Source organism: Salvelinus fontinalis, chromosome 27, assembly GCF_029448725.1.
Source record: "Salvelinus fontinalis isolate EN_2023a chromosome 27, ASM2944872v1, whole genome shotgun sequence".
Classification (NCBI taxonomy): Eukaryota; Metazoa; Chordata; class Actinopteri; order Salmoniformes; family Salmonidae; genus Salvelinus; species Salvelinus fontinalis.
In genome coordinates, this window is record NC_074691.1 from 4,459,834 (window position 1) to 4,588,988 (window position 129,155).

Below are 129,155 nucleotides of genomic sequence, written 5' to 3' on the forward strand. Positions count from 1 at the left end.
GCTATATCAAAAGAAAACTTTACTTGCACTTTATTTTACCTTTAATACTAACGTTATGGGCCATGATGAATTTGTAAACCAATACACTTTGGCAAGCACATTTTCCCCGCCTTTTTGCTAGCTACCACCGATAGCTAGCAATATTTGGGGAGGAGTTGAGTGAGAGTTTAGAATGTCGGGACAGTATTTGCGTCAAACAGAGCAGGAGGCACAGACAATGAACTACTCAATGATTTAATTCAAATGCCCACCCGACCAACATAGCAGGCCTAGCCTTCTCCAGGTACCACCTAGGTTTGATTTGGACAGTTATGCATGGTGCATTGACAGATCAAAGCACTTTGCACCATACTTTACTTGGTTAACACTATCAATCTTGTTTGTTCATGTCGTGCAATCCGTTGCTGTATCACGACCATTAACTTGTGTCTAAAAAAAAAAAACTTGTGTCTATCCTAAAAATACTCCATATCAACAGTGTAGTTTCAGCAAAACCAATCATAATATACCATTTGCATTGCAAATGAACATAGCTCTGTTATCTGCCCTGTTTGGATTATACTCTAAATCATTAGAGTACAAACCAGTGCTCGATCCCTCTGATACATGGTCCAGCTACATATCTAGGACTGCTGCCAGGTGCTGACTGAGGGAGATAGACTTATTTTATATATTTTTCCCATCATGAAATATATAATATTCAAAAGGCACTGGCACATCTGAGCAATCTTATTTTCAGGTGCATGGCAACAACTGAACAAGATGAAGGAAAAAGAAAACCGCACACTGCTCTTGATAGTATCACTGATGTTTAATAAGCTTTACGTATCCAGCCACGCGGCCTTCGTCAGAGCTTTAAATATCAGTGATACTATCAAGAGCAGTGTGCGGTTTCCTTTTTCCTTCATCATGAAATATATAAAATACTCAGTGCTTGACTCGGACGGAAATAGGTTTCTGTATTCATTTTGGGTGTCAGGACTGCTTATATTTAGGTGCAGGAGCTCCACAATACTTTTGAGCTAATATTCTATAAGAGAAAGAGGAGCTCAAGCAGTATAATATTTTTTTCATAACTCAGCTCCGACGAGCACCTGCTGAAGTCAAGCACTGAAAATACTACAACCCTTGCCTAGGTAGGTCCGTTATGATCTCTTCAAAGTGGGTTAACTGTATTGGAGCCATGGTTAGCAAGTTTGCCTCTGGGCTGTTGTTGCTCCCTACATTGTGATCAGAAGTGGGATGAGTCTATCAGCGTTGCGTATACACGTGAGGGACTTGTTATGTTGAAGCCAGGGTACACGCTTTTCCCGAACGGAGGGAATAGTGTAACAACCCTTGACCTAAGTAGGCCTGTTACGATTCCCCCCCAAGTGGGTTACCGTTTTGGAACAGTGATTAGAAAGTTTGCCTATGGGCTTTGAGACCCAGAGGGGAGTTGCACTGTTGCTGTCTGTTACAATACTTTGTATTTATGTGGTAATTAAGTAAAATGGGAGACAACATGAAAGACTAATTAACATAACCCACTGGAGTTTGATACAAACAAAATGTTTTTTTCACATGGAGAGTATCCACTTGGTTTATTCAGACCTTGAGAAAAAGCATCTATATCCAAATGAAAACATTTATCGTGGGTAAATCATATATTTTTTGAACAGCCTTACAAACAGGTGCGATAATGTTTTTACCTCTCAGATACCCAAACATCAGTCAACCAACAAAACTGACATTTCCGAGCGTGACCTTGTTACCAACACAACACAACCCAATGAAATGAAATGACCACCAAAAAAACAGTGACAGTGATAAACTAAATTCAGATCCTTAAAAGATGACTCATCACTCTTGCTCTTCTGAAACAGGATACATACCAAGAGCCATTTAGCACTACTGTGAAAAGTAACAAACAGCTAGACAATTAACCTTCGAGTGTACTAGGCCTACCTTTTACCAAGCGAAATCAGCATCACTTGGGGTGAGTTATCGGATTGTGTGCATGTATTATTTTAAAGGTTCCAAAATCCAATAACAAATTCCAGAAGTAAAAATACAAAAATTATAAATGACCTATGCTTTTATATAACACCAGTTTGGGTTCTGAAACTCATTTCAGTCCAATAGTTAGGCTATGTAATATAAGGGGGATTTTTTTCCCCCTCAGAACCATGTTAGCTCATAAGGTACAGTTATACACAGAAGATGCATGGTTCTTGAAAAACTGTTACTGTGTGAAGGAAATGTCCTTTACCCTGATTTTGATTGAATGGGGTCCTGAGTTGTGGATTATACAAACATTTGCTTGCTTGCTCATTAATAATGCTTATTTTAGCCCCTGAAGGGATGTCACCCTGTTAAGGTAAGTAATAGACAACATCCTTACATGGTTATTTTGTATGCTACATTGTGATGGCCTAAGAGGCTTCACCAGCTCCCACACTAATGCATGTCGTGTCAAGATGTTTTCAGATATTATGTTATCTCTGCAGTGCAACAAACAAAACAATTGGCATTTCACAGTAGCAACATGTGTGTGATACTATCTAACATGCAGGAGACATATTGCTCAAGTAGTACCCCGCAATACAACACCAATGTAGGACAAACCTTAATATTGGCTGTGTAATGCAATCAAACAAAAGGGCTGATCTGATTGGTCAAAAGGCCAATTAGTGGCAAAAGATCTGAAATGGTCTGCCTGTGTAAACGCAGCCAAGTTAATACAAAGGCAATTGTAAAGGGAAGCTTTAAATGTAACACAAATGTTACTTTGATACCTATCCAAGCTGAAGAGAAGGCTAATGCAACATGAATGAAATAGAAATCACTTAGTACATAAAAGTTCCTAAGAGTGGATTCAGACTTAATGATTTTAGGCTGTGTACAGTATACAAAAAGGAAATATTACAGTTTTTGATTTGTCTGTAAAGCCAAATTGATGGCTGTCCTAGTCACTGGGTACAGAAGTTCTGTTGCTAATTGTATAGGTCATTTACAATACCCCTACCTTGCCATGAAATCTGAACAACAATCATAATGTAGACGTCATAACCATTTTCTCACAGTCATTTTTCAGTTTTGTGTTTACTAATATTGCATAGTAAACAGATTAAATAATTGATTGTGCAAAAGAGCAAGTGCATGCTCTAGCCTTTGTGGCATTAACAATTTCATAGGGAATTAGGTTATAACCATTGCCAATAGTTCAGTATGTGTTTCTATTTGTTCTGGTTCCAACCAGTGGAGCAATTCTAGTGTTTTTGTGTATTGACATTATTTTAAGTGTATAAGTGCTGGTACAGTAACTGCTCAACAAGACTATGTTGAAGTGTGGATTCATATTACAATTAAAAAAAATTGAATCCACTTCATTCCATTAACTGTGTATTGCATAGGCTATGTTTGCTAGACACTAGATTCCAAAAGCATTCAAACATGAACAAATTTGCTAAGGATTTGTCTATAAATGTTCACATTTTTAATTTAACTAGGTAAGTCAGTTTAGAACAAATTCTTATTTACAATGACGACCTACACCGGCCAAACCCGGACGACGCTGGGCCAATTGTGCGCCTCCCTATGGGACTCCCAATCCTGTCCGGTTGTGATACAGCGTGTACTCGAACCAGAGAGTCTGTAGTGACGCCTCTAGCACTGAGATGCAGTGCCTTAGACCGCTGCGCCACTCTACTGTGTGTGGCAAATGTGCTAAGGATTTGTCTACTTTATGTGGCAATGTCATCAAATTACATTAATGTGTGTTTAGTGCAGGGGTGGAAAACAAATAGACATCAAACTCAAAAATATATGCCTCAACTTTTAGGCAATAAGACACTTCGATTAGGCATACATTTTGAAAGTGCAGATTTAGTAGGTTATTTTTGGGGGTGTTTAAGTGCATACATTTGTTCTCACGTTTATGACTTTGAAGTAACAGACACATTCATTCAGGACATTCAGGACACAGTCTTTTGGTGTGTTTGGAGTTGTAGTGGCTCCGCATGTCCTTGCGAAGGCGAAACTTCTCCCCACAGACGCCACAGATGTACAGGTGCACATCCATGTGTTTCTCCAGGTGCTCGCCGCTGGGGAAGATTTGAAAGCACACCTGGCAGATGGTCTCCCCGGCCGACAGGTGCGAGATCATGTGGCGCACATGGTCGTGTTTGAGGAAGGTGCCCTGGTCGCACACGGGGCAGACGTAGCGCGCCATGCCCTTGTGCATGTCGGTGTGCAGCCGGAGCTGCCGCTCACGCAGGAATTGCTTGCCGCACGTCAGACAGCTGAACTGCTTCTCCTTGGTGTGGACGGTGTAGTGCTCCCGCAGGTGGCAGCGCTGGTAGAAGCCCTTGCCACAGATGGCACAGAAATGCTTGCGCCGATGGTCAGGCTCGACACCGCCATCCTCCAGCAGGACAGGGCGGAACAGCTCCTGCTCGTGGCAGGTCAGAGCGTGTTCCAAGGCCAGGCTCTCACTCTGGAAAAGCAGGCTACAGTGGGGGCAGGCCAGGTCGCCCCCCTCCAGCAGCCCATCGTCCATGGCCTGCAGTTCCTCTGGCAGGGGCGTGTCGCCTTCCTCCCCATGAGAGTCAGTGTCTGCACTCTGAGGTTCGCCACAGCGCTCAGCATGCTCCTGCAGTTGCCACCCCTTGATTAGGACCTGGCCACACCTCCCACAGGCGCAGATGTGGCCCATGTGGCTGGAGATGTAGTGGGCTGACTGGTACTCCTCCGTGAGAAGTTCTCCGCACAGCTCACATGGCAAACTTTCCCCGTCCTTCTTCTCCTCTTTAATCTTGTGCATCTTGGCAGGTATGCCAGAATCCTCATTGCTGGACATGTGCCCTTCAAATGGCTTGTTGCTGTTGTTCATGACGGAAACACCAGCCTCGGGCTCCTGGTCACATTTAATCGGGTCCCTCATAGTGTCATTGAGTGCACTGTGCCTTGCTCTGATATCTCCTACCTGGACCACTTTAATGCCATCCATCATCTCGGACACCACGTTTTCTTCCGGCTCCACCTTGATGGGGATATTTCTGGCAGATCCAGGCTCGTTTTCCGTACCAGTTGCCACAGACTTGATCGCCGTGTTAGAGTCAGATTTGTGGTCCGGCCAATCTCCTCTAGCCTTGCAGACCACCCTGTGCTCCTCCATCCCCTCAGAGGCCGAGCTCTCCGCCTTGCTGGAATCATTGTCTGTCTCTGCGCTGGTCCTGGGGACCTGGAAGGCCTTACGGTTGGTGCAGGTGAGGATATGCTCAATCAGCAGCTTCTCGCAGCTGAAAACAAAGCCGCAGTCTTCGCAGGTGTAAGTGCGTCCGAAGCGGGGGCGCTCTTTTAAGGTGGCGATCCGGGCGCTGGGCCTCTTGCGCAGGTCACAAGGTTGCTCAGCTACACTGTCTAGAAACGGTGATGCTACTACTACCAAAGGGGGTGCCACATCCTCCACCACGAGTGGAGGCCTGTTGACTGGGACAAGAATGCTTGGTCGCACAGGCACAGCAGTAATTGCAACTTTGGGCAAACTTTTGGGATCGCTCTCTGGGGCACCTGGCTTCTGCTGCTCATACATGCGGACTCCAAACATCATTTTGCCGATAATTGCCGGGCCAGCAGAGGAAGAGGAGCTGGGCGAGGTGGTGGAGGAAGAGGTAGAGGAGGACGGTGTGAGGTTTGAGGCACTTCTGATGTCCCCGAGGTCCTCCAGGGAGTCGGGGATGTAGTACATCTGCAGGAAGGCCATTGAGGCCTTGAGCGCCTCAAACTCGTAGCTGCCCACCACGATGCGGCCCAAGTACATGAGCTGCAGGATTAGGTCGAAGCACTCCGCACTAATCTGCATGTTGCTGAGGTCCATGCGCACCGTCCCCTGTTGGTCTTGGATGAACATCATGCGGAAGTAGGAGCTGCAGGCAGCCAGCATGGCCTTGTGGGCCCGGAAGTAGATGTCGCCGATGGCGATGCAGCAGTCACACAGGAAGCCCCACTCCCGCTGGTTGTTGAGCTGCTGCAGGACATGCTCGCTGTGGCTCGGCCTCGCCATCAAACTGGAAAAGGAGCAGAGAGAATTAGCAAAGCAATGCTTCAATCTACAGATGCTAAATAACAGCAATGTAGCACCAAGTCTGTTCGAAAACAAGTGTGTAAACTTGAGCAGAGACCAATTGCATGTCTTACGATGTCTTTATAAGCTAAATTAAGCTGTTATTTCTTCATGATACCCCTAGTAAAATAAAGGTTAAATACAACAATATAAGAGACATATCTGAAACAGTCTTTTCACAACACAAGAGGAGACCCAACAAACGCAACATAAAAACAAAATTGTAGGTACTCCACACTCCTAGGCATTCGATAATTTATTACATTATTTTTTAAAGATTAACACTTATGCCTTAAAAAGGATGGAATCCGAAGGTCGCCCCAGTTCTTGTGTTGTGTTTTCACTTTTAATGAAAACAATAGGGTTGAGCCCTGAGCCTTTTGGGCTGGCCTTTTGGGCAAGGTGTGTTATTGTGCTAAATCCTGCCTACTCAAACGACGCTGCTGCCATGGCTCCGGGGCTGAAGAGGAAGGAAAGTCACCTGCGAGCTGCAGTTGCCAAAAACAAACACAGAGCAGAATAAGCCAACAAGCTAGCTAACTTGTTTGCAGATAAACTGTCCTGGTAGCAGGGACAACATTTTCAGAAAATATCGACAGAAACAAGCATAATTCTCAGTTTTTGGATCTGAATCAACTCGACACCAAAAGAGAAAAAGAAGCGAGAAAAAGACTGCTCATGACCAATCCAGAAACTGGATAAACTTTGGAATACATTTTGAAAGTTGGAAGAGTGCCGCCGAAATGGCCCCCTTCTCATGGACTGGTAAGTAACTGTTGGGTGGAGTTTTTAGCCTGCTAGCTACTAACCTTAGTGTATACAATGTTGAAGCTAGAAAACATGGCTACTTAGCTGGCTAGCTAACATCTTCTGTATTCCGACTTTTGTTCTCAAAGGAATCTAACTATAGCTATGGGATGTAAACACATTTGTGCACAAAATTGGAGAGAAATAAGCTTTTTGTGCATATGGAACATTTCTGGGGTCTTATATTTCAGGTCATGAAATATGGGACCAACACTTTACTTGCTCACACCACAACTCGGTAATCATAAGGCATACACCCTTTCCCTTCTTCTTACCAGAGAGATGTTTGTTTCTGTCGGCGCGATGTGTGAAGAAACCGGGTGGCTGTACCGACTCTAATGTATCCCGAGTGAGTCATGTTTCCGTGAAACAGAGAATGTTACAATCTCTGATGTCTCTCTGGAAGGCAACCCTTGCTCGGATTTCGTCTACCTTGCTGTCAAGAGACTGGACATTGGCTAGTAGTATTCTCGGGAGCGGTGGGCGATGTGCCCATCTACGGAGCCTGACCAGAATACCGCTCCATCTGCCCGTTCTGCGGCGCCGTACAGTCGCCTCCTGTACTCCCTGTTCACCCATGACTGCACGACCATGCACAACTTCAACACCATCATTAAGTTTGCTGATGACACAACAGTGGTAGGCCTGATCACTGTTAACTTCTTTGGGATAGGGGGCAGCATTTTCACGTTTGGATGAAAAGCGTGCCCAGAGTAAACTGCCTGCTACCCAGGCCCAGTTGCTAATATAAGCATAGTATTCGTAGATTTGGATAGAAAACACTCTGAAGTTCCTAAAACTGTTTGAATCATGTCTGTGACTATAACAGAACTTATTTGGCAGGCGAAACCCTGAGGACAAATCATTCAGATGTTTTTTATTTTTTGAGGTCACTCTCTTTTCAATGAGTTTCATTGGGAATCCAGATTTCTAAGGGACCTTCTTGCGGTTCCTATCGCTTCCACTGGATGTCAACAGTCTTTCGAAATTGGTTGAGGTTACTCCTTTGAGGAATGAAGAAGTAGCCATGTTCAGAAGGAGGCTCGAGTGAAGTGTACTGTTTGTTAGAGGCGCATGACCATAAAGCCTGCTACACATTTTTTGTCCTCCGGTATTTAACACAGATCATCCTGTCTTTGATTTGATCGATTATTTAGGTAAAAAATACTTAAAGTTGTATTACAAAAGTAGTTTGAAATGTTTGGACAAAGCTTACAGGTAACTTTTGTAGTCATGTTGAGTGAGTTGGAACCGGTGTTTTTCTGTATCAAACGCGCCAAATAAATGGACCTTTTGAATATATATCGACGTAATTAATCGAAAAAAATATAATTTGTGATGTTTATGGGACATATTGCAGTGCCAACAGAAGAAGCTCGTCAAAGGTAAGGCATGAATTATATCTCTATTTCTGCATTTTGTGTCGCGGCAGGAAGGTTGAAATATGATGGTCTGTGATTGGTAGCTGGGGTGCTATCCTCAGATAATAGCATTGTTTGCTTTCGCCGTAAAGCATTTTTTAAATCTGACACGTTGGCTGGATCCACAACAAGTGTAGCTTTAATTTGGTATATTGAATGTGTGATTTCATGAAAGTTACATTTTTATAGTAATTTATTTGAATTTGGCGCTCTGCATTTTCACTGGATGTTGGCCAGTTGGGACGCGACCATCCCACATATCCAGAGAGGTTAACAATGAGACAGCCTATAGGGAGGAGGTCAGAGACCTGACCATGTGATGCAAGGACAACAACCTCTCCCTCAACGTGATCAAGACAAAGGAGATGATTGTGGACTACAGGAAAAAGAGGACCAAGCATGCCCCCATTCTCATCGACGGGGCTGAAGTGGAGCAGGATGAGAGCGTCAAGTTCCTTGGCATCCACATCAACAACAAACTAACATGATCCAAGCACACCAAGACAGTCGTGAAGAGGGCACGACAAAACCTATTCCCCCTCAGGAGACTGAAAAGATTTGGCATGGGTCCTCAGATCCTCTTCCTCAAAAGATTTTACAGCTGCACCATCGAGAGCATCCTGACAGGTTACATCACTGCCTGGTATGGCAACTGATTGGCATCCGATCGCAAAGGCACTACAGAGGGTGGTGCGTACGGTCCAGTACATCACCGGGGCCAAGCTTCCTGCCATCCAAGACCTCTACACAAGGCGGTGTCATAGCAAGGCCCACAAAATTGTCAAAGACTCCAGTCACCCAAGTCATAGTCTGTTCTCTCTGCTACCGCACGGCAAGCACTACCAGCGCACCAAGTCTAGGTCCAAGAGGCTTCTAAACAGCTTCTACCCCAAAGCCATAAGACTCCTGAACAGCCAATCAAATGGCTACCCAGACTATTTGCACCCCCCATGCTGCTACTCTCTGTTATGATCTATGCATAGCCATTTTAACAACCCTACCTGCATGTACATAATTATCTCAATTACCTTGACACTGGTGCCCCCCCACATTGACACAGTACCGGTATCCCTTGTATATAGCCCCGCTATTGTTATTCACTGCTGCTCTTTAATTATTTGTTTTTCTAATCTCTTACTTTTTTCTTAATTTTCTTTTTAGGTATTTTCTTAAAACTGCATCGTTGGTTAAGACCTTGTAAGTCAGCATTTCACTGTAAGGTCTATACCTGTTGTATTTGGCGCATGTGACAAATACAATTCGATTTTATGTTATTAACTATTACCAACTGCTGTCTATTTGGTTAGAAAGATGGTTCTATACAGAGGATAATTCTATACTGAATGTAGAGCCATCCTCCTATAGGTTCACTTCATCCCTTACCGAACATACATACATACATACAAGTAGGTTAGGTAAGGGATGAAGTGAACCTGTAGGAGGACAGTTCTCCACGACAAGGGTTGGGTGTGAAATGACAGTAGGCTGTTTAATACTAAACCATACTGACTGATGTACCAATCCACGCCACTCAACTCGATTATCCATAGTTGCCTCTTGATACAGCAACAGTCTTAAAATGCACTGTTACCTTGAATGCAACATTAAGATGTTAAACTTTCCAACTCCAAATGAACTCTATGACATTTCCCATTTTTACTCTCCATCTCACTGCAGTTGTTCTCAGAAGACAGATCAGTGTGTGTGTAGAAAACATATATTTGACAAGGTTAGTCAGGCTCCTACTTCATCACCTGGACCACTACACCTACGAGGCAGAGGACGCCAATTTTGACCTGTGAGTTACCTTTGACCTTGACAAAACTTTCTAAGGCTTTTGGAGTCATGGTTGTTCCCTAACTCATCTTGTGCCTTACACAACTTAACACATATGTATCCATTCACCTTCCTCAGTGGAGTCCTGACCTGGGGGTATCAAACTCCAATATTTGTGAAATCAGAGCAAGGCTTCAACCGCAGAGGGACATCAGGGAAATCTGTGTTTTTACAAAAGACGTGGCTTACGGACAATAAACTCGACTCTGCTATTCATCCAGACGGCTTCTCCATATTTCGATTGAATCGAGTGGTGGCTTCTGGTAAGTCAGGGTTAGTGGCTATGCTTCCTGAAACAATTCCTGGTGTACCGAAGTTGAAAACATTGCGAGCTCCTTTTCACCCCAACTGGAGTTCCTGATGCTTAAATACCGACCCCACTATATGCCAAGGGAATTCACGTGTGTTATTATCACAGCTGTGTACATACCGCCACAAGCAAAACCAAGGCGGCACTCAGCGAACTGTAACGGATCATTAGCCTGCAAGAATCCTCTCACCCGGAAGTAGTCTTTATTGTTGCGGGTGACTTTTAAATAAACCAGTCCAAAACAAATGTTGCCAAAAAAATCACCAACATGTATCCTGCCCCACAAGAGGATCCAGCGTGCTTGACCATGTATACACAAACATCCATAAAAAAAAGATGTTACCTTTATTTAACTAGGCAAGTCAGTTAAGAACAAATTCTTATTTACAAGGACAGCCCTACTCCTTCCTCATGCCCTGCGGGGCTTCTTTAGCTAAATAGCCCAGTACTGTTCTGCCGACCGTCACGTTGTACAGCACCATATTTTCTGTTCCATCCTAATGGAAACAAAGGGTTTTTAATTTTTCTTGGAATAGAAAAAACATTAGTCAATTTAATTAAGCAAGTACCAGTCAAAAGTTTGGACACACCTCCTCATTCCAGGATTTTTCTTTATTTTTACTATTTTCTACATTGTAGAATAATAGTGAAGACATCACAACTATGAAATAACACCGATCTCCTGCGTGCCCCGCATTCTGTAGTACAGATATGGCCTGCTCTCCCTTATGTAAGGAATTAGGCACTTTCCCATGTTTACTACAGTATGTATTGTAGACTGCACAGTAACCTAATAAACAAAAACACATTTCATCAATATAATAATGATAAACACACTTTCAAACTGCAGATGATTATTTAGTTATGGATCCATAACGAATTACTATGGGAGTAAATATCACTGATTTACAGAAATATTGGAACAAAGTTGTCTAATGAAGGCAAACGATTTAGAATCCTCCAATCCTGTAGCCTACTCCCGACCGTCACTTTGTACAGCGCCATATTTTCCATTCCATCCTAACGGAAACTATGAGGGTTTCGTTTTTCATTTCTCTCTGAATAGAAATACCATGATATTAATCAAATTAAGCGAAATTTCTTAATCAATCCCATATACTATGTTATTACAAAAAAGGTTTTAAAATATCTTGTAATGCCAGTACAGAATACTGTCAAATGCTTCTCAAAGGTGGTCAAACTATCAATGACTTGCAAATACAAAAAAATTGTTGACAAATAGATAACATGCCATAGAATGCTGCAGCAGCCCGCAAGGTGTGCCGCAGTATGACACACTTTTAAAGGAGGAACCACTGTAAGTTTTTTCCAGCAGCAGACTATGATCGATGATGTCAAAAGCTGCACTGAAGTCTAACAAGACAGCCCTCACAATAATTTTACCATCAATTTCTCTCAGCCAATTATCAGTCATTTGTCTAGGTGCCGTGCTTGTTGAGTGTCCTTCCCTATATGCGTGCTGAAAGTCTGTTGTCAATTTGTTTACTGTGAAATAGCATTGTATCTGGTCAAACACCATTTTTTCCCAGAAGTTCACTAAAAAGGGGGCTTTACTATTCTTGGGTAGCAGAATGACTTTAGCTTCCCTCCAGGCCTGAGGGCACACACTTTCTAGTAGGTTTAAATTGAAGATGTGGCAAATAGGAGTGGCATTATCGTCCACTATTATCCGCAGTAACTTCCCATCCAGATTGTCAGACCCCGGTGGCTTGTCATTGTTGATAGACAACCTCTTCCACACTCACTTTACGGAATTCAAAAGTACAATTCTTGTCTTTCATAATGTGGTCAGATATACATGGATGTGTAGTGTCAGCGTTTGTTGCTGGCATGTCATCCCTAAGTTTGTTTATCTTGCCATTAAAAAAGTCATTAAAGTAGTTGGCAATATCAGTGGGTTTTGTGATAAATGAGCTATCAGATTCAATGAATGATGAAGCCGATTTGGCTTGTTTCCCCCAAAATGTCATTTAACACGCCCCAAAGCTTTTTACTATCATTCTTTATATCATTTATCTTTGTTTCATAGTATAGTTGATTTTTTATTTAGTTTAGTCACCTGATTTCTTAATTTTCAGTACATTTGCCAATCAGTTTGGATCCAGACTTATTTGCCATACCTTTTGCCTCATCCCTCTAAACTAAACAATTTTTCAATTCCTCATTAATCCAAAGGGCGTTGGACTAGTAACCGAAAGGTTGCAAGATCGAATCCCCGAGCTGACATGGTAAAAATCTGTCGTTCTGCACCTGAACAAGGCAGTTAACCCACTGTTCCTAGGCCGTCATTGAAAATAAGAATTTGTTCTTAACTGACTTGCCTAGTTAAATAAAGGTTACATTAAGAGCATAACATTTCTGCACCCTAAATTTCTAATTCTAGTCTAACCAGTACCCAAACGGAGATTAAGTGAAAATAAAAATCTGATTGATTTATCAGGACCAGTCCCCATGCTTGCCTCAGAGCAGAGTGAAACGGTGCTAAAATGGTTGTAGGCTTTTGCTTCTAACTTCAATATGCTCTTTAAATAAATAAGACCTACACCATTTTTAACAGCACATTACTCAACACTAGTGAGACTCATTTCACCTACCTAGGTATATCGAATATATTTTTTTTTTCAATGACGTTACTCTCCGCCAATTATTGCAGGACTCTAAATGAATATCTAAGGGGAATTTTTTGTTAGATATTCTCAGATATTCTCACAGATTCTAAGGGGCTTTTATATAATTCTTAATTCATTAATAATAAACGCATTGATTCAAAATTAACAATATTTTGGAGATTTCGTTTTCAGGGAGAAAAAGGCAATTCTTGAACATGGGGTGAGACATTCTCACTCGCTTGTTTTGTACTGTTCTGTAGATTCAACCCAATGATTCGTCTGACAAACAAAGAACTTTGCGTCCTGCAGGCCCAGATCAAAGCTTGCGAGACATTCAATTAATGTCATCTTCACAGACGAATCAACCGTGGTCCAATTTGCTCAAAATTGCTACAGAAGAAAAAAGATCAAGAAGATTAATGAAAGCATAGAGATGTTTTGAGTTAGAAATGTAACACTTTAGAGTACATAAGCATCGAATACATTGCAAGTTGAGGGATTTTAAAAAGTCTATTGTCCTGCTAATAGGACACATTTGCATGATGGGCTACATTCTTTTTTGTAACCACAATTTCTTTTAGAGTTTAGGATTTACAAATGTGTGCTTTTAATTATTAGTTAGATTGTGTTAGTTCGAACGTGCAGACTTTTTTCTTTAAAATGTGGAAAGGGGAAAAAGTGTTATCAGTTTTTCACAAGCGTAGCAGGATGGGCTATTAGCTAAACAATAGACTATTCAACCTGTACTAAAGAATTGTTTAATAGCCGAGCTAGGTGTGAACCCCCCCCCCCCAGTCATTTGGATCCATCTTTCCATCTTCCTACACACGTACCTACCTACACACGGTTAATGTTCTAGGGGGAAAAAATCATATATACTGTATATATCTATCAATCATGGCTCCCAAGTGGCGCATCGGTCTAAGGCACTGCATCTCGGTGTAAGAGGCATTATTACAGTCCCTGGTTCAAATGCCAGCTGTATCACATCCGACCGTGATTGGGGGTGCCATAGGGAGGCGCACAATTGGCCCGGCGTCATCCGGGTTTGGCCGGGGTAGGCCGTGATTGTAAATAAAAATGTGTTCTTACCTGACTTTAGGTAAATCAAGGTTCAATTTAAAAAAACAACTGCCGGCAACTGCAGCGCAATCAATAGGAGGTGAACAGTGGCTGGTGCTGAAAATATAGCTAACTTGTTATGCAAGTGTTGCACGCCAACAGACTTGCAACACAAGTCGAGCAATTAATTTCAACAATAATCTTCATTTAAAATTGACTTTACAAACAACAAGAGGGCTTAATTGAAGTCTATTTCCTTGGAACCTAGACCTATATAAAATAACTTAACTGTCTGAGGTAGCCTATGAGCCTTACCAGCCTAATAGAGGTAGGATTTTTTTTATTAGGCCTACTTAGTTGCAACTGGTCAAAAATGTAGCATCCTACATAAAACAATAATTTAACCTGTTTGGCGTGCAAGCCCGACGTCGGTACACTTATGACAACAGCCAGCTCAAAGTGCAGGGCGCGAAATTCAAAATATATATTTTTTAAATATTTAACTTTAACACATTAACAAGTCCAATACAGCATAATGAAAGGTACACATCTTGTGAATCAAGCCAACATGTCCGATTTTTAAAATGTTTTACAGGGAAGACACAATATGTAAATCTATTAGCTAACCACGTTAGCAAAAGACACCACTTTTCTTACTCCATCAGTTTTTTACTCCATCAGTAGCTATCACAAATTCGACCAAATAAAGATATAAAATAGCCACTAACCAAGAAACAACTTCATCAGATGACAGGCTGATAACATATTTATTGTGTAGCATATGTTTTGTTAGAAAAATGTGCATATTTCAGGTATAAATCATAGTTTACATTGCAGCTACAATCAGAAATTGCACCGAAAGCAGCCATAGTATTTACAGACACCAACGCCAAATAACTAAATACTCATCATAAAACATTTCTGAAAAATACATAGTGTACAGCAATTGAAAGACAGGCATCTTGTGATTCCAGACAATATTTCCGATTTATCAAGTGTTTTACAGCGAAAACACAATATAGCGTTATATTAGCGTAGCCACAATAGCCAGAAACACTTGGGCGCCGACGACCAGTTCACATGCACGACAGATATTAGAAATAGAAATAGCATCATAAAATGTTTCTTACTTTTGGTGATCTTCCGTCAGAATGTTGGAAAAGGTGTCCTTTGTCCAGAACAGTTGTTGTTTGGATCTGGAACGGCAAATTTCCCTCTTGATTTAGCATGGGCACTTGCCAAGTGGCACGGCTCTCTCCAACGTCAACAAAGTCAGAGAACGGAACACGGCAAAACTCCCGGAAAAATTTCAATAATCTGATTAAACTATATTGAAAAAACATACTTTACGATGATATGGTCACATGTATCAAATAAAATCTAAACCGGAGATGTTAGTCGTCCATAACGACAGCTAAACAGAAGGCAAATCCAAGTCCCCTTTCGCGCGCTCCAGAAACAGGAAATGGACGGTCACGTCATACAAAGAGCTTTAATTCCACCTCAGACCAAGATAAACACGAAATTTCTTCTCTCACCGCCTCTTGACAACCAGGGGAAGGTGTGTGAAGTGTACGTAGACACTTACGTATCATGCCCATGTATAGGCAGGAAGTTGAACAGAGCATCGATTTCTGACATTCCACTTCCTGGTCAGGAAATGTGCTGCAGAATGAGTTCTGTTTCACTCAGAGAAATAATTCAAACGGTTTTAGAAACTAGAGAGTGTTTTCTATCCAATAGTAATAATAATATGCATATTGTACGAGCAAGAATTGAGTACGAGGCCGTTTGAAATGGGCACGATTTAACTGGCTACTCAATACTGCCCCTTGCAGCCATAAGAAGTTAAAGATTCCAATTGATAGTATTTTTTGCCACAATCGGCCCCAACCCCAATTAATACATTTAGGCACAATCGATAGCGTGCTGGACTTCGGGATAGAATGTTGAGAGTTCGAAATCTGCTCCCTGCTTGTTTCATTACATTTATTATGCCGGTCTCAGAGCAAACAGCCTGGATTATTCTCCCATCTCGTTCCTCGCTCTCTTCCACGCGTCATTCAGCACGCTTGTGGGCATGCTGGCAGGATGTACTGTTTTTATTCTGTATATATGAATTACAAATCAGCCTTTAGTCAAATCATGTTTCTAGTCTATTGCATAGTTACAATGTGTAATCATTGATGTCCCAGGAGCAGGAGTGGTAAAAACTGTTGAGGTGTATGATTGTAATACATACATGCAGACACCGCATCATTCACAGAATGGAGTTTGATACACCTGGTATTGGAAATGACTGAAAAATAAAACTTGCTAAATAGCGATTTTCGTAAATTAACTTGATGACAAAAAAATATGCACAATCGTTTGTCTCTACACTAACTAACATATTCCTCTCAATTGTACATTTTTTGCTTGGCTCATCATGACTTTATATTTACTTAAATTAGCTTCCACCATAATATTTTGTCAGCCATCATTGCTGATAAAGTCATCAGGGACGGGTGGCTTGCATCAAATTCGTCATTGGAACCACTCGATATGATTGGTCATATAAAAACATTTGGACCCAAATGCATAATGAGTGCTCTAACACCTCCTTGTGGTGGTCTGGAGCAATGAAACCGTGATGCTAGGTACCTCTAAATCCCGCGGTGTAAGCTCGCAACTTTTATAGGAGGAACCACTATGTATTATGGCTTTACACCCCCTCCTATAATGTAGATAGAGTTACTTGTCTAACAGATTAATGGAACCCTCTCAAAAATAATCCAGGTTGAAGCAGGAATTCCCCAGGGTAGATGTTTAGGCCCCTTACTTTTTACAATCTTTACTAACGACATGCTACTGGCCAGCCAAACCCACCGCCCTATAGGACTTTTAATCACGGTTGGATGTGATGCAGCCTGGATTTCGAACCAGGGACTACAGTGATGCCTCTTGCACTGAGATGCAGTTCCTTAGACTGCTGCACCACGCGGGAGCCCAACGTAAAGCGATGCAGATATTTTCGGAATGGGTAGCAAGGAATGAGTTTGTCCTAAATATTTCCAATAACTAAAACCATTGTATTTGGGACAAATCATTCACTAAACCCTAAAGCTCAACAACACCTTGTAATGAATGGTGTGGAAATTGAGCAAGTTGAGGTGACTAAACTGCTTGGAGTAACCCTGGATTGTAAACTGTCATGGTCAAAACATATTGATACAACAGTAGCTAAGATGGGGAGAAGTCTGTCCATAATAAAGCACTGCTCTGCCTTCTTAACAACACTATCAACAAGGCACCTGGACTACTGTTCAGTCGTGTGGTCAGGTGCCACAAAGAGGGACTTGGGAAAATTGCAGTTGGCTCAAAACAGGGCAGCATGTCTAGCCCTTAAAAGTACATGGAGAGCTAACATTAAGGACATGCATGTCAATCTTTCATGGCTCAAAGTGGAAGAGAGATTGACTTTCTCATTCCTTGTGTAACAGTATAACTTTAAACCGTCCCCTCGCCCCGACACGGGCGTGAACCAGGGACCCTCTGCACACATCAACAACAGTCGCCCACAAAGCATCGCTACCCATCGCTCCACAAAGGCCATGGCTCTTGCAAAGCAAGGGGCAACACTACTTAAGTCTCAGAGCAAGTGACGTAACTGATTGAAATGCTACTAGCGCGCACCCGCTAACTAGCTAGCCATTTCACATCCGTTACACTTGTTTATGTAAGAGGTGTTGACAACCTGAAGATACCAAACTGTCTGTTTAAAATACTAGCACACAGTCCCCAAGTCCAGAACAGACTATGGGAGGTGGACAGTACTACATAGAGCCATGACTACATGGAACTCTATTCCACATCAGGTAACTGATGCAAGTGGTAGAGGCAGACTCAATGCTGCAGGATTGTTTTAAGAATACTGATTGGAATATGTTCAAAGATTCATTCACTCCTTCAACAATGAGGAATATACATCGTCAGACACAGGGTTCATTAGGAAATGTTGTACCCACAATAACAATCCAGACATACCCCAACCAAAACCACTGGATGAATGGAGATATCCGTGCGGAGAGCCCGTACTGCAGCATTCAATGTCAGCAGAACAAACCCTGATGGCGCGCAACAAGTACATAGTACAGGTTGAAGATGTCTGAGGTACGAGCTCTGCAAATCCATTAGGGAAGCAAAAAGACAACAATACAGACTCAAATATGAATTGATGTTCGACAACTCAGACTCGGGTCACATGTGGCAAGGACTACAGACTGTCAAGGCAAATCCAGCTGTGCAGTGCCCACTGAAGTCCCCCTCACAGACGAGATTAACACATTCTATGCTCGTGTCGGGGCAGACAATACAGAGCCATCCAGGAAGACACTCACTACTCCGGACGAGAAGGTGATTTCGCTCTCCGAAGCTGACGTGAGGAAATCTCTCAAAAGAGTGAATACTCAAAAAGCCACTGGTCCAGATGTCATCCCTGGCCCGCATCCTCAGAGTATGTGCTGACCACGCTGGTGGGCGTCTTCTCGGATATCTTCAACCTGTCCCTGTCCCAGGCTGTACTCCCCAGCTGCTTTAACCTTTTCAAGCGTAATTTTTTAATATCTCTAACAGGTACCACAGCGGGAGTTTTTTGTATACGCATGGCATCAGAATTCACTCACTGTACCAAAATGTGGTTGTTATGCAACAGGACAGTTAACCCACGCTGCCCTCAAACCAAGGCACGCCGCCTGCTAATTATCGATAGACTGTTTCAACTTCTCAATTCCAAATTATTTTTGAACAAGTTTTATTTTCTAACAGTTTGAATTAAGGTATGTTCTACCTTATTAATTCACATAAGAAGAAGCCCATTTCAATGTTACCGACAATTTCTGTTTGAGCCTTTACTGATCTGGACAAACTTCTCTCATCGACGAGAGCCCAAGAAGCAATTCACCCAGTGCGCATCTCTAGTCAGAACAGGCCTTGCACAAACTTTTCCCGCCGGCACATTTTCTGGCTGGCGCCCGCATTACCTTTGTTGTTGTTTTCCTTACAAATAATAACTTTGGACGTGTTATTTTCTGTATATATCCTGTAGTCGTTTCTACTATAGCGCACCGTATGTATGGAGCATAATGTATTCAGTTTTATTCACGTTTTCAAGTACTGGTGACAAATCATGCATTCCGATTCTTGCATAGATTGTAATATACAGATATGTGTGTAAAATACGTCTTTGAAGGTTATGATGAGATAATGCTGAGCTATTTACCAGCTATATGTGGCGCCATGTTTGTTGACATCATACAATGCATTCTGGTTGTCACGTAAGCATCTGTCAGACCAAAGACGTTATAACAAAACGAGGTGAAGGGATGGTTCACTCGACTGACTTCTAGTACTTTCAAGACACCTGGGAAATCTGAAAAATACGAGGTCAAATCATGACGTCAGTGATCTTCAGGTCAGAAAGTAGGAGCTCTAGAAAAAGGCCTAAGTTCCTGAGTTGGAATTCCGTGTTGGATAACCGTTTTTTTTCCCAGAGTTCCCAGTTGTCTTGAACTCACTGAAGTTGGAAGTCAGTTGTTTTGAATGCGGCATCAGATTGTAACTATGGCACCTCAGGGTTGCCAGCTCAGACCCCCCTTTGAGGGGTTTTACTTTTATTTAGCTTATAAACTTCTCCTGTGTTTGCCCCCAATTCATTGATAAATCCCCATCATAACTTCCTGCATCACATCCCTGCACAATACCTTCCTCCATTTCAACCCCCCATGGACTTGAAATCTCCCACAAATGAAGCTAATCCTCCCACAAACTCCTCGAAATTGGTTTTGACCAAATCTGGCAACCCTTTTGATCTTTCGCGCTACAGTTAGGCTAGGCAGTAGGCTTACATTTGGGTTGACAATCTGCGAGGTGATAACATTTTCTTTTCTTTGTGATTCATCAAAAACTGTAAACGCCTTGTCAAGTCATGTGCTCCGGTTCTTGTATACACTGTAACAAGTATCTTGAACAAAAATATGAATGCAACATGTTCAATGATTTTACTGAGTTACAGTTCATATTAGGAAATCAGCCAATTGAAATAAATGCATTATGCCCTAACCTATTAGTTTTCACATGGCTTGGGTGGGCCTGGGAGGGCATAGGCCCACCCACTGGGGAGCCAGTCCCAGCCAATCAGAATGAGTTTTTCCCCACAAAAGAGCTTTATTATAGACAGAAATACTCCTCAGTTTCATCAGCTGTTTGGGTGGCTGGTCTCAGACAATCCTGCAGTTAAAGAAATCAGATGTGGAGGTCCTGGGCTGGCATGGTTACACTTGGTCTGCGATTGTGAAGCCCGTTGGACTTATTGCCAAATTATCTAGAACGACGGAGGTAGCTTATGGTAGAAAAATGAACATTCAATTCTCTGGCAACAGCTCTGGTGGACATTCCTGCAGTCAGCATGCCAATTGCACGCTCTTTCAAACTTGAGACATCTGTGGCATTGTGTTGTGTGACAAAACTGCACATTTTAGAGTGGTCTTTTATTGTCCCCAACACAAGATGCACCTGTGTAATGATCATGCTGTTTAATCCGCTTCTTGATATGCCACACTTGTCAAGTGGATGGATTATCGTGGCTAAGGAGGATGCTCACTAACAGGGATGTAAACACATTTGTGCACAACATTTTAGAGAAATAAGCTTTTTGTGCGTATGGAACATGGGAACAACACTTTACATTTTGCGTTTATATTTCTGTTCGATAAACTTCAAATATTTGTACTTTTTTTCAGGCAATGGGCGCAGCCATCTTTGAATTTGTTTATTTGCGTCTTATAGTGAATGGCATTTTGGGATTAGGGAGTTTTCCCTTGTCAAACAAACAAACATGGCTCTCATCATAAAGAATTTAGTTGCTGTTAGCTTAGTTGACACACATCTAAACAATATGCCATTTCTCCCTTGTGCTCACCAGAGATGTGGTGCATTGTAAACAAGTCTAGCTGTTAGGTCGCTAACTTATGTAATTTAGGCTGGTTTATGTAATGAGTTTGGCTGTGGATGTGTTCCATGTGATGCTTGGATGAGGAAGTTAGCATTTATCTTTTACAATAAAAGGTGAAATTGAGGAAGATTTCACATCAGTACAAAACAGGGTTAACGAGACCACCCTCGTCCCAGTGCCCAAGAAAAACAAGGTGACATGCCCAAATGACTATCACACTGTCACGCTTACCTTGGTCATCATGAAGTGCTTCTAGAGGCTGGCCATGGCCCACATCAAGCCCAGCATGCCAGGCACACTGGGCCCACTCCAATTTGCCTACCGCTCCAACAGATCCACGGAAGATGCCATTTCCATCGCTATTCACACAGCCGTAACACATCTGGACAAGAGGAACACTTATGTGAGAATGCTGTTCATTGACTACAGTTCAGCATTCAACACTATTGTTTCCTCCAAGCTCGACACCAAGCTCAAATCCCAGGGTCTGGACACCACCCTCTGCAACTGGATTTCCTGACGGGTAGTCCATAGGCTGTGAGGATTGGCAACACCTCCTCCATACTGACTCTTAACACAGGGGCCCCCCAGGGGTGTGTCCTCAGTACTTTGCTGTACTCCCTGTTCACCCATGACTGCGTGGCTTTGCACAACATCAACTCCATCATCAAGTTTGCTGACAACACCACCATTGTAGGCCTGATAACCAACGAGTCAGCCTGTAGGGAGGTGGTAAGTGAACTGACATTGTGGTGTCATCACAACAACCTCTCCTTCAACGTCAGCAAAACACTGCACCATTGAGAGCGTCCTGACCGGTTGAATCAAGGCCTGATACGGGAATTGATCCATCCACGACCCAAGGCGGCTCTACTCTAAACGGTGCCTGAAGAAGCCATGCAGCATCATCAAGGACCTCACACACCCAAACCACGAGCTGTTCTCTTCTTTGCCATTGGGCAGACGGTATTGGAGCATGAGGTCTGATAGAAACAGTCTCTGAGCATGTTGGTATCTACAATCCATCAGACTGCAGAACACTTCATATGGACTGACCACCTGCTCTGATTCTCCACACTTTAGCACACATGCACTCACTCACTCATGCTACATGCACATCACAACTGTTGCAACCAGACTCTATTATACTGCTAAATGTATACACTTGCTCCCCATCCTCCCCTTCCCTAATACATGTGTAAATATTGGACTACAAATTGTGCCTTCCTGTATTATACTTATGGCAAATGTTTATTCTATTCTACTGCCATTTACCTGCACGTAGGCATTTCGTTGGACAATGTATACCATGCGTATCCCATATATACGACTAATAAAAGCAGAAACCTGTTGTGTTGGCATAGTTTACCAGACCCGTGGGAGGAGGTGTTGATGACAGTGATGAAGCCCCAGTGTGATCTCTACAAACAGCCTCTGTGCCAACAGCATGTCTGATGACAACAACCAGATGATATTCTTCCACCCTGGATCACAGTAAACACACACCTAGTCTCTCTCTCTGTACGCCTGTTGCACGTGAGAGAGAGTAATGGGTCTGTATATGCAAGTATGTGTGTAGTGTAGGATATACACTACCGTTCAAACGTTTGGGGTCACTTAGAAATGTCCTTGTTTTTGAAAGAAAAGCTCATTTTTTTGTCCATTAAAATAACATCAAATTGATCAGAAATACAGTGTAGACGTTTTTTATGTTGTAAAATGACAATTGTAGCTGGAAACGTAGATATTCCATAAAAAAAATCACCCATAGGCATACAGCCATAGCCATTGTCAGCAACCATCACTCCTGTGTTCCAATGTCATGTTGTGTTAGATAATCCAAGTTGATCGTTTTAAAACGCTAATTGTTCTTTAGAAAAACCTTTTGCAATTGTGTTAGCACAGCTGAAAAATGTTGTGCTAATTAAAAAAGCAATAAGACTGTCGTTCTTTAGACTAGTTGAGTATCTGGAGCATCAGCATTTGTGGATTCAATTTCAGGCTCAAAATGGCCAGAAACAATGATCTTTCTTCTGAAACTCATCAGTCTATTCTTGTTCTGAGAAATGAAGGCTATACCATGTGAGAAATTTCCAAGAAACTGAAGATCTCGAACAACGAGATCTCCAGCATTAGTACTCTGAACGGTTCTGACCTAGAATATGTAGACAACTACAAATACCTAGGTGTCTGGTTAGACTGTAAACGCTCCTTCCAGACCCACATTAAGCATCTCCAACCCAAAATTAAATAAAAAATCTGCTTCCTATTTCGCAACAAAGCGTCCTTCACTCATGCTGCCAAACATACCCTCGTAAAACTGACTATCCTACCAATCCTCGACATTGTAATTTACAAAATAGCCTCCAACACTCTACTCAATGCAGTCAATCACAGTGCCATCCGTTTTGTCACCAAAGCCCCATATACTACCCACCACTGCGACCTGTATGCTCTTGTTGGCTGGCCCTCGCTTGATATTCGTTGCCAAACCCAATGGCTCCAGGTCATCAACAAGTCTTTGCTAGGTAAAGCCCCGCCTTATCTCAGTTCACTGGTCACCATAGCAGCACCCACCCGCAGTACGCGCTCTAGCAGGTAGATTTCACTGGTCACCCCCAAAGCCAATTCCTCCTTTGCCCGCCTTTTCTTCCAGTTCTCTGCTGCCAAAGACTGGTACGAACTGCAAAAATCGCTGAAGCTGGAGACGTATCTCCCGCACTAACTTCAAGCACCAGCTGTCAGAGCAGCTCACAGACTATTGCACCTGTACACATCCCATCCAACTACCTCATCCCCATACTGTATTTATTTTGCTCCTTTACACCCCAGTATCTCTACTTGCACATTCATCTTCTGCACATCTATCACTCCAGTGTTTAATTTGCCTTATTGTAATTACCTTGCCACTATGGCCTATTTTATTGCCTTATCCCTTCTCCCTTACCTCATTTGCACACACTTTGTATATACTTTTTTCTACTGTATTATTGACTGTATGTTTGTTTATTCCATGTTTAACTGTGTTGTTGTATGTGTTGAACTGCTTTGCTTTGTCTTGGCCAGGTCACAGTTGTAAATGAGAACTTGTTCTCAACTAGCCTACCTGGTTGAATAAAGTTGAAATAAAATAAAACCTCTGGTGGGTGAGGGCTAGGGCCATTCCCCCAGAAATGTCTTAATGCAGCTGGTGGCAGCACCAGATACTGACTATTACTTTTGATTTTGACCCCCATCCCCCCCTTTGTTCAGGGACACATTATTCCATTTCTGTTAGTCACATGTCTGTGAAACTTTTTCAGTTTATGTCTCAGTTGTTGAATCTTGTTATGTTCATAAAAATATTTACACCTCACCAACATTAGACAACTATACAGAAAGCTCTTGAAATAAGTAAATCAAATCAATGATGAGAACAGTCAGATTAACCAATACATGACTGGACACAGTGGCGTAACGGGAAGATCGGAATACCATGAACCAAGAGGTTGTGAGTTCAAATCCCAGGTGAGAAAATGTTGAATATTTACGGTATAAATGAACATGCACAATGTTAATCATCTACTTCAGTGTGTAAAATATATAAGTTAAAATCACTGTGTGTGAGTCTCCCCAACCTTGGCAACAGACAAAGCTATGAATTGATCAGTGGTTCACCAATCAGGGCCTTGATGTTAGGCAGAGGAAGGCACTAAAAATTGCAAAAGACTCCACCCCCCTAGTCTTAGACTGTTCTCTCTGCTGCCACAAAGTACCAGAGTGCCAAGTCTAGGTCCAAGAGGCTTCTACCCCCAAGCCATAAGACTCCTGAACATCTAATCAAATGGCTACCCAGACTATTTTGACAGTGCAGCAGTATCTAACAGGTAATACCTAACAAATTCCACAACAAAACCTAATACACACAATCTAGTAAAGGAATGGGATGAGAATATATAAGTATGAAATATATGGATCAGCAGTGACAGAGTGGCTAGGATGCAATAGATAGTAAAGAATAGATAGTGAAGGATACAGAATATACATGAGATGAGTAATGCGAGATATGTAAACATTCTTGAAGTGGTATTATTAAAGTGACTAGTGTTCCATTTATTAAAGTGGCGAATGATATCAAGTCTGTAGGTAGGCAGCCGCCTCTCTGTGCTAGTGGTGGCTGTTTAACAACCTGATGGCCTTGAGCTTTGATGCACCTGCACTGTCCTCGCATTCTAGATGGAAGCGAGGTGAACAGGTACTTGTAACTTTTATTTCCTATTCTTATGTTTTAAACTGCATTGTTGGTTAGGGGCTTGTAAGTAAGCATTTCACTGTAAGGTCTACACCTGTTTTTTTTGTTTGTTTTTTTTACCTTTATTTAACTAGGCAAGTCAGTTAAGAACAAATTCTTATTTTCAATGACGGCCTAGGAACAGTGGGTTAACTGCCTGTTCAGGGGCAGAACGACAGATTTGTACCTTGTCAGCTCGGGGATTTGAACTTGCAACCTTTCGGTTACTAGTCCAACGCTCTAACCACTAGGCTATGCGCCTAGTTCGGCGCATGTGACTAATAACATTTGATTTGATTGGCTCGGGAAACAGCAACAAGTTGTAATTCAACTCTTTGGGGGTTCAATTACACCCGACAACTGATACACAGAAATGATCCCATGAAACGTATCTCGAACGTTGATATTTTATATTCTGAGAACATGGCAACCCTATTCTGTGTATGTTTGGTGGGACACTGATGGCATATTCTCCTCGTCCACAGAAAACTGGACACGTGAATGTTCTTGCAACGTTCCCATAAAACGTGTCTAGAACATTAATATCTTAAAGATTCTGATAAAATGGTAACCACATTCTGGGTAAATTCTATTAGACATCAAGGGAATGATCTCTTGGAAATATTCCTTGCACATCATGGGCACATCCCTGTGAAAACATGAGTTAATGACCTACTGAGATTCTTAAGGAACCTTCTCTAACGTTGTGGGGACGTTGTTGTTAGCTGGGGTGGGCCTTCAACCAGAGGGTACAATAGGGACAAATCTGCCGTGATTCGGTTATTCTAGCAAGGCCCTTAATCCCTAAACTCCAGGCGTGCTACACCCGTGGCTGACTCCGGCATCCAGCCGCTCAGTGTGTGTGTACCTCGGGAAGCAAAAAGGACCGATTTCTATATAGCTTATCATTTTTGATGTGATATACAGCCAGCCTGTCAATGACATATGTTCTACAGTGTTGACATAGTTATTGCAGACTGAACTCCTCTGAACATTTGTAGCCTTTTATATTTTAAGCTTTAGCTGATTAAAATCCACTCCATAGTGTAGGAAGTTGAGTTCATCAGAAATGTCTTTCAGCTATTCAAGCTTAAATCTATAACAGTCTAGAATGCATTTGAAGGTAGTTGACCACAATGAACTATCTGCTATCATCAATGGTCTACTTTGAGAATGTGCAGTCAGCAAAGTGATACCCTCATATTTGTATGGTTCAAAACAGCAGTTTCTTTGTCAGGACTCCGACGGCTCAAATTGAGAGGTTTTACATCCCACCCACGCATCTTCATTGGCCTTTTTTGGAGACTGTCGCGCGGACATCATATCTGTCAATCATACCGCAATAAAAAGTAATAATCAACTAGACAGATTTACAATAATTCCAATCGGAGCAACAGAGTTGTACTTCTTGAAAATATCGGGGGACCAGACAAAGTGAAACCAAAATGGAGAGCTCCACGGCAGTGTTGTCGGTAATGTCACGCAAGCACGCACTGCCACCCCCGCGCTGCTTCCCGCATTCACGCTATGTGAAAAAAAGAACAAGGTTTTTCCGAACGCAGAAATGTTTACTCTGTGAAAACACTGAATAAATACTCACCGAAAATAAAGGTGGCCGACTGTGGCTGTAGTAAAACTCAAGTTGGGTTGTACTGTCCAGAAGTTCCACCTCAACCGCTTTTATCCAAGCATAAAGTTGTGACGAGAATAATCGCGAGGGCGAAGCCCCTTCTGCAGCACGGATGACAGAACTTCCGCACAGCCGCTGTTTGAGCTTGTTCACCGCACTGAGCCCCACTCACGCAAATCTAACCCTCCCGACACTGGGTGCACAGTAGAGTAACAAGGCAGTTAACATTACTCAGTTGAATGCTTACAGTTAAAATAAACGAACATAGAAAATGTGATTTATGTGATACTGGCATAGTAGCCTAGTTATTATATTATACATGTAGGCCTGTACAATTAAATTAGGCATATCTTCCTCCGCATTCATTTGATTAATAGCCAATGTGTATTGCATTTCTTCTCCACATGCACAGGCATGTACTAGAATGACCACCGATGATGTTTAGGCTACATTTCAGCATAAAGGCAAATTAGAATAAACATTGACATCTCCAAGGCATAGGTTTATTAGAACTTTGCTTCACTCTTTGGCTGAGCATGGCATGCACATTTTATGATCTATTAGAAAGTGTTCTCTGCTGCAAAGTTTGTTAACCAACATCAGATTTTTTAGGATAGCGTAAAACACACTGTATGTACGGAAAAATATTTGAGTTCGTTACCCACATTGGTGATGTTTACACATTTTATGACCTGACAGAAAATATACATGGGACACACTCTTTTCACGCATTTTGCATGGTGGGCAGTCCCATACGTGGGCGTCGGTTTCAAAATGCAACTACTGTCCCAATGGCATAGGACTGTCCGATGCACGTCAACTTTCTACCGAGACTGGCTCCAGTTGTTTTAGCTAACATTCCACTCCTTGCCACTACAGTCATTTGCCACTCCGGTCATGTCCCATGTCTTTGGCAAATGCCATAGAGTAGCCTACAAGGAGTTGAATGAACTACCTGAACTGAGGCCATAACCAGGCAACTCCATCTGGGATCTAATTCATACAGTAAGCTATGATGGGTTTATACTTTCCGGTTTACTTAAGCAAAAAATACATGAGAGGCCATGTGTTATGACATTTTTATCATGGCTGTGATATGGTCATAGCCATGAGGCGAAGCCTCGAGTGTATTATTGCTTTTATACAACGGGATAACAGCATTAAAAATCAAGATAATTTCCCAAACTATTCGTTTTTAAACAAAACATGATGCTACAGTACATTCACTAACACTGGTTGTCAAGTGACATTTTAGGCATTCTCTGATCATTACTTATTTTGTGTGTATTAGGATATAGCATCAAGTACTAGGATATACAGTGTCTTAGTGGCTCATAGTGTTATTGTAAGAGTATCGTTCCATAGTATTTGGAATTCAGCTTATGTCCTCCCACTGCTAAAGGGTGGAGATCCCTCAGATGCTAATAACTATCGTCCTATCTCCAAACTCCCTATCCTGGCCAAGGTCTACGAATCCGTAGTGAACTCAGAGTTAAAAAACTTCTTACTTGAAAAGAACATACTGAGCGGGGTTCAGTCTGGCTTTAGATCGGGGCACAGCAACCTAACTGCAGTTATGGCAGTGGCAAACAACATCATTAATGCACTTGATAAAAGGCAACATTGTGCTGCTCTGTTTGGATTTATCAAAGGACTTTGATTCAGTTGACCATGAATTGTTGCTAGCTAGCCTCAGAAACATTGGTCTCAGTGAAGGGGCAGTAAATTAGTTCAGGAACTTTCTTTCTGACAGAACACAATGTGTATATACTGACAATCACAAGTCTAGCTTTCTTGAGATTAATAGAGGTGTGCCCCAGGGTTCCATTGTAGCTCCTGTGTTGTTCTCAATTTGTATTAGTGATTTGGGAAATGGGATGCAACCAGGAAAGTTACATCTATATGCAGATGATACAGTTATATATTCATGTGCTCCTTCTCTAGTTCAGGCTGTTGAAGAGCTACAGACTGATTTTCAGTCACTGCGAGCTTCCCTTTATGGTCTCAAACTGGTCTTGAATATACAAAAAACAAAATGCATGACCTAAATTCATGGCAGAGCTAAAACTCTGCCAGAGAATGTTAGCATTGTCACATCTGGTGGCTTATCAATTGAAAAAGTGTCATCCTACAAATACCTACAGTTGAAGTCGGAAGTTTACATACACCATAGCCAAATACATTTAAACTCTGTTTTTTCACAATTCCTGACATTTAATCCTAGTAAAAATTCCTTGTCTTAGGTCAGTTAGGATCACCATTTCATTTTAAGAATGTGAAATGTCAGAACAATAGTAGAGAAAATGATTAATTTCAGCTTTTATTTCTTTCATCACATTCCCAGTGGGTCAGAAGTTTACATAAACTCAATTACTATTTGGTAGAATTGCCTTTAAAATTATTTAACTTGGGTCAAACATTTCGAGTAGCCTTCCACATGCTTCCCGCAATAAGTTGGGAGAATTTTGTCCCATTCCTCCTGACAGAGCTGGTGTAACTGAGTCAGGTTTGTAGACCTCCTTGCTCGCACACGTTTTTTCAGTTCTGCCCACAAATGTTCTATAGGATTGAGGTCAGGGCTTTGTGATGGCCACTCCAATACCTTGACTTTGTTGTCCTTAAGCCATTTTGCCACAACTTTGGAAGTATGCCTGGGGTCATTGTCCATTTGGAAGACCCATTTGCAACCAAGCTTTAACTTTCTGACTGATGTCTTGAGATGTTGCTTCAATATATCGATATAATTTTCCTCCCTCATGATGCCATCCATTTTGTGAATTGCACCAGTTCCTCCTGCAGCAAAGCACCCCCACAATATGATGCTGCCACCCCCATGCTTCACGGTTGGAATGGGGTTCTTTGGCTTGTAAGCCTCTCCCTTTTTCCTCCAAACATAACAATGGTCATTATGGCCAAACAGTTCTATTTTTGTTTCATCAGACCAGAGGACATTTCTCCAAAAAGTACGATATTTGTCCCCATGTGCAGTTGCAAACCGTAGTCTTGCTTTTTTATGGTGGTTTTGGAGTAGTGGCTTCTTCCTTGCTGAGCGGCCTTTCAGGTTGTCAATATAGGACTCGTTCTACTGTGGATATATATACTTTCGTGCCTGTTTCCTTCAGCATCTTCTCAAGGGCATTTGCTGTTGTTCTGGGATTGATTTGAACTTTTCACACCAAAGTACATTCATCTCTAAGAGACAGAACACATCTCCTTCCTGAGCGGTTTGATGGCTGCGTGGTCCCATGGTGTTTATACTTGCGTACTGTTGTTTGTACAGTTGAACGTGGTACATTCAGGCGTCTGGAAAATGCTCCCAAGTATGAACCAGACTTGTGGAGGTCTACAAAAAAATTTCTGATGTCTTGGCTAATTTTTTTTGATTTTCCCATGATGTCAAGCAAAGAGGCACTGAATTTGAAGGTAGGCCTTGAAATACATCCACAGGTACACCTCCAATTGACTCAAATTATATTAATTAGCCTATCAGTAGCTTCTAAAGCCATGACATAATTTTCTGGAATTTTCCAAGCTGTTTAAAGGCACAGTCAACTTAGTGTATGTAAACTTCTGACCCACTGGAATTGTGATACAGTGAATTATAAGTGAAATAATCTGTCTGTATGTCACGCCCTGACCATAGAGAGCCCTTGGTTCTCTATGGTGTAGTAGGTCAGGGCGTGACTAGGGGGTGGTCTAGTATGTCTATTTCTATGTTGGTGCTAATATGGTTCCCAATTAGAGGCAGCTGTTTATTGTTGCCTCTGATATGGGATCATATTTAGGTAGCCATTTCCCCATCTGTGTTTTGTGGGATATTGTTTGTGTTTAGTTGCTTCTGTGCACGCCATGACTTCACGTGTCATTGTTTCTTTATTGTTTTGTTTGTTTCATGGAGATTAAAAATATGTAGAACTATACTCACGCTGCCGCTCATTACGACGATCGTGACACTGTAAAGAATTGTTGGAAAAATTACTTGTCATGCACAAAGTAGATGTCCGAACCGACTTGTCAAAACTATAGTTTGTTAACAAGACATTTGTGGAGTGGTTGAAAAACTAGTTTTAATGACTCCAACCTAAGTGTACAGTCGTGGCCAAAAGTTTTGAGAGTGACACAAATATTAATTTTAACAAAGTCTGCAGCCTCAGTTTGTATGATGGCAATTTGCATATACTCCAGAATGTTATGAAGAGTGATCAGATAATTTGCAATTAATTGCAAAGTTCCTATTTGCTATGCAAAGGAGCTGAATCCCCCCAAAATGTCCCCACTGCATTTCAGCCCTGCCACAAAAGGACCATCTGAAATCATGCCAGTGATTCTCTCGTCAACACAGGTGTGAGTGTTGACGAGGACAAGGCTGGAGATCACTCTGTCATGCTGATTGAGTTCGAATAACAGACTGGAAACTTCAAAAGGAGGGTGGTGCTTGGAATCATTGTTCTTCCTCTGTCATCCATGGTTTCCTGCAAGGAAACATGTACCATCATCATTGCTTTGCACAAAAAGGGCTTCACAGGCAAGGATATTGCTGCCAGTAAGATTGCACCTAAATCAACCATTTATCGGATCATCAAGAACTTCAAGGAGAGCGGTTCAATTATTGTGAAGAAGGCTTCAGGGCGCCCTAGAAGGTCCTTGCGCTTGCTGGACAATCTCCCAAAGTTGTTTCAGCTGCGGTGTCACACCCTGGCCTTTGTTATATTGATTTTCTTGATTAGTTTAGTTAGGTCAGGGTGTGACATGGGGGATGTTTGTGTGTTTTGTCTAGTTTAGGGTGTGTGTATTGTTTAGGGGGTTTTGTAGTATGTATGGGGTTGTGTTCAGTGTAGCTGTTTAGGAGAGTCTATGGTTGCCTGATTTGGTTCTCAATCAGAGACAGCTGTTTATTGTTGTCTCTGATTGGGAGCCATATTTAAGGCAGCCATGGGCTTTAGGTGTTTGTGGGTAATTATCTAAGTTTAACGTTTGTAACTTGTGTATGCACTACGTTTGTAGCTTCACGGTCGTTTGTTTTTTTGTTTTTTTGTAAAAGTGTTCGTTTTCGTGTTTCGTCATCTCTATTAGAAGAAGATGTACTCATATGCCGCTGCGCCTTGGTTCGCTTATTATGACGATCGTGACATGCGGGATCGTGGCACAACCAGTACAGAGCTTGCTCATGAATGGCAGCAGGCAGGTGTGAGTGCATCTGCACGCACAGTGAGGTGAAGACTTTTGGAGGATGGCCTGGTGTCAAGAAGGGCAGCAAAGAAGCCACTTCTCTCCAGGAAAAATATCCGGGACAGACTGATATTCTGCAAAAAGTACACGGATTGGACTGCTGAGGACTGGGGTAAAGTCATTTTCTCTGAATCTGCTCTCCGAGTGTTTGAGGCATCCGGGAAAAAGGCTTGTCCGGAGAAGACAAGGTAAGCGCTACCATCATTTCTGTGTCATGCCAACAGTAAAGCATCCTGAGACCACCACCACCACTCACAATTTTGCCTATGAACACAGCCATGAATAAAGAATGGAACTAAAACATCCTCCGATAGCAGCTTCTCCCAACCATCCAGGAACAGTTTGGTGACCAACAATGCCATTTCCAGCATGATGGAGCACCTTGCCATAAGGCAAAAGTGATAACTAAGTGGCTCGGGGAACAAAACATTGATGTTTTGTGTCCATGGCCAGGAAACTCCCCAGACCTTAATCCCACTGAGAACTTGTGGTCAATCCTCAAGAGGCGGGTGGACAAACAAATAACAAATACCCACAAATTCTGACAAACTCCAAGCATTGATTATGCAAGAATGGGCTGCCATCAGTCAGGATGTGGCCCAGAAGTTAATTGACAGCATGCCAGGGCGGATTGCAGAGGTCTTGAAAAAGAAGGGTCAACACTGCAAATAATGACTCTTTGCATCAGCTTCATGTAATTGTCAATAAAAGCCTTTGACAATTATGAAATGCTTATAATTATACTTCAGTATTCCATAGTAACATCTGACAAAAATATCTAAAGACACTGAGGCAGCAGACTTTGTGAAAATGTATATACGTGTCATTCTCAACTTTTGGCCACGACTGTATGTCAACTTCCAACTTCAACTGTAGGTATTTGGTTGGATGACAAGTTGTCCTTTAAAGTTCATGTGGATAATCTTGTAACAAAGCTAGAATTTAAATTGTTTTTATTTTCGTAATAAGGCTTGCTTCCCGCTTATGGCTAGAAAGAAGCTTGTTCAGGCCACGTTTCTCTCTAATTGGTTATGGTGACTTGTATATGCATGCAACCTCCTCCGTCTTACGGAGACTGGACTCTGTTTATCATGCATCCTTGCGCTTTATTACAAATGCCAAGTCACTCACCCACCATTGCCCATTGTACCAAATGGTGGGATGGACCTCACTTTATATGTGCAGAAATATCCATTTGTATGTGTTCATCTACACAGCTCTTTTGGGTAAAGTCCCTCTTTACCTCTGTAGTCTTTACGTCTGTAGTCTGGTCTTCTTCACCACCAGCAGTTATCATACCCGGTCTGCTAGGTGGTTGCTATTTGAAGTCCCCAGGACATTCACAGTATTAGGCAAGACTACCCCCAAGACATGCTAACCTCTCACCATTACAATAACAGGGAGATTAGAGTACAAGGACAGAGAGCTGTTTGGCATCTGTGTTGGCTCTAAGATAATATACTACTGTAACAGCACCCTTACAATCTACAAAATGTATTTGAATGAAATATATTAAACTGATCATGATTAGATTTAACCTAATTTCAGGACCTATATACTAGGCGGTGTCAGAGCAAAGCCCACAAAATTGTCAAAGACTCCAGTCACCCAAGTCATAGACTGTTCTCTCTGCTACCGCAAGGCAAGCGGTACCGGAGCGCGAAGTCTAGGTCCAAAAGGCTCCTTAACAGCTTCTACCCCCAAGTCATAAGACTGCTGAACAATTAATCAAATAGCCACCGGACAATTTACATTGACACCCCCCGCCTTTGTTTTTACACTGCTGCCACTCCCTGTTTATTATCTATGCATAGTCACTTCACCCCTACCTACATGTACAAATGACCTCGACTAACCTGTGCCCCCGCACACTGACTCAGTACCGGTACCCCCTGTATATAGCCTCGTTATTGTTATGTAATCTTATTGTGTTACTTTTTATTTTATTTTTTACTTTAGTTCATTTAGCAAATATTTTCCTAACTCTATTTCTTGAACTGCATTGTTGGTTAAGGGCTTGTAAGTAAGCATTTTGACGGTAAGACCTGTTGTATTCGGTGCATGTGACAAATACAATTATATTTGATTTGCTGATTGGTTAGTCAATATGCAATAATACCTGTATACTGTCAATCACCTGAGACGTGCATTTCTAGCTTCATTGAAAACTGTTAACCTGATGGATTAAGGATGTCCTTGTTCTTATTTGTTTGAGGGCCTATCCATGAGGCTAACTTTACCATATTATCCTGGAGGCGTACTTACACAACCAGTCTCATTTGCGTGAATTATATCTCTCAACTTTAAACAATGCGAAATTCGAATATAAAATCATTTGTATAGCTTTTTCCTATGCTGTGGCTGCATGGAATAGCTAATCATGTGAATTCAGCGATTTACATTTGTTAACTTCATCTTTGTGGCTCCCCGATGAAACAGTAACATCCATTACTGTAGTTAGGCTTAGAACATCTGAACTCTCTATTGTTGCTTTTCAACTGTAACACCATTGTTACACTAGTGCAGGGTTCCCCAATTAGCACCCGAGAGTGGTTTTAGTTTTCTTAGCCCAAAAAAAAGAAGATTTAAATTGTTCACAGTTAGCCATTGTTATATAAATGCAGCTGAAAATCCCAGCAGTTTTGCCTTGGCCCCAGGGCCGGTGCTAGCCTTTTGGGGGCCCTAAGCGAGATTTGATCGGCATGGCTAATTGAGGGATTGTCAGTGACTGACATAACAATAAAAAAATTGCTCAACCAAATTTCGAACTTGCACCTTGTGTATTCTACTATTCTAACTCTCAACAGTAAATTGAGTTCCACCAAAACTGTATTAAGTGTTCTGCAGATCTACACATTTTGCCATAGGGCGGAGATACATTTTTTAACACCTTTCATGCAATTCTACTCATTTTGCCAACGGGCTGAGATTTTTTTCTCTCTTCAGTTTTATAGCTACTTTCCTGCAATTCTACCCATTTTGCCATGACCTATGCCATGTTAATGATATCTGAGTGAGAGTGACTAACAAACTCAAAGTGGAGGTCAGGGCTCCTGGGCACGTGCCCAGCATGACCGGTTGGTATTCGGCCATGATAACTGGCTAGACTAATTTAACAATCTAAAAAATGCTGGCTGACCTGGCTAATTGAGTAACTGTCAGTGATTGACATAACAAGAGAATAATTGCTGATTCACAACCAAATTTCGAACTTGCACCTTGTGTATTCTACTATTCTAACCCTCAACAATAAGTTGAGATCCCGACTGGGGGTTCGGGGCCCCAAGCAACCGCTTTTGTCACTTATTCATGGAGCCGGCCCTGCTTAGCCTCAAGTTAGAGCACGTTTGCAGGAGTTATGGTCAAGTGAGACATAGGTGCTGGCCTGCATAGAAGGAAACAGAACACGGTTAAATCATCAGTGGAAATGCCCCATATATGGCTTTGCGCAGTGTGTTGAATAGATTCCACGATCCGGACATGAGTGAATGCTCGGTTCGTTCTCGACACTGTGCGCGCTGAAATCTACGCCCACGGTGACGTTAGCACCGCCTACCGGGCGAAATGCAGTGAAAGAGTACGTCCCAAATGTACGGCGCAGTACAGTCACGTGACGAATAGCATGCTCAGTTGACAATCACATATGAAGACGTGAGAGACTGCGAGAATTTCTCTGCAGCAACAAATAGACTCCGAAATATAAACCTGTGTTTCGCAAATAGGTGGTAAGAAGGACTCCCAATTATCGTATATGTTTTGTTTTGCAAATAGGAGGGGATATCCAAAGGCATGCATTAGTCTAGAAGGAACACTTGATTCGGTCGGAAGGAACACTTGATTCAACGCAGACGTGTGTGAATGGATGTTATGCTGTCGTGAAACAAGTTGGCGAATTTATAATGAGACTAGCTGTGGGTTGTAGGCTACATAGGGGACTGGCATATTGACAATCTTTTAGGGTGGTATTTTCAGTTATTTATGTATTCCATTCGTCGAAAGCTGACCCTGTCGTGGTTGCAGAATGCATGCTTTGTTGCCATGTCTGACAGTCTATCGTATTGTCCCATCTGCTTTGAAGTAGATAAAATGAATGGATACATTTGAATAAAAGGGTTGGTACAATATAAATATGCCTGATCGATTGCAACAATAATACTTCTGGCATTTTTGGAAAGCTCAAATTTTCGCCCTTTCAAGGAAAACACTGTCATAACCCCTGACGGTTACGATTGGGAGACAATATAGAGCTTTACATTGTTTTTAACCTGTAACTAAGGCTTTATAGCCTATATGGTTAATTATGTCTGGCATTGGTTAAAATCTCCCACAATATCAATGTTGTCAGCTAAAGTACAGTGTATGAGGGGATAGTAGGTGGGTTGGACAAGGCTATCAGAATGTGCACATGATGGACGGTAGAGGTAGCCTAAATATTCATTATTTAATCAAAAATAAATGCACCGACTATGTGACTAAAATGGCTGTGATTTAAAACGAAACTAAACATTTTTTATTCGAATGATAACTAAAACTAACGAAGGATGAAATGACAAAAAATGTAACTAAGTCTAAAATATATTTTAAAACTTAATCTTAAATATCTGCCAAAATGATCACTGCAGTGTAACAGTACAGTTTATTGACCCCATGCTCAGTTGCAATGTACCAATATTGCCATAAGGCATTGACATCTGGAATAGTTTTTTTGTCATAGTTTTTAGGTTAGCCTACTGTTACTCAATGTTTCAAGTGACATTGTTGTCACACCAGACGTGAAACTCCTTTATTATCTAACATGTCTACATGTAGAAAGTTACGGAGATGCCAACATCTGGCCCAGTCCTTTAGTTAGAGATGCTTCTTTCAGTTCTATGACCAGCAGAGTATGCCATTGTTTCAGCAACACCTTGAGAAATGCCTTGGTGCATGAGTCAGAGGTGTTAAATTTATGAACATATGTTTGGTGTGTGTTTTAGAGCATGAGGGAAGAGTGTAGTCATATAGAACCACATTTTGTCATTGCACAGAAATCAGACATGTCATTGTTACCAATAGTATTTGTGTATTTGCTGGTTTATTGAGCTTACCTGGCACAATGGAATAGCCCCAGAAGTGCAATCCGCACCCACCACACTAAAAGTATTTGATAGGAAGGAAATACTATTTTAACCCACGTCTGCACAATATATCCTCTCCCAAATGAATTTTAAGCTGTATATAATAAAATATGAATTACTGTGTATCAGGAGGTCGAGAAGTGGCATCATGGACGTGTCCAGCCACAGCCTGTTCCTCCTGCAGCAGCTCAACATCCAGAGGGAGTTCGGCTTCCTGTGTGACTGTACTGTCGCCATTGGCAACGTGTACTTCAAGGCCCACCGGGCCGTCCTGGCTGCCTTCTCCAACTACTTCAAGATGATCTTCATTCATCAGTCAAGGTTTGCTAGCTTTTATCAACAGTACTAGTCAATATCACACTCATGGTGTTGTTAAATACCTATGTTTAGGCCTTCGAGTAAGTACTTAGCATTGTACAGTAGCGTGGGCTAGTGTCCACATACGATGTAGGCTAGCATAATAGTGGTCGTCAGAGGTTGTTTCAGTGGTATTGGAGATTCAAAGGAATGGTGTGTGTTGACTTGTATTTCACTGACTGTTAAGCTAATATTATCTTTGAGGATGGTAATATACAAAATGTATATGTTATGTGTGTTTTTCCTGGAAAGCTGTCACAAACAAGATATTTTTATAGTTTTGTATTCATACATCTTACTCTACAAAATCCAAGAGATACTTTGATATAAGAGACAGGAGATTTTATGGAATTTGTCTTTGCAGATTATAAGCTAATGGTCAGCAATAATACTCTCCCACTGTCTACTACCATCTCCACAGTGAGTGCATTAAAATACAGCCCACGGACATCCAGCCGGATGTGTTCAGCTACCTGCTCCACATCATGTACACTGGCATGGGCCCCAAGCAGCCAGTGGACCAGGGCCGCCTGCAGGAGGGCATCAAGTTTCTCCATGCCTACCAGCTGTGCCGTAACCCCGACGAGGGGTCCCCCGATGTCGGCGACCTGGTCCGTATGTCCAACCTGTACGGTATTCAGATTTCATCCCAGTTGGCCAACAAAGAGGGTACTGGGGGCCCTAAAGGTAGTGCAGGGACCCGAGGAGGCGGCGGCCCGCAGGACGGGCGTTCGTCCACCCAGGCGGGCCGCTCCCACGCCGCACAGTTCTCGATGACCGTGGGGATGGAGGGCATCCCCTCCTCGGACCGTCAGCCCTTCTCTGGTCTCCTCCGTGGCGTCTCCTCAGTGGCTTCCGGCGACGACTCAAACATCTCGACACGCATCAAGCAGGAGAGGGTGGAGGAAGGGGAGGGAGAGGAGGGCCACCAGGCACTGGGAAGGGTAGGGTCCCCAACGTCTCCTTCAGCCCAGGGCGGCAGCCCCTGCCAGGGCCTCCTGTTCAAGGATGGCCCTCTGGTGCTGCTGTGCCCCCACTGTGGCCAGCGCTGCTCCTCCCCCGAGGGGCTCCGCAAGCACCTGTTCAGCCATGCCGCCTGCACCATGGATCCCAGTGGACTAATGGAGGGCCTCTCCCAGGGCGGGGTAGGGGACCCGGAGGGCCCTGAGGACCAGCAGCAACGTGGGGCCCCCCAGGATCAGCTAGATGCAGGCTGCTTGGAGGAGGCCCTGCGGCAGAGCCAGGCCTTAGCTAATGAGCTAGCTGCTGAGCTAAGTTGGAGCAGGGGCGGTATAGCCATTGGCACTAGTCCACCCCCCACCACCAACTCCACTACCAGTCAATCACGAAAGCGCAAGATCGCTTGTGCTGTGTGCAGCTTGCGCTTCGCCCAGAAGAGCCAGCTGCAGGAGCACATGTATACTCACACGGGCAAGCCATCACACTACCACCGCTACAGCCGCCTCTGCAGCCAGCTCATCCACGCCTCTGGACACTTCTGCGAGGGGCCACCGGAGGGCGGCGTTGGGGTGGCAGCAAGCACCACAGTAATGTTGGCAGAGGAGTCCAACAGGGAAGCTCAGGACAATGGCAGCTCCTGCTATTCGCTAGACTCTGAGATCTCACAAGAGAGCGTGGATGCCGTCACTGTGGAATGAAAGTGGGAAAAACTGTAAAAATAATTCCAGATAGTACCTCCTGTTTCAGTTTGTTTTCTTCGGTTTGATTCCTACTGAACATGACCTTGTTTCAGTTGCAGGGATACCTTACCTTTTGTCATTATCCTTCCACTTATATCCTGTCTTTTGTCGATACTGTCATCTTTCTGTTGGTTAGATGAAACCCTGTGATGTGATTCCAGTGTAAACCGTATCTTATTTTATTCAGTGAATGTCTGAATAGAATAGAACATTGTTTTTACACGATACCTGTGTTCTCTCTCTGTTGTCATATGTTACCAGCTGATATTGATTGGAATTTAGCAAATACTATGTATCTGCATTTATTTCTGAGAATTTGCACTTTCCGAAATAAGTAGCTGTTGAAACAGGTACAGCACCAGTCAAAAGTTTGGATACACCTACTCATTCCAAGGTTTTCCATTATTTTCACTATTTTCTACATTGTAGAATAATAGTGAAGAAAACGAAAATGTGAAATAATACATGGATTTATGTAGTAACCCAAAAAGTGCCTTGATGACAGCTTTGCATTCTCTCAACCAGCTTCATGAGGTAATCACCTGGAATGCATTTCAATTAACAGGTGTGCTTTGTTAAAAGGTAATTTGTGGAATTTCTTAATTAGTTTGAGCCAATCAGTTGTGTTCTGACAAGGTAGGGGTGGTATACAGAAGATAGCCCTATTTGGTAAAAGACCAAGTCCATATTATGGCAAGAACAGCTCTTATAAGTAAAAGACAAATGACAGTCCATCATTACTTTAAGACATGAAGGTTAGTCAATTCGTAATGTACAGAACTTTTAAGGTTTCTTCAAGTGCAGTCGCAAAAACCATCAAGAGCTATAATGAAACTGGCTTTCATGAGGACCACCACAGGAAAGGAAGACACAGAGTTACCTCTGCTGCAGAGGATAAGTTCATTGGAGTTACCAGCCTCAGAAATTGCAGCCCAAATAAATGCTTCAAAGAGTTCAAGTAACAGACACATCAACATCAACTGTTCAGAGGAGACTGCATGACTCAGGCCTTCATAGTCTAATTGCTACAAAGAAACCACTACTAAAGGACACCAATAAGAAGAACAGAGACGCTTGGGCCAAGAAACACGAGCAATGGACATTAGACCTGTGGAAATCTGTCGTTTGGTCTGATGAGTCCAAATATGAGATTTTTGGTTCCAACTGCCGTGTCTTTGTGAGACGCAGAGTAGGTGAATGGATGATCTCTGCATGTGTGGTTCCCACCATGAAGCATGGAGGAGGAGGTGTGATGGTGTGGGGGTGCTTTACTGGTGACACTGTGACACTATTTTGAATTCAAGGCATGCTTAACCAGCATGGCTACCACAGCATTCTGCAGCGATACGCCGTCCCGTCTGGTTTGGGCTTAGTGGGACTATCATTTGTTTTTCAACAGGGCAATGACCCAAACACACCTCCCAGGCTGTGTAAAGGCTATTTGACCAAGGAGAGTGATGGAGTGCTGTATCAGATGACCTGGCCTCCACAATCACCTGACCTTAAGCCAATTGAGATGGTTTGGGATGAGTTGGACCACAGAGTGAAGGAAAAGCAGGCAACAAGTGCTCAGCATATCCTTCAAGACTTGGAAAAGCATTCCTCATGGAGCTGGTTGAGAGAATGCCAAGAGTGTGCAAAGCTGTCATCAAGGCAAAGGGTGGCTACTTTGTGTTCACACTTTTTTGCCGGCTACATGATTCCATATGTGTTATTTCATAGTTTTGATGTCTTCACTATTATTCTACAATGTAGAAAATAGTACAAATAAAGAAAAATCCTTGAATGAGTAGGTGTCTCCAAACTTTTGACTGTGACTGTATGTAATGTTGTTATGGATGTTTGTCAGGGGTACAGGAATTTCCAAGGGACAACTTCTTAAAACCACAATGTTGCAGTACACAATTCAAGTATGGTACATCATTATACATATTGGATTTAAAAAAATATATATTTCGTGAGCAGTGCCTTGCTGTTTATTTTTGTATTGAGTACCTCCTAACAAACTAGCTAAACAAACTAGAGAATTAGCTTCAATTCATATGATTCAGGAAGAGTGTACAACCTACTTAAGTGGACAAGTATGCAGAAGTAGACCGTCACAAGTGTCATCCCAAGACCTTTTCAAGCTGGAAAACCTGGATCTGTATGTTTCAAGTGTCACAGGAGAGGTGATCTAGAATCAGGTGCCCCCCTGTCTTATTCATTCTTGATCGACAAGGCAAAACTGATTCAATGTGGCCCTCCGTACCTTGTTAAAGACCGAATGCGGCAAGGACCTTTAGCAGGGGGACCTTAGCAGAGGGGTTAAGTATAGAGTACACTTGTTGAATGTCCTTTCTCCTTGACTAGGAATATTTTCAACACTAAGAGGAAGGACTTATTTTAGCTCACAACAGGCTAACATGAGTAGAAGTGACTAAAAGAGATGTTCTGAAATCCATTAGTGCTCTACAGCTTTATGATAGTGAGATTATAGTTTCACCTTTGATGGATATGTGCCAATGGCTATCAGAATGTGTAGAAGAATGCACCTGGTACTGACGAACCAGGAGTCTGCATGTACTGTGATAGGTTTATACTGTCTCGAAATTGACGATCAGATTTGCCATTTTGGGTGTTTCCATTTTTGTACTGCTGTGTGTGACTTCTGGTCTGTTTGAATTGGCTACTCTTCTCTGGTGTTTCCACTTTGTCATACACTTTAAACATGAATGTGGTTTAATGTTTTGTAAACCTGTGTCACCTTTCCATAAATGAGACATGTTTTGTAAATAAATGTTAAGAGATTGTCCAATGTAACTCTTCTCATTGATGATAATCATTGGTTTCCACAAACCTGAGTGCCAGTCTGTTTGTGCTATACAATGCCAACTCCTCGTCCCTCATTGTCATGCCAAACTTAGATAGACAAGGACTGCAATGGAGTAGGCAAGAGCACAAACAGATCTAGGACCAGGCTTTATGTTCCCCGTTCTTGTAGTAACAATCTGTTACCACCAGAGGCCACTTAAGAGCTGACGGACTCGTCCCCAAAAGGTACCATCGCTCCTCTCCTCTACCCCGTGCTTGATGGGCTGAGTCCCAATTCTCCACCCTTTTCCAGAAGTGTGCCCTTGAAAAATATCTGACATGGATTTAACAAAGATGGAAACTCCCTACAGCCAATGCTTACGCCAATCCTATGCTTATAAATCCATAAATGGGGAGTGTGCAAGTATACACTTCTGAATAAGGTTGGAGAATTGGTAAGCAAACATGGTCCATTAGTAGCAAAGGGTAATGGAACGACTACACAGAAAGTTTTATGCATCCCTCTACGGAGCTCAACAACAAAATATTAAAACGGACAGATGGCTTCTGACTCTGAGACAGCACACCTCTCAGGCAGTGGGTTAGATACATTCCAATTCATTCTAGTACAGCTCGTGCTGGAACCTGTCAAACTGTCCAGTGTTGTATTGATGATATATATTGTTACGTAAAGTAAGAGGCTTGAGGCTGTAAGGACAATAATTCTCAGAGTCCCTCCCAAACAAATGGAAAACTATTATTGCACCTAATTTAAGAGAGAAACTGATCAACTAGGAAACAGAGCTGTAGTGGTAAAAACTGTCAGTTGCTTGATGATTTATTATAATTTAACTAGGCAAGTCAGTTAAGAACAAAGATTGTTTTTACAATGACGGTCTACCAAAAGGCCTCCTGCGGGGACAGGCGCTGGGTTTAAAAATAAAATAAAAATATAGGACAAAACACATATCACGACAAGAGATAAAGAGAGACCTAAGACAACAACATAGCAAGGCAGCAACACATGACAACACAGAATGGTAGCAACACACCATGACAACAACATGGTAGCATGGAACATTTTCATTTTCACGTGTTAATGAAAAACATCGGTAGACCGGGAGTGAGATTTTGCATGTCTGTTCGATAATTGAATGAAAAATATTGTTATATTGATAAATACATATCTACCAGCACTTTATATACATTTAATAACGTATATTATTAAATGTGGGAAATATTAGGGGGTTGGTTAATCTGTTTAGGGTTTCTGACACTTCCAGGATGATCAGAAGCGGGTCTGGGTCAATTGAAGTCTCCAGAACTTCAGAGAGGATCCTAAAGATTCCACACCAATGACCATACAAGTTAGAGCATAAGGCAACGCAGTGGAGTAGTGTACCCTGTGCAGCCTGACATTTATCACACATAGGGGATGTATCAGGAAATATCCTATGCAGTTTGGTTTTGGAATAGTGTAATCTGTGTAGTACCTTGAATTGTATGAGACGATGTCTGGAGTTAATGGAGCAGGTGTGGATATACTCCAAGCTATCTTCCCAGTCTGCCACAGACCCTAGCTCTTCCTCCCTTTTTGCCTTAATGGCATCTGTAGAAGGTAGGCTAACAGATCGAAAAGTGTCATATGGACAAGATATCAGTTTGCCTGAGAAGGGACATATTTTTATGGATCAGTAAAACATGGAAGATTTAGCATTTCCAAATGTCAGAAGATGTTTTCTAACATAGTCTCTAATTTGTAGGTATCTGAAAAAGTAACTTCTGGGAAGATTATAGGTTTCCTTCAGCAAATCAAAGGAGGCAAAGGTCCCTTCTATATATAAATCCCCTATGCTATTGAACCCTAGCTCTCCCCATCGCTTAAGGGTGTTATCAAGGTTAGAGGGGGAAAAGGAGGGATTCCTGGCAGCAGGAATGATATTGGTCTAAGGTCAAAAAGGACCTCCATTTGCTTCCAGATACGGACTGTGCTATGGGCGACAGGTAACCTAGTGATTAAAGCGTTGGGCCAGTAACTGAAAGTTTGCTAGATCGAATCCCCGAGCTGACAAGGTAAAGAAATCTGCCGTTCTACCCCTGAACAAGGCAGTTAACCCGGTGTTCCTAGGCCGTCATTGTAAATAAGAATTTGTTCTTAACTGACTTGCCTGGTTAAATATTATTCAAATGTTTTTTTAAATGTATAATAGGGTTGTTACTATAAAGTGACATCTCCAAATTGACTGGGGACAAAATCACCACGCCAATAGAGAAGGGGTGGCAATCCTCACGCTCCATACTAAGCCAACTGGATGACGGAGGTGCATAACAGCACGGAGGTACAGACGCCCAGCGGGACACTGGAGGGGAGCGGGCTCTGCACGTAACGCCTGCTCATTGTGCGTGTCCAGCTCCCATACTACCGGCGCCACCAGGCAGGAGGACGGTATTATGGGAGTGGGATCCATGGGCCACTCCTCTGTGTCATACAGCCAGGACAGTGCGTCTGCCTTGACATTCTGGGAACCTGGTCTGTACAAAAGGGTGATAACAAAACGGGTAAAAAACATGGCCCACCTTGCCTGGCGAGGGTTCAGTCTCCTCGCTGCCCGGATGTACTCCAGATTGCAGTGGTCAGTCCAGATGAGAAAAGGGTGTTTTGCCCCCTCAAGCCAATGTCTCCACGCCTTCAAAGCCTTGATGACAGCCAACAGCTCCCGGTCCCCCACGTCATAGTTTCGCTCCGCCGGGTTGAGCTTCCTTTGAGAAGAAGGCACAGGTGCGGAGCTTCGGTGGCGTACCCGAGCGCTGGGAGAGCACGGCTCCGATCCCAGCCTTGAACGCATCCACCTCCACTGTGAACGCCAAAGAGGGCTCTGGATGGGCCAGCACGGGAGCAGGAAAAGTAACATACAAAAACATGTGTGCAACAGAGGGCTCTGGGTGAGAATGGTGCCGGCTCACCTGGGGTGACGCCCTTAGGTGACCAAAAGCCCTGTCCGCCTCAGCCGACCACTGCAAACGTACCGGGTCCCCCTTCAGCAGTGAGGTAATGGGAGCCGCTACCTGACCAAAACCCCGGATAAACCTCCGGTAGTAATTGGCAAACCCTAGAAACCGCTGCACCTTCTTTACCCGTGTAGGAGTCGGCCAATTACGCATGGCTGAAATGCGGTCACTCTCCATCTCCACCCCTGAGGTGGAAATGAGGTACCCTAGGAAGGAGACGAACTGCTGGAAGAACAGGCATTTCTCAGCCTTGACATACAGGTCATGCTCCAAAAGTAGACTAAGCACCTTGCGCACCAGGGACACATATTCGGCGTGTGCAACGGAGTATATCAGAATGTCACCAATATACACCACTACACCCTGCCCGTGAAGACCGAATGTACCCTTGACGCAGGGATTCGGAGACATATGTTTCCATAGCCGCCGTCTCCGCCTGTGACAGGGGATACACGTGACTCCTGGGAAGTGCGGCGTCTACCAGGAGATTTATCGCACAAACCCCCCGACGATGGGATGGTAATTGAGTCGCCTTCTTTTTGTTGGAGAAGGCGAGATCCAAATCGGAATATTCGGGGGGAATGCGCCCGGTGGAGACCTGGTCTGGACTTTCCACCATAGTAGCACCAACGGAAACCGCTAAACACCTCCCCGAGCACTCTCGCGACCACCCCGTGAGAGCCCTCCGTTGCCATGAAACAGTGGGGTCATGACAAGCTAACCAGGGTAGGCCTGGCACCACGGGAAATGCAGGAGAGTCAATGAGGAAAAGACTGATTCTCTCCTTGTGACCCCCCTGCGTCACCATGCTAAGGGGAGCAGTGGCCTCCCTAATCAACTCTGACCCTAATGGTCGACTGTCTAAGGCGTAAACTGGGAAGGGCATAGCCACTGGAACAATGGGGATCCTTAGACTATGGGTGAATGATCTGTCTATAAAATTCCCAGCCATGCCTGAATCTACGAGCGCCTTATGCTGGGAATGCGGGGGAAACTCAGGAAAAGTAACATACAAAAACATGTGTGCAACAGAGGGCTCTGGGTGAGAATGGTGCCGGCTCACCTGGGGTGACGCCAGAGTGCCCTGCCTGCTGCCTCGACCCCCAGAGGAACCAACCCGGCACCGACCGGCAGTGTGACCTCTGCGGCCACAGATGGTGCACGAGACGGAACCTCCTCCGGTCTCCCTAAGTGCAGCAACTCCCAGCTCCATGGGCATTGGAGCGGTGGTGCTGGGGAATCAGTACATCTTCATTTACCCAGTACTTTTCCATCATTGCGCATTGCAAGCATACACAAGTTATCATATACATACAGTAATCATGGCATTGGTGGAGCCCCACACCTGACCCCCAGGGTAACCCCTAACATTCCCCCCTTTGAGACTAACTAGTCTCATATAACCATGTACAGAAATCAATGTTGGACATCTGGAACTTTTAACCATTCACATATAGGTAGTATAGTAATCATCCTCTGGGTCAGTTGGGCAAGCAAGAGGGTCATAGTTGGGGTCAACACCAGTGGCATCATAGTATTCATCATAGGAGGCAGGTAAAGTCAATACCATTAAACCAGGCATGGTCTTCTTCACTGCCCATTTACCAAGACAACCAAATTCAAAACACAACAAAAGCCTATCAACACAGGAACTACAAATGATAAGATACCCATTCAAATCTGGCCCATAACATTTCCAAATGTCTCAGTGAACCATTTACCCATCCGGGTCAGAACATCATCGTCACTACGGCTGAGGGTATTAGATTGGTCTAATAATTGAACCAAAGAACTCTCTCATGGATTTGGATTTAGACAAAATTAACACAGCAGTCTCGTTTGGGGACACTTTTCTACCTAAGTCTCGAACAAACTTTACCAACGTATTGACAGGGCCGGCTTCACCCACACGAACAAGTAGTGTGGATAGAGCCAACACAGTCAACCACCAACGACCACATGCTGTCGTCTTCCCTCTTTCATACCCCCTAAGGGTTTGTTTATTTACAACATAACCTTGCTGATCATGTATAACAGTTGGTTCTTCAGGGATTTGGTCTTGCCCTTCATCTTTTTCAAGTCTTTGGTCTCGACTCACATCTGCTTCTGCCTCTTGTTTCAGGCTGGTTCTGGCTCAATCATCTCCTGTAGGCTGAACACCTTCTGGCAGTGGGCAGGTGGTGCCAGCCGGACCTTTCCTGAACTCTTGTCGTTGGTGTTGCCATGGTTACCTTGAATGGCCCCATCCATCTTGGCTGGTTCTATTTTCTCTTGTGGACCCGGATTTTGACCCAGTCTCCAACCTCCACAGGCAGGTAGTCGGAGTCCTCACCTTGCACCTCTTCCTGAGCTTTCCTAGTGTGAAAGTGGAGAGATCTGACAATAGTAGTTAGCTCTTTCAGGTACTCCAAGTGTTCTACTTCAGCTAGAGTGAGGTCTATTTGTCTGTCAGTCATGGGTCTGTGTGTGGGAACATTCATGGGTCTCCCTGTCAACATTTCATGTGGTGTACACCGCAGGCCTTTATTAACACTAGTGTGCAATTTCATTAACACCAGTGGTAAACAATCCACCCAAGATTTCTTGGTGGAGTGGCATGCCTTAGCAAACCCTTGTTTAATGGATTGGTTAGCTCTCTTGGTAGATGGGGGTGGTAGATGGACACAAACTTCTGGTCCACTCCCATCATTATGGCTACCTGCTTCACTACATCACCAGTGAAGTGGGTACAATTGTCTGATTAAACCTCAGGAACACCAAATCTAGGTATTATCTCCCTCACTAGTAGCTTTGCTACTGTCTTAGCATCACAGTGTATGGTGGGAAATGCCGCCACCCACCTGGTGAACCTGTCAATAAGGACTAAACAGTACCTTTTCCTCGTCTTTCTGCAAGATCTATAAAATCCATGGCAAGATGGACAAATGGTCCTCTTGGCATAGGGAAATGACCTGGTTTCAGAGGTGTTCCTTTGGCAATGTTAAATTGCCTGCACGTAGCACATCGAAACAGAGTCACATTTGGACTAAAGAAATTCTAAGAAATTGCCTCTGTAAATGGTTCCACATATGTGTGGTAAATAACCACAATTGGTTTCAATTGTATTTTAACATGTCATTTCCCAATACGCAATTTGCAAATGTATCCCTTCCTGTACTAGTCTTAAAGACTTGTTGTCTATACCAGTCTAGATTTATTTCAGTACATAGAAATTCTTGATATTGACTAGCATAAATCCATTTACTGTTATCAAATACACTCAACTCATACAACAATTGTCCCACAATAAATCTATAATCCCACCAATGTCTTCCCTCAGGTAAGGTCACCATACATAAATCCAGTGTCTTCTCTCAGGTAAGAACACAGTACATAAATCCAGTGTCTTTTCTCAGGTACGAACACAGTACATATATCCAGTGTCTTCCCTCAGGTAAGGTCACCATACATAAATCCAGTGTCTTCTCTCAGGTAAGAACACAGTACATAAATCCAGTGTCTTTTCTCAGGTACGAACACAGTACATAAATCCAGTGTCTTCCCTCAGGTAAGGTAACCATACATAAATCCAGTGTCTTCCCTCAGGTAAGAACACCATACATAAATCCAGTGTCTTCCCTCAGGTAAGGTAACCATACATAAATCCAGTGTCTTCTCTCAGGTAAGAACACAGTACATAAATCCAGTGTCTTTTCTCAGGTACGAACACAGTACATATATCCAGTGTCTTCCCTCAGGTAAGGTCACCATACATAAATCCAGTGTCTTCTCTCAGGTAAGAACACAGTACATAAATCCAGTGTCTTTTCTCAGGTACGAACACAGTACATAAATCCAGTGTCTTCCCTCAGGTAAGGTAACCATACATAAATCCAGTGTCTTCCCTCAGGTAAGAACACCATACATAAATCCAGTGTCTTCCCTCAGGTAAGGTAACCATACATAAATCCAGTGTCTTCCCTCAGGTAAGGTAACCATACATAAATCCAGTGTCTTCCCTCAGGTAAGGTAACCATACATAAATCCAGTGTCTTCCCTCAGGTAAGAACACCATACATAAATCCAGTGTCTTCCCTCAGGTAAGGTAACCATACATAAATCCAGTGACTTCCCTCAGGTAAGGTAACCATACATAAATCCAGTGTCTTCCCTCAGGTAAGGTAACCATACATAAAACCCGTGTCTTCCCTCAGGTAAGAACACCATAAATAAAACCAGTGTCTTCCCTCGGGTAAGAACACCATACATAAAACCAGTGTCTTCCCTCGGGTAAGGTCACCAAACACAAAACCAGTGTCTTCCCTCAGGCAAGAACACCATACATAAATCCAGTGTTTCTTCCCTCAGGCAAGAACACCATACATAAATCCAGTGTCTTCCCTCATCAACCACACAGTGCTTTTTCGAATTTCAGACTTTTGGTTTAACAGGTGTCTGCTTACCTTATAATTTGTTGCACTGCACAGTGGGATGAAGATCATCCAGACACAGTGGTCACTCACTCCTGGCAAGCTCGCCAAATGTTGGGTGGCTGAGATAATGAGTGGGCTGGACATGCCGAGAGAGGAGAGTGGATTGGTCTGTGATATAGAAGGCTTCTGTCTATTTGAGCTCGTCAGTTTGTGTTGGTAATCCTGTTGAACACGGCTTTTAAAAAATTGCATTGTGTAGTGGAGCTGCATAAGTGTTGCTCTCCATTTTCTGGAGCATCAACTTTTGAAATCAATGGAATTACAGTATGATAGCTAAAGAGATGGAGAAAACGGATTACATTTTCTAACTAAGGACTCCATGGTATGGCATTCCTGACAGGGAGACGTGTCCATGATGCATGTTGATGTATGTAGGCAAGATAGTCTAGCGTTAGCTAGCTACATTTTCATATATTACATGTTTCTAATGTTGACAGTTAGTGGTTTCATTTCAAGCTAAAGTGTACTGTTAACTAGTTAGCTAACTTTCGATGGCTGGCTCCCTAGCTGATGTTATTATTGGTTTCCCAGAAATGTTTGCTTTTCTAGATAGAGTCTAATGTTAGATAGCTAACATTGGACCTGGTTGGTTAGCTCCCAGCACTGTGGCATTGTTGCCACTTTGTTCATTGTTGTTTAACTAGCTAACGTTAGCTGGCTGCCTTGTTAGCTAACGTTACATGACGTGTGTGGTCTTAAAATGTTGTTTACCTAGCTATGTTCATTGTTTACCTAGCTAGCTAGCTACATGTCTTAAGCTAAAGTGTACTGTTAGCTAGCTAGCTAATGTTAGCTGGCTGGCTCCCTACCTGACGTTATTATTCGTTTCCCAAAGCTGTTTGCTTTTCTAGTTAGAGCCTAATGTTAGGCAGTGTTGGCACTTTGTTCATTGTGGTTGGCTGCCTCGTTAGCTAACATTACGTGACGTGTGTACAACACCACTTTGAATATAGCCAGTGTCAGTAAACGTCTGCAAAAAAACGTAATGAAATTGTTGCCTGCAGAGCTGGTTAGGCTGTTTTCATGTTATCCGCAGGTAAACAAATTAGCGGCCAGAGCGTCAAGTGCACGCTCCGAGAGTGAAATGAGATGGGTGGGGATAAAGCTTAAGAGGGTGTGAACGATGCTGAATGGGTGTAGACAAAGAAGAGCTCCTCACTAGATTCCAAAACATTCAAAGGCAATTTTCTCAAAAGTGAGTTTACAAGTTGATCAGCTTTCAAAGCAGAGTTACTTTCCCATTGTTCCTCAAATGCAGTGTATGATATACCATTTTGTAGCTCTGAGTCTCTACTTTTATCCAATGTAAAAAAATAAAATAAAAAAATAAAAAAACATTTCACATTTTGCTATATAAGACCGAATCCAGGTGGTGAGTCACATTTGTCATCAACAAAGAATTTACGAGGGGGGATTTGATTGTTCACATTTGTGCCGTATAATCATCTTTGAACCTAGCTCCCGTGTACCAGAAACTGTTCTGATCCAACCCCGGGCGAACCGCATTCCGAACCTTTCATTGTCACAACCCAAGCAATATTTGCATACCACAATTTAATGAATCCTATCTGGGAATGTCAACATGTGTCAAGTATAGTGTCTTCCCAATAGCATGTAGCTGGAAGAATGGAACATGCAGCCCTGGAAACCCCGTTAGACTGAGGATGGGGTACACCATTGTTGACGCGGACTCTGACAATCGTTCTCCTCATCAATTTGGCTCGGCAACATTTACTGATCATTATTGGATCTGTGGTGATAAAATCTCTACCTACCAACAAATTGGACAGAGTGCTGTAATTTCGGTTAATTAACTAAACATCTCCCTTGTGGTAGTGCATAAAACTAACTCCTCCATTCCAAGCAGGTTAACACGAATTAAGAGGGACATCTCGCAATCCAATGACGTCCCCAGTGACTCGTGATGATCCTCAAAATTGGAGAAGTTCTGGCGTGGGTTAATCCCCTGCTATGGGGATTTGACTATTGTAGTGGAACATTTAAGGCAGCTTAGTGGTGTTCTCGAAAGGGAACACCAGCCTGACTACAACTGGAATCCATTTGGGTGGGTTCAGTCATTGTTTGGTGCTTGGGGAGTGACCTTCTTCCACTCGCTCATCTATGGATTGGTATGGCTGATTGCTCTGTTGCTGATCACTTGTGTGAAGAAATTGTCTAGTAAAGCAGTTGATGTTCTTACTATGCCCTTGCTTGCAAATGAAGAAGGTGTAGATGAAGAATCTGAGATTGATGGACAACAATAAGGTGAACACAGTGCAGTATTCTCACTGGACAATGCAGAAAGAGAGGGATCACAGTATATGAATGATTTCCCTGACCTATTCCCTATTCCTGACTACATCGCTGATGGTGGGACCCCAATCCTGAGCATGGGAACCCAGATGTAGAGCTTATGTTCTACACTGTGTGTGGAAAGTGGCCGAGGGGTGGACAAGGGGAACTAATGGGCATTTCCACCATTCCGATCCATATTACTGTACCCGCTGTCGGAGGGATGACTGTCCAACCTGCTGTGATGAGAACTGTGTTCAGACACTGGTTCTCCTGTAACTTAGGGAGCATTTCTAATTTCTGTTTCTTATTTCTGTATTTTCCTCAACAATGTATTATTCTGTATGATTAAACATGTGCAAGTATGTCTTGCGGAATAAAGGTTGTAAAGTCAGTTTCCCAGTTGAGAAAGCTTACCTGGAAATAAGGTACTCGACATGAAAGGGATTTGATTCTCAATTTGTTATTTTTCTATAATCCATACACTCTGTAAAAAAAAATTAGTAAGATACCGTGTTACAGTTCTGATGTCTCCAGAAGGGACGGAGTCCCTTGAGGGAGGAATGTGGCGGGAGAATCAGAATTAGCTCGGTAACATAGATAAGTAAGACGACTTATATGCTTATATGATTAAAACTGTTGAACTCTTGTTATTAGATTGTATCTCTTCGGATTCTGGTGCTGGCGGTCGCATTTCCTTCCTCATATGGGCCCCCAGTCACCTGGGGCCCAGAAAGGGGAGAAGGCAGGCTTGTCTTTCACATGTCCCTGGTGCTATGCATAATATCAGAAAGATAAGAGGACAGGAGGGAACATTGTCTTTCTATGTGAATGAGTCTTTACCTATTTTAAACCATGTGAAGGGATGGCGTGATTAATAGGAAACCAATTACTATTCTCCACAATGTCTGTGCGCTAGTCACTCCCTCTTTTGGCCTTGGGGGAGATAAGGTCTGAGACAACATGTGTCTGGAACCATTGTATGTCATCGCTGATGATGCACCTATCCTGGAATAGTGATTGACCTAGAGGCTCACTCCCCTCAGTGAGCTTGTCTTAGGCGTGTGGTCAAGGAGGGGTTTTAGTTGAGATGGAAGTATCTGGAGTTGACAATTGATTTAGCCATTAAATTCGTTTTTTTTTGCGCTATGAAGTACCAGGAACGAGATCAGAGCCTCGTCTTGGGGGCCAAACTCTGTCAAATAAGAACAGTCTTCAAAGCATATGATATGTCACGACTTCCGCCGAAGTCGGCCCTTCTCCTTGTTCGGGTGGTGTTCGGCGGTCGACGTCACCGGCTTTCTAGTCACCATCGATCCATTTTTCAGTTTCGCTTTGTTTTGTCTGTATTATACACACCTGGTTTCAATTCCCCCATCATGTTCCCTATTTAACCCTCTGGCTTTCATTTCTGTTTTGTCCGTGATTGTTTGTGCGTTAGGTGTTGTAGTTGATACGTGTATGTATCTGTTTATTTTCCATTTGTGGAATTGTGCATTGAATTTGGGTAAAAAAACACTGTGGTTTCGCTCAACACTGTGTCCTGCGTTTAACTCCAAATATTCTCCACACACAACCCTGACATGATATCTGGCTGGGTGATACTCCTTTCTCATTTATCAAGTCTCACCTTGTTACCCATTCCACAGTTCTGTTGTTTGTCGTGTAGACTAAAGGGGTGTATCTTGGCTATAAAAGATCTTTGTATCCTTTGTCTCAGGACTCTCAACGAATCATCTGAGGTTGTTTCGTTGACCAGCCATCGCTATTGCAGAGCTCTCACTAATAAAGATGCAGTTTAAGTATAACTCTGACTTGTGTGATAAGTTTCTCTCCTCAGTTGATAATACAGAAATGAACCACCACACCCCAAAGAGCCCCAGAACAGCAACACAACTAGACCCATCCAAATCATGAGAAAACAAAAAGATAATTACATTTACATTACATTTAAGTCATTTAGCAGACGCTCTTATCCAGAGCGACTTACAAATTGGTGCATTCACCTAATGACATCCAGTGGAACAGCCACTTTACAATAGTGCATCTAAATCTTTTAAGGGGGGGGGGGGGGGGCAGAAGGATTGCTTTATCCTATCCTAGGTATTCCTTGAAGAGGTGGGGTTTCAGGTGTCTCCGGAAGGTGGTGATTGACTCCGCTGTCCTGGCGTCGTGAGGGAGTTTGTTCCACCATTGGGGTGCCAGAGCAGCGAACAGTTTTGACTGGGCTGAGCGGGAACTGTACTTCCTCAGTGGTAGGGAGGCGAGCAGGCCAGAGGTGGATGAACGCAGTGCCCTTGTTTGGGTATAGGGCCTGATCAGAGCCTGAAGGTACTGAGGTGCCGTTCCCCTCACAGCTCCGTAGGCAAGCACCATGGTCTTGTAGCGGATGCGAGCTTCAACTGGAAGCCAGTGGAGAGAGCGGAGGAGCGGGGTGACGTGAGAGAACTTGGGAAGGTTGAACACCAGACGGGCTGCGGCGTTCTGGATGAGTTGTAGGGGTTTGATGGCACAGGCAGGGAGCCCAGCCAACAGCGAGTTGCAGTAATCCAGACGGGAGATGACAAGTGCCTGGATTAGGACCTGCGCCGCTTCCTGTGTGAGGCAGGGTCGTACTCTGCGGATGTTGTAGAGCATGAACCTACAGGAACGGGCCACCGCCTTGATGTTAGTTGAGAACGACAGGGTGTTGTCCAGGATCACGCCAAGGTTCTTAGCGCTCTGGGAGGAGGACACAATGGAGTTGTCAACCGTGATGGCGAGATCATGGAACGGGCAGTCCTTCCCCGGGAGGAAGAGCAGCTCCGTCTTGCCGAGGTTCAGCTTGAGGTGGTGATCCGTCATCCACACTGATATGTCTGCCAGACATGCAGAGATGCGATTCGCCACCTGGTCATCAGAAGGGGGAAAGGAGAAGATTAATTGTGTGTCGTCTGCAAAGCAATGATAGGAGAGACCATGTGAGGTTATGACAGAGCCAAGTGACTTGGTGTATAGCGAGAATAGGAGAGGGCCTAGAACAGAGCCCTGGGGGACACCAGTGGTGAGAGCGCGTGGTGAGGAGACAGATTCTCGCCACGCCACCTGGTAGGAGCGACCTGTCAGGTAGGACGCAATCCAAGCGTGGGCCGCGCCGGAGATGCCCAACTCGGAGAGGGTGGAGAGGAGGATCTGATGGTTCACAGTATCGAAGGCAGCCGATAGGTCTAGAAGGATGAGAGCAGAGGAGAGAGAGTTAGCTTTAGCAGTGCGGAGCGCCTCCGTGATACAGAGAAGAGCAGTCTCAGTTGAGTGACTAGTCTTGAAACCTGACTGATTTGGATCAAGAAGGTCATTCTGAGAGAGATAGCAGGAGAGCTGGCCAAGGACGGCACGTTCAAGAGTTTTGGAGAGAAAAGAAAGAAGGGATACTGGTCTGTAGTTGTTGACATCGGAGGGATCGAGTGTAGGTTTTTTCAGAAGGGGTGCAACTCTCGCTCTCTTGAAGACGGAAGGGACGTAGCCAGCGGTCAGGGATGAGTTGATGAGCGAGGTGAGGTAAGGGAGAAGGTCTCCGGAAATGGTCTGGAGAAGAGAGGAGGGGATAGGGTCAAGCGGGCAGGTTGCTTGACACATTGGAAAGAATTAACAAAAAACAGAGCAAACTAGAATACTGTTTGGCTCTAGACAGAGAGCACACTGTGGCAGAATACCTGACCACTGTGACTGACCCAAATGGAAGGCTTTGACTATGTATAGATTCAGTTAGCATAGCCTTGCTATTGAGAAAGGCTGCCGTAGGCAGACCTGGCTCTCAAGAGAAGACAGGCTGTGTGCACACTGCCCACAAAATGAGGTGGCTACTGAGCTGCACTTCCTAACATCCTGCCAAATGTTTGACCATATTAGAGACACACATTTCCCTCAGATTACACAGATCCACAAAGAATTAGAAAACAAACCCAATTTTGATAAACTCCCATATCTATTGGGTGAAATATCACAGTGTGCCATCACAGCAGCAATATTTGTGACCTGTTGCCACAAGAAAAGGGCAACCAGTGAAAAACAAACACCATTGTAAATACAACCTATTTGTATGTTTATTTATTTTCCCTTTCGTACTTTAACTATTTGCACATGATATGACATTTGACATGTCTTTATTCTTTTGGAATTTTGTGAGTAATGTTTACTATTAATGTGTTAATTTCACTTGTTTTATCTACTTCGCTTGCTTTGGCAATGTTAACATATGTTTCCCATGCCAATAAAGCCCTTAAATTTAATTGAGTTAATTGAGAGAGTGAGTGAGTGAGTGAGTGAGTGAGTGAGTGAGTGAGTGAGTGAGTGAGTGAGAGAGTGAGAGAGTGAGAGAGTGAGTGAGTGAGAGAGTGAGAGAGTGAGTGAGAGAGTGAGAGAGTGAGAGAGTGAGAGAGAGAGAGAGAGAGAGAGAGTGAGTGAGTGAGTGAGTGTGTGAGTGAGTGTGTGTGAGTGTGAGTGTGAGAGAGAGAGTCAAACGAACGTGGTCCAACAGGGAGTGGAGAGCAGGTGTGAGATGAAGCATATTGCCTTTTTTCTTCTCTTATGTCTTTTTATCTTCATTTTGTTCTCCTTATTGGTCCACATTTAATGAAAGGGGTTGTTACAGTATATCTAAAAAGAATGGTAACTTGCTGACAGTAGTTGGAGGGGACAGAGGTCTTCACTCCTCTTGAGATGAATGACGTCCAACTCTTTGAGAAAAGCACATAGAAAGAAAATGATTAAGGAGGGTGGGAACAGGACGGATGGAAAAGAGGAGATGGAGAAAAGAGAGGCTAAAGAGACAGGCAAGAGAGGAAGGGATGGGAGAGAAGCGCAGGGGAGGGAGAGAAGTGAAGTGGAAAAAAGGAATGGTGGTACACTCTTAGAAAACGAGGGGCTTTCTAGAACCTAAAAGGGTTATTTGGCTGTCCCCATAGGATAACCCTTTGGATCATTATTTTGGGTTGCAGGTAAAACCCTGTTCGGTTCATGGAACCCGACGGTTGTACATAGAACAAAAAACGGTTATCCTATGGGGATAGCAAGCTAATCATTTGGAACCCTTTTTCCTAAGAGTGTAGAGTGAGAGAGTGAGAGAGAGATACACTGACAAACAGGTGCAGCAGGGAAACAATACAGTCAGCAATAAAATGCTTAATAAAAACACATTTTCAAAGCCTTACACAGACCTTGTCTATGGCCCAAATGTCACCATATTCCCTATTTAGTGCACTACTTTTGACCATAGGGCCCTGGTCAAACGTAGTGTACTAAATAAGGAATAGGGTGCCATTTGGGATGCAGATATTTTCCATTGGCTTTCAAACTGAATTGGACTCAACATGAGAAACATTACTATTCAAATGAGAAACGAGATCAAATTACTCACAAGAGCGGAGGCACAGCACAACCTCTTTCAGGATTGTAAGTGAATTCCCGTTTTTGATTCCATTTAATTATAATTCGATTATGTCAAACAAAGCTACGGTGGCGATTTAGTCATTCAGCCCGTTGCCCTGTGAACTCACCCGAGAGGAGGCGGGGACTATGTGCTCTCGGTGCTGAAGTCGTTGTCATGGAAACAGGAGAAGGCTGGAGATTGGGGTGGTACACTCGTCTAGTATAGGGCGGATAGAGGGAGATAAGAAATGTGTAAGAACAACAATACACTATCTGGAGAGTAGCAGGTTGCAATATGCTACCTTTTCTTGTTTCTACACTCAATAACAAAAAAAGGTGCTAGTTATTACCAAAAAACGGTACCTTTTTTTCCCTTTAGGGGAATCCTTTTTTGGGCTGTGGAGAACCTTTTAACTATGGGTTCTTTGAATAACCATTACACTGAGGTTTGTACATTCCACCAGAGTGTTCCTCCTTACATTGTTAAAAACTTCCTGGCTACTGATTGCAGTGGAAGTATACAGAAATGGTAAGTATACAAAAAGTAACTGTATTTTTGGAGCTGGATTGAGGAATTATTCTTGTAAGGTACAGTATGCTGTTTTATTTTGATTACTTGGGAGAGAACCTCACTTGGGATTTGAACTCACTACCTCTCGATTGCCAGCTAACTGAATTTCCAGCAGCACCAGAGAATGAGTTTGACACCTGCTGTAGGGGAACCCTTTTGAGTTCCATTTAGAACCCTCATAAACAACCCTCTGGTTCCAGGTAGAACCAATGGAAGGTTCTACAGTTATACCCATAGGATACTTCAGATGTGCTAATTGCACACACTGTTAGGTACTCACACGGTACTGGTCAGTACATTTAAGGGTACTGACCAGCGCAAAAAAATGATTTTTTAAACCTTCCGCCTTGGTATTGATGTGTCACTGTGTAGTTCATACAAGCATAATCTATGAGCAGAATTACTGCTTTATCTCAATTAGCCAATATATCCCTAGTTTGAAAGCAACTGTTCTACTGGAAGCTGTGCTGCCCCATTTTCACCCATGTAGGCCAGCCCCCTAGCAATTTGAGTTCTAGCCAATGAACTTCAGCCCCTGAACACACCATCACACCTCCTCCTCCATGCTTCACGGCGGGAACCACACATGCGGAGATCATCCGTTCACCTACTCGGTGTCTCACAAAAACACGGCAGTTGGAAACAAATCTCAAATTGACTCATCAAACCAAAGCGCAGATTTACACCAAGCTAATGTCCATTGCTCGTGTTTGTTGGCCCAAGCAAGTCTCTTCTTCTTATTGGTGTCCTTTAGTAGTGGTTTCTTTGCAGCAATTCGACCATGAAGGCCTGAATCACGCAGTCTCCTCTGAACAGTTGATGTTGAGATGTGTCTGTTACATGAACTCTGTGAATCATTTATTTGGGCTGCAATCTGAGGTGCAGTTAATTGCCAATTTCTGATGCTGGAAACTCTAATAAACTTATCCTCTGCAGCAGAGGTAACTCTGAGTCTTCCTTTCCTGTGGGGGTCCTCATGAGAGCTAGTTTCAACAAAGCACTTGATGGTTTTTGCGACTGCACTTGAAGAAACGTTCAAAGCTCTTGAAATTTTTCGGATTGACTGACCTTCATGTCTTAAAGTAATGGACTGTTGTTTCTCTTTGCTTATTTTAGCTGTTCTTGCCATAATATGGACTTGGTCATTTACCAAATAGGGCAATCTTCTGTATACCAACCCTACCTTCTCACAACACAACTGATTGGCTCAAACAAATGAAAGAAATTCCGCAAATTATCTTTTTACAAGGCACACCTTATAATTGAAATGCTTTCCAGGTGATTATCTCATGAAGCTGGTTGAGAGAATGCCAAGCGTGTGCAAAGCTGTCATCAAAGCAAAGGGTGGCTACTTTGAATAATCTAACATCTAAATATTTTGATTTGTTTAACACTTTTTGGGTTACTACATGATTCCATAGGTGCTATTTCATAGTTTTGATGTCTTCACTAGTATTGTACAATGGAGAAAATAGTAAAAAATATAGAAATTAGTAGGTGTGTCCAAACTTTTGACAGGTACTGTAAGTATTCACACCCCTGAGTCAATACTTTGTAGAAGCCCCTTTGGCAGAGTCTTTCTGGGTATGTCTCTAAGAGCTTTCCACATCTGGATTGCGAACATTCAACCATTATTCAAGCTCTGTCAAATTGGTTGTTGATCATTGCTAGACAACCATTTTCAGATCTTGCCATAGATTTTCAAGCCGATTTAAGTCAAAACTGTAAGTCGGACACTCTGGAACATTCACTGTCTTCTTGGTAAGCCACTCCAGTGAAGATTTGTGTTTTAGCTTATTGTCCTGCTGAAAGCGAAATTAATCTCCCAGTGTCTGGTGGAAAGCAGACTGAACCAGTTTTCCTCTAGGATTTTGCCTGAGTTCCATTCCGTTTCTTTTATTTATCCTGAAATACTCCCCAGTCCTTAACAATTACACGCATAACATGATGCAACTACCAATATGCTTGGAAATATGGAGAGTGGTACTCATGAATGTGCTCTATTGGATTTGGCCCAAATATAACACCTTGTATTCAGGACAAAACGTTAATTGCTTTGCCACATTTTTTAGCAGTATTACTTTAGTGCCTTGTTCCAAACAGGATGCATGTTTTGGAATATTTATTTTCTGTACAGGCTTCTTCCATCTTTTCACTCTGTCAAATAGGTTAGTACAATGTTGTTGTTGATGTTGTTGATCCATCCTCAGTTTCTCCTATCACAGCCTTAGCATGAGGTTGTAAGTAACAAGAAACTTTACCAGGACATAGACATATCTGATATTGGCAGAAAGCTTAAATTCTCGTTAATCTAACTGCACTGTCCAATTTACAGTAGCTATTACAGTGAAAGAATACCATGCTATTGTTTGAGGAGTGCACAATTTTGAACATAAAGTTATTAATAAACAAATTAGTGGCTTGCGAAAGTATTCGCCCCCTTGGGCATTTTTCCTATTTTGTTGCCTTACAACCTGGAATTAAAATTGATTTTGGGGGGGATTGTATAATTTAATTTACACAACATGCCTACTACTTTGAAGATGCAAAAAAATTTTTTGTTGTGAAGCAAACAAGAAATAAGACAACATTTTTTAAACTTGAGCATGCATAACTATTCATCGCCCCAAAGTCAATACTTTGTAGAGCCACCTTTTGCAGCAATTACAGCTGCAAGTCTCTTGGGGTATGTCTCTATAAGCTTGCCACATCTAGCCACTGTGATTTTTGCCCATTCTTCAAGGCAAAACTGCTCCAGCTCCTTCAAGTTGGATGGCTTCTGCTGGTGTACAGCAATATTTAAGTCATACCACAGATTCTCAATTGGATTGAGGTCTGGGCTTTGACAAGGCCATTCCTAGACATTTAAATGTTTCCTTCAAACCACTCGAGTGATACTTTAGCAGTATGCTTAGGGTCATTGTTCTATTGGAAGGTGAACCTCCGTCCCAGTCTCAAATCTCTGGAAGACTGAAACAGGTTTCCCTCAAGAATTTCCCTGTATTTAGTACCATCCATCATTCCTTCAATTCTGACCAGTTTCCCAGTCACAGCCTATGAAAAACATCCCCACAGCATTATCCTGCCACCACCATGCTTCACTGTGAGGATGGTGTTCTTGGGTTGATGAGAGGTGTTGGGTGTGAGCCACACATAGCGTTTTCCTTGATGGACAAAAAGCCACATTTTAGTACCTTCTTCCATATGTTTGGGGAGTCTCCCACATGCATTTTTCGCAAACACCAAATGTGTTTGCTTATTTTCTTCTTTAAGCAATGGCTTCTTTCTGGCCACTCTTCCGTAAAGCCCAGCTCTGTGGAGTGTACGGCTTAAAGTGGTCCTATGGATAGATACTCCAATCTCCGCTGTGGAGCTTTGCAGCTCCTTCAGGGTTATCTTTGGTCTCTTTGTTGCCTCTCTGATTAATGCCCTCCTCGCCTGGTCCGTGTGTTTTGTGGGCGGCCCTGTCTTGGCAGGTTTGTTATGGTGTCATATTCTTTCCATTTTTTAATAATGGATTTAATGGTGCTCTGTGGGATGTTCAAAGTTTCTGATATCTTTTATAACCCAACACTGATCTGTGCTTCTCCGCAACTTTGTCCCTGGCCTGTTTGGAGAGCTCCTTGGTCTTCATGGTGCCGCTTGCTTGGTGGTGCCCCTTGCTTAGTGATGTTGTAGACTCTGGGGCATTTCAGGTGTATATATATAAAGGTGTATATATTCTGAGATCATGTGACATTAAGATTGCACACAGGTGGACTATATTTAACTAATTATGTGACTTCTGAAGGTAATTGGATGCACCAGATCTTATTTAGGGACTTCATAGCAAAGGGGGTGAATACATATGCACGCACCACTTTTCCGTTTTTTATTATTTAGAATTTTTTTAAACAAGTAAATATTTTTTAATTTCACTTCACCAATTTTGACTATTTTGTGTATGACCATTACATGAAATCCAAATAGAAATCCATTTAAATGACAGGTTGTAATGCAACAAAATAGGAAAAAATGCCAAGGGGATGAATACTTTTTCAAGGCACTGTAGGCACATTTGGGCAGTCTTGATACAAAATTCTGAACAGACATGCAATGGTTTATTGGATAAGTCTAAAACGTTGCACATACACTGCTGCCATCTAGTGGCCAAAATCTAAATTGCAGCTAGGCTGGAATAATACAATATGTCCTTTCTCTTGCATTTCAAAGATCATGGTACACAGAAAAATACAAAAGAACGGTTCATTTTTTTCTTTGTATTATCTTTTGCCATTGTGTTATATTATCCTACATTCATTTCACATTTCCACAAACTTCAAAGTGTTTCCTTTCAAATGGTACCAAGAATATGCATATCCTTGCTTCAGGGCCTGAGCTACAGGCAGTTCGATTTGGGTATATTATTTTAGGCGAAAATTTTAAGAAAGGGGCGGATCCTTAAGAGGATTATCCCGATTAGCCTACGTTAGCTCAACAGTCCCGTGGATGGAACACCGATCCCATTGGCCTCCTGGCTAAATCCCTGAGCAGTTTTCTTCCTCTCCAGCAAGTGAGTTAGGAAGGACGCCTGTTTCTTTATAGTGACTGTGTGTATTGATAGACAATGTAATTAATAACTTCACCATTCTAAAAGGGATAGTCAATGTCTGCATTTTTATTTTTACTCATCTACCAATAAGTGCCCTGCGAGGCATTGGAAAACCTCCCTGGTCTTTGTGGTTGATTCTCTATTTGACATTCTCTGCTCGACTGAGGGAACTTATAGATATTTGTATGTGTGGGCTACATAGATAAGGTAGTCATATTGTACACAGAGTCCATGCAACTTATTATGTGACTTTTAAGCACATTTTTACTCCTGAACTTATTTAGACTTGCCATAACAAAGGGGTTGAATACTTATTGACTCAAGACATTTCAGCTTTTCATTTTGTATTAATTTGTAGAAATGTCAAAAAAGATAGCTCTACTTTGACAAATCTGATTTTATTCCCTTTTAAATTCAGGCTGTAACAACAGAATGTGGAAAAAGTCAAGGGGCATGAATACTTTCTGAAAGCACTGTATGTAAAAACACAAAATCACAAAAAGCACCTAAATCTAAGTGTTAAATATAAGTTATTCATGGAGTGCCTTTGATACAACTATGAAACAGAAAGCATGTGTTGTAACGCCGTAACAGATTTTGTTATTACACAAAATAAAACAATTACCCCAACCACCACAGTCAGTTAGACGCGCGGTCAAATGATGAAAACATCAGTAGCCTAAACATCATTTTAAGTGCCAAGTGTGCTTGATAAAAAGTGAAAATCAGCACAAAAACAATAATGGCATTATAATGAATATATATAGTTAATTGTCAGCCCGTCTTCACGCAATGGCATCAGTTGGAGGTTGTCCATGTCACATAAACAATGAATTCTGGTGAGTGTGTTGCTGAAGTTGTTTTTTGCTTGAGATGTAGGGTCTGCTCGCTCAGTTAATCGGCCTATAGCATTGTCACCGGCTTGTTCTACCCAAACAGTGCCGTCCCTTCCTCTCTCGTCTCTCACTGTTTCATTTGGTGGTGGTGTGGACACCTGTCATGCTTACTCCCGCTCCCCCTCTCCAGCGCAAGACGTTGCCGGGCTACTAACCACCGGCCCTGGCAACCATTATCACACACACCTGCATCCCGTCATTACGCACACCTGCTTCCCATCATTACGCACACCTGCTTCCCATCATCACCTTTATTACGTTCCCCTTTTTTAGCCCTCGGTAGCCTCAGTCATCAGGCAGTATTGGTTTGTTTTGAATCACGGTCTCATGTTTTGTTCATCTGCATTTATCATTATAAAACTCACCTTCTGTACTTGCTTCCTGACTCCCGGCGTATACGTGACAGCACCTGTTTAGTGCGCACCATCCTGGCTTTTTTTGCTATTAGGCCTCGGAGATGTATGTTCAGGCTGAGGCTCAGAATCAGAAGAACAATCAGAGATGTCATGATTCATTTCTTCATCTGAGTTGTTTTCGTTCAATTTTGTGTCAATGCTAATGCAGCATGTGCATCCATTCGTCTTGGTATTCTTGCCATTATAAATACGCACGGTTTCACTGTGTACTCCAAGTAGGCCAGAGTAGACTGACAAGTCTGCTTGGATTCGGTGGACTGATATAGGGTACATACCATTTGAGATTATAAAGAGAATAATGCAATAGAATGGCCCGCCCTGTTCTTTATTCACAATTGGTGATTACATAATCATGCACTTTTTGCTTCCCCTCACTCATCAACTCACCAATTCTCCCCCTTTCTCCCCCATCATACTTTACTTTATTTATTTAATCTGTTGTTATATGTGCACAATTAGTTTCGGTATAGTTTAGGTTTGGTTTCGAGGCAATAATCGGGGTGAGTATCAACTGGGCACGCACCAACTATCGAAAGAATGAGCGGAGCAGAACCTATTGTCAGGAGAAGGAGGGGCAAAGCTATAATTTTTTGAACTAAAACGAGTTAGAACTCCAGTTCTGTTTGTGATACTAAGATTCTAACAATGATAGTGTGTTATATGGACTTATTTAGGAAAGTCAAGGACAGAGGGGGACATGACTTAATAAATGTAATTCATAAGAAGTCCAAATGACTGCTTTAGAGGTTCTATTGTTAAACGGGTACAACAACTCCACTGACAGTTGGCACAAATACACAACAGTCAGTAACTTGTTGTTGTTTACTATACTTTCACTGCAACTAGTAGCCTGTAATGTACCGTACAATTACAGGAACTTTTTAAGAGTGTAGAGTTTCATGGCATAACGGAAAACATGGTGGGGAGTGAAAGAACAGGATGGTTCTTCACAACCAACACAGCAGCAAAGAACCCTCCCAGAAAAATGTGGTGAAAATGGTTACACATATCATTCTCAACCCTGAAAAGAACTCCTCAAGAACCACAACTGTCTTTCTGGATAAACACATCTTGGAACTGACAAAAATGTAACTGTAAAATGAATGCGTCACTTAATTTCTACTTCAGGTGTTAATTGTTCAGTATTTTTGATTGTGGAGGTGGTTGCTAGAACAGACTATGATGGACAGGGTGCAAAGTAGTGTACTAATATACTGTAGAGGGTTTAAAGAAGGAAGAGTATTGAGAAAGGAAATTAAAATGAGGGAAACATGATGACAAAAGCAACAGGAGATCCATCTATCTTGTTGGTGCGTATGTGTGTGTGCGAAGGGAGGGTCTGAGTGCAATGTGCAACACAGACATGAACACACACACACATACACACACACACAGTTTTGTATTGCTATCCTTGTAGGGAGCAAATCATTTATTCCCATCCAAAATCCTATTTTCCCTAACCCTAAATCTAATTCTAACCTTAAACCTAAATCTAACCTTAACCCCAAACCCCTAACCCTAAAACTATACCTAACTCTACCTCCTATACCTAAACCTAACCATAACTCCTAACCATAACCTTAATTCGAACCCTAATTGTAACCCTAACCCTAAACTATATATGCCGAAAATAGAGTTATCCTCATGGGGACCGGCAAAATGTCCCCACTTGCCTGAATTTTCCTTGTTTTACAATCCTGTGAGGAATTCTGGTACTATCCTTGAATTCTAATTCAAGGATAGTTAAACAAAAACAGACACACACACACACACCTCCCCCCAGACATGATCCCGGGACACCTAATATAGAATAACTGATCAATGAGAAGCACACCTTGGGACAGACAAGTGACAGCAGTTTCCTTCCGTACACGTCCATATTCAGAACCCCGGCGCAACCTAGCAATTCTCGTTAAAAATATCCTCTGAGTAATTTTGGGCCACAGTGTCTTGGCTTCGTCAGCACCACAACACTGTTCAGACAGCCCACATAAATGAAACTCAATCTCAATTAATTTGTCTCCTCAGTTGAAGTGTGTGCGTGTGTGTGTGTGTGTGTGCGTTCACATACAGTTGAAGTCGGAAGTTTATATACACATAGGTTGGAGTCATTAAAACTTGTTTTTCAACCACTTCACACATTTCTTGTTAACAAACTATAGTTTTGGCAAGTCGGTTATGACATCTACTTTGTGAATGACACAAGTAATTTTTCCAACAATTGTTTACAATTTCATTTAGAATTCACTGTATCACAATTCCAGTGAGTAAGAAGTTTACATACACTTAGTTGACTGTCCCTTTAACCAGCTAGGAAAATTTCAGAAAATTATGTCATGGCTTTAGAAGCTTCTGTTAGGCTAATTGACATCATTTGAGCCAAACTCAAACTCAGTGCCTCTCTCTTAAAACTCAGTGCCTCTTTGCCTGACATCATGGGAAAATCTAAAGAAATCAGCCAAGACCTCAGAAAAACAATTATAGACCTCCACAAGTCTGGTTCATCCTTGGGAGCAATTTTCAAACGCCTGAAGGTACCATGTTCATCTGTACAAACAATAGTACGCAAGTATAAACACCATGGGACCACGCAGCCATCATACCACTCAGGAAGAAGACGCATTCTGTCTCTTAAAGATGAACGTACTTTGGTGCGAAAAGTGCAAATGAATCCCAGAACAACAGCAAAGGACCTTGTGAAAATGCTGGAGGAAACATGTACAAAAGTACCTATATCCACAGAAAAACGAGTCCTATATCGACATAACCTGAAAGGCCGCTCAGCAAGGAAGAAGCCACTGCTCCAAAACCTCCATTAAAAAGCCAGACTACGGTTTGCAACTGCACATGGGGACACAGATCGTACTTTTTGGAGAAATATCATCTGGTCTGATGAAACAAAATAGAACTGTTTGTCCATAATGACCATCATTATGTTTGGAGGAAAAAGGGGGATGCTTGCAAGCCGAAGAACACCATCCCAACCGTGAAGCACGGGGGTGGCAGCATCATGTTGTGGGGGTGCTTTGCTGCAGGATGGACTTGTGCACTTCACAAAATAGATGGCATCATGAGGGAGGGAAATTATGTGGATATATTGAAGCAACATCTCAAGACATCAGTCAGTAAGTCTCAAAAGGGTCTTCCAAATGAACAATGACCTCAAGAATTCTTCCAAAGTTGTGGCAAAATGGCTTAAGGACAACAAAGTCAAGGTGTTGGAGTGGCCATCACAAAGCCCTGGCCTCAATCCTATAGAAAATTTGTGGGCAGAACTGAAAAAGCGTGTGCGAGCAAGGAGGCCTACAAACCTGACTCAGTTACACCAGCTCTGTCAGGAGGAATGGGCCTAAATTCACCCAACTTATTGTGGAAAGCTTGTGGAAGGCTACACGAAACGTTTGACCCTAGTTAAATAATTTAAAGGCAATGCTACCAAATAGTAATTGAGTGTATGTAAACTTTTGACCCACTGGGAATGTGATGAAAGAAATAAAAGCTGAAATAAATAATTCTCTCTACTATTATTCTGACATTTCACATTCTTAAAATAAAGTGGTGATCCTAACTGACCTAAGACAGAGAATTTTTACTCTGATTAAAATGTCAGGAATTGTGAAAAACTGAGTTTAAATGTATTTGGCTAAGGTGTTTGTAAACTTCCGACTTCAACTGTACGTGTGCGTTTATGTTGAAGGAGGGGTCTTCCGAGTCCTTGTGAAATATTTGAATATGTCTTCTGATTTTATTGACATGTGATTTCATCCAAAGAAAAGTGAATGTCTAGTGACCTGTGCTTCATTGGGTTTCTGTTTTGTATTTGTCTCGAGGGCTTTTCGCACTAAACCAAGGCGAGCCAAACCATGCATTACTCAGCTGGCCTGGTTACGCATCCACCATAGTTGCTAAAAAGCACAATGTCAGCATGACAGTGTGAAAATGTTATGAGATTCTTTCTTGCCTTTCAAATTGTGCTTGTAGCAAAATGTGCACATTTTGTGTAGAGGAGACAAAATAATCCTCAAAACAATCGCCTGAGCATGCAACTGATCTTGGAGAAGAGGCTTTTGGTCAAAATAAGAGATATGTTATGTGGCATGTGTCATCTACCTGTTAGTCAGAGATGGAATATGAGAGACGTGTGGCCTTAGTGAAAATCTCTGGGTGAATCTTATTTCAGCCGAATGCTCGTCGACATTACAGTGGAGTTCCCAAAGTGTCTGTAGTTATGAATCTCTCTGGCAATGATTCTAAAAAGCTCAAGTCGTCACTCGTTTCAGCCAACTGGCATTCCTCGCTATACCCATGTGTCACATATTATATTCCACATAGTATTCCATGTCATGTTCCAGTTCTGCATTCATATGAGTAACACTGAGCAACTCATATGAATGAGTGACAGCCCCAGTACTCACCGTGCCAACCAAGGGGTAGAGAAAACCAGCACCCAAATTGGCATGGATGTCCCTGATGGGCAAGGTAAAGCCGGTGGGCACCCCTTTCCTCTCTGGGTCGTGGGACAGGGACAGGTGGGTCTTTGCCATGCAGATGGGCAGGTTGCCCAAGCCCTGGGGGAGAGATGGAGAGACAATGTGGTTAAGTTTCATTCACCCTGGTATCAGTTCAGATGCATCACATTGTGAAGCTTTCATTGGCGTACAATGGCCAGTCCAGTGAAGTCGTAGCTAGGATTTCACCATTTGTTGTAGATGGCATTCATACAGAATCACAGCCTTTCTTGTAGGGCAGTCTATTTTTTGTTTATTTTACAGTACCAGTCAAAAGTTTGAACACAACTACTCATTTTTCTTTATATTTACTATTTTCTACATTGCAGAATAATGTGAAGACATCAATACTACGGAATAACACATATGGAATCATGTAGTAACCCAAAAAGTGTTAAACAAATCAAAATATATTTTCGTTTCTTCAAAGTAGCCACCTGTGGCAAACCTCTTCAAGGTTATGAGCATTTGTCACAAATTGAGTGGGAAACTGTCCCCAAATTACCCCAGAATGAGAGTTCTTTCGAACAGGACAGTACCTGTGTGTTTGTCTCTCCGTCCTGGTCCAAACGCCAACAGGTAAGTCCAAAACAGTCCAGCTCATACACAGTAAATCCAGCCAATATCTATTGTCTCTTCCTCTATGGTTCACAGATCCTTCCAGCCCTCACTTCCTCTTCCTGGTTTTCCTTGACCCTTTATCTGTGTGTCGGCTCCACCTTCTGTGGGTTCCCCTTGCTTCTGGGACTTGTAGTTTTGGCAGTCGGCCATTTTGTGATCTGTAGTTCTGATCGGGGTGGCCATTTTAGTGATCGGGCAGAGCCCATTTATTAGTTCTGCTCTCACATATCTGCCATTTATCACTCGACCCCCTTCTTTGCCACATATCTCCCCCCCTAGATCCGACCCCCTAGGTCGGGCTACCGCAGCAAAATATGCGTGCATGCGGGATAACCCATCCACATTTCCCATTTCCTTCCCTGCTTTGTGTTTCAAGTCAAAGTGAAACGGTTGGAGACTCAAAAACCACCGCATCACCCGAGCGTTCTTCTCTTTAGCCCTATGCATCCAGGTGAGTGGGGCATGGTCACTGATGAGGGTGAAGTGGCGCCCCAGCAGGTAGTATTTCAGGCTTTCTAGAGCCCACTTTACTGCCAGCGCCTCTTTCTCAACGACCGCGTAGTTGGTTTCCCGTGGTTCCAGCTTCCTGCTTAAAAACAGGATGGGGTGTTCCACCCCTTCTACCTCTTGGGATAGCACTGCTCCCAAGCCGACCTCTGAGGCATCCGTCTGAACCACAAACTCTTTCTCAAAGTCTGGTACCACCAGCACTGGATTACAGCAGAGAGCCTCCTGTAATGTCCTAAATGCTTTGGTGGCCCTTTCATCCTATTTGACCATGTTTGGCCCTCTGGCTCTAGTCATGTCGGTGAGTGGGGCGGCCACTGTGGCATAACTTGGGATGAACTTCCGGTAGTAACCAGTCAGCCCTAGGAACGCTCGAACTTGCTTCTTATTTACTGGTTTCGGCCATTCTCTAATTGCCTCCACCTTCTTCTGTTGGGGTTTGATTAACCCTCTTCCCACGGTGTATCCCAGATACTCTGTTTCCCCTAACCCCACATAACACTTGGCAGGGTTCGCCGTGAGCCCTGCCTTTCTAAGGGCGTCTAACACCGCCTGTACCCGGGGTAAGTGGGATTCCCAATCAGGGCTGTAGATTCCCACGTCATCTAAATAAGCTGCGGCGTATGCCTGGTGCGGTTTTAGGACCTTGTTCATGAGCCGTTGAAAGGTGGCTGGGGCCCCGTGTAAGCCGAATGGCATGACGGTGTATTGAAACAAACCGTCAGGGGTTGCAAAGGCTGTCTTTTCTTTGGCCCTGGGGGTCAGAGGAATTTGCCAGTACCCTTTTGTCAGGTCCAGGGTCGTAATGTACCGAGCTTTACCAACTTTCTCCAGTAGTTTGTCTACTCGGGGCATGGGGTAGGCATCAAACTTGGAGATTTCATTTACCTTCCGAAAGTCGTTACAGAACCGCAAAGACCCATCGGGCTTGGAGACCATCACAATTGGGCTAGACCACTCACTATGTGACTCCTCGATCACTCCAGCTGTCAACATTTTCTCTGTCTCTGCTCTAATCGCGGCCTGTCGAGCCTCGGGTACCCGATATGGCCTCATGCTCACTTTTCTCCCTGGTAGGGAAACGATATCGTGAGCCGTAACCTCAGTTCGGCCGGGTACCTCTGAAAACACATCTCTGTTTTTCTGGATCAGGGTCTTTACTTCCTGTACTTGTGCTGGCGACAGAGTAGGTGAAATATTTACTTCGGCTGCCCCCTGAGTGTGTGTAGGGTATGTGACCATTAGTGTTTCTCTCTCTCTCCATGCTTTTAACAGGTTTATGTGATAGATCTGTTCCTGTGGCCGTCGACCTGGCTGTCGGATCCGATAATTCACTTCTCCTATTCTCTCCAGTACTTCATATGGTCCTTTCCATGTGGCTAGTAGTTTGCACTCTACCGTGGGGATCAGCACTAACACCTTATCTCCCGGTTGAAATTCCCTCAGGGTAGCCTGCCGGTTATAAGTGTGCCGCTGGTGCTCTTGTGCTTGTCTCATGTGCTCTCGGACGATGGGCATGACTGTGGCTATCCTGTCTTGCATTGCCGTGACGTGCTCTATGACACTAGTATACGGGGTGGATTGGTGCTCCCAGGTTTCCCGGGCGATGTCTAAGATTCCCCGGGGGTGCCTCCCATATACCAGCTCAAAGGGAGAAAACCCCAGTGAGGCTTGAGGAACCTCTCTAATGGCAAACATCAGATACGGCAACATGCAATCCCAGTTTTTCCCATCCTCATCGATTACCTTCCTGAGCATTGACTTCAAGGTCCTGTTGAATCTCTCAACCAGCCCGTCCGTCTGAGGATGGTAAACCGATGTCCTCAACTGTTTCACCTGCCACAATTTACAAAGGTCCGCCATAAGGCGGGACATAAAGGGGGTCCCCTGGTCAGTAAGGATCTCCTTTGGAACCCCTACCCTGGTGAACAAGAGCACTAATTCCTTGGCAATATTTTTGGAAGTCATCGTCCGAAGGGGAATGGCTTCTGGGTAGCGAGTGGCATAATCTAGAATGACCAGAATGTATTGGTGTCCTCTGGCGGACTTGGGTAGTGGGCCCACTATATCCATCGCTATCCTCTCAAATGGCGTTTCGATTATGGGGAGTGGCACTAACGGGCTTCTAACAGCTGGTCGGGGAGCTGTTAACTGGCACTCCGGGCACTCTCCACAATGCCGAGCCACTTCAGCCTGAATTCCTGGCCAGTAAAACCTCCTTACAATCCGGTCTCGGGTTTTATCGATACCAAGGTGTCCACCCAGAATGTGCCCATGAGCTAGATCCAGTACTGTCCTCCGGTACCGGGTGGGGACCAACAACTGTTCAACCACATCAACCCCTATTTTTGAGACTCTGTACACCAAACCCTTTTTCATAATAAAGTGGGGAAAACTATTAGGCCTCATCCCATCATTTATGGGAGTACCATCGACGACCTGCACGTCTGCTCTGGCTTGCTGCAGGGTTGGATCCTGGTTTTGGGCCGTCCCGAAATTAGTCAAGGACCCTGCCAGGTCTGCTGGTTCTAGATTGTCATCCTCTGGATTCAGATCGACTCCAGCCCCAGTAGTACCAGGCTGTTCGTTGTCAACGAGGTTTGCCACTTCATCCTCATCCTCCCCTACTAGCACCTGTGAGGTTGGCCCCTGGGAGACCTCTTTTCTTGGTTTTGGTTGAAGGCCCCATGCCTCTTCCTGCTTGGTCAGGGTTGTTGGCTTCTCAAATATGCCATTCTTTTGGCCTAACTTCGCAAAGTTAGGAAAGTGTCTACCCAATATTACATCATATGGCATCTTTGGGACCACGCCGACCTCACAATTCAGCAGATCGTCCTCTGCTTGTATGCTCACTAAGGCTGTGGGGTACAGACGGGTATCCCCATGAATGCAGGTAACACTGATATCCTGACTTGTATCCAGTTTATGAGTTGGCACTAGGTTTGCAACGACCAGGGTTAGCATACTGCCGGAATCCAGCAGTGCTTCAACCTCTTTCCCTTCAACTGTCACCCTGCACATATGTTTGTTTCTTGATCTTTCAAGTACAGTGGTTACAACAGGACATGCATACCACATATCATCTTTTTCACCGAGGTTACATTGCATTGGCTCTTCTTTAATAGGGCAGTAGGCTGCAATATGTCCTGGTCGATTACAATTGTAACAGATAATAGGCGTTCGGGCGGGAGACCCCCTCAACCCCCGGTCCCGGTTTCCGTTTTCTCCCTTAGTGTCTCGGCCCGATTCTGATTCTTTCCTCATGCCCCCACGCTGCTCTCTTCCCCCTCCCTTTAGTTTATCGTAATCCTGTGCATCTGTCAACTCCAGGTCGAAATACGCTTTTTGAGCGTCCCCTGCCAGGTATGGTGCCAGAAGCCCTGCCCATTCTTCTTTCGGCCACTTCTCCCTCTCTGCAGTCCTTTCAAAGGTGGTAAGATATGCTTCCACATCATCCTGTGCTGTCATTTTTTGAAGAAAATGATTGGCCCGCTTCTGGGTATTTGCAGCTGGTAATTGAGCCCCAATTTGGTCCGCTAGCCCCTTTAGGCCTTCTCTTAACTCCTGGGTGTTTCTCTCTTGCTCTTCTCTGAGCAGCTGGTTGGTGCGGTGCTGGACCTGTAACGTGTCCTGGTACATTCGCATTGCATCCTGATGAGCTATTTGTTGAGCTCTAGTTGCCTCTTGTTGGGTGGCCGCCGCTTGTAACAGGGCTTGTATGGCTCCCTCCATACTCATTTTCCTGAGAAACTGTCCTAACCAAACAAAGCCACAAAAAAAAAAACTGACTCCCCTTTGGAGTGCTAACTGATTTCTTTTTTTTTTTTTTTTTTTTTTTTTCTTTTTACCTAACCAGCGGAATGGTTAGTCCATATGCCCACATTCTCCACCACGTGTGGCAAACCTCTTCAAGGTTATGAGCATTTGTCACAAATTGAGTGGGAAACTGTCACCAAATTACCCCAGAATGAGAGTTCTTTCGAACAGGACAGTACCTGTGTGTTTGTCTCTCCGTCCTGGTCCAAACGCCAACAGGTAAGTCCAAAACAGTCCAGCTCATACACAGTAAATCCAGCCAATATCTATTGTCTCTTCCTCTATGGTTCACAGATCCTTCCAGCCCTCACTTCCTCTTCCTGGTTTTCCTTGACCCTTTATCTGTGTGTCGGCTCCACCTTCTGTGGGTTCCCCTTGCTTCTGGGACTTGTAGTTTTGGCAGTCGGCCATTTTGTGATCTGTAGTTCTGATCGGGGTGGCCATTTTAGTGATCGGGCAGAGCCCATTTATTAGTTCTGCTCTCACATATCTGCCATTTATCACTCGACCCCCTTCTTTGCCACACACCCTTTGCCTTGATGACAGCTTTGCACACTCTTGGCATTCTCTCAACCAGCTTCATGAGGTAGTCACCTGGAATGCATTTCAATTAACAGGTGTAGGTTAAAATTAAATTTGTGGAATTCCTTTCTTTCTTAATGCATTTGAGCGAATCAGTTGTGTTAGGGGTGGTATACAGAAGATAGACCTCACAAAAACCATCAAGCGCTGTGATGAAACTGGCTCTCATGAGGACCGCCACAGGAAAGGAAGGCCCAGAGTTACCTCTGCTGCAGAGCATAAGTTCATTAGAGTTAACTACACCTCAGATTGCAGCCCAAATACAGTGGAAAGAAAAAGTATGTAAATCCTTTGGAATGACAACAATAGACAGTGTGCTTAAAATAAAACACAATTGATTGTATTTTTCTTGTCTATATTGAATACATTATTTAAACATTCACACTGTAGGTTGGAAAAAGCATGTGAACCCCTAGGCTAATGACTTCTCCAAAAGCTAATTGGAGTCAGCTAACCTGGAGTACAATCAGTGAGACGAGATTGGAGATATTGGTTAGAGCTGCCCTGCCCCATAAAACACACAACATTTGAGCTTGCTATTCACAAGAAGCATTACCTGATGTGAACCATGCCTCGAACATAAGAGATCTCAGAAGACCTAAGATTAAGAATTGTTACCTTGCATGAAGCTGGAAAGGGCTACAAAAGTATCTCTAAAAGAAAGTCCACGGTAAGACAACATCTCTGTTGACGAGTCTACAATACATAAAACACTAAACAAGAATGGTGTTCATGGGTGGACACCATGAAAGAAGCCACTGCTGTCCAAAAAAACATTGCTGCACATCTGAAGTTCGCAAAAGAGCGCCTGGATGTTCCACAGCACTTCTGGCAAAATATTCCGTGGACAGATTAAACTAAAGCTGAGTTGTTTGCAAGGAACACACAACACTATGTTTGGAAAAAAAAGGCACAGCACACCAACATCAAAACCTCATCACAGCTGTAAAGTATGGTGGAGGGAGCATCATGGTTTGGGGCTGCTTTGCTTCCTCAAGGCCGGGTCAGCTTGCTATCATCAACGGAAAAATGAATTCCCAAGTTTATCAAGACATTTTGCAGGAGAATGTCAGACTATCTGTCCGCCAATTGAAGCTCAACAGAAGTTGGGTGATGCAATAGGACAATGACCCAAAACACAGAAGTAAATCAACAACAAAATGGCTTCAACAGAAGAAAATACACCTTCTGGAGTGGCCCATTCACTCCTGACCTCAACCTGATTGAGATGCTGTGGCATGACCTCAAGAGAGCGGTTCACACCAGACATCCCAAGAATATTGCTGAACTGAAACAGTTTTGTAAAGAGGAATGACCCAAAATTCCTTCTGACCGTTGTGCAGGTCTGGTCCGCAACTACAGAAAACGTTTGGTTGAGGTTATTGATGCCAAAGAAGGGTCAACCTATTATTAAAATCAAGGGTTCACATTCTTTTTCCAACCTGCACTGTGAATGTTTACACGGTGTGTTCAATAAAGACATGAACAATTATAATTGTTTGTTTGTTATTAGTTCAAGCAGACTGTGTGCGTCTATTATTTTGATTTAAATGAAGATCAAATCAAATTTTATGACGAATTTATGAGGAAATCCAGGTATGTTTAAAGGGTTCACATACTTTTTCTTCCCACTGTAAATTATTCACAGATTTCAAGTAACAGACATCTCAACATAAATTGTTCAGAGAAGACTGCGTGAATCAGGCCTTCCCATGGTCGAATTGCCGCAAAGAAACCACTACTGAAGGACACCAGTAAGAGGAAGAGACTTGCTTGGGCCAAGAAACACTAGCAACATTAGACCGGTGGAAATCTGTCCTTTGAGACCAAATTTGAGATTTTTGGTTCCAACCGCCGTGTCCTTGTGAGACGCAGAGTAAGTGAGTAAGATAAGATGATCTCCGCATGTGTGTTTCCCACCGTGAAGCATGGAGAAGGAGGTGTGATGTGTGGGGGTGCTTTGCTGGTGACAATGTCAGTGATTTAATTAGACATCAAGGCACATTTAATCAGCATTGCTTCCACAGCATTCTGCAGCGATACACCATCCCATCTGGTTTGCGCTTAATGAGACTATAATTTGTTTTTTAACAGGAAAATTACCCAAAACACACCTCCAGGCTTTGTAAGGCTATTTGAACAAGGAAAGTGATGGTGCTGCATCAGATGACCTGGCCTCCACGATCACCCAACCTCAACCAAATTAAGATTGTTTGGGATGAGTAGGACAGCAGAGGGAGCAGGCAACAAGTGCTCAGCATATGTGGGAACTCCTTCAAGACTGTTGGAAAAGAATTCCTCATGAAGCTGGTTGAGAGAATGCCAAGAGCGTGCAAAGCTGTCTTCAAGGCAAAGGGTGGCTATTTGAGGACTCTAAAATCTAAAATATATTTAGATTTGTTTAACACCGTTTTGGTTACTACATGATTCCATATGTGTCATTTCATAGTTTGATGTCTTCACTATTATTCTACAATTTTAAAAATAGTATAAAATAAAGAAAAACCCTTGAATGAGTAGGTGTGTCCAAACTTTTGACTGGTACTGTTGTTATTTTCAGGAAGTAATAAAGCACAAACGGAAGTAAAGGTTAAGATGAAAATAGTAGGTGAAAAGAATTCTGGATTTTGAATTTCATTTTCAGATTTTTTGGAATGAGTGTTTGTCTGGTTCAAGATATTGACGAAGTTGCCCCTTTCCAAGGATCTAGGATAAGATTACCTCAGACCAAGAACCTTAACCAATTGCAGTTTTCCTTAAACCTGTTGGGGATGGGGGCGCTGTTTAGACTATTTATGCTAATTTGGCTAATTTTTGAAACGGCTTCCCACAAAATCCTTGATCGTACAATATGCATATTATTATTATTATTGGATAGAAAACAGTCTATAGTTTCTATAGGAGTTGAAATTTTGTCTCTAAGTGGAACAGAGCCCATTCTACAGCAATTTCCCTGACATGGATTCAGATTTCAGAAATGTTGGCCACTGTTCTGAAGTCAGTTAAAACGGCACTGATAGTGCTATGACTGTACGGACACTTCTTACGTCTTCCCCTGGATGCCTTTACGTGATGACGATTCCAATGGGGTCGATTGCGCGTTCACAGGCCCTATAAATCAAAAAACCCTGTAGCTAGCAAGTCTTTCCTTGCTGCGTAACGCGCGTGCTGGACACCGACCCGCTCCTGTTCCAAGCGTTAGTTTAGCCTGTTATATTTCTCCGGTCATCTTTTCACTCGTTATAGGAGTTAAAAACATCATAAGGTAGTTAATTTAAAGCGTTTTATAGCAATTTATATCCGTTTAGTGCGATTTTGGGACATTTATTTCTTTAACGCTGTGAATAGGTGGGCACGCTTTCAGTTCATCCCGAACGCAGTTGGCATTTTCACATGGCAAGAGGACAGCTTTCCACCAAAAGACGATTCCTCCCAAGAAAGGATCCTTTGCCCAAGATACTGATGGAAGAACAGCTCAAGGTAGGACATTTTTATTATGATAAATCGTGTTTCTGTCGAAACATTTTAGTGGCTTAGGACGCCATGTTTTTTGACGTAGCTTCGCTTGGCGCAAACTGTATTGAAAAGTAAGGATAAATTAAAAAATGTAATAACGCAATTGTATTAAGAATTAAATTGTCTATCAATCCCTGTCCACCCTATATTTTTTAGTCACGTTTATGAGTATTTATGTATAAGAGTAGATCACTGTCTAAGTGGCGCAAGGACTTTTTCTTTACCAGCTTGTCTACATTTCACATTGTCTAACCATGATTTTGGTGGCTAAATATAAACATTTTCGATCAAACTGTATATGCATGTTGTAATGTGATGTTACAGGAGTGCCATCGGAAGAATTCTGAGAAGGTTAGTGAAAAAATTAATATATTTTGGCGATGTTGACTTTTATCGCTCACTTTGGCTAGAATCAATGCTGGGCTGCTAATTGCTATGTGCTAAGCTAATATAACGATTTATTGTGTTTTCGCTGTAAGACACTTAGAAAATCTGAAATATTGTCTGTATTCACAGGATCTGTGTCTTTCGATTCGTGTATGCTGTGTATTTTTACGAAATGTTTGATGATTAGTAAGTAGGTAAACACGTTGCTCTAAGTAGTTTTTCTATTCCATTTGTGACGGTGGGTGCAATTGTAACCAATGCCATCTACCTGAAATATGCACTTTTTTCTAACAAAACCTATCCCATACCATAAATATGTTATCAGACTGTCATCTGATGAGTTTTTTTGTTGGTTAGGGGCTATAAATATCTTAGTTTAGTCGAATTGGTGATGGCTACTGGTGTTGGTGGACAAATAAAAGATGGTGGATTATGCTAATGTGTTTTTAGGTAATAGATGTACATCTTTACATATTGTGTCTTCCCTGTAAAACATTTTAAAAATCGGACAAGTTGACTGGATTCACAAGATCTGTGTCTTTCATTAGCTGTATTGGACTTTAATGTGTGAAAGTTAAATATTTTAAAAAAATATTTTTTTTGAATTTCGCGGCACTGGTTTTTCAGTGGGGGGGGGGGGGGGGGTGTGCCGCTAGCGCCACGCTGATCCAAGACAGGTTAAAATATCTGACCCTGGACCAGCAGTTAGAGGCAAATTCTTCCAACTCTATTAAGCTGTCTAACACAAAGGTTGTCTTGTTGCATTGGGTGTGGACTCACTTGTTTTGAGAACAGCGCCACCTTCTGTTGGGCCTGAGGAAGGAGCTCCACATCATCCGCTCCATACATTGACTTGGCTATTGCTCTGATTTTGTCGTCAATGGGCATCTGAAAAATATACAGAGTTTCTCAGTGAGTGTTGTCATGCTACAAGCTATGTGTTGACGACACCAACAAGACACTGACTTTATTTGCAATGGGGTAACCAGCAGTACTGAACAATTAACACCTGAAGTAGAAAGCTTGTGACACATTCATTTTACGGTTTAAATTTAGTCAGTTCGAATATGTTATTATCCAGAAAGACAGATGTGGTTAATGCCAATGCTATGTTATTTTCAACAGGGTCATCGTGTTCATCAGGGCATGCAACAAAAATTGTTGGAATACAATGGCAAGAAAAAGTATGTGAACCCTTTGGAATTACCTGAATTTGTGCATAAATTGGTCATAAAATGTTATCGGATCTTCATCTAAGTCACAACAATAGACAAACACAATCTGCTTAAACAATTAACAGAAAAACAAAAAACAAATGTTTTCATGTCTTATTGAACACACTGTGTAAACATTCACAGTGCAGGGTGAAAATCCAAGAATGCTAACCCTTGGATTTAATAACTGGTTGACCATCCTTTGGCAGCAATAACATCAACCAAACGTTTTCTGTAGTTGCGGATCAGACCTGCACAACAGTGCATATTGCTGTTTCAGTTCAGCAATATTCTTGGGATGTCTGGTGTGAACTGATCTCTTGAGGTCATGCTACAACATCTCAATCGGGTTGAGGTCAGGACTCTGACTGGGCCACTCCAGAAGGCGTATTTTCTTCTGTTGAAGCCATTTTGTTGTTGATTTACTTCTGTGTTTTGGGTCATTGTCCTATTGCATCACCCAACTTCTGTTGAGCTTCAATTCGCTGACAGATAGCCTGACATCTCTTGCAAAATGTCTTGATAAACTTGGGAATTCATTTTTCCGTTGATGATAGCAAGCAGTTCTGGCCTTGAGGCAGCAAAGCAGCCCCAAACCATGATGCTCCCTTCACCATACTTTACAGCTGGGATGAGGTTTTGATGTTGGTGTGGTGTGGAACCTCCAGGTGCTCTTTTGTGAACTTATCGTAGACTCGTCAACAGAGATGTTAGCATGTTCCAGATATTTTTGTAAGTATTTAGCTGACACTCTAGGATTCTTCTTAACCTCATTGAGTATTCTGCTCTGTGCTCTTGCAGTCATCTTTGCAGGACGGCCACTCCTAGGGAGAGTAGCAACAGTGCTGAACTTTCTCCATTTATAGACAATTTGTCTTACCGTGGACTGATGAACATCAAGGCTTTTAGAAATACTTTTGTAACCCTTTCCAGCTTCATGCAGGTCAACAATTATTTATCTTATGTCTTCTGAGATCTCATTTGTTTGAGGCATGGTTCACATCAGGCCATGCTTCTTGTGAATAGCAAACTCACATTTTGAGAGTGTTTTTTATAGGGCAGGGCAGCTCTAACCAACATCTCCAATCTCATCTCATTGATTGTACTCCAGGTTAGCTGACTCCTGACTCCAATTAGCTTTTGTAGAAGTCATTAGCCTAGGGGTTGTAAGAACATGTTATGTAAGATTGAATTTAAGAAATTTTGCAAAATAAAATTAGATACATTTTATGGTGTTTCTATTCCAAGAAAAACTAAAAATGAAAACCTCAGGACAATATGGCGCTTTGCAACGTGACAGTCGGGACTAGGCTACAGTACTAAGATCATAACATTTCCACACCTTAATTGTAGTCTAACCAATACCCAAACGGAGATTCAGTGAAAATAAAATGCATTGATATTTCCAACAGCGTCACATCTGTAAAGGTGTAGTTGAGGATAGAGTACAGTTTGAGCTCCAGGATGAATGTTCCCAATGGTACAGATGCAGGAACTGGAAAATGCTAAAACTGACCCAAGATCAACATTCTCGGGAAAACTTACCCCTACGCCATAGCTGATAGTGGGAGCTTTTTACGCCCTTGCTGTCTCTGCCTGGCCGGTTCCCCTCTCTCCACTGGGATTCTCTGCCTCTAACCCTGTTACAGGGGCTGAGTCACTGGCTTACTGGTGCTCTTTCATGCCGTCCCTGGGAGGGGTGCGTCACTTGAGTGGGTTGAGTTACTGACGTGATCTTCCTGTCTGGGTTGGCGCCCCCCCTTGGTTTGTGCTGTGGTGGAGATCTTTGTTGGCTATACTCGGCCTTGTCTCAGGATTATAAGTTGGTGGTTGAAGATATCCCTCCAGTGGTGCGGGGGCTGTGCTTTGGCAAAGTGGGTGGGGTTATATCCTTCCTATTTGGCCCTGTCCGGGGGTATCTTCGGATGGGGCCACAGTGTCTCCTGACCGCTCCTGTCTCAGCCTCCAGTATTTATGCTGCAGTAGTTTGTGTCGGGGGGACTAGGGTCAGTTGGTTATACCTGGAGTACTTCTCCTGTCTTATCCAGTGTCCTGTGTGAATTTAAGTATGCCTTCTCTAATTCTCTCGTTCTCTCTTTCTTTCTCTCTCTGAGAACCTGAGCCCTAGGACCATACGTCAGGACTACCGGGCATGACGACTCCCTGCTGCCCCCAGTCCGCATGGTCTTGCTGCTATTCCAGTTTCAACGGTTCTGCCTGCGGTTACGGAACCCCTACCTGTCCCAGACCTGCTGTTTTCAACTCTTAATGATCGGCTATGAAAAGCCAACAGATTTATTCCTGATTATTATTTGACCATGCTTGTCATTTATGAACATTTTGAAAATCTTGGCTCTCTCTAATTTTCTCCTTCTCTCTTTCTTTCTCTCGGAGGACCTGAGCCCTGGGACCATACGTCGGGACTGCCAGGCGTGGTGGCTCCTTGCTGTCCCCAGTCCGCCTGGCCTTGCTGCTGTTCTGCCTGCGGTTATGGAACCGCCACCTGTCCCAGACCTGTTGTTTTTCAACTCTTAATGATCGGCTATGAAAAGCCAACTGAATATTATTCATGATTATTATTTGACCATGCTTGTCACTTATGAACATTTTTGAACATCTTGGCATAGTTCTGTTATAATCTCCACCCGGCACAGCCAGAAGAGGACTGGCCACCCCTCATAGCCTGGTTCCTCTCTAGGTTTCTTCCTAGGTTTTGGCCTTTCTAGGGAGTTTTTCCTAGCCACCGTGCTTCTACACCTGCATTCTAGCTGTTTGGGGTTTTAGGCTGGGTCTCTGTACAGCACTTCGAGATATTAGCTGATGTACGAAGGGCTATATAAAATAAACTTGATTGATTGATTGATTGATTTACCTCCAGGTCATACAGGAAGTTCATCTGGTGTGGTGTCTCAGCTGCCCTCTGTACCGCCTGACCCAGCGCCACCGCTCCGGCACCCCCTTCAGCCCAGTGTGAGCATGGCACCGCCTCCAAGGCCCCCGCCAGTTTAGCCTGCTCGCAGACCAGGCCCAACTCCGCATCGGTGTCGGTGCTGTTGTAATCAGGACAAATACACCAATGAGTCTGATGCAAGGCTGGGCAGTAAGAAATGTTTAGCCCGTGACAGCAGGAACGAAAGTGTGCAGGTTCTCTTGAGTTGTGGTAAATTCCATTTCATTTCCTCTGAGGACCATTGAACTCTGACCTGACTGAATTGAAATAGAAATAATCAGATCCCAATCTCGGAAATGACCCCACGGGAAATGGAAATAGCCCAATGGAAATGACCTCAGTCTTCTCGATCAGACGAGGAAATGCACTTCTATTGAAAAGGTCTGTAAAGAGTCCCTAGCTCTTGAATAAGGTAAAGTCAACTTTTTAATTGGACTGAAAATCCACACCAGACCAATACCCTGAGACCATTCAAGACAGTGACACACACTGTGTGTGTTCAGTGATGTTTTTAAAATCCGCTGACAGACACACAAACAGCAGTCTGCAATAGGAACACTGGAGATAATGGCCTACCTGAAGGTGTTGATGGCTACAACGACAGGTAAACCAAAGGCCCGGGCATTCTCCAGCTGCCTCTTCAAGTGGTTGCAGCCATTTTCCAGTAACGTCAGGTTCTGCAAACAAACATTGTAGAGACAGACCAACTCAAAGTGATTCTGACCCAACTTCCATTGATGTGTGACTGTCCTAATAAGGACACCGTACAATACTCTTTTTCCTCTTGATGGCTTGAAGCACATCTCAACCACAGGAAACAACGTCAACAGCAATAACAGCAAAAAGTAATTGGAAATCTCATTTCTATCTGTATCTCCAGTCCAACCACAACAACCTCTTTCCTCTACAATTCTCATTGAGGTTTAGCTCTGACAGAAAATCTCTAAACCTCCACTGTATAAATAAGTTGAATTGTGTCATTGAAGGTTGTTTAAAAAATCTCCACCGAGTGAAAATAAATCCTGTAATAATTTCGAAGGGGGTGAGCCCTGTACATATTTCAGCAGCTTTTCTGTGAGTGTGTGTGTGTGTGTGTGTGTGTGTATGCGTGTGGGTTCCGGTGAGTGACTGAGTGAGTGAGTGAGTGAGTGAGTGAGTGAGTGAGTGAGTGAGTGAGTGAGTGTATGGCTGGCTGGTAAGCCATGGGGAAATTACCTCCGCTGAGTACTCCTTCGGCATGGCTGAACCTGCCGTGACCTGTGGAAAAGAAGAAGAAAACCAATAGGGACATTACGTTTAGTGTGCACGGCCACTACACTGTTAGATGTCTGTCACTTCTCTCTCCCACTCTCTTTTTTTGCCTTTCTCCTCTCGTTTTGATGTATTGGGTTGTTGGGTTGGAAAATGGTCTCGGTCGCTCTCTTTCTCACTCTCCTCCGTTCTGCTTCATTCTGGCACCCATAGAGACGTGCCATCAACAGTCCACTGTTTATTTCCTCTCTCTCTCTCACTGTATCGCTCTCTTTCGCTCTCCCTCTCGTTTCCTTTCAATCTCTCTCTCTCTCTCTCACACCCCTCAAGAAGCAGGCACCACAGAAGCAGGCACAACATAAAACAATTTATCTTAATTGTTCAGTTTAGATTATGAGAAAACACATTGACTTTATTTATTCAGGGCACTCCCCCTGTGTTTTGGACAATTTGCATGTCAAATTACATTGACTACAACAACTCGTGTACGGCTTTACCTCCCCAGTGTACGCACTCAATGTACCCGGAGCGTCTGTTCAATGAATAAATATCACATGTAAGAATAAATGTGTGACCATGTGTTTAATTAACGAGCGCTCAGTCCTTGAAGAGTTAGAGAGCTCGAGAGACGTTACACGGTGTGTGTGTGTGTGTGTGTGTGTGTGTGTGTGTGTGTGTGTGTGTGTGTGTGTGTGTGTGTGTGTGTGTGTGTGTGTGTGTGTGTGTGTGTGTGCGTGCGTGCACGCGTGCGTGTGGTGTTGATGCTAGAGACATCGATGCCACCCAGTGGTGCCCATTAGCACGTTAAATAATTAGACACCTCTGTGTCGCTGCCCAAAATGGAGGCATGTGTGATCTGTGACAGAAGAGGCTTCATGAAGACTGTATGGGCTTGAAGTTTACATCGTACTCTTAGACATCTTATTTCAAAAAGGGTTCTTCGGCTGTCCCCGTAGTTTAACCTTTTTTGGTTCCACGTAGAAACCCTTTTGGGTTCCATGTAGAACCCTCTGTGGAAAGGGTTAAACCTGGAACCAAAAGGGTTCTACTTGGAACCAAAAAGGGTTCTTCAAAGGGTTATCATATGAGGACAGCCGAATAATCCTTTTAGGCTCTAGATAGCACGAAGAGTGTATGTGTGGTACAGATGACTTTTCCAAAGTGCAAACTCGGTTTTAAGTTCAATACAGTTTCCCAGTTCAATTCAATTATGTTATTTTTAATTGCAACGGCAGCTTCAGATTTAGTGCACGCTGTCATGAGAGTTCACACCCATCGCATTTATCAACAGCCGATATCTGTGCGAGGTAGGTTGCCCTTAAACACAGATCTAGGATCAGATGATCTTTTCCCCAATCTTCATCTAAACCATAAGGGACTGAAAACATATCCAACCTTGTATCAGTGGATAGTGGCAATTTAAGTCTAATCTTATATTATGTTTGCGGTGAGAAATGATGATGGATGAGGTCGATCAGTCAATTAATCATTGATCTCTAATTAATCCTCAGGTCTAGAAACTTTACATTAAAATGGCACCCTATTTCTTATATAGTTTACTACTTTTAACAGAGCCCTATGGGCCCTGGTCAGAAGTATTCCACTACATAGGGAATAGGGTGCTATTTTGGAGGCAACCATATCCATAAGCCACTTGCCAGATGTCCTTAGATCTTCAAAGGGAGTGCGTGAGAATGAGAGGGGACAGTGTTTAAAAAATAGTCTCATTTTTATGTCGTCCATGGAGTGCGTTCAGACCCTGGCTCTTTCTTAATTGCATGAAAAATATTTCCTCAACTCGCCTCCTATCATTCATTGCGCTGATCTAAAAGGACTGACGACAGTAGGGGAGACTAATGATGAGCTTCTAGCATTTTCTTTTCACCTGTCAAGTCTTTTCAAATCAATGCAGATGAAGTGAAAGTGACAGATAGAAGACAGATTTTTAAGCAATTGAGATAGAGCACTTATCCAATTGACTGACTGGTATGTTCTACTCTCCTCCCTTACTAGCACTCCCCCTAGTGGTAGCTCACCGCAGGTCCACCCCCATGCATCTTCAGGGCAGGAACCGAAGCCACCATCACCACCACGTCAGGATGCAGGCCCGAAGAGCGACACTTGATGTCGAAGAACTTCTCCATGCCTAATTCAGCACCTCCTTCTGCCTCAGTGACTGGGGGGACGTTTTATGTGTGTGTGTGTGTGTGTGTGTGTGTGTGTGTGTGTGTGTGTGTGTGTGTGTGTGTGTGTGTGTGTGTGTGTGTGTGTGTGTGTGTGTGTGTGTGTGTGTGTGTGTGTGTGTGTGTGTGTGTGTGTGATGTTACATTGGTAAGGGGATGTAGGGTGAAGAGAGGTGAGACACAAACAGCAGAATCATTATATATTCATAAGTATATGTGACATTTATGTAACATTACAAAAATGTATCCTTTTATTGAACAGAAACAAAACCCTGGTCTAATATCCTTTCACTTTACTTTTTCAAACGGACTTTTTTAAACTTTCCCTCTATAATCAGATCTTATGACTTTGCGTCTATGCCAGCTAGTGACCATTCTGCAGAGCTGCCTCCCGTAAACGAGTCATCCCATTTCAAGCAAGTGGTTTTTCAAAAGCTTTCTGCTAATAATTGTGTTAAATGTTTCTCCTGTTGTCACTTATTTCACTGAATGTCCACCATTGAATGAAATAAAATTTGCTTTATTGTCCATTCAATTGACCTGAGACAGAAAATCACACAAAGTGCATACTGAAGTGCATGATACAGTTAGTGTGTCATATGTGTTAAAGGCCCAACGTAGCTGTTTTTATCTCACTATCTATCATATCTGGGTAACAGTATCTTACTGTAATAGCTATCCATTAAAACTGTCAAAAAAATACAAAAAAATAGCTTAATCGCAAAAAGAACTTTCTCAAGCAATAATTTTGCTAGGACTGTATGGGAGTGAGGGGTCTCATTGGAGGGGCCTAATGCGAGGGATATGTATGCTGAAAACTAGCTGTTATTGGAAGAGAGGCTCAGAACTGTTGATGTCACCAAGCAAGCCAAAACTCCACCCATTCAAAACCTGCTGATTTAGTCCTGTGTAAAATTGCATTTTTCAACCATCAGGAAGTAAAACTTTTATTTACACTTTTACAGTGTTTAGTTTCATCATCTGTTTTACAATATGATACAAAACACAGGGAAAACAATAATTTTGGCTGCGCTAGGCTTTTAACTGCATTTTACTTACCCACAAACCCCTCTGGGCCCACCAGCTTTAAGGCGATCTGGTCAGCCAGGATGGACGAGTTGCCCTGGGCAATATCTGACAATGGACAGGTGTGAACAAACACAGGTGTCCCCTAGAGAGAGAGATAGATAGAGAGGGGGGGGGGGGGGGGGGTGGAGAAGGGAAAGAGAGTCAACAGTAAGAAACCTAAGACACAGAACCTAACCCTCAATCATTTAGCAACAACAATATTAAGAATTTATGAAGCAATTGATATCTGGGCCTCGCGGCTGTATGCTCTCCCTCTATCCTTTCCTCTGTCGCTCCCTCTATCCTCCCCCTTCCTTTGTCTGTGTCCTACGTGCTTGTCAAGACAAACATACAGTTGCATGGTGGATATATACAGTACCAGTCAAAAGTTGACACACCTACTCATTCAATGGTTTCTTTATTTTTACTATTTTCTACATTGTAGAATAACAGCGAAGACATCAAAACTATGAAATAACACATATGGAATAAAAAAAGTGTTTAATATTTGCGATTTTTCAAAGTAGCCACATTTTGCCTTGACGACAGCTTTGCACACGCTTGGCTAGCTTCACCTGGAATGCTTTTCCAACAATCTTGAAAGAGTTCCCACATATGCTGAGCACTTGTTGGCTGCTTTTCCTTCACTCTGCAGTCCAACTCATCCCAAACCATCTCAATTGGGTTGAGGTTGGGTATTGTGGAGGCCAGGTAATCTGATGCAGCACTCCATCATTCTCCTTCTTGGTCAACTAGCCCTTACACAGCCTGGAGGTGTGTTGGGTCAGTGTCCTATTGAACAAAACAAATGATAGTCCCAATAAGCGCAAACCAGATGGGATGGCGTATCGCTGCAGAATGCTGTAGTAGCCATGCTTGTTAAGTGTGCCTTGAATTCTAAATAAATCACTGACAGTGTCACCAGCAAAGCAGCCCCACACCATCACACCTCATCCTCCATGCTTCACGGTGGGAACCACACATGCGGAGATCATTCATTCACCTACTCTGCGTCTCACAAAGACACGGCGGTTGAAACCAAAAATCTCAAATTTGGACTCATCAGACCAAAGGACAGATTTCCACCGGTCTAATGTCCATTGTTCGTGTTTCTTGGCCCAAGCAAGTCTCTTCTTATTGGTGTTGTTTAGTAGTGGTTTCTTTGCAGCAATTTGACCATGAAGTCCTGATTCACACAGTCTCCTCTGAAGAGTTGATGTTGAGATGTGTCTGTTACTTGAACTCTGAAGCATTTATTTGGGCTGCAATTTCTGAGGATGGTAACTAATGAACGTATCCTCTGCAGCAGAGGTAACTCTGGGTCTTCCTTTTCTTGTGGCGGTCCTCATGAGAGACAGTTTCATCATAGGGCATGATGGTTTTTGCAACTGCACTTGAAGAAACTTTCAAAGTTCTTGAAATTTTCCGCATTGACTGACCTTCATGTCTTAAAGTAATGATGGACTGTTGTTTCTCTTTGCTTATTTGAGCTGTTCTTGCCATAATATGGACGTGGTCTTTTACCAAATAGGGTTATCTTCTATATATCACCCCTACCTTTTCACAACACAGCTGATTGGCTCAAATGCATTAAGGAAAGTTCAAATTTCACAAATACACTTTTAAAAAGGCACACCTGTTCATTGAAATGCATTCCAGATGACTACCTCATGAAGCTGGTTGAGAGAATTCCAAGAGTGTGCAAAGCTGTAATCAAGGCAAAGGGTGACTACTTTAAATAATCTCAAATACATTTTGATTTGTTTAACACTTTTTCATAGTTTAGATTTCTTCACTATTATTGTACAATGTAGAAAATAATCCAAATAAAGAAAAACCCATGAATGAGTATTTTATTAAATGTTTTACCTTTATTTAACTTGGCAAGTCAGTTAAGAACAAATTCTTATTTACAATGATATCCTACACCAACCAAACCCGGATGACACTGGTCCAATTGTGCGCCGCCATGTGGGACTCCCAATCACGGCTGGTTGTGATACAGCCTGGATTCAAACCAGGGTGTCTCTAGTGACTCCTCTAGCACTGAGATGCAGTGCCTTAGACCGCTGTGCCACCCGGGAGCCCAAGTAGATGGGTCCAAAGTGAAGCGCTGAGCCGAAACTCTGACGTCATCTATAGCATGTTACTGTATAGCCACTGCATTCCAATTTAGCCATTTATCAGTGCCCAAATCTGTCATTTTGAACCCGTATATGGGTACGAGTGTAAAGTACTACGATACTCTTTAAAGAGGTATAGATTCAGATGTTTTCGGGGGGACTCCACTGTCCTGACATTAAGGGAAAACTTGTTCCACCATTGGGGTGCACACACACAAAAGACTTAAGGGTCTAATACGAAATATGAATCATACATTAATCTCATAGATCGGTCTGGGTGTCTGGGTCTCTCACCTCCATGGTCTGCATTAGACTGGGCTTCACAGCATCTCTCATCAACGTGGCCAACACTCCACTAATACCCTGTTGGACGAACACAGCAAGAGACTCTAATAACATGTTATTCACTCGGAAACAATAAGAATAGCACTCGCTCCTGTTGCACACCATGATTGGAAATGATATAGAACAAGCGCCATAAGTGGACACACGTTCGTCCGCAAAATCATTATTTGCACACTTGCTAACGCATATCGTAAACTCTTTCTCTTCTTTTCAAATACACATGTACACACACACACTGACCAGGTCCTCTGTTGTGACTGGCTTCCCCTTGCGGCTGTAGGCCACCACCATCCTGGCCAGGCGGCGCGTCATGTCTCCCAGACTGGTACTGAGGGCCAGCACAGCCATCATCTCACTGGCCACAGATCCACTCAGCTGTTTGGAACAAGTTTATTAGATAGAACCTTAAAAATATACCTATTGGCCTACTACCTGCAGAGAGGTAAGGTATTTGTATGGGCAGCAGCTTCTCTTCCTGGAGTCCAGCAAAATTAAGGAAGATATACAATTCTAAAAACATTACAATACATTCAACACAGAATTCACAACACACTAAGTGTGTGCCGTCAGGCCAATACTCCACTACCACATATCTACAACGCAAAATCCATGTGTACGTGTGTGTATAGTGAGTATGTTATCATGCATATGTTATCATGCATTTGTGCCTATGTTTGTGTCTCTTCACTGTCCCCGCTGTTCCATATGGTGTATTTTTATCTGCTCTTTAAATCTGATTCTACTGCTTGCATCAGTTACCTGATGTGGAATAGAGTTCCATGTAGTCATGGCTCTATGTGGTACTGTGCACCTCCCATTGTCTGTTCTGGACTTGGGGATTGTGACGAGACCTCCGGGGGCATCTCTTGTGGGGTATGCATGGGTGTCCGAGCTGCGTGCTAGTAGTTTAAACAAACATCTCAGTATGTTCAGCTTGTCAACACCCCTTACAAAAACAAGTAATGAAGTCAAATCTCTCTTCCACTTTGAGCCATGAGAGATTTGACATGCATGTCATTAATGTTAGCTCTTTGTGTACTTTTAAGGGCCAGCCGTGCCGCCCTGTTCAGAGCCAACTGCAATTTTCCCAAGTCCCTCTTTGTGGCACCTGACCACACTACTGAACAGTAGTCCAGGTGTGACAAATCCAGGGCCTGTAGGACCTGCCTTGTTGATAGTGTTGTTAAAAAGGCAGAGTAGCGCTTTGTTATGGACAGACTTCTCCCCATCTTAGCTACTGTTGTATCAATATGTTTTGACCATGACAGTTTACATTCCAGGGTTACTCCATGCAGTTTAGTCATCTCAACTTGCTCAATTTCCACGTTATTCATTATGAGATGTAGTTGAGGTTTGGGATTTAGTGAATGATTTGTCCCAAATACATTGCTTTTAGTTTTAGAAATACTTAGGACTAACTTATTTCTTGCTACCCATTCCGAAACTAACTGCAGCTCTTTGTTAAGTGTTGCAGTCATTTCAGTCGCTGTAGTATCTGATGTGTATAGTGTTGAGTCATCCGCATACATAGACACTCTGGCCTTACTCCAAGCCAGTGGCATGCCGTTAGTAAAGATTGAAAAAAGCAAAGGGCCTAAACAGTTACCCTGGGGAATTCCTGCTTCTACCTGGATTATGTTTGAGAGGCTTCCAATAAAGAACACCCTCTGTGTTCTGTTAGACAGGTAACTCTTTATCCACATTATAGCAGGGGGTGTAAAACCGTAACACATATGTTTTTCCAGCAGCAGACTATGATTGATAATGTAAAAAGCTACAATGAAGTCTAACAAGACAGCCCCCACAATCATTTGATCATCAATTTCGCTCAGCCAATCATCAGTCATTTGTGTAAGTGCCGTGCTTGTTGAGTGTCCTTCCCTATATGCATGCTGAAAGTCTGTTGTCAATTTGTTTACTGTGAAATAGCATTGTATCTGGTCAAACACATTTTTTTCCAGCTTATCTCCGAATCCATTGATCTTTAGTCAATCATGCTTATTCACAGTTGTTTTAAGAGACATTCAGTATCTCTGTGTGTTACATTCAAAATGTCACGGTATACAGTTGCTGATGGAAGAATACTTGTGAATGGATGTTTATGAGGGAATCATTAGTACTCCTCATGTAGCCTGGTCCCAGATCTGTTTGTGCGTTCTTGTCAACTCTTATCATCATTGTCACGCGATCAAACAATAGGAGTTGCCAAGACAATATAAACAGATGTGGGACCAGGCTACACCTCATGATAAGTAACTTACCGTCTTGGTCTCTGGATCAATGTCCAAACGGATAAATCGGTATATCTCCTCTGGTTTCAGGGTTTCTGGTTTCTCTATACCCAGTCTCTACAAACACATCACAAGGCAAACAATCATCTGCAAGAATGACAAGACACCCCCCCCCCCCCCCCCCCCCAACAAAAAGAATGAGCTCCCCCACGGCCCATTTGTGGGCTGCTATTCGATTTAAACCCGGCATTAAACCCTACACTCGAAGTAAACTCTTTACATTAAACGTGTACATTCACTATTCCTTCGTTGTTTTTTCGACAATGGTCTACACCGTTGACATTTTCTGTAAGGCACTTACAGTATTTTTCTTTACAGAGATGGCCCCTTACGCAAATTTGCTTTGAGATGTCTGCTTTGAAACAATACTTTGTAATAACCACATCAATAAAGAGAGGAAGATGTTCCACTTGCCTTCAGCCTATTGAGTTGGGACAGGGAGAACTTCCTGTGACCGTCCCTCAGTGGCACCAGCCAATCAAAGAGAGCCTGTACGGGCAGGGTCAAATTAAAATCGCACCCTGTCACGAATTACACACAACTTGATTAACAGCCATTCCTCCTCCAATATATTTTGTTTTTACAATCTGCTACTCATCTCATATCTACAGTGCCTTCAGTATGTATTCACACCCCTGGACTTTTTCCAAAATTTGTTTGGCGGCGTGAAGGAGGCTTTGTTGCGAAATAGGAAGCCGATTCTAGATTTAATTTTGGATTGGAGATGCTTAATATGAGTCTGGAAGGAGAGTTTACAGTCTAGCCAGACAAAAAATATATAATAAAATTAGTTAGCAATTGTAAATGTGAGTGTAGCGAAATGCTTGTGCTTTTAGTTCCGACCATGCAGTAATATTTAACAAGTAATCTAACCTAACAGTTTCACAACAACTACTTTATACACAGAAATGTAAAGGAATGAATAAGAATATGTACATAAATATCTATGGATGAGTGATGTCTGATCGGCATATGCAGGATGCAGTAGATGGTATAGAGTACAGTATATACATATGAGATGAGTAATGTAGGGAATGTAAACATTATATAAAGTGACATTGTTTAAAGTGGCTAGTGATACATTTATTACATCCAATTTTTAATTATTAAAGTGGCTAGAGATTTGAGTCAGTATGTTGGCAGCAGCCACTCAATGTTAGTGATGGCTGTTTAACAGTCTGATGGCCTTGAGATAGAAGCTGTTTTTCAGCCTCTCGGTCCCAGCTTTGATGCACCTGTACTGACCTCGCCTTCTGGATGATAGCGGGGTGAACAGGCAGTGGCTCGGGTGGTTGTTGTCCTTGATGATCTTTATGGCCTTCCTGTAACATCCGGTGCTGTAGGTGTCCTGGAGGGCAGGTAATTTGCCCCCGGTGATGCGTTGTGCAGACTTCACTACCCTCTGGAGAGACTTACGGTTGTGGGCGGAGCAGTTGCCGTACCAGGCGGTGATACAGCCCGACAGGATGCTCTTGATTGTGCATCTGTAAAAGTTTGTGAGTGTGTTTGGTGACAAGCCGAATTTCTTCAGCCTCCTGAGGTTGAAGAAGCGCTGTAGCATCTAGGTATTTGTAGTTGTCCACATATTCTAAGTCAGAACCGTCCAGAGTAGTGATGCTAGTCGGGCGGGCAGCGATTGGTTGAAGAGCATGCATTTAGTTTTTCTAGCATTTAAGAGCAGTTGGAGGCCATGGAAGGAATGTTGTATGGCATTGAAGCTTGTTTGGAGGTTTGTTAATACAGTGTCCAAAGAATGGCCAGATGTATACAGAATGGTGTCGTCTGTGTAGAGGTGGATCAGGGAATCACCCGCAGCAAGAGCAACATCGTTGATATAATGTCAAAGTGGATTTTCGGTTTTTTGAATTTTGTACAAATTAATAATTCATTAAAACTGAAATGTCTTGAGTCAATAAGTATTTAACCCCTTTGTTATGGCATGCCTAAATAAGTACAGGAGTAAAAATGTGCTTAACAAGTCACATAATAAGATGTATGGACTCACTCTGTGTGCAGTATTAGTGGTAACATGATTTTTTAAAGACTACTCATCTCTGTACCACAAAGACCATGGAGGTTTTCCAAAGCCTCGCAAAAAAGGGCACCTATTGGTAGATGGGTGAAAATAAAAAAAGCAGACTGAATATCTTGAGTATGGTGACGGTATAAATTACGCTTTGGATGGTGTTGTCACGCCCTGGCCTTAGTATTCTTTGTTTTCTTTATTATTTTAGTTAGGTCAGGGTGTGACATGGGGAATGTTTGTGTTTTGTTGGTTTTGGGTGTTTTTATGGTAAAGGGGTTGTTGGGTATAGTATATGGGTTTGTGTGGAGTACATGTGTCTAGTGTTGTCTATGTATGTTTAGTTGTCTAGGAGAGTCTATGGTTACCTGAATGAGTTCCCAATTAGAGACAGCTGATTTCGGTTGTCTCTGATTGGGAGCCTTATTTAGGGTAGCCATAGGCTCTCATTGGTTGTGAGTAATTGTCTATGTAGAACGTTTGTAGCCTGTGTGTGTATGTGCACAACGTTATTTAGCTTCACGGTCGTTTGTTGTTTTGTATAGTTTGTATTAAGTGTTTCGTGTTTATTTTTCGTCATCTTTTAAAATAAAAGAAGATGGCTTACTTTCCAAATGCTGCGTTTTGGTCCATCAATCCGCCACACGATCGTGACAGGTGTATCAATACAATTCCTAACTCAGTTGCCAAAGACAAAGGACACCACTCGGGGATTTCACCATGAGGCCAATGGGGACTGTTATACAGTTACAGAGTTAAATGGCTGTGAGAGGAGTAAACTGAGGATGGATCAACAACATTATAGTTACTCCACCTTACCTAAAGGACAGAGTGAAAAGAAGGAAGCCTGTACAGAATAACAGTCTTTCAAAACATGCATCCTGTTAGCAATAAGGCACTAAAGTACTGCTGCAAAAAATGTGGCAAAGAAATTGAGAGAATGCCAAGACAGTGCAAAGCTGTCATATCAAGGAAACTAGGTGGTGACTAGCGTGACTAGGTGGTGTTCTAGGTCAATATTTCTATGTTGGTGTTGTGTATGGTTCCCAATTAGAGGCAGCTGGTATTCGTTGCCTCTAACTGGGGATCATATTTAGGTAGCCATTTTTCCCACCTGTGTTTGTGGGATATTGTTTGTGTTTGAGCTTGTAGCACCACTGAGGTTACGTTTCGTTGCTTGTTTATTGTTTTGTTTGAAAGTTTCACTCAAATAAAGACGTGGAACTCAACACACGCTGCGCCTTGGTCCCGTCCTTATTACGAACGTGACAGAATATCCCACAAAGCAAGGACCAAGCAGCGTGTGAAGGAGATAAAGGAGTCTTGGACCTGGGAAGAAATCATGGGAGGTTGTGAGACCCGTCCTTGGAAGGAGACACCAAGGAAGGTGGAAGGACAGCGACGACGCCGGGGACCACAGCCACAGACACCCCAATATTTTTTGAGGGGGGCACATGGAGCTGGCGGCTGAGCAGCGGGAAGAGCCAGAGACCGTCAGGGAGGCGATGGAGAAGTTGGGAAAGAGAGAGAGGAGAGAAATGTTATGTAGGTGTGTTCTGCATGGCATCCGACCTGACGGGCCTGTCAGCAGTCTGGTTAGTCCTGTGCCAGCTCCCTGCACTCGCCCTGAAGTGCTTGTCACCAGTCCGGTGCCACCTGTGCCGGCTCCACGCACCAGGCCTCCAGTGCGCCTCCCCAATCCGGTACGTCCTGTGCCAACTCCCCGCACTCGCCCTGAAGTGCTTGTCACCAGTCCGGTGCGACCTGTGGCGGCTCCACGCACCAGGCCACCAGTGCGCCTCCCCAGTCCTGTACGTCCTGTGCCAGCTCCCCGCACTCTTCCTGAAGTGCGTGTCACCAGTCCGGTAACACCTGTGCCGGCTCCACGCACCAGGCCTCCAGTGCATCTCCCCAGCCCGGTATGTCCGGTGCCAGCTCCCCGCACCCGCCCTGAAGTGCGTGTGACCAGTCCGGTGCCACGTGTGCCTGCCCCATGCAACAGGTCTCTAGTGCACCTCCCCAGTCCCGCTCTAGGCTGGAGCCTTCCTCTGCGCCGGTGCCCAGTCCAGGCATGGTGTCCAGTCCAGCTCCAGGGCAGGAGCCTTCCTCTGCGCCGATGCCCAGTCCAGGCACGGTGTCCAGTCCCGCTCCAGGGCAGGAGCCTTCCTCTGCGCCGGTGCCCAGTCCAGGCACGGCGTCCAACCCAGCTCCTAGGCCGGAGCCTTCCTCTGCGCCGATGCCCAGTCCAGGCACGGCGTCCAGTCCCGCTCCAAGGCCGGAGCCTTCCTCTGCGCCGGTGCCCAGTCCATGCACGGGATTCAGCCCAGCGCCATGGCCGGATCCGGGGTCTGGGCGGGGGCTACGACCTGCACCGCCACCGCCACTAGTCATCCCCCCTACCCCCCCATTTGGTTTCGGAGTCCGCATCTTTGTGGGGGGGGGGGGAGGTACTGTCACGCCCTGATCATAGAGAGCCCTTGGTTCTCTATGGTGTAGTAGGTGTTCTAGTTCAATATTTCTATGTTGGTGTTTTGTATGGTTCCCAAATAGAGGCAGCTGGTATTCTTTGCCTCTAATTGGGGATCAGATTTAGGTAGCCATTTTTCCCACCTGTGTTTGTGGGATATTATTTGTGTATGTGCTTGTAGCACCACTGAGGTTACGCTTCGTTGCTTGTTTATTGTTTTGTTTGAAAGTTTCACTCAAATAAAGATGTGCAACTCAACACACGCTGCGCCTTGGTCCCGTCCTTATTACGAACGTGACAGGAAAAGGGTGGCTACTTTGAAGAATCTCAAATATAAAATATATTTTGATTTGTTTAATACTTTTTTGGTTATCACATGATTCCATATGTGTTATTTCATATTTTTAATGTCTTCACTATTATTCTACAATGTAGAAAATAGTAAAAATAAAGAAAACCCCTGGAATGAGTAGGTGTGTCCAAACTTTTGACTGGTACTGTAAATTGGTTTGAAAATCTATGGCAAGACTTGAAAATGGCTATCTGGCAATGATCAACAACCAACTTGACAGAGCTTGAAGAATTTTGATTAGAATAATGGGCAAATATTGTACAATCCAGGTATGCAAAGCTCTTAGAGACTTACCCAGAAACACTCACAGCTGTAATAGCTGCAAAAGGAGATTCTAACATGTATTGACTCAGGGGGTTGAATACTTATCTAATCAAGATGTATTTTTCATAAAATTGTTTTCCACTTTCACATGACATATTGTGTGTGGATCATTGACAAAAAAAAGCATAATTAAATAGATTTTAATCCCACGTTGTAACAACAAAAAGGTGTAAAAAGTCAAGAGGTGTGAATACTTTTTGAAGACAATTCTATATTAAAATAAAACATTCTATAATGAATCCCTTTCGTTTTTAGTGTGAGTAATGTAAAGGAGCACTTTTACATGCCATTTTAAATCATGCAGTTTTGCATTGGAAGTAACAGATAGCACACATACCACATCATTTCCTAGTAAACAAAGTAAAGAACAATTGAAATAGGATTTTTGAAATAGAGAGACCAAATAATATCGGGACTAATATGTTTTTTATTACCTTATCTGACTGTGTTGACTCGGATAACACACGAGCATTGACGGTGTCCACCACCAGGCTACTGGCTGCCATGACAGCTTGTGTGTCACTGCTGAGGTGGAGACTGACCTGGAATCAGTGAGGTAGAACAGATTAAAAAGACTGCACTCAAATGTGTACATAGATGTATCTAAAGGAGGAAGTGCTTACCTCTTCCATAGGAATGACCTGGGAATAACCACCTCCAACAGCACCCCCTACATAGAAGTTATAATCAAAGTACATGTTGTAATTGTTTAAACATGTGTGTATAACTGTCTTTACAAATAATGGAGTAATTATTAATGAATCATTAAAAAAAACTATTTACATATCCATATATAATGGTTTATGACAAGGGGTATACAGAGTACATTTTGAGGGCCGAAACTTAACTTGAAAACACGTGGTTCACTTTAAGTTTTGCATAAATAATGTGCTTTTTATATGTGGAAGATTTGTGAATGTGTATGAGACTGCACAACAACAACTGAGTACGCTTTCTTGTGATTATTTTGATTCGTCAGTTGAAGGCTTGTGATTTGTCAGATAAATTAGTTGGATTGATTTATTTCTTCAAACAAATTAACAAATGGGTAATCCAGTGGCAAAATCATTTCAAAGACAGAAACACCAAGCAGTATGTTTAGTAAAAAAAACTCACCTTTGACCCCAAAGTTTGAGCCCCGGCTGGGTTGGCGCACACAGGCAAAACTGTTGACATGAAGGTGTGCCCCTAGGGCCTGTGCCAACCCCAGCGTGGTGGTTGTCGTTCCCTCACCCAGTGGCGTGGGTGTGATCCTGCCAGGAGGAAGTCAAAGGACTTACAGATACGATGCTGTGCCATTTGCCATAAAACATTTGCCATTTCCGGGCACAGAGGCCAGGGCATATCCCATACAGGCTCATAATGACCTTTCCGTGCCAATGTTAATTGGTACACATACTGCATATTGGTATGTGATGTGACCTAGAGTATTGCATACTGTCCCATTGGGCCCAGTCTTTCAAGTTTTACTACCCTTACCCTGTGACCACCAAATATTTCCCATCAGGCTGTGTCTTGAGGCGGTTCAAGGCCTCCAGACGAACTTTGGCTCGGGTCGTCCCGTAGGGCTCCACCTCCTCTGAGAAGAGGCCAACCTCCCGGGCCAGACGGCCAATTGTCTTTGGCGTGAAGGAGTGTGCGATCGCGGTGTCACTGAAAAAGGTGACACTAGCTACAGCATGTAGAGAGCTTCTTTGATCTCATAAATGACATCATACTGATGTAGGCCTACAGTGATGCCAATTCTCCAAATTCTCTTTACTAATGTGGTTGTGTCCTTATGGCCACTAATGTTAGGACTTGACCCTTAGTTATTGTCAAATTGGCTGACTGACTGACTAAATGGCTGACTGATCGATTGATTCATCATTTCATTTACTGATTATCACGGGGTCACCTATATGAAACATAAATTAATTTGAGAGAAGCGTAAAAGGCACAACTGCGGCAAGTCCTCTAAATTGTGTGAAGATGTAGCAAGGATATCAAGTCCATACCTGGGTTGAGGTTTCTGTGGCTTTAGCTTGGTGTAGGAAATGTTCCACTTTCCTGGCTGGTACGTCTTGAGAAAGCGCTTTGCACTCTGGACAGTGTTCTAGAAATTACAAAGAAAGAAAACACGAGATTAAATGGTTAACAGTTGTTGTTTTTATTTAATAGGGATAGCCCCCATTTTTTCAATTTTCGCCTAAATGACATACCCAAATCGAACTGCCTGTAGCTCAGGCCCTGAAGCAAGGATATGCATATTCTTGGTACCATTTGAAAGGAAGCACTTTGAAGTTTGTGGAAATGTGAATTGAATGTAGGGGAATACAACACAATATATCTGGTTGAAGAAAATACAAAGAAAAAAAACAACCAGTATTTTTTTACCACCATCTTTGAAATGCAAGAGAAAGGTCACTGTTATAGCCGTCACTCTGGTTGTAATTCCGATAGTGTCCACAAGATGGCAGCAGTGCATGTGCAACGTTTCAGATGGATAACTTCAAGTATGACTGAACCTCAAAACTTTTAGTCACCAGGTACATTTGGGCAAATCGCAAAGGAGACATTCACATTCATATTCCATTTTCATGCAAGAATATCGTCAGATCTGTATACTTGGACTTTGATTTAGCTTCCAAGTATTAGTAGACGTATTATAAGTTCCACATTTGCAAAACAACCAGTTTTCATAACTACATAACTCTGAATATCCTTATAATTTTTGTCACAAATGAAAAGGCATGCTGTCGTACAAGGTTAAAAACTACATTTTACGACATATACATGATTTCCCATATACATGATACTCCCGCAAAGCCCAGCTCATTGGCTATCTAGCTAGCTTTGTTTGACAACGATTGGTGCTTATTTGACAAAGATACAGTCGTTCAAGTGATGGCCACCGCGTCACTGTGATGGCGCCATGAAGACGTCGCTCTCTGACCAAATATGGTGTCCTATAGTATATACTACAACCCTAATGAAATAATGAAGTCTTGTTAGATTCTAGGATCTCTGAGGAATAGATTCGAAAGTGATTTGACTCGTTGAAATAACGTTTAGAGTGAGATTTTCACAGATTCCTTTCTTTGCAAAATGAACAAGTGGAAATACAAAATTGATTGTGCATGCTATATGGACCTTTTTAGGATATGAAAAATGATTTTATCTAACAAAACACTTCATGTTATCTCTGGGACACTTTGGATGATAAATCAGAACAATATTTCAGAATATAATTACACATTTCACCTATCAAACCTATTACGATGAAAAAGCTGTTTTGTTGTTAGGCGCTCTCCTCAAACAACAGTCAAAATAAGTGTCTGTGCATTATAATATAGCCAAAATTTGTTTCAGATACATTTTTTGAAAACAAAACTTAAATCTACACAATTGCAAAGAGCCAAAATAAGTCTGTTTGACGTTCATGTGGAAAAGTAAATTGAATGCACTTTTTAGCCCGAAAACCACTCAAAAGTAATATAGTTGAATTTATGACAGCCTACCTCCATGAGCATAGCAACGGTCATTGGTCCCACTCCCCCGGGCACAGGGGTAATAAACCCAGCCTTCTCCTTGGCAGAGGGGTAATGCACGTCCCCCACCACTCGCATCCCATTGGCTTTGCTGTCATCTGTGGGGTCAAATGGTCAGGGTCAAAGTTCAAAAGGCTGAAGTCGAGGGTCACTGAGAACCCAAGCAGTAGCCTGGCTACTGTACTTTCTACATTCAACATCATCACATCGTTGACTAAAGCAGAAACAGGCTAGCACCAGACAAGGAAGAATTTAAAAGGAGACGTCCGCTTCGTTCTAAAAGTGTTAAATGGCTTCCTCTCCTCCTCTCCATCTCCAACGATCGGTATGGACACTGGGTGCTATTCAAGACTACTGGGATGTAGCCCATGGGTTGTGATTGAGAAAACAGTTGTTATACATACCTGGGATGTGGTTGATGCCACAGTCGATAACCACAGCGCCCTCCTTCAACCACTCGCCTTTCACCATCTCCGCCTTGCCTGCACCCACCACCAATATGTCTGCCCTTCCTACCTGGAAAAGGGTTCAAATGTCATACATTCCCTCCTGAATCCTCCTCCCCCTCCTCCCCCCTCCTCCCTCTCTGCTGATGACTTCGTCAACCATTTTGAAAAGAAGGTCGACGACATCCGATCCTCATTTGCTAAGTCAAACGACACCGCTGGTTCTGCTCACACTGCCCTACCCTGTGCTTTGACCTCTTTCTCCCCTCTCTCTCCAGATGAAATCTCGCGTCTTGTGACGGCCGGCCGCCCAACAACCTGCCCGCTTGACCCTATCCCCTCCTCTCTTCTCCAGACCATTTCCGGAGACCTTCTCCCTTACCCCACCTCGCTCATCAACTCATCCTTGACCGCTGGCTACGTCCCTTCCGTCTTCAAGAGAGCGAGAGTTGCACCCCTTCTGAAAAAACCTACACTCGATCCCTCCGATGTCAACAACTACAGACCAGTATCCCTTCTTTCTTTTCTCTCCAAAACTCTTGAACGTGCCGTCCTTGGCCAGCTCTCCTGCTATCTCTCTCAGAATGACCTTCTTGATCCAAATCAGTCAGGTTTCAAGACTAGTCATTCAACTGAGACTGCTCTTCTCTGTGTCACGGAGGCGCTCCGCACTGCTAAAGCTAACTCTCTCTCCTCTGCTCTCATCCTTCTAGACCTATCGGCTGCCTTTGATACTGTGAACCATCAGATCCTCCTCTCCACCCTCTCCGAGCTGGGCATCTCCGGCGCGGCCCACGCTTGGATTGCGTCCTACCTGACAGGTCGCTCCTACCAGGTGGCGTGGCGAGAATCTGTCTCCGCACCACGTGCTCTCACCACTGGTGTCCCCCAGGGCTCTGTTCTAGGCCCTCTCCTATTCTCGCTATACACCAAGTCACTTGGCTCTGTCATATCCTCACATGGTCTCTCCTATCATTGCTATGCAGACAACACACAATTAATCTTCTCCTTTCCCCCCTCTGATAACCAGGTGGTGAATCGCATCTCTGCATGTCTGGCAGACATATCAGTGTGGATGACGGATCACCACCTCAAGCTGAACCTCGGCAAGACGGAGCTGCTCTTCCTCCCGGGGAAGGACTGCCCGTTCCATGATCTCGCCATCACGGTTGACAACTCCATTGTGTCCTCCTCCCAGAGTGCTAAGAACCTTGGCGTGATCCTGGACAACACCCTGTCGTTCTCAACTAACATCAAGGCGGTGACCCGTTCCTGTAGGCTTATGCTCTACAACATTCGCAGAGTACGACCCTGCCTCACGCAGGAAGCGGCGCAGGTCCTAATCCAGGCACTTGTCATCTCCCGTCTGGATTACTGCAACTCGCTGTTGGCTGGGCTCCCTGCCTGTGCCATTAAACCCCTACAACTCATCCAGAACGCCGCAGCCCGTCTGGTGTTCAACTTTCCCAAGTTCTCTCACGTCACCCCGCTCCTCCGCTCTCTCCACTGGCTTCCAGTTGAAGCTCGCATCCGCTACAAGACCATGGTGCTTGCCTACGGAGCTGTGAGGGGAACGGCACCTCCGTACCTTCAGGCTCTGATCAGGCCCTACACCCAAACAAGGGCACTGCGTTCATCCACCTCTGGCCTGCTCGCCTCCCTACCTCTGAGGAAGTACAGTTCCCGCTCAGCCCAGTCAAAACTGTTCGCTGCTCTGGCACCCCAATGGTGGAACAAACTCCCTCACGACGCCAGGTCAGCGGAGTCAATCACCACCTTCCGGAGACACCTGAAACCCCAACTCTTTAAGGAATACCTAGGATAGGATAAAGTAATCCTTCTAACCCCCCCCCCCCCCCTTAAAAGAGTTAGATGCACTATTGTAAAGTGGTTGTTCCACTGGATATCATAAGGTGAATGCACCAATTTGTAAGTCGCTCTGGATAAGAGCGTCTGCTAAATGACTTAAATGTAGATTTTGACCTTTTAACTCTGTCTTATTGTTATAGGTTACATCTTGACATCTTATAAAATATGTTTTAACCAGGGGTTGGAACCGAAATTATTTTCCAACCGTTTTGCTCTGAACAGAACCATTGTTATTTTGGTTCTGTTCCACAGTTCAGACCAGCAGTTCCACATTTAGCTCAATATTAAATCACTTCACCAATCAGTGTGGATAAATCAGCTTCTATAGTTGTTTGCATTGGGCAGACAAGTTTAGGGCAAGAGATGCGACTGGAATTGTGGGGGGAGAGCGAGAGAGGGTGGAGAAGGAGGCTTGGTCTGAAGCATTGTGCATCTTGTTATGGTATGCATTATCTGAAATAGGCTCGCAGAATTATACGTACGGAGGAGCGGCTTCTATGGAGGAATTTTGACTGTCTTTTAACTTTCGAGTTTTGGCTTAACGTTGGACCAAAGCTAGCTAGCAAGCTTGTGTGTGTAAAGCAGCACCCAAATTAAAATAAAGACAGGTATTACCTTTTTGTAATTAATAAATCCAATAGGAAACGTGTTAACTGTGGTATCCTTAACTAGAATTGAAAAAGTGAATCCATTCTTCTCCAATTACAAATCTCTCCCTAATTTCTAAATCATGTTTGTAAAGTCAGTAGGCTACAGTAGCCTATGCTATGGCGGGGAGGGACAGGAAGCCAACACACGCTCACACACTGGCAAAGATGTTCAGCTGGTAGGCAGACATTGAAATACGTTTCTGAGTGACAGAATGAGAGCTTTGCATAGGCACTTTGTTGATTTTTTGTTTGTTTTTTACTACAGCACACCATGTATATGGAGCATAATGTATTTACTGATTTATTCACATGTTTAAGTTCTGGTGACAAATGATGCATTTAGATTCTTGCCTAGATTGTAATGGACACATACTGTATATATATATACACTGCTCAAAAAATAAAGGGAACACTTAAACAACACAATGTAACTCCAAGTCAATCACACTTCTGTGAAATCAAACTGTCCACTTAGGAAGCAACACTGATTGATAATAAATTTCACATGCTGTTGTGCAAATGGAATAGACAAAAGGTGGAAATTATAGGCAATTAGCAAGACACCCCCAATAAAGGAGTGATTCTGCAGGTGGTGACCACAGACCACTTCTCAGTTCCTATGCTTCCTGGCTGATGTTTTGGTCACTTTTGAATGCTGGCGGTGCTCTCACTCTAGTGGTAGCATGAGACGGAGTCTATAACCCACACAAGTGGCTCAGGTAGTGCAGCTCATCCAGGATGGCACATCAATGCGAGCTGTGGCAAGAAGGTTTGCTGTGTCTGTCAGCGTAGTGTCCAGAGCATGGAGGCGCTACCAGGAGACAGGCCAGTACATCAGGAGACGTGGAGGAGGCCGTAGGAGGGCAACAACCCAGCAGCAGGACCGCTACCTCCGCCTTTGTGCAAGGAGGAGCACTGCCAGAGCCCTGCAAAATGACCTCCAGCAGGCCAAAAGTGATGGGCCACTTTCTGCACACACCACTGTCAGTGTCAACCGGCGTGACTTAACACAACCATACATGTATGATCTGTGTGGTAATATAATTAGATTCAGGAAATCCATTTGCATTGCTAGTTATAGCCTAAGGTTAGCTAGCTAACATTGAACCCAGCTGTTAGCTTTAGCTACCTGCAGATTCATATTACAGCTATGACAATGTTTGTATTGGTATGAGTTGGGATTATTCTGGTTCATTGTTTAGCTAGCTACATGTTTAAACAAAAGACCACTTCTCTAGATGATTACATGACCCATCAGGTGGGTCATGACCCATCAAGTGTGTCTGGGGGTGATTATGGCCATCTATTGCATTTCATTAACATGTGTACATGTCTAGTTAATAATGACCCATCCACTTAGCTAGATGTGGCTGGGGGGTGGTTATAGCATTTCCTTCACGTGACACATCAATTTAGACAAGTTTCTTGCGTAAGTGTCATGTAATAATTAGAAAATATTTAGAAAATATTTGTCTTTGGACACTGTTTTTTCTTTTAGTTGCAACTATGCAAGTAACCATTTCACTGTACAGTTTACATCTTCTCTATCCTGTGCGTGTGACAAATAAACGTAGATGTTTATTTGATATACTGTGAGTTTACCAGAGACGAGCTCTCTAGTAGGCGTACCAAAAAAAGTTAAGGGCCATTTTATAAAGATTGGGGTTACAAGTTTAGCAACTTTCAAAGCAGAATAACTTTCCCATTGTTCCTCAACTGTAGTGTATGATATACCATTTTCTAATATTATTCAATGTAAAAAATACAATTTCAAATGTTGCTACATAAGACTGAATGGAGGCGGTTGGTCACATAAACAGTGCATTCGGGAAAGTATTCAGACCACTTTTTCTGACTTTTTCCACATTTTGTTACGTTACAGCCTTATTCTAAAATGAATTGTTTTTTTCCCCTCATCATGCTACACACTATATCCCATAATGACAAAGCAAAAACAGGTTTTTAGAAATGTTTGCTAATTTATAAAAAAAAATGTAAACTGAAATATCACATTTACAAAAGTATTCAGCACCTTTGGCAGCAATTACAGCCTTGAGCCTTCTTGGGGATGACGCTACATGCTACTTTTCTGCAGATCCTCTCAAGCTCTGTCAGGTTGGATGGGGACTGTTACGTTACCCAGTTTCTGTGTTGTTGTGGGTTTGTATGTATGTGTATGTATTTCAGGAAATGGCTTCCTGGATTCCCCTAAGCAGCTGATTGGTCGGCCCCCATTGCTAATTGGAGCTGACCCCGCCCTCTCGTCAGGGGATACGGCTGTCTGCAATCACAGACTACTTCTCCAGCTGTATAAAAGTCAGTGTTCCTTTGCTCAGAGTGAGAGCTTCTGGGTATGCGCCAGTATTGGTTGTTGCTCAGAGAAAGCGTCTTTGATGCCCTGTGTTGCTCAGACAGTTTTTGTAAAGTATTTTGTAGTCCTGTTGAGGTATGTTTTTGTCACAAGGACTGTGTTTTGATTATTGAAATTGTTCACGTTACGTTAGTATTATTCTGTTTTTGTTCCCAGGGGGGAAGGGGAAGGCACCTCGGGAGTGCTTAGGCAAGAGGCCTGCGGGCATACATATACCCGTAGTATGTACTGTCTATGCACACTAGGTAAGACCTGGGTGGACCATCCCCTGTATTTTGGTTAGTGCGCCAGGTGGTGCTAGTTAGGTAAGTTGTGGGTAGGTAGGTAAGGTAGGAGAGGGGCCTCTTCAACTTTAACTTTCTTTGCTTTGATTCCGTCCAGCCCCTTTTCCCTAAATTACCATGTGAAGGAATAAATTCCCTGTTAACTGTAATATTCTCTGCCTCATCCGTCATCCTTACCCGCACCTACAGTCAAATACCTCTTTCACTCCACAGGGAGTTGAGTGTAGCAGGGTGTTGCGTTCCCCCCCCAAAGAGGCGTGCGTGACAGGGAGCATTGCTGCACAGCTATTTTTCAGGTCTCTCCTGGGATGTTCGATCGGGCTCTGGCTGGGCCACTCAAGGACATTCAGAGACTTGTCTCGAAGTCACTCCTGCGTTGTCTTGGCTGTGTGCTTAGGGTCGTTGTCCTGTTGGATGGTGAACCTTCACCCCAGTCTGAGGTCCTGAGCGCTCTGGAGCAGGTTTTCATCAAGGATCTCGCTGTACTTTGCTCCATTCATCTTTCCCTCGATCCTGACTACAATGGTTGTTTAACTAAAAGTTGAGATTATGCTGCGAGGTAATTTGTGGTTTAGTACGGTACCCTGCGTCACTGCTTCATTGCTCCAGACCAGCGCAAGGGGGAGTTGGAGCACTGATTATGCTTTTGGGTCCCAAGGTGCTAATTTGTCTCTAACTGACAATGAATGGACGACATAAACCAAATAGAAACTGATAATTGTGCACGACTTCAAAATTGAATTTCAGTGAACTGAATGATGAAGACGGCGAATGAATTTAGAACAATAGTGTAAGAATTGCTATTCCTCTGTCCTGCACGTGCACACCCTGTTTGTTTCTCACTCGTCAGTATTACTTACAAAACTGTTGTTACACTAAGGTTTTTATTCTAGGAGAAACGAAAATGTTGGATTATATTCCATGATATATGTGTTGACTGAATATAAGCAAGTGATGTCTGCTGAATAATCAAGTTGATGGCGCGACTAGTCATATAGCCTCGGCACCTACATAAAGCTGAGTGACTCACGCATTCATAGCTTTGGATCTAAATAAGTACCAACATTCTTTCTGATAGTCTTTAATAAAGAAATGCTTTGGTTACCCTGACCTGGAAACCATGTATTATAATAGTCCATTATGGGCTATTAGCAGGACAATATACTATATACTGCCATCACCTCTCTGTATGTTGATACTTTGTGCTTCAAATCCTATAAATCCAAGGCAATTGATCAGCATTATAAACTTTGTAGATGGGCCTCCCGAGTGTCGCAGCGGTCTAAGACACTGCAAACGTTGCTACAGATGCTAGTTTGATACCCGTGCCGGACGCAAATGGGAGACCCATGAGGCTTTTGGTTTTTCTCCCTCTAAAAACAGAAATAAATCATTCTAAATAACAAACTGGCTTTTTTACAAATTAGTGAGAATGTCTCACCCCATGTTCAACAATGGCCTTTTTCCTCGCTCACTTTAGGTTATTTGAAAATTAAATAATTTCCAAAATATAGTTTTTTTGAAACAAATCGATTAATTAATTTAGAATTATATAAAAGCCACTTAGATATTCTCACTAATGAAAAATGCCTCTTAGATATTAATTTAGAATACTCCAATCCTCTAAATCTAATTATTTTGCGGAGAGTCACGTCATTGAAAAAAATATTTTACGATATACTTGTGGCCTACCGTAGACGACATGAGTCTCACTAGTGTTGTGTAATGTGCTGTTAAAAGTGGTGTAGGTCTAATTTATTTAAAGAGCATATTGAAGTTAGAAGCAATAGGATTTGAAGCATTAGTCTACAACTATTTTAGCACCGTTTCGCGCTGTTCTGAGGCAAACATTGGGACTGGTCTTGATAAATCAAGATAATTTTATTTTCACTATCTCCATTTGGGCATTGGTTAGACTACAATTAGGGTGTGGAAATGTTATGCTCTTTGTACTGTAGCCTACTCCCGACTGTCACTTTGTACTGCTTCTGAGCTCTACGGACAATTCCTTCGACCTCATGGCTCGGTTTTTGCTCTGATATGCACTGTCAACTGTGGGACCTTATATAGACAGGTGTCTGCCTTTCCAAATCATGTCCAGTCAATTGAATTTACCACAATTGGACTCCAAGTTGTAGAAACATCTCAATGATGATCAATGGAAACAGGATGCACCTGAGCACAATCTCATGTAAATAAGGTATTTCTGTTTTTAATTTGAATACATTTGCAAACATTTTTAAATACCGTTTTTTGCTTTGTCATTATGGGGTATTGTATGTAGATTGATGAGGAAAAATGTATAATTTAATCAATTTTAGAATAAGGCTGTGACGTAAAAAAATAGGCGTTTGAATACGTATGTGTATATACATTATATATATACACATTACTGTTCAAAAGTTTGGGGACACTTAAATGTCCTTGTTTTTGAAAGAAAAGCAAATTGATCAGAAATACAGTGTAGACATTGTTAATGTTGTAAATGACTATTGTAGCTGGAAATGGCAATTTTTTTATGAAATATCTACATAAGCGTACAGAGGCTCATTATCAGCAACCATCACTCCTGTGTTACAAGGGGAAGTTGTGTTAGCTAATCACAGTTTATCATTTTAAAAGGCTAATTGATCATTGTGTACATACTGAACAAAAATATAAACACAACATGTAAAGTGTTGGTCCCATGTTTCATGAGCTGAAGTAAAAGATTTCATAAATGTTCCATATGCACAAAAACATATTTCTCTGGTGCTGAGGAGTATTTCTGTCTGTAGCCCTTTTGAGTGGAAAAACTCATTCTGATTGGCTGGGCCTGCCTCCCAAATGGGTGGGCCTATGCCCTCCCAGGCCCACCCATGGCTGCGCCCATTGCCCAGTCTTGAAATCCATTAATTAGGGCTTAATTTAGTTATTTCAATTGACTGATTTCCTACTACGAACTGTAAATCAGTAAAATCTTTGAAATGGTTGCACGTTGCTTTTATATTTTTGTTCGGTATATAAAGTATATATATTTTTCCACACATATTACATCTAAATAAAGGTGCTTAGCCAAATAGAACATTACTGAGCACATTTGTGGAGTTAGCTGATGAACGCAACTTCTTTTATGACCAATTTGGATCTATTAAAAAATAAGTGCCCTAAATGGCGGTCAAGGATTCAAGAGGAGGTGACGACTACAAGAATGGACCATTTCATGCTTCAACAGATGCAGTAAAAAAAAATCAGTGAGAGGAAGGACGTGGACTTTCAACCAAGTGATTATAGGACGCAGTTGGAAAATTGTTCAAGAAGGGGATGGGATGCTAGCCTGATTCCAGATATGTTTGTGCTGTTCTGCCATCTCTTTATTTCTATCATTGTCACACCAAATGACAGCAATGCAGTTGGCAAGACAGCGCACACAGATCTGGGTTCAGGTTGCACACAGATCTGGGGTCAGGTTAGATGGTGTTACTTGTGCAGCCAGGTCAGTCGTTTTGGAATGACAGGTGGTCACGGTGGCATGGCTCCATAGAAGCAGGTCGTGCATAGGCGCTCCCACAATCTTGCTACGGCCAATCACCACAGCGTTCTTCCCCGCCACTGACATGCCTATATGTGCAGATACAATTGGTGACCATTACACACTGCTCCATTTCATTCTCACACACACACGGCAATTTAAGTAATATTTTTTTTTTGTCAAACGTACATTTTTATTTTAGAATGTTATATCATGTAAATGTTGTCAGGTCCGGTCATACAGTATGATACATTTGTCAGTAAAGCACAAACCCAATTAAGACCCTGACAAGCATCCTAAACAAGGAAAACTGCCTTTAAGTATCCAGTTTCGTGCTTATGTGTGTTTCAAGGGAAGTGTTTGTGCATCGTTCGACTACTATACAATCATCTCCATGGCAACAATAAGCGGTGTGTGACCCTCACCTGTCTGACTAATGAGCTTCATGCAGCCTTTAGGAGTACAGGGGATGAAACAGTCCCCCAGGTCCCCCCGAGAGAGCTTCCCCGCGTTGATACTGGTCAGCCTGAGAACACACACACACATACAAATCTATACCATCACATTTCACATGCAACGGATGCTAAGGAATAGGTAGCATCTCTCTCTCTCTCTTGATCCCCCACCGCACACACTCTCTCTCTCTCTATAAAACACACAAACAAACAATGCCGACTGTGCCAGACACACACACTTCCATAAACAGAGCTTCCGGAAATGTTCCAAACTCCCAATCGGCGGAAGATATTTTGGGGACATGGTTTGATATTGGGGCCTCCTCTGATTTGTGTCATAGTTTATACGACCTGCAGAACAAATCACTACTGCCCTCAGATGTGGACAAGGAATCAATTTTACTCATCACTCGCCTAAATTGGACCAGCTTGTCTAAATTGGACCAGCTAAATTTCCAAGCTGTCCCCACCGTGTGAGAAATGACTTGCACAAGTCTGGCCTAAACACTATCCAAACACCTTCAAAGAGTCCACTCTGTCGCCTCCAACAAATCTTACTGATGCGCTAGCCTGATCACGTACCCTCAATATATTTGCTCGAGTTACACACCAGTGCTTGAATCAAACGGCTGTGTACACACTAAAACAAAGATACTGCACTATTTGCCCATAGGAGGTCCCAAATGGCACCAAATTCCCTTTATAGTGCAATTCTTTTGACCAGATGCCCAAATGGCCATGACCATAGAAGTTGGCAAGACTGCACAAATCATGGTGGCTGAAACCAGACCAAAGGTAGTCAGATGGAACTGGAAGAGACCGGAGCTTCAGGGAGTGGGTTGTGGTGTGTGTGAAAGTGTTTTTTTTTATGTGTTTGGGAGTTGTTTTGGGGGGGAGGGTCGTAGTGGTGGTGGTGTGTGTGTGTTGGGTGGGGAAACGCTTATTATTATTTTATTTATTTATTTAACCTTTATTTAACTAGGCAAGTCAGTTGAGAACAAATTGTTATTTACAATGACGGCCTAGGAACAGTGGGTTAGCTGCCTTGTTCAGGGGCAGAACAACTGATTTTTACCTTGTCAGCATTATGACCAATAAACATATCTTTTATATATTTACAATATTTACGGCTGACAGACTTATCTTTTTCTCAGAAACTGAAAAACAATTAAACTAAATAGAGACTGATTTCAGCAGGTCATGTTACTCTCAAGACAGAATGTCAACAGAGTGTCAACAGAGTCCATTGTGCGAATAGGCTGCTGGATTGCAAGTGCAGTATAATGACTCTCTTTTGCTAAAATTAGGTTTGTGCCTCAAATATAAATAACTATACACTGTGTTAATATCTAAGTATTTCTTAAGTGTAAAAAAGTAAACGATTGATTACTTAAAAACCCTGGTGACAAACAGCTCTTCACTGCCACTATGAGCTTATTGTGAAAGGTGTGACTGTGTAAGCTAATAGTAACAGAAGTACCAGTAGGCTTACTACTCACAGTATAAACAATAGTAATAGTGATAGTATGTTTCGATGTTAATATCAATAGTAGCATACAGGGGTTGGAACCGGTTCAGGGAACAGAACTGAAAGCTGGAAAAGAAAGGCATCAACAAACTGGATCAGAACCCGGTACGAAAGTGATCTATACTGTTCTGGAACATAACTGTTATTTTAAAAGCATGTGAACCGGTTAATAAAGTATTTTATCCAGGCATTTTTTTCCCGAGTCCCACAAAAAAATACAACAAAGCACCTATGCAAAGCCCTCCCCTTTTTGTCAATGTCACGCCCTGGCCTTAGTATTATTTGTTTTATTTATTATTTTAGTTAGGTCAGGGTGTGACATGGGGTATGTGTGTATTTTGGGGTATTATATGGTAGAGGGGGTGTTTGTTGTAGTTTATGGTTTTGTGTTGAGTGTATGTGTCTAGCTGTGTCTATGTTGGGTGTAGTTCTAGGAAAGTCTATGGTGGCCGGAATGGGTTCTCAATTAGAGACAGCTGATTTCGGTTGTCTCTAATTGGGAGCCATATTTAAGGCTGCCATAGGCTTTAGCTGTTTGTGGGTCATTGTTTGTGTATATGTATAGTTCGACGTAAGTAGTTTGTGTGTGCACTTACGTTTTGAAGTTTTCACGATCGTTTGTTGTTTTTCGTTAGTGTTGTAATAGTGTGTCGTGTTCATCTTCGTCGTTGTTATTAAAAAGAAGATGTATTCAAATCATGTTGCGCCTTGGTCCTCTCGTTCATGTCAACACGATCGTGACAGAATGACCCACCAATATCGGATCAAGCAACATGACCAGCGGCAACAGGAGCAGCACAAAGAGGAATGGAAATGGGAGCGTAATCTGGACTACACTACGTGGGAGGAGATCGACAGGTGGGCGATCGACCCAGGGCGAGTGCCGGAGCCAGCCTGGGATTCTCTGGCGCAGTGTGAGGAGGGATACCGGCGAATGGAGGCAGCACGACGACGCGGTAGGAAGCCTGTGAGTCAGCCCAAAAATTTTCCTGGGGGGGGGCTAAGAGGTTGTGGGCCGAGGGCAGGTAGGAGACCTGCGCCCACTTCCCAGGCTAACCGTGGAGAGCGGGAGTACGGGCGGACACCGTGTTACGCAGTAGAGCGCACGGTGTCTCCTGTACGTGTTCATAGCCCAGTGCGGGTTATTCCACCTTCCCGCACTGGTAGGGCTAGATTGGGCATTGAGCCAGGTGCCATGATACCGGCTCAACGCGTCTGGTCTCCAGTGCGTCTCCTCGGGCCGGTATACATGGCACCAGCCTTACGCATGGTGTCCCCGGTTCGCCTACATAGCCCGGTGCGGGTTATTCCACCTTCCCGCACTGGTCGGGCGACGGGGAGCATTCAACCAGGTAAGGTTGGGCAGGCTCGGTGTTCAAGGGAACCAGTACGCCTGCACGGTCCGGTATTTCCGGCGCCACCTCCCCGCCCCAGTTCAGTTCCACCAGTGCCTACACCACGTAACAGGCTTCCAGTGTGTCTCCAGAGCCCTGTTCCTCCTCCACGCACTCATCCTATGGTGCGTGTCTCCAGCCCGGTACCACCAATTCCGGCACCACGCACTAAGCCTCTTGTGCGTCTCCAGAGTCCTGTGCATCCTGTTGTTGCTCCCCGCATTAGCCCTGAGATGCGTGTCCCCAGTCCGGTACCACCAGTTCCGGCCCCACGCACTAGGCCTAATGTGCGTCCCCAGGGTCCAGTATGCCCTGTTCCTTCTCCCCGCACTAGCCTGAAAGTGCGTGCCTTTAGCCCGGTGCCTCCAGTTCCGGCACCACGCACCAGGCCTACAGTGCGCCTCATCCGGCCAGAGCCATCCGTCTCCCCAGCGCCGTCTGAGCCATCCGTCTCCCCAGCGCCGTCTGAGCCATCCGTCTGTCCAGAGCCATTAGAGCCGCCCGTCTGTCCCGAGCCGTCAGAGCCATTAGTCAGTCAGGAGCCGCTAGAGCCATTCGTCAGTCAGGATCTGCCAGAGCCGCCAACCAGACAGGATCTGCCAGAGCCGCCAACCAGACAGGATCTGCCAGAGCCGCCAACCAGACAGGATCTGCCAGAGCCGCCAACCAGACAGGATCTGCCAGAGCCGCCAACCAGACAGTATCTGCCAGAGCCGCCAACCAGACAGGATCTGCCAGAGCCGCCAACCAGACAGGATCTGCCAGAGCCGCCAACCAGACAGGATCTGCCAGAGCCGCCAACCAGACAGGATCTGCCAGAGCCGCCAACCAGACAGGATCTGCCAGAGCTGTCAGCCAGCCATGAGCGTCCAGATCCGTCTGCCAGCCATGAGCGTCCGGATCCGTCAGCTAGCCATGAGCAGCCAGATCTGTCAGCCAGCCATGAGCCGTCCAACCAGGATCCGCCGGAGCCGTCATCCAGCCAGGATCTGCCCATTATCCTGGTGCTGCCCCTTATCCTGGTGCTGCCCCTTATCCTGGTGCTGCCCCTTATCCTGGTGCTGCACCTTATCCCGGTGCTGCCCCTTATCCCGGTGCTGCCCCTTATGACTATGGTGGGGTGGGGACCACGACCAGTGCCGGAGCCGCCGCCGTGGAAGGAAGCCCACCCAGACCCTCCCCTAGACTATGTGCTGGTGCGTCCGGAGTTCGCACCTTAAGGGGGGGGTTATGTCACGCCCTGGCCTTAGTATTATTTGTTTTATTTATTATTTTAGTTAGGTCAGGGTGTGACATGGGGTATGTGTGTATTTTGGGGTATTATATGGTAGAGGGGGTGTTTGTTGTAGTTTATGGTTTTGTGTTGAGTGTATGTGTCTAGCTGTGTCTATGTTGGGTGTAGTTCTAGGAAAGTCTATGGTGGCCGGAATGGGTTCTCAATTAGAGACAGCTGATTTCGGTTGTCTCTAATTGGGAGCCATATTTAAGGCTGCCATAGGCTTTAGCTGTTTGTGGGTCATTGTTTGTGTATATGTATAGTTCGACGTAAGTAGTTTGTGTGTGCACTTACGTTTAAGTTTTCACGATCGTTTGTTGTTTTTCGTTAGTGTTGTAATAGTGTGTCGTGTTCATCTTCGTCGTTGTTATTAAAAGAAGATGTATTCAAATCATGTTGCGCCTTGGTCCTCTCGTTCATGTCAACACGATCGTGACACAATCAGAATCTTATTCCATCGTTTTCCTGCCAGCTGAACATCTTTTCTAATATGTGTGCGTGTGGGCTACCTACCCATCCCCCCCGAAACATAGCGGTAGCCTACTGACATTACAAACGTGATGCAGAAGATCCGGAGGGTGATTTTTAATTAGAGAAGAATTGATTAACCTTTCCAGTGCTAGTTAGAGATACTATAGTTATCACATTTCACATTAGATCCATTATCTACAAAAAGGTAAGAAGGGTTTTTAATTTCGGTGCCGCTCTGCACACACACGCTTGTTAGCTAGCTAGCTTCTCTGGTCCAACGTTAAGCCAACTCTGAAGTTAAAATACATTCAAAGTTCCTCCATAAAAGCCATTCCTCCATAGGTATGATTCTGTGGGCCTAATTCAGATCATGCATGTCATCACAAGAAGCCCAGTGCTTCAAGCAAAGCCTTCTCGTCCAACCCTCTCGCTCTTTCCCCACCCGCAAAATTCCAGCTGCATCTGACGCCCAACACTTGTCTTAACATCGTGCGTGTAAACAACTCACTGAGCTATAGCTTGTCTGCTCCTTAGCAAGCTGCTCTATCCGCACTGCGTGGTTGGTGAAGTAATTTAATGTTGAGCTAAATGTAAAAAAATTAAATAAAAAATAAAAAAAGGATTTCAGAGGTTTAAAAAGGACAGAAAGGAACTACATGAAACAATACTTTTTGGGGGGGGTTCGAACTGGTTCAGAACTTTATTTTGCTGGTCGAAACATGGGAAAGGAAAAAGAAAAATGGTTTTGTTCAGAACAAAACAACTGGAAAATGATTTAGGTTCCAAACCCCTGGTAGCATATGCAGGCTTCCTGTGAGAGTTGTCACTTACCCATCCACATCCTTTTCTGGGGCCACGGCATTAGTCACCTTCTCTGTGTCCATGGGGTTGATAGAGTCCAGGGGCAGCTGGACAATGAGGCCGTGAACCTCTAGGTTCTCATTGACCTCTTCAATTCTACGGAGGACCTGTGCAGGCCAAGGTTTTAAAGTGGTCGTCAGGGATTGGTGAAGAAGTGCTAGTACAGAATAACAACATATCCCTATTATTAGAATAATATCAAACTTGTTTTAAAAGTTAATATCTGAGGAGTAATCACAGTATCAAACTTGTTTTCATATGCTTTTCAAGGCCTGTATTTTTTTGCTTAGGTAGAGGATTCAATGCCCCTCTTACACAAATGTGCTAAAAGTTGTGTCCGTATCTATGTTACATTTTAGATGCTCCTTGTTCAGGCTCTTCCCACTGGGCACAAACATCAATTCAACGTCTATTCCACGTTGGTTCAACGTATCTTCATTGAAATGATGTAGAAACAACGTTGACTCAACCAGTTCGTTCCAAGTAGGTTGAAATACACACACTACTCTGGAGGTTTAGGGGCATGTACAATACCAGTCAAAAGTTTGGCACACCTACTCATTCAAGGGTTTTTCTTGATTTGTACTATTTTCTACAACTTACAACAATTTTCTAGCAACCAAAAAAGTTACTAACAGCAGAGGTAACTCTTGGTCTTCCTTTCCTGTGGCGGTCCTCATAAGAGCCAGTTTCCTCATAGCGCTTGATGGTTTTTGTGACTGCACTTCAAGAAACTTTCAAAGTTCTTGACATTTTCCGCATTGAATGACCTTCATGTCTTAAAGTAATGATGGACTGTCATTTCTCCTTGCTTATTTGAGCTGTTCTTACCATAATATGGACATGGTCTTTTACCAAATAGGGCTATCTTCTCTATACCACCCATACCTTCTCACAACACAACTGATTGACTAAACACATTAAGAAGGAAATTATTCCACAAATTAACTTTTAATAGGGCTCACCTGTTATTTGAAATTAATTCCATGTGACTACCTCATGAACTGGTTGTGATAATGCCAATAGTGTGCAAAGCTGTTGTCACACCAGCCTTCGCTTTGGCTCCCCCTCCTGTACAACTCAGGCATTCGGCGTCGCCGGCCTTCTAGCTGCTGCCGAACCTACTGCTGGAAAAAGCCCTTCACTCATCAACCCTGGACTTGTCTCGTCATCATTACACACACCTGGTTCCAATCCCCACTCTATCACTGTATACCTACTCACTCTGCCATTTGTCTTTGTCCGGTCATTGCAAATGTTAATTGTTTTCCTGAGAGGAATCGCTCCTACTATTTCCTGAATGCTTTATTTTTTGCACTTTGGGTTCACCCTGTGCCTTTTTGTTTATGAAGATATATTTTTAAGACAACAGCATTTAGGTTTCTTCCTGCTTTGTTCTATGGCGCTTAAATAAACTCAGTAGTTCTAAACTACTGTGACTGCCTCCTGCCTACTCCTCTCTACTACCACAGTGACAGCTGTCACCATGGCTACTTTGAAGAATCTCAAATATATTATTTTTTAACGCTTTGTTGGTTACTACATGATTCCATATGTGTTATTTCATAGGTGTGATGTCTTCACTATTATTCTACAATATAGAAACGAGTAAAAATGAAGAAAAACCCTGGAATTAGTAGGTGTGTCCAAACTTTCGTCAAACATAACATGGATGTAGTAGCTGTACTTCTTACCTCATCCTCTGTTGCAGTCTTTGGCAGTCTGACATGGTTGGCATTGATTCCAAGCTATAGAAATGGTGGCAGTGATTAGCATTAGCATTCTCATTGCAAGTATACATCAAATAGCTAGCATGTGTTGCTACCGACGCTCTGCTGCCACAGTGCTTACCTCAGCTGCGGCTTTTAGCTTCATGCTAATGTAGAGGTTAGAATCCTCTCTGTCACCCACCTGAAACACACACACAGTCCTGTATAACTAACCTTGTGCGGATACACAATTCAGTCCCATTCAAAATCCTATTTTCCCTAACCCTTACCCTAACTTTAACCTAGCTCCTAAAATTAACCCTAGCTCCTAACCCTGACACTAATTCTAACCTTAACCCTTAAACCCCTAGAAATACTATTTGACCTTGTGGGGACAAAAATGTCCCCAGTTGGTCAAATGTTGGTTTGCTTAAAATAAGTCTAGTTAAACACGTCTAGAGATGCACACACCAAATAGGATTTTACGAACAAAACAAAACTAGAATATACTGTATGTATGTTCTTTTATCAAGTTACACAGCTTCAAATGCTAAACGTGGAGCTAGAATGCTCTCCAGTTACACATCAACAACAAACAAAGAGCATGTACCATGTTCCCAAGTCTGTATATCAGCTATCCTACCACAGAGTAAGCTGAGCACAAACTGATGAATCAGTGTAGAAATTAAATGAATTACTAAATGCGTAACTAAATGCAAATGATTCATTGTAGTTGATAAAACAGACGTCATACCTAAGGAAATAGAAAACAACAATCTACTTGTGGTGTTGGGATACATGTACTCGACAAAACAGTGTTTACAACTTGAAACAAAAAAGAACACTGAAAACGTGTCATTATTCACTGAGTGCACAAAACATTAGGAACACCTGCTCTTTTCATGACATAAACTGACCAGATGTATCAAAGTAGAAGCCATGATCCCGTATTGATGTCTCCTGTGAAATCCAGAAGGGTTTGAAGTGAAGGAGACAGGTTAAAGAAGGATTTTTCAGGCTTGAGACAACTGAGACATGGATTGTGTATGTGTCCCATTCAAAGGGTGAATGGGCAAGACGAAATATTGAAGTGCCTTTGAACAGGGTATGGTAGTCGGTGCCAGGCAACCCGGTTTGACTGTGTCAAGAAGTGCAACGCTGCTGCATTGTTTACACTCAACAGTTTCTCATGTATATCAAGAATGGTCCACCACCTAAAGAACATCCAGTCAACTTGGTCCAACTGTGGGAAGCATTGGAGTCAACATGGGCCAGCATCCTTATGGAACGCTTTCAACACCTTGCAGAGTCCATGTCCCGACGAATTGAGGCTGTTCTGACAGCAAAAGTGGGTGCAACTCAATATTAGGAAGATGTTCCTAATGTTTTGTACACTCACTGTATACTCTGTTATTTTGAATGAATTGGGCCTCTGAATATTTGAGCAAGGTTATTTAAGACATAGAAGGGTTACAGAGAGGAAACCTCACAGTTAGAAAACAAATCAACAGTAAAGTAGCCTAGCGTTTATGAGGAAGGAGCAAAGAATTACACTCACACCTTCTAGCGAGGAAAACTATCAACACGTTTACCCAAAGCTCGTCTGAAGAAGTGTGGGATTAGAAGAGAAGAAAAATAATGAAGAAGTAAAGAAAAACAGCTCAAAAGAGCACACTCTGGTAATTAAGCAGAAGCATACACGGAAGGGCCTTTCACACTACTGTGCAGAGTTTAGCCAAACTGAAGCCAGCTGTACTGAGCCGGGCCTCATTAAGCCTCCACCACAGTTGCTGGAATTGTGCTGGAAAGGACAAAGTGAGGAGAAAATATCCAAGCAAGCACGATACAGTTGGCAGAATGATGTGAAAAGGGTAAAAGACACACCTGCAACACTACCAAACCTGGCCGGAAGCCAGGGAACTGGCCCCTCATCTTGTCCAAGTCCTCTTTCAACTTTTCCCTCACCAGCCTGTGTTGAACAAGAACAACCACATTGTAACGTTAGTTACACTTTCTATGAAGCTGATATAATGCATTATAAACACACTCGTAGAACGAACAACCACATTGAAAATTTGGTAACATTTTCAATGAAGCCCATGCCCATAATACCTTACAAACACACTCATTGTCTCTACCTTCTTGCCCTTTGTGCTGTTGTCTGTTCCCAATAATGTTTGACCCATGTTTTGTGCTGCTACCATGTTGCGTTGCTGCCATGTTGTTGTCATGTTGTGTTTCTACCATGCTGTGTTGTCATGTGTTGCTGCCTTGCTATGTTGTTGTCTTAGGTCTCTATGTAGTGTTGTGTTGTCTCTCGTGTCGTGATGTGTGTTTTGGCCTATATTTATATATATTTTTTATTTATTTTTAATCTCAGTCCCCGTCCCCACAGGAGGCCTTTTGCCTTTTGGTCGGCCGTCATTGTAAATAAGAATTTGTTCTTAACTGACTTGCCTAGTTAAATAAAGGTTAAATAAATAAATAAGAAAGAACAAACACAATATAACATTCAGCACTCGTCAAACTCCATGACCTCCATGAGGCACCTTCACGCCTGTCACGTTCCTGACCGGTTTTCTGTTATTTTGTATGTGTTTGACGGTCAGGGCGTGAGTTTTGGGTGGGTAGTCTATGTTGTGTGTTTCTATGTTTGTTTAAGGGTGACCTGATATGGCTCTCAATTAGAGGCAGGTGGTTTTCATTTCCTCTGATTGAGAGTCATATTAAGGTAGGTGTTTTCACACTGTTTGTTGTGGGTGGTTGTCTCCTGTGTCTGTGTAAGTTGCGCCACACACTGTTTTCGGTTTGTTTGTTCGGTTTATGTAGTCTGTTCCTGTTTCATGCGTTCTTCGTTATATGTAAGTTCTTATGTTCAGGTGCGTCTACGTCGTTTGTTGTTTTGTAGTTTGTTAAAGTGTTTTCGTGTTTTTTTCGTCTTGTTCAATAAATCAGTATGTCATATTCCAACGCTGCATTCTGGTTCAATCCCTGCTCCTCCTCGAAAGCCGTTACAACGCCAGCATACTGTAATATCACAGTGTCATAGTCTACTCACTGAGACGTCTTGTTGCCCGAGACAACTGTCGCCAGGTTGCGCCTGCCTCCTCTGCATCCCGTGGACCCTAGACGGAGGGTGAGGGCGGCGAAGGAAAGCATAGCTGACAACTGGAGAAAGATGGATGGATGGATGGCTGAAGAAATGAAGAGAAAGAACAATGGATAGATGGTAATGGGAGTTTATGAGGCCCAGACAACAGAAAAAGGAACTGCATCCACCACAACTACAGTGCAACAGAGATCCCATGATGAACAATTGAAAACATCACAAGTGCCATTTACAACTATAATAATAATAATAATAAATGACATTTGTAGAGCGCTTTTCATTTACAGATGTAAGTCACAAAGTTCTTATGGTGCAAGCCAGAACACTGCAAACCCATACAACGACTGGCTCAAAAGATACTACTACTGACTACAACCATGACTACTTGCAGAAGTTGTTAAAAACATGCAATGTTGCAATATCTTATAATAATGTAATAATAGATTACAACTATATTATTATACAATAATTGTGTTATTTTTGTTATTATAAATATTTGAAAAGTAAGAGACAGAAAAATTACTTACCAGAGTTAATGCAATGTCCAGAAGTGGATCTAGTCTTTTGAGGACCAGGTCAGCCACCAAGTGATCCACACTCCAACATAGTGTTCTAGGCAACTCCTCCTATCAGTGTCTGTGTGTGTGTGTGTGTGTGTATGTGTGTGTCTAGTGCCCACTCTTTCTCACTCTCTGTCAGTGCAACTGGGGAGGCTTCCAGCAGTATCTTATCACAGTCTATGGACTTTTCCGTGGCATTCCTGCCTACTCCGGATTGAACGTGAACTAGGTACATACATTTCTCACTGTCAAGGCTATTGGGTTAGAGAGAGGGTATAACATAGGGAAAGTTGCAACTCGTAGGCTCAAACCAAAAATCCAGGAGGAATGGAGTTTGGTTAAACAGAAACCCAAAGGTTAGGAGGTGTATTGGGCCGTCCCACTACTGGGTCTACTCCCAGCCAATCAGAATCCATTCTGACAAGACAGTCTGAAATGTTTTTGGCAACCAAGCTTGTTTTTTTCCCTCCTTTACTACCAAAAGTCGCTACTTCTCCACAGAGTAAAAGCAATTATTTGTATCCAAGGAAGATTAACTTAGGTTGCTTTCTCTTCGGGAATGAGCCTGCCCCTCTGCTTTCTCGCTCTTTCTCTTTCAGCCATAACTTTCTTTCTCTGCCCCTCCTTCTTCTGCATGCCAAAGACAGCAAAACAAACTCCCGCGAGAACTCAGCTTTGGACGGCGTAAGAGGAAAGGTCTGGGACATGTTCATTAGGCACCAAACAGGAAAAAAAACTGACTGGAACAGGGAGGGACTACCGCGGCTTGTCCAGTAAGTAACACTTAATTTCATGTTCCATTGCAAAGCATTTTGAACATTTTCCATTGTATGCACTAACGAACGCACCCTCTGCTAACCGTGTGTTTTTTGTCTGCGTGTACATTGCAATAAACGAGTCAGTCTGATTTAGGTTTGTACAGTTTCACAACATGGCATAACCAAAGCCTCACAACATGGCATAACCAAAGCCTCGGTGTTGACCACAGTGGGTGTTATGCTGTGGGAATAATCTCCACTACTACTACCAACACATTCAATAACCAGACTAGATTTACTGGAGTGAGTGCAAAGGTCCTTTTGAGTTACAGAGAAACAGTTGCTGAAAAACACTATTTTTCAAACGGCAAGAAATCTGGAGAAACAAACTTATCAACAGTTTGCATTTGGGTAGATGAAACCATGACTTGAAAAATAAAAAACTCCATTAGGCATTGCCTTAGTGTACATGTGTACTTTTCACTAAACCTATTTGACCCCATTTTTTTTTATCTCTTTGACGAACTCAGTCAGAGGAACCGAACAGAACACACTTACAAAATGGAGCCATGATGTGAATTGAGCATTGATGCCAGAATTCTTTAATTACATATTGTTTAAAAATGTATTTTCAATTATTATAAATATTATAAAGGACATTAATGTCAATGCTTATAAATGTTCACAAACAACCATTGGCCGCTAATCTTCAAAAGAAGAACACAATTATCCTTCCTGTAAATAGTGGGTTTAATCTGTATCTTACATATTTATATCACTTCATTGCCTTTTTTCTCATGTAGTCTCCCATTCCTCCAGCTGTTTGATAGAGATAGTAGCCCTCTTTTAAGAACCATAGCGCCCTCTAGTGTTTACTTACTGAATTACATTGGTTTTGAAAACAGTACCACCACACATGTGAACACTCTTGGTCGATTGCAAAAAACAGGCATAATTTAACGTGCTCCTACAAGGATTAAAATGATCCTGCAGGTTGTCTCTACATTTCTTAAAACGTTACTAACGGGAGATTACATCCGCCTGTTAAAACACACTTGAAACCAAAACCCCACAAGAATAATCCAATAGATCTCGTGCTGTTTCCATGTCAGGTGATATGATACTAGACAGCTGCGTCTATTTTCTGTACTCCCGCCTCCAATGAGAAAATCAAACTATCAGGACTATGGGAAAAATTATTAAACTTTTATAGTTCTTTTCATAATACAAATTGTAAAGCGCTTCATAAGCAAACAAACAAACAATAATGCATACGTGATGGTACCCCCTCCCTGGCGCATTCGGCTCCAGCCGCAGGACGCCAACCAAAGGGACAATCCCCGGGATCAGGAGCGGACCGGTCACCCCTGCTGATGTGCGGGAACCTGACAGTCCGGCTGAGGCATGAGAGCCTGACGAGCCAGTGGAAGCAGGGGAGCCTGGCAAACTGGCTGAGGCATGAGAGCCTGACGAGCCAGTGGAAGCAGGGGAGCCTGGCAAACTGGCTGAGGCATGAGAGCCTGACGAGCCAGTGGAAGCAGGGGAGCCTGGCAAACTGGCTGAGGCATGAGAGCCTGACGAGCCAGTGGAAGCAGGGGAGCCTGGCAAACTGGCTGAGGCATGAGAGCCTGTAGCGGCTCCCGGATCCGGCGCCATTCCCACCGAAACAAAAAAAAACTTAAAACACTCCCTGTTGCTTCCCTTAGGTGAGGTGTCATTCTGTGATGAGTGCGCTGAGAGTCGGGAACCAAGTTCAGAGAGTGAGTGTTTTAATAGATAAACGTAACATAATACAAAACAAGAACACACAAACAACACACAGACATGAAACAGAAACAATAACACCTGGGGAAGGAACTAAAAGGGAGTGACATATATAGGGAAGGTAATCAGGAAAGTGATGGAGTCCAGGTGAGTCTGACGACGCGCAGGTGTGCATAACGATGGTGACAGGTGGGCGCCATAACGAGCAGCCTGGTGACCTAAAGGCCGGAGAGGCAGCACACGTGACACACAATCTTGTAATTATTCTACCATACTGCCATAGGAGTTCACCCTTTTCATTGAATTATGTTAATCTATTATCTATTAATTAAATCTATTAATATATATTAACTCATCTATTAATGCCAAGGTGATGTTTCAAAATTTCTACTTTAGATTGAAGATCATAAACTAGTCACAACAATGATAGCGTGTATTGACTTATTAATGAACTGCTGTTACTGTAAATGGTTAGCTCACTGATATATCCTAGCCGCCTAGGTAACTATTGTCAAACTGAGCATTTAAGACTATATCATTTCTGAGGAGGTGTCATTTCAGAATGAGTGGAGCTGTAGTTCTGCTGGTGTTGCTCCTCTGTCGGTTGAGTGCATGGGCTCAGGAAAGGAGGAGAGTGGAGGGGCCAGAGAATGACATCACAAATGACTGGCCAGGTCACCACACACACTCCTGCAGTAGTCTCCTCTCCCTGCCCCCTTCTCCTGCCTACCACTTGCTCACTCACACACATAACATTTAGGGAAGATCTAGGCCTGTATTCATAAAGTGTCTCAGAGTAGCGTTGCGGATATAGGATTACTGATCAGGTCCCCCTTGTCAATGTAATCAGCAGATACAGATGCCATCTCAGCACTGTTCAGCACTCTGGACCAGCCCCCTAGTTGAGTTATCATTATAGGAAAAGATCAATTTACAAATGATCTTTATATTGAATTGTTGTGTCCATGTTTGATATTTTATTATGGGGAACATCATTGAAAGTCACTGATATATCCTGTTGTACAAAATGTGCAAGACATTTCATTTCTTTTTCATGCTCTCACTGTCACGTTCCTGACCTATTGTTCCTTTTTCTTTTATTTATTTAGTTGGTCAGGGCGTGACTTGGGGTGGGTTGTCTTTGTGTGTTTTTGTATTGTCTAGGGTGTTGTATGGTTTAGGGGGTTAAATAGAGTAGATGGGTTAATGTTTAGTATAGGTGTCTAGGAAAGTCTATGGTTGCCTGAATTGGTTCTCAATCAGAGACAGCTGGTTATTGTTGTCTCTGATTGGGAGCCATATTTAAGGCAGCCATAGGCTTTAGGTGTTTGTGGGTAATTGTCTGTGTGTAGTGTTTGTGTCAGCACTATTTGTCAAATTAGCTTCACGGTCGTCAGTTTGTTAGTTTGTTAGTTTGTGTATTAGTGTTCGTTTTTTGTGTTTTTCTCTCTTCTTAAAATAAAGAAGATGTATTTTGCACACGCTGCGCCTTGGTCCAATCTCTCACAGCAAGACGATCGTGACACTCATCTATGCAGACCTTAAACTCATCAGAATTGGCAATCAGATACGTGCTTTGATTGATAGAAACAATGACTTTCGGCGTTCTTTTCAATAATTTCCGAAAAAGGCCTATTTAATTCATTTCAATTGTATATAATATTATGTTAAATTCTACTAGATGGCTGTAATGAGCAGCAATTAACCCTGGATGCTATTTGAACCCTGTTGGTATCTTGTGTCAGACTTTTGTATCACTATGCTTACGTTATGGTTATTTAGCATTTTACCCATGCACCCACTAGCCGTCAAATCCTTGCTTCCTCTGTCCTTGTTTGCTTCATTCCTCGCTGCTCTTTCAAAGCGCATTGGATGAGGAGGAGGACTGAGGGGATGAACCTTCAATCCTCTCTCCCATTGTGGTTTCAGAGGGAGGCAAGGAATTAAGGAAACAAGGACAGAGGAAGCAAGGATTTGACGGCTAGTAGCATTTTTAGACGGTGCATGAATGAGTGAGTGAGTGAGTTGCCGTGATACCCAGGCCTGGTCTTGACACAACCGCTAGGCTAGCCCCTACTCTCTAGACACTTGTGGAGATATGAGATGGATTGATATGTGGTTACATGGTAATAGCTCCACTTTGCCCTCTGATAGACTTGCTGGAATTTTGTCCATATTGCTTACACCTGTCCAATCCTTTCAGACCTCCACAGGAGTCTAGGGGTAGGGGCTAGGGGCTGTGTCTGGAAAGGACACCAGAACCCTGTGGGTTTGTGGGGACCTTTAGCACCAGTGTTAATTTTGGCAACAATAACTATGACAAAAAAACCTTTGTCAATAACGTACTTTTCCTGACGAAATCTAATTTAATTTAATTTGTATTTCACCTTTTTTTTAACCAGGTAGGTTGAGAACAAGTTCTCATTTACAACTGCGACCTGGCCAAGATAAAGCATAGCAGTTCGACACAAACAACAACACAGAGCTACACATAAACAAACGTGCAGTCAATAACACAAAACAAAAATAGACACATCTATGTACAGTGTTTGCAAATGTAGAAGAGTAGGGAGGTAGGCAATAAATAGGCCCTAGAGGCGAAAATAATTACAATTTAGCGTTAATACCGGAGTGATAGATGTGCAGATGATGATGTGCAAGTAGAGATACTGGGGTGCAAAAGAGCAAGAGGGTAAATAATAATATGGGGATAATGAGATGCCCTGAATAAAACGATAACTATTACAAATTATTTTTCATTTTAGTTGACGAAAATTTAATGAAACGAGTAATAACATGTTTGACTAATGGACATTCAATCTCACATGAAACTCCTTTTGATATCCTTTTAATCTGTTTTGTCCGATCATAATCATGCATGCCTTTGCAGAATATAATGCAATCTATCCCTGGTCTTTTAGCTGGCGGGCTGATTGAGCTGATCTGCCTGGCTCTCCAACACACACATCTACTAGGTGGTCGCTTCAGTTACTCGTCTCTCCTTTGAATTGATGCGCAGCCAGGACACTTCAATTGTAACTTACCTCAATTAGAAACAATAACGTCTTTGATCGTCTTTGCTTTCAGAAGCTCTATTTTGCCATGTGCTCTGTCTTGTCATCTGTGTTGCCACTCTCATGGTCGGCAAATGCGAGTGCAGTTGCTTTTTTCCCTAATTGGAAATACTATTATACTACTATACTATACTACTATAATATTACTATTATACTATTACTATTATACTATTACTATTATACTATTACTATGCTGTTTGCTGAACATTAGGAGCTCAGTAATCATTCCAGCATTGCTGGACAGCTCATAATCTCCACTTTTAAAAGCCAGACTCCGTAAATCCAAAATAAAATTATGAATTTTCGATTTTGGTTTTTCTCTCTCAAGTAAAGAGGTCTTAAGTCTTAATTTGAACTATTCAATGCTTTGACGGCACAGCACTTGAAATGCCGGAGCTTTTACGTTCAAGATTGTTTACATTTTGCAGCTGATGTCTCAGCCAGGCGAAGTGATGACGTAGGGTTTAACCAAGATGTAAACATCACTCAGCTCGTGGGCGAGCTTACAACTCAACTCTCACCCTGCCGTAGTGCCAATTAGCCTTACAGTTAATCCCATCCAACTATAATCAAAGGCACTTGTAAGAGTACTTTTTAGAATAAAACATTCAATTATCTTATGTAATTAGCCATCATCCATTATATTGTACACTTTGTTCTGTTCTGGAAAATAGCTAGAATCTGCCAACCTGTTCTGCATGTTCCGAAGTGTTTTGTTGTGTTTTTCCTGTTGGCTAGACTAGGCAGCTAGCTGGCTAAATTAGCTAGCTAGCTAGCATGCTAACAGTTAACTAGGCTCATCGTAATCAAAAGTGCTTGTTTTCATTTAATCTATTAGCAAAATCTTTTGAGTATATTTGTGTTTGCTAATTAAATATATTTTCTTTCCACAACAGAAAAATCCAAAGTGATCGTGATTCTTGAATGATGTTTTAAGGAGAATCTGCTTGAATGATTGCTTTCAGGAGAATCTGCTACCTGAACATGGCACACATAGGTCTACACAAAGAGGGAGAGCCAACAACTGGTTCCATTAATGCTAGTTAGTGCTAGTTTGACCACCAGAGGGCATCTTTAACAAGCATTTTATAGCCTTCAATAGTGGCTGTACTAGAGAATTTAAAACCTTTTTTTGTAAGAACATATTATATGGGACCGATTCTAAGAAATGTTGCTTAATTAATTTGATTATAATTATGGTGTTTCTATTCCAAGAAAATTGGAAAACCCTCTGGGTTTCTGTTAGGCTGGAACGGAAAATATGGCGCTGTACAATGTGACGGTCGGGAGTAGGCTACAGGGCTGGGCTATATAGCTAAAGAATCCCCATGTGGTGCGGGCAGGCCACGCGGGAGACCGAGGTTCAATTCCCCGATGTGGAGGAAGGAGTAGACTGTCCTTGTAAATAAGAATTTGTTCTTAACTGACTTGCCTAGTCAATAAAGGTTACACTAAAAGCATAACATTTCTACACCATAATTGTAGTCTAACCAATACCCAAACGGAGATTCAGTCAAAATAAAAGACCAGTCCCAATGCCTGTGCGAAACGGTGGTAAAATAGTTGTAGGCTAATGCTTCAAATCATATTGCGTCTAACTTCAATATGCTCTTTAAATAAATAAGACCTACACCCCTTTTAACAGCACATTACTCAACACTAGTGAGACTCATGTCGCCTACGGTAGGGTTACAGTATATCAAAAAATATGACGTGACTCTCCGCCAGTAAATACACATAGAGGATTGGAGGACTGGAGGATTCTAAATTGAAACCAAAAGCCACCTCGTGTCGCCCGGCACGGGTATCTGTAGCAACGCATTTTGCATTGCGATGCAGTGACTTAGACAGATGCGCCACTAGGTGGTGGTAAAGGTATATTGTCCTGCTAATAGCTTATAATGGGCTATTATAATACTGTACATGGTGTCCAGGTCAGGATAACCAAAACATTTATTTATTAAAAACTATCAGAAAGAATGTTGGTACCTTCTTATTTTGATCCAACGCCATGAATGAGTCACTCAGCTGTACGTAGGTGCCGGCTATATGCCTGTGCCATCAACTTGATAATATACAAAGATATTTTGGAGGTTATTTCATTTTCAAAAAAACAAACGTGAACGATTGTAATCTGAATAAAGGCCAAAATATACATGTATTTCTGTTTTTAGAGGGAGAGAAACGCTGGGCCAATTGTGCGACTGCCAAACACGGTCTGATGTGATACGTAATAATAATACTTAAACTTAGAACCTAACTTAGAAATACATTTGATGATAGAATTTTCCCCAAACCCTCCTTCTAGGCAAGTCTATTGTCCAGCTACCTGCTAGAACAGTGGGAACGTTTCGCTAGTCAGCGCCATTATTAGTGCAATGCCCCTTAAAGTGTTGATCTGTGCTACACAGTGTGGCGGGGTGGGGGTCCACTTCCTCCTCCTCCTTTCCCCATGGGCTAAGTCTGTCTTCTGTGCGCAGCTCTGCGGCCCATGCCTTGAAGCTTGCGTGCTTTCAGTGGATACAGCTGGAGAACTGCAAGGCAATTCCATTGTGCGCCACTCGGGAGCTATGACCTGCTATTAACGGTTAATTATATATCTGTGAGAATATCCAAGGGGCTTTATTATAATTCTAAATTATTTATTTATGTTTTTAGCGGGAGAGAAACCAAAAACCTGCAGTCACCTTATGTGTCTCCCAGTTGAGTACAGCACAGGTATTGAACCAGCATCTGTAGCAACACAGCTTGCACTGCAATGCAATGTCTTAGACCGTTGCACCACTCAGGTGCTGTACAACATATCTGGTCGGGAGTGGGCTACAGTACTACAGTAAGAGCAAAATAACAAAATAAAAGAATAAAAACCTTAGTGTAACAGCAGTTTTAGTAGGTAATAATGAAGTCGTGCACAATTATAATTTTCTATTTAGGTTTATGTCGCCCAATTAGAGACACAGTAGGACCCAAAAGCACAATCAGTGCTCTAACTCCCCCTTGTGCTGGTCTGGAGTAATGAAGTGGTGACGCAGGGTACCGTACTAAACCACAAATTACCTTTATGTACCGCAGCATAATCGTCAAACTTTTCTTGG

General features: G+C 43.0%; 3 protein-coding genes across 4 annotated transcripts; 1 reads left to right on the forward strand and 2 right to left on the reverse strand.

Annotated features, from left to right (window-relative positions):
* Positions 1-1,571: 1,571 nt before the first annotated feature.
* LOC129824886 (zinc finger and BTB domain-containing protein 1-like) lies at positions 1,572-27,179 on the reverse strand. Its single transcript, XM_055884430.1, has 2 exons — positions 27,034-27,179; positions 1,572-6,050 (listed from the first exon to the last, which is right to left on the reverse strand). Exon 2 carries the CDS (start codon positions 6,044-6,046, stop codon positions 3,944-3,946), a length of 2,103 nt encoding a protein of 700 aa, XP_055740405.1. The 5' UTR covers positions 6,047-6,050; positions 27,034-27,179; the 3' UTR covers positions 1,572-3,943.
* Positions 27,180-35,907: 8,728 nt separating this feature from the next.
* On the forward strand, positions 35,908-42,258 carry LOC129824887 (zinc finger and BTB domain-containing protein 25-like). Its single transcript, XM_055884431.1, has 3 exons — positions 35,908-36,017; positions 37,539-37,730; positions 38,188-42,258. Exons 2-3 carry the CDS (start codon positions 37,558-37,560, stop codon positions 39,422-39,424), a joined length of 1,410 nt encoding a protein of 469 aa, XP_055740406.1. The 5' UTR covers positions 35,908-36,017; positions 37,539-37,557; the 3' UTR covers positions 39,425-42,258.
* A 13,838-nt stretch (positions 42,259-56,096) lies between these two features.
* LOC129824888 (C-1-tetrahydrofolate synthase, cytoplasmic-like) lies at positions 56,097-121,240 on the reverse strand. 2 transcript variants are annotated; one of them, XM_055884432.1, is made up of 28 exons: positions 120,432-121,240; positions 119,854-119,989; positions 118,680-118,764; positions 116,938-116,997; positions 116,781-116,834; positions 115,057-115,193; positions 109,527-109,627; positions 109,054-109,190; positions 100,375-100,486; positions 99,941-100,068; positions 98,438-98,535; positions 97,920-98,093; positions 97,557-97,693; positions 97,064-97,110; positions 96,875-96,982; positions 91,689-91,763; positions 91,245-91,331; positions 89,224-89,358; positions 88,933-89,001; positions 86,507-86,618; positions 85,301-85,440; positions 83,229-83,270; positions 82,590-82,690; positions 81,936-82,113; positions 78,630-78,737; positions 68,328-68,480; positions 57,567-57,655; positions 56,097-56,747 (listed from the first exon to the last, which is right to left on the reverse strand). In XM_055884432.1, exons 2-27 carry the CDS (start codon positions 119,952-119,954, stop codon positions 57,584-57,586), a joined length of 2,751 nt encoding a protein of 916 aa, XP_055740407.1. In that variant the 5' UTR covers positions 119,955-119,989; positions 120,432-121,240; the 3' UTR covers positions 56,097-56,747; positions 57,567-57,583. The 2 variants fall into 2 exon arrangements, with proteins under 2 accessions (XP_055740407.1, XP_055740408.1); XM_055884433.1 differs by lacking the exons at positions 116,938-116,997; positions 118,680-118,764; positions 119,854-119,989; positions 120,432-121,240 and having other exon boundaries at positions 115,057-115,243.
* Positions 121,241-129,155: the final 7,915 nt, after the last annotated feature.

Coding starts and splice junctions, on each gene's coding strand:
- LOC129824886 (XM_055884430.1), bottom strand. CDS start 6,046: ATGGCGAGGCCGAGCCACAGCGAGCATGTCCTGCAGCAGCTCAACAAC.
- LOC129824887 (XM_055884431.1), top strand. CDS start 37,558: ATGGACGTGTCCAGCCACAGCCTGTTCCTCCTGCAGCAGCTCAACATC. Junction 37,731..38,187: donor ATCTTCATTCATCAGTCAAG/GTTTGCTAGCTT, acceptor CCATCTCCACAG/TGAGTGCATTAAAATACAGC.
- LOC129824888 (XM_055884432.1), bottom strand. CDS start 119,954: ATGCTTTCCTTCGCCGCCCTCACCCTCCGTCTAGGGTCCACGGGATGC. Junction 109,628..115,056: donor CCAGAAAAGGATGTGGATGG/GTAAGTGACAAC, acceptor GTGTGTTCTCAG/GCTGACCAGTATCAACGCGG. Junction 100,487..109,053: donor CGACTGACCTGGCTGCACAA/GTAACACCATCT, acceptor ACCCTTTTCCAG/GTAGGAAGGGCAGACATATT.